The sequence below is a fragment of the Pelophylax lessonae genome, assembly GCF_965119305.1.
Source record: "Pelophylax lessonae genome assembly, chromosome: 10".
Taxonomy (NCBI): domain Eukaryota; kingdom Metazoa; phylum Chordata; class Amphibia; order Anura; family Ranidae; genus Pelophylax; species Pelophylax lessonae.
In genome coordinates this window covers 98,992,182-99,136,360 of record NC_138777.1, presented here as the reverse complement: position 1 = coordinate 99,136,360, position 144,179 = coordinate 98,992,182, and the positions used below count along the sequence as shown (strand labels likewise).

At 43.7% G+C, this 144,179-nt stretch overlaps 1 protein-coding gene across 5 annotated transcripts; it reads right to left on the bottom strand.

Annotated features, from left to right (window-relative positions):
* Positions 1-37,210: 37,210 nt before the first annotated feature.
* ZDHHC1 (zDHHC palmitoyltransferase 1) lies at positions 37,211-120,160 on the bottom strand. 5 transcript variants are annotated; one of them, XM_082270921.1, is made up of 13 exons: positions 119,906-120,160; positions 96,278-96,581; positions 86,807-87,210; positions 84,854-85,072; positions 81,174-81,349; positions 73,868-73,969; positions 71,957-72,081; positions 60,345-60,503; positions 58,498-58,613; positions 52,476-52,558; positions 48,588-48,678; positions 43,540-43,639; positions 37,211-37,766 (listed from the first exon to the last, which is right to left on the bottom strand). In XM_082270921.1, the coding sequence occupies exons 4-13, from the start codon at positions 85,070-85,072 to the stop codon at positions 37,273-37,275; spliced, it is 1,665 nt and encodes a 554-aa protein (XP_082127047.1). In that variant the 5' UTR covers positions 86,807-87,210; positions 96,278-96,581; positions 119,906-120,160; the 3' UTR covers positions 37,211-37,272. The 5 variants fall into 5 exon arrangements, with proteins under 5 accessions (XP_082127047.1, XP_082127046.1, XP_082127050.1 ...); XM_082270920.1 differs by having other exon boundaries at positions 96,283-96,581; XM_082270924.1 differs by having other exon boundaries at positions 43,540-43,636; positions 96,283-96,581.
* Positions 120,161-144,179: the final 24,019 nt, after the last annotated feature.

Here is a 144,179-nt window from a genome sequence, read left to right as displayed (position 1 = left end):
CCCATGGAACCTGGGGTATTGGTAGACTGCAGAGTAGACCAGATGGTTTTGTAGTGTCAATTTTGGACCTTGCACAGATGTCACATGAAGATACAAATTTTTGTACAGACGTCTTCATATCAGGCCACCAAAACTGCCTAGTAAGCAAATTAAGGGTTTTCGTCATACCCATATGTGCTGCCATGGGCACATCATGTGATAACTCCAAGATCTTGGTGCGCATAGTAGGGGGTATGTAAAGTTTGTTGTTGTAGTAGAGGAAGCCTTCTGCATCAGTACTTAGTTGTGGTGGAGGTGAATCCAATCCTATACTGTGCAAAATCTCTTCCTTCAGGGAACGAACAACCCCAATAATACGTTCATAGGGTATTATAGGAACAGAAGGGATTTCAGCGCAGTTATCTTCGGTTAATCGTGATAGCGCATCCGCTTTTTTATTTTTGTCTACAGGCGTGTAGGTCACTAAGAAGTTGAATCCTAGGAAGAATAATGACCATCGTACCTGCCGGTGGGAGAGAGTTTTGTTAGTGGAGGTATTGAAGGTTTTTATGATCTGTATATATGAGTATTGGTAACCAGGTACCCTCAAGTAGATGTCGCCAATTCTCCAGTGCCAGTTTTATGGCAAGCAACTCCTTTTCACCCACTGGGTAATTCACCTCTGGGCTGCTTAATGATTTTGAAAAGAAAGCAACTGGGTGGAGTGGTGAAGTATTTGTTGGTCGTTGGGAGAGAACTGCTCCTACTGCCATATTTGACGCATCTACCTCCAGAATATATTGGAGGGATGGGTCTGGATGGCGTAGTATGGGAGCAGAAGTAAAGCTTGATTTTAACAAGCAGAAAGCTCGATTTGCTTCTTCTGACCATTTGAATGGTTTCTTTATACTTGTCAGTTGTGTGAGAGGTCTCACAATGGCAGAAAAGTTCTTGATGAACTTCCTATAGAAGTTTGAAAATCCAAGGAATCGCTGTAATGCCTTACGAGTTGTTGGTATAGGCCAGTCCAGAATACAGGATATCTTGCTCATATCCATCTTAATTCCGGTTTTGGATATGATGTATCCTAGAAATAATATTTCTTCTTTATGAAATAGGCATTTTTTTAATTTCACGTATAGATTGTGTGCAAGTAATCTGGATAACACAAGTCTTACATGTTTTATATGTTCAGAGAGAGATCGAGAATAGATAAGTATATCGTCCAGATATACTACAATACAGACATCAAGTAAGTCTCTAAAGATGTCGTTTATGAACCTTTGGAAAGCTGCGGGAGCATTACACAACCCGAATGGCATCACAAGATATTCGAATAATCCGTATCTGGTTCTGAATGCTGTTTTCCACTCATCTCCGTCACGGATTCGGATTAGGTTGTATGCCCCTTTCAGGCCTAATTTAGAGAAGTAAGTAGCCCCACGCACTTGTTCAATGAGTTCAGGGATGAGCGGTAAAGGATAGCGATCCTTTATTGTAATCGTATTTAATTGCCTATAATCGATAATAGGCCTAAGACTTGAATCCTTATTGCGAACAAAGAAAAGTCCTGCAGCTGTGGAAGAAGTAGAGGGTCTGATGAAACCTTTTGTCAAATTCTCATCCAAGTATTCCTTGAGATGAGAAAGTTCATCCTGTGAAAGAGGATAAACATGACCGAAAGGCAATTTGCTGTTAGGGAGTAGATCGATAGTGCAATCATAATCCCTATGGGGAGGCAACACTTGAGCATTTTTTTCAAGGAATACTTCGGACAGGTCCTGATAGCATAGTGGTGCAATCTCATCTGACACCACAGACAGGATCTTCCCAAAAGATGGGAGGTTACACGTAATCTCGCAATAGTGAGAAGGGAAAGACAAAGTCCGTCTTTTCCAATCTATGATTGGTTGATGTGTGTGTAACCAGGGGAGTCCCAAAATAATAGAAAAATGGGGTGAAGATAGTATATCAAAAGTGGTGGTCTCCATATGAGACTCGTTAGTAGTGACAAGGAGTGCTTGTGTCTGGTTGGTGATTGGACCAGAAGATAGTGGAATACCGTTAATGAAACTAACAGAAACAGGTTTAGGTTTTGAAATAATAGGTATTTTATTTAAGGTAACAAAACATGTATCAATATAGTTTCCACAAGATCCGGTGTCGATCATAGCCTTGGTGGTAATCCTAGTCTGGTCCCACTGCAATGTCAAATGAACAAAAAGATAGGGGTTAGAAAAGGAAGTCGTTAATCCTCCTAGCAAGACATGTGAACACTCACCCTCTTTTTTGCGGACAAGGGGACAGACGCTTATCAAATGATCCGGGGATGCGCAGTACATGCAGAGGTTTCTGGATCTTCTTCTGGCTCGTTCAGTAGTTGATAAAGGTGGGCGTATGGTTCCTACCTCCATGGGAGTAGGGTCAACGGCCGAAATCCGAGAAGGACTAGACAATGGCATTCCCATTTTTTCAGCCCTTCTTTCACGCAGTCGTCTGTCGATGTTGATACTGAGTTGCATTAAGGCATCCAAGGTGCCAGGTAAATCCGCTCGGGCGAGCTCGTCTTTAACAGCTTCTGACAACCCGAGTCTGAATTGAGTTCGCAGAGATGTGTCATTCCACCCTGAATCAAGGGTCCATCTTTTGAACTCAGCTACAAAGTCTTCTACAGGTCTCCTTCCTTGTTTTAAAGCCCTCAATTAATATCAGCAGTACTCTGCCTGTTGGGGGTCATCATATAAACTAGCGAGTTCCGCTAGGAATAAAGAATAGGAGTTGAGAAGCTGATCATTTTTCTCAAAGAGAGAGTCTGCCCAGGCCCGTGGATCACCCGTTAAGTATGAGATAACGGTACAGACTTTAATTTGATCAGTAGGGTATGTACGAGGTTTTAACAAAAAAAGCAATTGACATGCGTTTTTGAATTCACGAAATTTTTTCCGATCACCTGTAAACACTAGAGGAGGGTTTATTTTAGGTTCAGGGGGTTGAGCAGCAGTGAGCCGTGAAAGACGGGTTACCTGCTGTATCAGAGTCTGATTTTCTTCTTTTACTTCAGTAAGAGCAAGCATTAATGCATTTACTTGTTGTGTTAATTGTGTCACTTGAGTGGGTAATTCTGCTGAATCCATTTTTTAGGTTCGTTCAATCTGTAACGCTCCTGCGTTTTTGTAGTAGGCTGGATTTGCAGCTGCAGAATCTCCACTCAGTAGTCATGTAGAGATGTGTTGAATAACCAGATCCAACTCTCCAGACTCATCACTGTGGGCCTGTCAGCTTCAGCATACAGATATACACACTCAATAAGATGTTCCTGGAGTGATAGGATGTATATGATAGTATGAAGATGATGTGCTGAAGGGACAGGTGTGAACAGTGACAGAGATGGTAAGCACTTGATAGAAATGTTCAGGAGAGTATTTAGATGGTATTAGGTAGAATGCAGATAGGTTAGTAATCGAGTATGGTAACAGGTGGTAAGGACAGCAGATGACAAATACAGGATAAACTAACCCAGTGCAAGGATAGATGGTAGTAGACTCAAGAGCTAGCAATCTATGTAACAGTCCTTATGTTGCAGAGGTAGATAGTGTAAGTAAGGTTATGGAGGATTCCCCTGTGGGGTACTTATCACTAGTAAGTTAGTAGTAGAAGGGTCCAGTAGTAAGGGAGTGATCCAGTAGCGAGATACAGGGATCGGTAGCGAGGTTCCGGTCTGTTCCAAGTAAAAGAAAGTAGTTGGAGGTTCCGGCAGCAAGACAAGCTTGTAAGCATGAGGACACACAGGCAGTTGAGAGTGAAAGCAGTAAGCCAAGAGTGATCCGGTAGCGAGATACGGGATCAGTAATGAAACTAGTTCAGGTAGCGAGATACAGGAGCGAGTGACATCAAGTATGGCTGATCTGCAGACGGCTTGAACGAACTAACCATGCGGTCAGAACGAACTAACCAGGCGGTTAGAACGAACAATGTGAGAGAGAACGCCGGCGGTTGAAATAGCCGCTCTGCGGCGCTCGGCGATGATGTCATCCGTCTTATAGGTGTATGCGTACCACCTAATTAGAAAGGTGGGACGCATATTTGAAAAGAAAATAGAAAATAAGGGTACCAGAGGTACCAGAATCTTACACTATGCCACTTTGAAAATCAGCAACTTTGAAAAGATGCCTGAATGCCTGAACTACTTTGATGCCATTTTGATCCAGAGAGTGTAAAGTTGGATTAAAGCTGCACTTAAATTCACACTCTAAATCACACAACTTAAGAGCCACACTAGTGGAACTAGGCTAGAGTGTGACTTAGAGTGCAGCTTTGATCCAACTTTACACTCTGTGGATCAAAATCACATCAAAAGTTGCATCAAAGTAGTGCAGGTACCTTTTTGAAATCAATGGGTCGTGATTTGTCACGTGACTTTATGTGTCCAAAGTCGCATGACAAGTTGTACTAGTGAAAACGGAGCTTTAGTCTACGTTTCCACTAGTGCGATTTAGAGTGCAACCTTGATCCAACTTTACACTCTCTGGATCAAAGTCACATCAAAAGTTGCATAAAAGTAGTGCAGTTACATTTTCAAGGTCATTGATTTTCAAAGGGGGAAAGGTGGGAATGGGTGCCATTGAAATCAACGAGCTGGGACTTGTCTTGTGACTTTGTGTGTCCAAAGTTGCATGAAAAGTCATACTAGTGGAAACAAAGCTTTAGTCTACGTTTCCACTATTGTGATTTAGAGTGCAACTTTCATGCAACTTTGATCTAACTTTACACTCTCTGGATCAAAGTCACATCAAAAGTTGCATCAAAGCAGTGCAGGTACCTTTTCAAAGTCCCTGATTTTCAAAGATGCACATATGGGAACGGGTGTCATTGATTAGTCGCACTAGTGGAAACGTAGACTAAAGCCCCGTACACACGTACCGAATGTCGGCCGAACGATTGGCCGTCTTTTGTCCGGTGCTGTCCTGTCGGCTGAAATGTGCTAAAGACTGCACACGAATTTTGTCGGCCAACAACAGCCGACTGCAGAAGTGATGTCATGTGATGGTTAACTTTCCGTGTGTTTTTTCTTCACTGAGCATGCCCAGTCTTGCTAATCTGCTGTTTGTCGGCCGAATTCTGTACTGACTGGCGAACAATCGGCCGTTCAGGTGACGGCCAACAAATATTTTAATGACTGCACGACAGATTCTGTTCGGCCGAAAATGCACTGTCGGCTGTCGGAAGCATCATACTAACAAGCCTACAATGGTCCGATCGGTCGGTGGCCGAATATTTACGACCGACAATCGGTACGTGTGTACGGGGCTTTAGTGTGGTTGCCTGTAATATGATCACTGTAGACTGTGAGCTGAGACCCCAGAGCACTTCCAGCTACACTGACAGTCGCCCCCCCATGCCCAGCTTCCTTATGGGAGTCTTAATTTAAAGCTCAGAACAGCTATACTGTATATGTGCACCCCTCCCCCCCCCCCCCATCCTTACTGATGAGAGAACACTGGGTGGGAACCTATGATCAGTTCCTCCCATTCTGTATACGCCCACTGGCTACACAGAAACAGTGATGTCACTAGCTTTCAGTAACCACACCCACTTGCTGCTCTTGGACTCAGCAGGAAGAGGGATTGAAGTCATGTGACAGCACTGAAAACTGCAAAATAATGGTAGAAAAACTGGGATTTTTTCCTTTTGACACTTAAGGCTGAACTCAGCTCACAGTAATGATTGCAGGGGAGAATTAAGGTATGTACTGTTGCTTTAAGAAGTCTAGTAAATCCTTATGAGGTTATGTAGAATTTCCTATAATGCAATGAGTGGACTATCTGACCTGTTTGCCCTAAGCATGTGAAGTTAACAGGCAGATAAACACCATCCTATGGCTCAATAAACTGAGATGAGGTGGAAAGTCTGCGTCCTTTTTATAAATACTTAATAAAACCCGATACTGTTCTAATCTTTTGGTCTTCTACACATCCTGCCTTTGTGCCAAAGTGAGTATACATTCGCTACTAAAAGAAAAGGTACAAGACACTACACAGGAAAATATAAAAATAGGTAATCCATTTATTATGGCAAATAATGCAGAGGAGGGTTAAGTAAGTAACAATAATACCACAAACAGCATATAAAAAAGACAAAGTTATCCAACAAGTGCTTAACACGGACCATTAACCTCTAACATTTAAAGATGGAAACATGGGAAGGTAAAAGGGGGGCAGTAGGATTTTCTTGGTACCGTCAACAGACATCAACCTGATTTTAAAATCACAAAATATTTATTGAAAATACAAAATATTTAAAAACAATCAAGAAGCTTGTAGTAATTACGTTATAGGTGCAACATAGTTCCAGATGATTTGTTCATGAAAAAGTTAAAGGATAGTCACTACCACAGCCAGGTATGGACAGCCAGGAGCCAAGCAAACGGCCAATAGGCTATCGTCATCGGGTGGGCATAAGAGCAGAAATATCCAAGACAAACAATTTTTGGATAGTACAATCTACATAAAGTATAATAAGGGTATGAAGATGTAATCTGATATACTGCTTTGGTATGTATGTTACACACTTATCCCGATCTGGTAAAAATCTGACCAAGAGTTTCCAGATTACATATCCATTCATAACATATTCCTCTAACATTTAAAGGTGTGGGCAATACAAGATTGATGATTGCAGTAGTCCTAGTTACATAGTTGGTGAGGTTGAATAAAGACTATAGTCCATCCAGTTCAACCTGCGTAGGTGTGTATGGCTGTAATAATTTCTCATACCCGTAAATGTTCTGATCCTTGAGATGTACGTCTAATAGTCTTTTGAAAGTAGCCATACTCTCCGCAGTAACTACTTTTTGTGGTGACAGAGCATTCCACGGTCTTGTAGCCCTAATGGTAAAGAACCCCCTGCGTTGCCTGAGGTTAAAACGCTTCTCCTCTAATCGCATTGTATGGCCTTGTGTCCTCATGCAATCCTCGCGACTGAATTGTTTTTTTTTTCTATGCTGAGATCACCGTTGAGGTATTTGTAAATTGCTATCATGTTCCCTCTCAGGCGTCTCTTCTCCAGGGAGAATAAATCAAGCGCTTGTAAACGCTCTTCATAATTAACTTCCTCCAATCCCCTAATTCGTTTAGTTGCCCTTCTCTGGACTCTCTCCAACTCCAACACATCCCTTCTGAGGACTGGCGACCAGAACTGGACAGCATACTCCAGATGTGGTCGGACTAGAGTTTTATAAAGTGGTAGGATTATAGTTTTATCTCTGGAATACATCCCCTTCCTTATGCATGCTAATATCCTGCCGGATTTGGAAGCTGCAGCTTGACATTGCATGCTATTGCTAAGTCTATCTTCTACTAAGACTCCCAGATCTTTCTCCATTTTTGATTCTCCCAAAGGTTCCCCCCCCAAAGTGTATTTTTTATTTTTTAATGTTTTCATTTCCCAAGTGCAAAACTTTATACTTCTCCACAATTAACCTCATTTGCCATGTCATTGCCCACTCTGTTATTTTGTTCAGGTCATTCTGTAAGATTTCTGCCTCATGATGTGAAGTTATTGCCCTGCCCAATTTTGTGTCATCTGCAAAAACTGAAATCGAGCTAGTGATCCCGTCCTCAATGCTGTTTATGAATAAATTGAACAAGGTTGGTCCCAGGACCGAGCCTTGAAGGACCCCACTTACCACCCCAGACCAGTCCGAGTATGCGTTATTTATTACCACCCATTGGACACACCCCTTTAACCAGTTCCATATCCAGGAGCGAACCTTGTGGTCGACGCCTGTAGACCTTATTTTTATAAATGAAGCACTTGTGGGGAACTATATTAAACGCTTTAGCAAAATCCAGGTACACCACATCTACTGGTCTCCCCCTATCTAGCTCACAGCTCACCTCCTCGTAGAATGTTAACAGATTGGTTTGACAAGAACGCCCTTTTGTAAACCCGTGTTGATTACTGCTGATGATGTTGTTGTCTTTAGCAAACTCTTGGATATAGTCCCTTATCTTCCCCTCCAGAAGTTTACATACTATCGATGTCAGACTGACAGGCCTATAATTTCCCGGGACATGCCTCTGCCCTTTTCTGAATATCAGTATCACGTTAGCTTTCCTCCAATCACCTGGTACAGTTCCTGTCATAATACTGTCAGCAAAGATCAGGAACAGTGGTCTAGATATAGTTTTACTAAGTTCTTTGAGTACTCTCGGATGTACGCCATCCAGGCCTGGTGATTTATTTGTGTTAATTTTATCCAGCCCTTACCTGATTTCAACCTCTGTTAGGGGTATACATACAGTATACCCTCTGCTAGGGGTATACATACAGTATGTATGTTGCAGAAAACATTAAAGAGGAAGTAAGCTCAAAGCCATCATTTGTACCTATAGGTAAGCCTATAATAAGGCTTACCTATAGGTACTGTAAATATCTCCTAAACGTGTACTGTTTAGGAGATATTTACATTCCATGCAGCCGATGATGTCATCATTGCATGCCCTCGACCACCCAAGCCATTCCTTCAGATACCTGTGCTGTCAATCAAAGACAGTGACGAGGGAGCGGGGGCAGGGAGTCAATGGACACAGCAGCAGGGCTCAGGAGCGAGAACTTAAAGGATTACATATGTTTTATGTGCCAATTCACAATTAACCTCTAGAATAGGGCTCATGTGATATGCTTGTCCACTGGTGTACAACACCATCTGGTGTATGATGTATATACAACAATTGAAAGCACCTAGGTAGGTGAACCAGGTTCTAATTACTATCAGCATGCCTGTTATACCTCACAAAATCCTACACTTGCACTTATACGCTAGTAGAATTTTATTAGCAAAAATATGAATGTAATCCACCCCCTAAAGAGCGGCTGGAAATTTTGTTCCTATTTCCAAATCCGGTACACAGCATTTCCAGCATTCTTCCACTGGCTCCAAAGAACAGTCAACGAGTTTCTTTTTGGGTTTTAATCAAGAATGATGAACTGGGATAGGAAGAGGGAGCATGGGATACCACAAAAACTGTAGAACCTGATATCTTCAGGACTCCTCAATTCTCTGCTGCACTTCACAGACTGCTGGCTGCACTTCACAAACTTCTGGCTGTACTGCACAACTCCTAAATGTCTCACAGGATCTCTATGCTGACAATGACCTGTGCTCCTTCCAGGATTTAAAAGCTACACACAGTCCTCCGCAATGGGGTTGCTTAGCCACAGTATCCCCTATTGCCTCCTGCCGATATCCACCAGGCTCTTCCCAGTGAGGGAGATAAAGACTTAGGCCCCTTTCACCGATCAGATCCGCCTGTCAGTTTTTTTGGCGGATCTGAACGGTCACCCCATGCATCTCTATGGGGCATCGGATGTCAGCAGAGACATGTCCACTGACATCTGATCCGATCCGTCAAATCTGGAAGGATAGAAACCCTATTTTCCATCCATCCGGGGGATCGGATGAGAACGAACCGACAGTCCGTTCCCATCCGATTCCCCGATAGAGATGCATGTAGACCTGACAGTTGTGTCTCCGCACACAGCGCGGTGACACAGCTGTCATCCTCCTGCTCAGCGGGGGATCGGCGGATCTATCCCCTGCTAAGAAAAACGGAGTCTGCCGACGGACTAGTGTGAAAGATCCCTTACACCACCAAAGGACAGATGGACTCTTTCTTATCAGCTTCCTCCTGGCTCTCTTTAGTGACATTCTCCAGACCCAACTTTCCAGGAAGCTGCCCCAAGGGCAGAAAACCTGCACAGGGGTCTCCTCCAGCTTCACTGGACCCAGGAAATCTGCTGCAATGTCACAGGCTCCAGTCTGTGTATGGGCTTTCCCACCTTCTTCTGGGCATACCTACCCAGAGATTGGCTGGAGACCCATAAGCATTCAGACTGCCTACTCTGTTCTTCCTCCCACTATAATTCTAGAGTCCTCTATAATACAGGGGGAAGTAATCAGAGTTGCAGCCTGTGAGCCACTGAGCAGACCTAAATAATCAACCCCTGCTCCACGGATTACAGAGAAGCTAAACTATATTTAACTAGCAGCCTGCTCTTCACTAGGAGGGTGTCACATACACATGCAATCAGCGCAACTGGAGTACACACTGAGAATCAATGGGGTAAACAATTATGAATAAAAAAAACTGTGTGTTCTTGCAACCACTCCTAAAGTCCAGCCAGCAAAGTAACAGGTATGCAACATATACTGTAAATACTATATGTCCACTTGAATATAGTTCATAGGAAGTTACTCCAAAGTGGGAGATCAGTGGCAAACAGCAAACTGCCGCATGTGGTCAATGCAAATAATATGCATAGACAGGATGATGCCTTGCAGTTGCCATTGGTAACCATTGACTCCATCATCTCTGAAACACTAAGCTACTCTACATAATTGAAAGTGACATCTGCCTTGTTGTTGCCAACAGTAACCACTGACTTCACTCATCTCTGAAACACTAAGCTACTGTACGTTACATGACTGAAAGTGACATCTGCCTTGCTGTTGCAAATGGTAACCACTGACCCTATTCATTTTTTAAACCCCAATCTACTGTGCATAACTATAAGTGACATATGCCATGTTAAAGCGGAATTCTCAAAAAGTGAAACTTCCGCTTATCTGTCTCCTCCCACATTTGGCACCTTTCAGGGGGGAGCGGGTACCTGTTTTTGACAGGTACCCTGTCCCCACTTCCATCAGACCTTGCTGCAGCAAGGTACGTCAGAGGTTTGGCCCCCTTATCCTCCCTCTGCTTCCAGGCCAATTACCGACCACAGCTTGCTTCGCCCATGCGCAGTAGGGACCACGGCTGGGTTCCCTTACTGGCAATGGTGGTGGCAGCACCCGACAGCCGATGGAAGCATCAGCTGCGGTGCCCACATCGCTGGATACAGTATGTGTACCTGCTGACTTTTAATTTTTGGAGGGGGGAGGGGTGAACTGCGTTTATGCTTTGTTGACCCTTAGGGGTCTATAATGGAGGTGAGCTTGCACTTCACCTGGTGAAAGGAGCATGAGTGAAAAATTGTCTTTACACTGTGGTGTCATCCCTATAAAGCACCTTATCAAATAGAGACTTTTTTGATTGCACAATCTATAAGAAGCTTTATTGTTTATTGCATTGGCCTTTTTTTGCATTATATGTTTGTTTATGGATTTCATTTGCACTTTATATATATATGAAACACTTACCTATTTAGTCATTTTTTTATCACTTTCTAGTTATTATTTTTACCTGGATTAAGAGGCAGCGCGATCACACATTTTAATAATAATTTATCGCGGATGTGGGAACACATTTGGTGATTGCAGCAGCTGCACCCTGTAATTTCCTAATTTCTACCAATAGGTGGCAGCGTGCTACTACCACATTTATACACTCGGCCCATGTGTATTGCTGTTTGTTCTACAGAAGCCGGTATGACAATTGTTGTCGAATGGGCATGCCGGAAAACCAGAATCCGACTAGGAGTCGATCAGTGTGGCTGCGAGTTCTGATCCGTGTGGTCTGGTGGGGAGGGGGGGGGATGGTTAATCCCCCTGTCAGAACACAAAGGCACAGCAGGGGAGATCGCCACACTAAAATTGCTTGTTTTAGTACGGTGATTTAGCTTTTTTTTTTTTTTATCATTTAGCCCACTGGGTTGAACAAAAGTTCTACCATGTACCCAGCTTAACTAACCAAAAAAAAAGAAAACAGCAAAATGTGTGACTTTCAGGAAAATCTTTCCATTAAATAGATAAAAGGGGCAGACTAAGCAAATTGCTAGGAAGCAGATTTTTAGATGTTTTCTAGTCTCTACTCTATATCTCTTTCTTGTGGTTTTTATGCTAATTCAAAGCAAACATTGTAATGAGTGCAATAACTATACAAGTTCACAAGCACTACCAGATGTTGAATGTTTCTAATTTCTCAAAACAGGACTGAGCAATTGTCTGTATCTGAAAGTGCATAAGCATAAAAAAAAACACACTATTTACTGTAAATCTGAATTCCAGGTAGCTACAGTACATTAAAAAATCATATACTTTTTCATTAAAATGAAAGGAAGTTTTTAATGCATTTTTAAAATATTAAATAAATATATGTAGTGCTACCCCTGAAGGAGCCGCTGTAGTTTAATGGGTTCTTTCCCAAAGCAGTGGAGAGGCAGCCAGACAAAGCAACAGTCCATACACTCCGGCTGAATAAACAGTCTAGGGCAGTGATGGAGAACCTTGGCACCCCAGTTGTTTTGGAACTACATTTCCCATGATTCTCAACTACACTGCATGAGCATCATGGGAAATGTAGTTCCAAAACATCTGGGTGCCAAGGTTCACCATCACTGATCTAGAGGATGTCTTTTTGTATTTATTGCTGAATAAACTTAGGGGGTGAAGGGTGGTATGGGATACCCTAGAAACACTACATAGGAACAGGAGGACACACTACACTCTGCTAAGCTTCTCTGAACAGTGTTTATGGCAGAAACAGAATAAGCCAGAACTGAGACCTTGCAAGGGTTATCTCAGCCAGAATCACCAATGGCACTCTCACCCAAAGGACACCAGCACTCAGTCATGAAGGCCTTGAGCTCAGGTCAGTACACACAATGTCACAGGATAGCTGAATGTCTCTCTTTCCAGTGTCCACTGGACACTCTATATTGAGGGAGAAGTTAATGCCCATAATGCCCCAGGACAGCTCTTTCCCCCCTCCCCGGGCACTCTTCAGTAAGTGCTCTAGACCAGATTCTTAGCTCCAAGAAGATTTAGAAATTGGTCCATCAGCTATCCCACAGCTAGGACCTTGATGAATGTTGGCTGGAATCAGCAGAACCACCGGTTGGGGGGTGGTTTTAGACACTGCTATTCTAAAGTTTGGACAATTTATATGTAACCACACCTCCCGATGTAGGATTGGCTGAACCACAATAAATATTTAGGCTGCTCATTTGACTTTCCAGCCCATTATGTTCTAGAAACATCTAGGATACAGGGGGCAACAATCAAACCTGCAGCCTGTGAAATATAGAACAGCCCAAAGCAAACAATAAGTCCTCCAAGGATTACAGAGGAGCCAAAAATAACTAAACTTGCCTAACATCCTAGCAACCTATATAGGAGTGTTACTACATATATATCATAACTTCAGCTTCCCATCAGCAGTCAGATGAAACAATAGAAGTCAATCAGATTCTGTGGTGGGATGAAGCAGTCCCCACCAGGAGAAAACAGTGATTATTAATAGCAGCTATAATAGCTGGTAGCAATAATCGCATGTAAAATCCAGCAGGCTGGTTACCCAGGTTGATTAATTAATCAACTTGGGTACAATCAGCCTACCCATACATGGTTAGAATCTCGGCCCGATTCTGCTGAACAGGCCAAGATTTGAACTGTCTATGGCCAGCTGTAGGTTGGCCATACATGATTTTTTTTTTTTTTACTCTTCAACCAGCAGGTTGAATGAAAAAAATTAACAGATTCCCCCATCCACACACTTGATATGGATGGAGCAATCACTCCCACTGAGATATTCTTCACTGATCATTCAGGAAAACCCCCACAGGCTGTCAATAGGTCAACTCTGTGTACAAACGGCTAGCCCATACATGGATTGAAATTCAGCTGATCCCTGCTGAACCCGCTAAATTTCAATTCATGTGTGGCCTGCCTTTAGTATGTCTTCTAATGCATGCTCAAAACAAATATTTTTAACTTTAAATAAATACATCAGGTACCTTTTTTTGTCCATGGACACATGTAGGGGGATTATAGAAAATTGATAAATTAGTTCAGCATAAAGTGTATTGATTCACCATAAACACACACAAAAATGTGTGCAAATTCATCATTTTGTATTATGAAACCTTTATTCCCTTGCAGTGATCCATTATCTTCTAGATAACTAAGGCTGGCCATACATTATACAATATTTCTTTAAATTTACCAAAAGCCATCAGTCAGGCCTAAACAACACTTTCAATTTGTATCCAATCAGGCCGGCCATTGCACTACATAGTTGAAGATAAATCTAAAGAAAATTGTACAGAAATTGTTCAAGAAAATTGTACATTTTTGGCCAGCTTAAATTCCAGTTTAGGTTGGGCTGAGACAGCTTAAATTTCCATCATTCTGTGCACAAGTGACAGAGTGAAAAACACTTCATTCCCACACCCATGCTAAGCAGCAGGAATGGAGGAATCTCTGTTGTATTCATTCTGTGGCTTGCGTGGATTTTGGTGCTGCCAAACAGTATCAGCATCTTCTACGTTGTAGCTAGAGTTGAGCAAACCCGAACTGTATAGTTCGGGTTCGTACCGAATTTTGGGGTGTTAGGGAATCGGACCAGAACCCGAACATTTTCAAAAACGTTCAGGTTCTGGTCCGTTGCTCTGCGATTTCTTCCCGCTTTCTGAAGGACTGCACAGTAGCCAATCAGCAAGCGTTTTACTTCTTGCCCTAAGAAGCCATCACAGCCATGCCTACTAATGGCATGGCTGTGATTGGCTGAGTGCAGCATGTGACCCAGCCTCTTTATAAGCTGGAGTCAAGTACTGACGCACGTCACTCTGCTGATTTGAGCTTAGGGAGAAAATGTTGGTGCCGCGATCAGGGACAGAATAGGGCACAAATCAGAAGAACCTGTGCTACTTTAATCCACAAGATACAGCAAATAGAGAGGGAGGGAGCTTCATCAATCCAACATTTCTGTACCCAGCCACTGCAAGGGAAATCTCTTTTTGTAATCCATCTGGTACTGAGGTGGTGCTCGGCGGCCATATTAGCCACTGCAGTGTACTGCACGTGTGCCAGCCAGCCAGGGACATCAGCCTAATCCTATTTTGTAGCTCAGTGAAGGAAAAAAAACTTTTTTTTCTGGCTGCTCAAGTCCCCCTATATTGCCTTTTGTATGTTTAAGGGGTGACATAGTCCATTTGTCTAGCCTGGGATCTGTGGTGCCACAGAGCACTTGTGTATACAATGCACTAAACCGTATATTCCATTTCAGCTATCAAATTGTGCATCAGTGTATTTTAGTTAAAAAAAAAAGGTGGTCATCCTGATCCACCAAGCCTATTTTACACCACCAAAATATATATTTGACATTTCTGCGGTGAAATAGAGAATCCGTGTAATTTTGGGGGGGAAAAACCATATTTCTTGTCCACAAAACAGTTCTGCATACACCGTCCAAGGACATATTTTATATTTCTGCAGGGAAATAGTGCTTCTTTGTTTTTTATAGAAAAAAAACTTTATCAGGGTCCACCAAACAGTCTGAAATACCCATTCCAACCACCTATTTTACATTGCTGCTGTGAAATACAGCATAAGTGTATGTTTTTTGACCAAAAAGTGGTAATCCTGATCCACAGAGCATCTTGAAATACACCGCTTAAATACCGATTTCACATTACAGCTGAGAAATATTGCATTATTCTTTTTTGTTGGAAAAAATAAATATTATTGCTTCACAAAGCAGTTTTACATACACGGTATAAATATCTAATTTAAATTTACAGCAGTAAAAAACTGCATTTTGGGGTTCTATTGAAAAATAAACGCAATAACTTTTGCGCAAACCAATCAAAATACGCTTATTGCGATTTTTTTTTTACCAAAAATATGTAGCAGAAAACAAATTGGCCTAAAATGTTAAAAAATTTTGATTTTTACATTTTTTTGGGGAATTTCATATAAAAAGAATTGTCGCTGTTCTTTTGTTTATAGCGCAAAAAATAAAAATTGCACAGGTGATCAAATACCACCAAAAAAAAGCTCTGTTTGTGGGAAAAAAAGGGCGTAAATTTTGTTTAGGTACAGCATCGCACGACCACGCAATTGTCCGTTAAAGTCACGCAGTGCCGAATCGCAAAATAGGCCCTGGTCTTTGAGCAGCCAAATCCTCCGGGGCTTAAGTGGTTAATGTACAGCAGTTAAAAACTGCATTTTGGGTTTTTATTGAAAAAAAATGTGTTTTAGGCCGAAAAAACAGTTGTGCATCCGGCGTAATAAATAATTTATTTCAATTTACAGCAGGGAAATACTAATTTTCTGTATTTTATTACAAAAATACTTGTTCTTTTTCCACAAACCACATTTCTGCATAGAAATTGAGAATCAGTGTATTTTGGGCACAGAAAACATTTTTCTGGGTCCACAGAGCATTTTTATGACACGGCCACTGCCATAGCGAACGTAATTGTCGACTACTGGCAGGTAAATTGACACCGGAGAGAGACCAATCTTTCAGCTTGGTGGGTGAACGCAAATAATGAGGAGAACATCAAATAAGGGATGTGGGCATGGTCGTGGTGGAGTTGGTGGGGCTCCTTTTGCTGGTAGAGGACGTGGCCGTTCAGCGCCAACTACAGCTCCAAGTCAAACACCTTCCTCTGGTGCGAGTAGGCGACAGAATCTGCAGCGTTATTTGATAGGCCCAAATGCCGCTCTACGGATGCTGAAGCCAGAACATGTACACGCGATAGTAGATTGGGTGGCTGACAGTGCCTCCAGTTCCTTTACAGTATCTAATACCCAGTCCTCCGCAGAAAGCTCAGAGTTGGCACCTGCAGCCCATGCCCATCAGTCTTCCACCTCACCCCCTTGCAAATCAGACAAGCAGTCAGAGCCCCAAATCATGCAGGAAAGTTTAATGCTTTTTGATGACTCTGTTGGCAGGGTTTCCCCGACCCATCCACCTAGCCCTGCTCCAGAAGAGGAAGACCTTGAATGCACTGATGCTCAACCACTTTTGTTGCAGGATGAGGACATGGGAATACCGCCACAAAACGTCTCTGATGATGACAAAACACAGGTGCCAACTGCTGTGGCTTTCTGCAATGTGCAGACCGACAAGGAGGGCAGGGGTCATGAATGGGTGGAAGATGATGTGGAGGATGATGAAGTCCTAGACCCAGACTGGACTGAAGGTCGTGCTAGTGAGGCGTGCAGTTATGAGGAAGAGGCGGTGGTTGCACAGAGGCAACAGCACAGCAAAAGAGGGAGCAGGGTGCAAAAGCGCAGCGGCCGTTCCAGAGACAGTACGCCTGCTACTGTCCACCGCACCCAGGCACCGAGCACACCAAGGCCTGCTCCAAGGAGTTCATTGGCGTGGCAGTTATTCACACAATATCCTGACGACAAGACATGAGTGGTTTGCATGTTTTGCCATCAGAGCCTGAAGCGAGGCATAAACGTTCTTAACCTGAGCACAATCTGCATGACCAGGCATCTACATGCAAAGCATGAACTGCAGGAACTCTCTCATGCTCCTCCTGCTCCCTCTTCTGCTGCTGCCCCAGCCTCTCCCTCCACCTCTGGCGTCACCGTGGCACCTGGCGACCAGCAAACAGAGGATGTTCCACCAACACCACCACATGCGACACCATCACCAAGCATCTCCACCATGTCACACGGCAGCATTCAGCTGTCAATCTCCCAAACATTGGAGAGAAGGAGGAAATACCCACCTACCCCCCCTCGAGCCCTGGCCCTAAATGCCAGCATTTCAAAATTACTGGCCTTTGAAATGCTGTCATTCCGTCTCGTGGAGATGGACTGTTTCAAACAGCTGATGGCGGTGGCTGTCCCCCAGTACGTTGTTCCCAGCCGCCACTACTTTTCCAGGCGAGCTGTCCCTTCCCTGCACAACCAAGTGGAGGATAAAATCAAGTGTGCGCTGCGCAACGCCTTCTGTGGCAAGGTCCACATAACCACAGATACATGCACCAGTAAGCACGGCCAGGGTCGCTATATCTCCCTAACTGCACACTGGGTAAATGTAGTGGCGGCTGGGCCTGAGGCGGATAGCGGTTTGGCGCATGTCCTTCCACCACCGAGGATTGCAGGGCATTATTCGTTGCCTCCTGTTGCTTCCTCCTCCTACTCTGCATCATCCTCCTCCTCCTACTCCTCTTCTACCACCCCCACATCCGGTCACCGAAAGAACCTCACCCCCAACTTCAGCACAGCCCAGGGTAAATGTCAGCAGGCGATTTTAAAACTCGTGTGTTTGGGTGACAAACCACACACCGCACAGGAGCTTTGGAGGGGCATAGAACAGAAGACTGAGGAGTGGTTGCTGCCGGTGAGCCTCAAGCCCGGCCTGGAGGTATGCGATAAGGGGCAAAATCTCGTTGCAGCTCTGGGACTAGCCGATTTGACGCACATCCCTTGCCTGGTGCATGTGCTGTATCTGGTGGTGCAGAAGTTTCTTAAAAACTACCCAGAGCTGCTGCTGAAAGTGCAGTCCGTATGTGCGCGCATTTGGCGTTCTCACCCTGCTGCTGCTCGCCTGTCTGCGCTGCAGCGTAACTTCGGCCTTCCTGCTCACCGCCTCATATGCGACATGCCCACCAAGTGGAACTCCACCTTACATATGCTGGAGAGACTGTGCGAGCAGCAGCGGGCGATAGTGGAGTTTCAGATCAGCACCACTTCACCACCAGTGACTGGGCCTGCATGCGACACCTGTGTACCTTGTTGCGGTCTTTGGAATATTCAACCAACATGGCCAGTGCTGATGACGCCGTTGTTAGCATGACAATACCGCTTCTATGTCTCCTTGAAAAAAATATTACGGCGATGATGGAAGAGGATGCGCCACAGAAGGAGGAGGAAGAGGGGCCATTTCACAGGGTTTCAGGCAGGTCATACAGAAGTGGCTCAGAGGGTGAGGTAGAGGAGGAGGAGGAGGAGGAGGAACCGGTTTCTGCGTAGGTGGCACCCTACGCAGCTCAGGGCCATCACTGGAGTGTGGCTGGGGGGATACGGAGGACACAGACGATACACCACCTACAGAGGACAGCTTATTGTTACCTCTGGGCAGCCTGGCACACATGAGCGACTACATGCTGCAGTGCCTGCGAAACGACAGCAGAGTTGCTCACATTTTAACTAGTGCTGACTACTGGGTTGCTACCCTGCTGGATCACCGGTACAAGGACGTGCCCACCTTAATTCCCACACTAGAGCGTGATAGGAAGATGCGCGACTACCAGCGCACGCTGGTAGATGCACTCCTGAGGGCATTCCCAACTGACACGGGGGGACAAGTGGAAGCACAAGGCGAAGGCAGAGGCGGAGGAGGAAGAGGTCGCCAACGCAGCTGTGTCACGGCCAGCTCCTCAGACAGCAGGGTTAGCATGGCCAAGATGTGGAAACGTTTTGTCAGCGCGCCACAACAAACTGCACCACCAGCTGATAGGGAATGTGTTAGCAGGAGGCAGCATTTCAACAACATGGTGGAACAGTACGTGTGCACACACCTCCACGTACTGACTGATGGTTCTGCCCCATTCAACTTCTGGGTCTCCAAATTGTCCACATGGCCAGAGCTTGCCCTTTATGCCTTTGAGGTACTGGCCTGCCCTGCGGCAAGTGTATTGTCTGAACGTGTATTTAGCACCGCAGGGGGCATCATTACAGACAAACGCAGCCGCCTGTCCACAGCCAACGTGGAAAAGCTCACGTTCATTAAAATGAACCAGGCATGGATCCCACAGGACTTGTCCGTACCTTGAGCAGAATAGACACTTATAACTGCCTCGCCCTTAACCATACATTCTTGTACTCCAGGGCACTTCTTTATTGAATCCTCTTTTTCCAATTGTACCATTATTTTGGGGGCAACTCCAAGTTGAATCAACCTCTCCTCTGTCTGGGTGTCAGGGGCCTAAAATTCAGTTAATCGCCTGCTGCTTCGGCGGGTAACATCAAGCCTGATTTTCTGCTATGGGACCTCTCTCCTCTGTCTGGGTGCCAAGGGCCTATATTGCAGTTAATCGCCTGCTGCTTCGGCGGGTAACATCAAGCCTGATTTTCTGCTATGCGACCTCTCTCCTCTGTCTGGGTGCCAAGGGCCTACATTGTAGCTAATTGCCTGCTGCTTTGGTGCGTGACATTAATCTCTTTTTGCTGTCAAATGACCTCTCCTCTGTCTGGATGTCAGGGGCCTAAAATTCAGTAAATCGCCTGCTGCTTTGGCGGGTGACATTAAGCCTGATTTTCTGCTATGGGACCTCTCTCCTCTGTCTGGCTGCTGGGGCCTAAATAACTGAAAGTGGCCTTTTTCATTGCTGGGTGACATGAAGCCTGATTTTCTGCTATGGGACCTCTCTCCTCTGTCTGGCTGCTGGGGCCTAAATAACTGAAAGTGGCCTTTTCCATTGCTGGGTGACATGAAGCCTGATTTTCTGCTATGGGACCTCTCTCCTCTGTCTGAATGCCAAGGGCCTACATTTCAGCTAATCCCCTGTTGCTTTGGTGCGTGACATTAACCTCTTTTTGCGGTCAAATTACCTCTCCTCTGTCTGGGTGCCAAGGGCCTACATTGCAGCTAATCCCCTGCTGCTTTGGTGCGTGACATTAACCTCTTTTTGCCGTCAAATGACCTCTCCTCTGTCTGAGTGTCAGGGGCCTAAAATTCAGTTAATCGCATGCTGCTTTGGTGCATGACATTAACCTCTTTTTGCTGTCAAATGACCTCTCCTCTGTCTGGGTGCCAAGGGCCTACATTGCAGCTAATCGCCTGCTGCTTTAGTGCGTGACATTAATCTCTTTTTGCCGTCAAATGACCTCTCCTCTGTCTGGGTGTCAGGGCCTAAAATTCAGTTAATCGCCTGCTGCTTTGGTGCGTAAAACATTAACCTCTTTTTGCTGTCAAATGACCTCTCCTCTGTCTGGGTGTCAGGGGCCTAAAATTCAGTTAATCGCCTGCTGCTTTGGCGGGTGACATCAAGCCTGATTTTCTGCTATGGGACCTCTCTCCTCTGTCTGGCTGCTGGGGCCTAAATAACTGAAAGTGGCCTTTTCCATTGCTGGGTGACATGAAGCCTGATTTTCTGCTATGGGACCTCTCTCCTGTATCTGGGTGTCAGGGGCCTACATAAATGATAATGGCCTGTTCCATTGCAGGTTGACCTGAGGCCTGTGTTGTTGTTACGGGACCGCTCTCCTCTTTGCGGGTGACATGGTCCTGAATTAGTGAATGAGGCCTGTGGCACTACTGGCTGAAATCAATACTGTTTTGGCATGATTGTAACTCTCCTCTTTGTGGGTGCCATGGGTCTGCATCTGTGAATGAGGCCTGTGGCATTGCTGGGTTAAATCAATACTGTCTTGGCGTGATTTTAACTCTCCTCTTTATGGGTTCAGCGGGCCTGAATGTTTGAAGGAGGCCTGTGGCCCTGCAGGCAGACATGAGTCCTTCTTGGCTGTGATGTGAACTTCAACTCCCATGTATGGTGGCCATGGCCCTGAGTCTGTGAATGAGGCCTGTGGCAATGCAGGCAGACATAAATCCTTTTCGGCTGTGATGAGAACTTCAACTACCATCGCATTCCCACCTGACGCCACCCCAACCTCCTATTCCACCTCCTCCTCCAAGTTGCCAATTAATATTGGTTAATTTTTATGTATTTTATTTTATTTTAAGTCATTTCCCTATCCACATTTGTTTGGAGAGAATCTACCTACATTTTGATATCTTTTGCAGCCCTCTAGCCCTTTCCAGGGCTATTTTACAGCCTTTTTAGTGCCCAAAAGTTCGGGTCCCCATTGACTTCAATTGGGTTCGGGGTTAAGTTCGGGTTGAGTTGGGATCCGAACCCGAACATTTTCATGAAGTTCGGCCGAACTTCTCGAACCCGAACATCCAGATGCCTGCTCAACTCTTGTTGCAGCCACTGTTCGTCCGATAATCTCCCATCCAGCTTAGTCAATTTTTAAATTAGGAGGTACTTGCAGGGCAACCCATTGCTCCAATCTCAGCAGATTCATTAGGAATGCTGAAATTGACCCATTTATTGGGGTTTTAATTCTACTGAAATCATTTAAGTGAACCATGTTGTTTCATGAAATATTTTGTACCTACCTGCTTACCTTTTTTCAGCATACGATTTCTCCTGGTCTTCGTGAACATCTAGTGTGGTTATCATTTGTCACGCAGTGCCACCCTGTGGACATTCCACCATTTTAGTAGGATAACACAAAGTGAGATGACAGTGTGAGATTTCCTCTTATTGTAGTTACACTGGGAAAATAATTAAATATGGTTTTATTGCCATGGAGCTAGAGCATTTATTATGGATTTTGGAGGAATATTTTAACATGCATTTACTGTAGTATTAATGATTACTGGGCTCTGTCGTCCTCATCCACCAACTTTTTTTTTTTAACACAATGATAAAAAGAGAAGTAGCCATGTGCTTTAACTTTAAGACGGATTCAGCACACAGTGAAACACATCTGTATTTTGTAAATCAAACTTAATTCATGTTGATTTACAGATAATGATGACCTACAGTGTCTCACAAAAGCAAATACACCCCTCACAATTTTGTAAAGATTTTATTATATCTTTTCATGTGACAACACTAAAGAAATGACACTTTGCTACAATGTAAAGTAGTTAGTGTACAGCTTGTATAACAGTGTATATTTGCTGTCCCCTCAAACTAACTCAACACACAGTCATTAATGTTTAAACTGCTGGCAACAAAAGTGAGCACACCCCTGAGTGAAAATTTCCAAATTGGGCCCAATTAGCCATCTTCCCTCCCCTTTGGTGTTATGTGACTTGTTAGTGCTACAAGGTTCCAGGTGTGAATGGGGGAGAAAGTGTGTTAAATTTGGTGTTGTCGCTCTCACTTTCTCATACTGGTCACTGAAAGTTCAACATGGCACCTCATGGCAAAGAACTCTCTGAGGATCTGAAAAAAAGAATTGTTGCTCTACATAAAGATGGCCTAGGCCAGTGTTTCTAAACTCCAGTCCTCAGGGCACACTAACAGCCCAGATTTTAAGTATTACCTTGGGGAGATGCAGACTAGAATACTGCAATCACTGAGCAGCAAATGGTATCACCTGTGATGTATTTCAGTTTTCTTGCAAACCTGGCCTATTAGTGTGTCCTGAGGACTGGAGTTGAGAAACACTGGCCTAGGCTATAAGAAGATTGCCAAGACCCTGAAACTGAGCTGCAGCATGACCATACAGCTGTTTAACAGGACAGGTTCCATGCAGAACAGGCCTCAAAATAGACATAGGAGTGCTGCCAGCATTGCTGCAGAGGTTGAAGGGGCGAAGGGTCAGCCTGTCAGTGCTCAGACCATACGCCACACACTGCATCAAATTGGTCTGCACGGCTGTCGTCCCAGAAGGAATCCTCTTCTAAAGATGATGCACAAGACAGCCCGCAAACAGTTTGATGAAGACCTGTCCTGTGGTCTGATGAGACCAAGATATACTTATTTGATTCAGATAGTGTCAAGCATGTGTGGCAGGAACCAGAGGAGTACAAAGACAAGAGTGTCTTGCCTACAGTCAAGCATGGTGGTGGGAGTGTCATGGTCTGGGGCTGCATGAGTGCTGCCTGCACTGGGAAGCTACAGTTCATTGAGGGAAACCATGAATGCCAACATGTACTGTGACATACTGAAGCAGTCTCCCTTCAGAGACTGGGCCACAGGGCAGTATTCCAACATGATAAGGACCCCAAACACACCTCCAAGATGACCACTGCCTTGAGGGTAAAGGTGATGGGCTGGCAAAGCAGGTCTCCAGACCTAAACCCTATTGAGCATCTGTGGGGCATCCTCAAACGGAAGGTGGAGGAGCGCAAGGTCTCTAACATCCGCCAGCTCTGTGATGTCGTCATGGGGTAGTGGAAGAGGAATCCAGTGACAAACAGTGAAGCTCTGGTGAACTCCATGCCCCAGAGGGTTAAGACAGTGCTGGAAAATAATGGTGGCCACACAAAATATTGACACCTTGGGCCCAATTTGGACATTTTCACTTAGGGGTGTACACACTTTTGTTGCCAGCAGTTTAGACATTAATGGCTGTGTGGTAAGTTATTTTGAGGGGGACAGCAAATTTACACTGCTATGCAAGCTGCACGTCACTACTTTACATTGTAGCAAAGTGTCATTTCTTCAGTGTTGTCACATGGAAAGATATAATAAAATATTTACAAAAACGAGAGGGGTGTGCTCACTTTTGTGAGATACTGTATGTATGTATTGGTATGAGTTAGAGTGAATGGTGGTTTGAGCATACAGAAGGCAGGTTCAGACACATTCTGTTAGCCAGTATAATCACTATCCCAAAGTACCTTATAATAGATTTCTGTACTACTACTCTGGGATTTACACAAAAATCTGCAAATTTAGCAAAAAAACAGTGAACAAAAGCATTAATTGCAATGCGAATAACAATAGTCTTATAAACTAGTCTAGAGTGCACTCTAGGAGAATAGCTAGGATATGGTGCAATGTCCTCTAGGAGGCACCTCTTAGCGTAAGCAATAGGTGAAGGTCTCTGTGTAGCAGCTGTAAAGGAACAAGTTTTACTCCCAACTCTTCAGCCACCTAGTATTGAGCCACAGCTGTACTGTTGGTGCACATGATATTGCAGTTATCAGGTCACACAGCTATTAGCCCACTCTATGCTCTGCACCCAGGTGACTCTGGCTGTCAGCACTCCAAATGCAGCTCAGGCTGTCAACATGCAACAGTGATGGTGCACACTGGACAGCCATGTGCACTCTCCAATCTCCCTCACGACAAGAGGAAGCTGTGCCCTATACAGCCTGAGAAAGTGTAGCTCTTACCCCTCCTCCTAGCAACCTTCCCCCATGAAATGCAGCTTAAAAGCTTGGGTCTCTCTCCTCTGGACTACAGTTCCCACAGTCCTGGCTTAGTTTATTGAACGCTTTCTACTCAGCAGCTCCCTCCTCTTGCTCATACAACTGTTAACCAGTTCAGCACCACAAGGCAGCATGTACAGAGAGCAGGTGCAGTCAGTGTTTCTCTAACTTTCCATTCTTAGCCAACCACCTGCCTACACAGAGAATGCATTAACCACTTAAGCCCCGGAGGATTTGGCTGCTTAAAGACCAGGGGTTTTTTTTTTGTGATTTTTTACTGCGTGACTTTAACGGACAATTGCGCGGTCGTGCGACGCTGTACCTAAACGAATTTGATGTCCTTTTTTTCCCACAAACAGAGCTTTCTTTTGGTGGTATTTGATCACCTGTGCGATTTTTACTTTTTGCACTATAAACAAAAAAAGAGCTTAAATTTTGCAAAAATAACAATATTTTTCACATTTTTTTATATGAAATTCCCCCCCCAAAAAAATGTAAAAATCAAAATTTTTTAACATTTTTGGCCAATTTGTTTTTCTGCTACCTATGTTTGGTAAAAAAAAAAAAAGCGTATTTTGATTGGTTTGCGCAAAAGTTATTGCGTTTACTAACTAAGGGAAAGATTTCTGTCATTTTTGGTGTTTTTTTTTTAACGCGTAATGGCGGCGATCTGCGATTTTTTTTGCGGTACTGCGACATTGCGGCGGACAGATCGGACCCTTGACTGACATTTTTGACACTTTTGGGGTTACCAGTGACATTACTTCAGTAATCAGTGCTATACATATGCACTGTTACTGCAAAATGACACTGGCAGGGAAGGGGTTAACTTTATTGGGGAGGGAGGGGTTAAGTGTGTCCCTAGGGGCGTGCTTTCTACTGTGATTGGCTGTGGCTACTAGTGTAGGAACAGTGATCAACGGTCCTACATAGTAGAACCGTCTGAACACTGTTTCTACACAGGGGAGAATGACAGGCGGCTTGTTTACATCAGCCGCCTGACTTTCTCCCTCTGTACCGACGATCGGCGAGTGACTTGTGGACATCGGGTCCGCCGGTCACACGCACTAACTTCCCTGTGAACGAGCCGCGGCGGGCGCGCGCCCACCCGCTATTGGCTCACAAGGAAGTGACAGGCAAGTGACGTACCGATACGTCACTCTGCCTGGCCAGGGCTGACCGCCGCAGTATATAGTCGTGCGACGGTCGGCAACCGGTTAAGGTAAAAACATTTTAACATTGAAACCACTTTAAGACTAAGTTCACACTTTCTAAAAATGCTAATGCCAACAGTAATGCATCCCAACGCGCCCTAAGCATTAAATTGTGTTGTGGACGCGTTTAATGTATGTTTAGGGCACATTATAAAAACACACTCCAGATGCCCTCTAAGTGATTTTTCCACCTCACTGATATTTGATTAAAGCTTGTCAAACACACTGTAAACGCAGTCTTAACACTGCAGGACGGATACCAGGAAATTGTGAAGGGGTTTTCTATACAATTACCTGGAGGTGTTGCCTCCACTAGAACATAGGGAAAGCTCTTTAATTTTTGCAAGGCAAGTACATTATTAATATTTTGGTAGATAGGCAAGCTGTAGTTTATAAGAGCCTTATGGCTCAATCACACTATTGCAGTGGGGTAACCACATCACAAAGAACCCACCTTAGGTAGGGAGAGCAGAGGCCTGAACGCCACCTTATCATGACCTTTCAGGTGGGGGGTGGCACCAGTTAAAAATGTATTTGACACCCTGGTAAAAAGCTTTTGCCAGACCTGTCCCTTGATGGTACTTGAAATGACCTGCCAAAAAGCACCCTATGACATACTGTCTGAGATTAAACATACACGCCTTACACCAGGCGAAAAAGGTTTTTCATGTACAGTCAGTGATACATCTTTCTTAGGTTAACTTTCTATCATTTAGGAGGGTAGGCATGTCAGAGCCAAAAGCACCTCTGTCTGTCAGCACTTACGCTTCCACAGCCATGCTGTCAAAGCCAGCAACCAAAATGCAGGATGGAATATCAGACCCTAAATTTAGCTAGTCTGCAAGAGTCCAAGGCCCATCCGCCAGGGGACCTACAGTGTCTGCACAAAATATTATTTTTGACCAAGCAGATGCTATAAGAATTACTGGAATGCCCTCTACCTTTATCCTGAACAACAGATGAGGAAGAAGGTGGGAGGGAAAGCATAGATCAGGGAAAACTGATGCCAAGGAGTCACTAGTAGAGATGGCCTTGCGGTTCGCCCAGCTGAACATGCGAACATATGGCGATATTCACGACTGCCATATTCTTTTACATTGTGAAGAACTTTGAACCATGACACATCCATCAGGTGGTACAGGACAGCCAATTGAGACATTTCAGCACATGGACATACCCCCTACCTTATTAATAGACCTGATCTGGCTGCCATTTTACATTCTGTCTTTTGTCAGTGTAGGGAGAGGTTGCTGTGTGGAGCAGGGACAAACTGTTAGTGACACAAATCGCTAGCTAATAGGTCCACAAAAGTTCTTTCAAGGACTGGTATAGGTGTACTATTCTTTGGTGTGTAGCATATAGGGGTGTAATACACTTATAATATACTTTCTAATATAGAAAGCATATTATAGTGGATTTGTATTGTGCAGCATTGTGACTGGGGAGCGGTTCTGCATTGATACTACAACTACAAAGAGTGACAAACGCAATTAGAAAAAAAGTACTTTATTTTATAATAATATATATATATATATATATATGTATTATAATATACCAGTGTGATATACCAGTGGCCCCCCAAAATGACAGATTGAAGTGGGGTGTTATATAACAATATACTTTCATAATAGTGTATTTGGGTACTGCAGAAATTGTGCCTCTTTCAGAGTGTTGCCAACCGCCCGTAGATTTATGGACAGCCCATAAAAACAGGGCACTTTTCTCCTGCCCGTAAATGCCCGTAGCAGGAGAAAAGTGCCAGTTCCGGAGATCCCCGAGGTGAGCCGAGTTCTCTTCTCTCGCAGAGATGCAGACTGCTCGCACTGCCACTGAGTGTGTCAGACCGCCAGGCGCCGGCTAGGGACAGTGTGGAGTGGACTGTGGAGTGGAGTCTGATGAACTGTGCCTGTGGAGTACTAGAAGATGCAGCTGGAGTCTGGACGGATGGTGGAGTGGACAGAGCAGCAGACTGTGACAGCAGAGGCAGCCGCCCGCAGAGCAGACAGAAGAGAAGAGGACTGGTGAGTGGGGCTCCGAGCCTCCGACACTCAGCTAGCAGAGCAGACTGGAGTAGTAGAGAGGTGAGTCAGGGGGCAGAGGACATCAGTGTCCTGCTCCTGTGCCCCCTTCACCTCTCCACAGGCAGTGTCACAGCTTCCCTCTGCAGTAATGTCACTGATATAGCTATGGAGAGGTGAAAGGGACTTAGGAGGAGGACACTGATGTGGAGAGCTAATATGAAGGGGGACAGAGGAAGAAACTACTGTGAGGGGGTGAGGAGGGCACTTCCATGTCCAGTTGTCCATGCAGGCTCTGACCATCTCCTGTATTATGTCCGCAGTCTCTGACCACCTCCTGTTCCATGTCCGCAGTCTCTGACCACCTCCTGTTCCATGTCCGCAGTCTCTGACCAGCTCCTGTACCATGTCCGCAGTCTCTCACCACCTCCTGTACCATGTCCGCAGTCTCTCGCCACCTCCTGTACCATGTCCGCAGTCTCTGACCACCTCCTGTTCCATGTCCGCAGTCTTTGACCGCCTCCTGTTCAATGTCCGCAGTCTCTAACCATCTCTTTTCTTTTATCATGTCTGCAGTCTCTGCAGGGGAGTCTGGAGAGGAGTCAAGAGTGAGAGAGCGTCGCCGGGATGGGGGTCACGGGAGAAGTTAGATGTGTGGGGCCCCTGCCAGCGGAGTGGAGACCAGAGCAGTCTGACTGAGCCCTGCACAGTGCACCTGAGGGTAGGTCAGTGACAGCGCCGCCAGACCAGTCTGATGGGGGGGTCACTGATGTAAGGGGGGAGAGAATACAATAATGTAAGTGGGCACTGACTTTTGTTTAACTTAAACACATTGCTAATAGCACTATCTACATGTTTATAGTTTAATTATTAATATTTGCACGGTTTAGCACTGAAAACGGCTATTTTATGTACATTTTTGCAGTGCCAGTAAAGAATTGGTGCCGTCCGTAAATTTTGGCGTTCTGCCAGTAAATTTCACTCCGGGGGGTTGGCAACACTGCTCTTTCACTGTGTTCCCTCTGCTACACACAGTGACAAAAGTTATTGGAAATTTTTTTTTATAACTGGTGTGATAGACCAGTGGCCCCCCAAAACGACTGATTGAAGCGGGGTGTTATATACCTTCTTCCACATATACTGCGCTTCTCTAGAGACTTTTGTCAAAGGGTAATTTAAAAAATGACAGGCAAAGGAAGAGGCAGGCCCTTCCGCAGGGGTGGTAGGGGTAGGGCAGGAGCACCAGGCCGGAGCCAAAGTGGGAAGTTGCAGAAGGTGCGTTTGATTACATCAAAGGACGCACCAGACTTGGTTGAGTGGCTCACTCAGCCTTCCTCTTCTGCACCCTCCTCATCCTCTCTATCTGCACCCTCTTCACTCTCTGCTGTGTGCACCCCCAGATACACCACCACCACCATATACCCTCCGCTTGAGTCACTGGAATTATTTTCCGATCCATCACAACACATTTCTGATGCGCAGCCATTCTTGGCATCGGATCAGGAAGAGGAGGTAGCAACAGCCGCCACTCAGCAGTCTGACGACAGTACCCAGATCAGCTCAAGGAGGTTGGTTTCATCTGTTGCTGCCTACCCTGAGTTCTCTAATGTTAGTGGTGGGGAAGGTGACGTAGATGATGACGTGTCTATGGATGTCATGTGGGTGCCCACAAGAGAGGAAGAGGAGGAGAGTTCAGAGGCAGAGATGGACCAGCAGATAGTGAGGAGAAGCAGGCTGAACTTACATTGCACAGGAGGGACAAACCAGACTGCTAATGTATCAGGAGCGAGCCATCAACCATGTACGGTTACATCTGGCGCTCCCAGGACGCTGGCACATGGCTCCGCAGTGTGGGCTTTTTTTAACTTGTCCGCTGCTGACAATAGTGTTGCCATCTACAGCCTTTGCAGTCAATGCATAAGTCACAGTAAGCTCAACACTCCCCTAGGAACGATCGCCTTAAGAAGGCACCTGGACTCCCATCACCGAGCCCAATGGGAGCAACGTCATCAGAACCCACAAAGCCACACTCCAGGCTCTCACCGTCCAGCCTCTTCTCCTCACAATTGTCCTCCACTTCACCTTCCATCATGCCGTCCTCACATTTTTCTGGAAAAAGGCAGGCTTCCCTGGCCCAAATGTTCGATCGTAAAAAAATGATGACGCCGGATAACCCTCTTGCCCAACGGTTGACCTCTGCCTTGTCGGAACTGATAGCCCGCCAACTAATGCCATATAAACTGGTGCACTTGGAGGCCTTTCGAAAATTTGTGGCCATTGGAACACCACAATGGAAGGTCCCAGGTAGGAAATATTTCTCGCAGAAGGGCATCCCAGAGCTATATGGCCATGTTCAGTGGCAAGTGAATGTATCTTTTGCACAGTGTCGGTGCCAAGATACATCTGACCACAGACACATGGTCTAGAAAACACGGGCAGGGAAGGTATACAACTTTTACTGCCCACTGGTTGAACCTTCTGACGGCCGTCAAGCATGTAACCCATGGCACCAGTGTAGATTTGGTTTTACCGCCATGGATTGCATCCTCCTCCTACTCCATCCTCCCTCTCCTCCTGGGCTGCCTCCTCCTTTTCCGCTGCTGTCTCTTCCGCTGCGCCGCCCAAGATCCCCAGAACCTATTCGACATGCCAGGTGAGACGTTGCCATGCTGTGCTGCGTCTGTTGTGCCTGGAAGCCAAGAGCCACACTGGTCCTGCACTCCTTTCAGCTTTGCGTTCACAGGCAGATCAGTGGCTAACACCTCTTAATTTGACAGTTGGTAAAGTGGTGTGTGATGATAACGGTGCCAATCTGCTGAGCGCGCTGAAACAGGGCAAAATTACACACAAGCCATGCATGGCACACGTCCTGAACTTGGTCGTGCAGCGATTCGTTGTCAAATACCCTGGGGTCCAGGACGTCTTGCGGCAGGCCAGGAAAATATCGGGCCATTTCAGAAGATCTTACACAGCCTTGGCTCGCCTTGCTGACATTCTGCGGCGACACAACCTGCCCATCAGACGTCTTATTTGTGACTGCCCGACGCAATGGAACTCAATCTTGTATATGCTTGATAGGCTGCTCCAGCAGAAACGTGCAGTTAACGACTACCTGTATGAACTCTGCGGCAGGACAGGTTCTGGGGAGCTTGCTTTTTTTTTCACCACGCCAGTGGCTGCTCATGCATGATGCATGCAGACTTCTGCGGCCATTTAATGAGATCACCAAACTGGTCAGTCGCAGCCAAGGTGCCATCAGTGACATCGTACCTTACGTCTTCTTTTTGCAGCATGCATTGCGTTGTGTCATTGATCGAGCCGTCGAGGAGCAGGAGCAGGAAGATGAGGAAGTCGCAATGCTGGATGAATTCCCAGTGGGGGGCTACTCCATCTGAGACAAGTCAACAACAGGAGTCTGAAGAGGAGTAAGAGGAGGATGGTGCCGGGGCGGATGAGGAGGAGCAAGAAGAGCATGCTTTAAACCTTTCTGGGATCTCTGGTGTTGTCCGTGGATGGAGGGAGGAGAACGAGGACAACATTATACTGGATGATGAGCAGGAGCCAGGCCACTACACCACTTCCAGTTTAGTGCAAATGGGGGCCTTTATGCTCCAGTGTTTTAAGAGGGACCCCTGTATAAAAAGGGCAAGGACCAGTACTGGGTGACAACGTACGTATACCGCGGTACAAACAAAAAATGGCGGAAATGTTACCACCATCACAGAGGGCTGTCAAAATGCAGCACTTCCATGCCTTGCTTCGAGAAATGCTGCATTCTACTTTTGCGTGCGCTGGCAGAGGAATTTCCACTCACAGAGAAACAGTTGCGGGTATCAATCCAACAGCGCCTGCAAGAAGAGGGCTGTTTGAAGATGTGTTGGTCACTTCTGATACGAGATCATTCTTTCAGCCGACCCATTGACAGCTGTCCTCCGGATCCAGCATCATGGAACGCCTAGACCGACAGGTGTCCAACTACATCGGGTTAACGGCCGATATGGAAGCTCTGAGAAGTGATGAACCCCTGGACTACTGGGTGGGCAGGCTTCACCTCTGGCCAGAGCTTGCACAATTTGCAATGGAACTGTTGGCTTGCCCCTCCTCCAGTGTCCTGTCCGAAAGGACATTCAGCGCAGCAGGGGGGATAGTGACCGATAAGCGCACTCACCTAGCTCACGACAGTGTTAACTACCTCACATTTCTAAAAATGAATGAGGCATGGATCTCGGAGGAATTCAACACATGTGACCAGTAGACCAGGTTTGATTCAAATTCCTCATTACAGACCACAAAATATCCGCCACCACTCACAACAATTCATGGTCCCTGTCTTAGGTAAATACAGCGGCAACAAAGGCCTTTTATGTCCGTTGAGTGCCTAATTTTTGGGGCCTGTAATGGCCGACACTTATTTATCCTGTGAATGCCTAATGTACCTCCAGCCACAGAATACAAAGTTCTTTGCTGTCAGGTGAACGCCTGTGGACTAATTACTGGGACCTGTAATGGCCGACACTTACTTCTGTATCCTGTGAATGCCTAATGTACCTCCAGCCACAGAATAGAAAGTTCTTTGCTGTCAGGTGAACGCCTGTGGGCTAATTTTTTGGGGCCTGTAATGGCCGACACTTACTTCTGCATCCTGTGAATGCCTAATGTGCCTCCAGCCACAGAATACAAAGTTCTTTGCTGTTGGCCAATTTTTGGGGCCTGTACTTACTTCTTTATCATAAAAAAAGAATGCTTGTCGATGGCAGATTCGCTTAATACTTCTGGTATGTCAGTGTCCATGTTGTGAGACTATGTGTGCACAGCTAGTAAGTATTTTGTGGCTGCAAATATGACCTGGAGGTTTTTCATGTTCGCCTGCCATTAAAATGAATGGGACCCTTTTCGTTCGTGAACCGTCCCAGATGTTTGTCCATCACTAGTGCCTCTACCACAAATGCCTGAGAATCCCTGGTTCGACACACAAACCTGTCCAGTTTGTTGTTGAACCTGGGTGCAAATAGATGCACATCTGGTTCCCTAAACCCCCCGAGAACAAACAAATTATAAAACGTTTTATAACTGGTACCATCACCACTTGCAGTAGCAAATCTTGTAATGCCCCGAAGAGACCATGCAGGCGCTCTAGGGATAAACACAGGTTGGAAGGAAAAAAACCTCTCTGGTGGATAAGAAATTGGATCTTGTAGCCAGACCGAATCAAGTCATGGACCCACCTGTCTTGAATCAGGGAGGTCCACTGGTCCAGAAAGAAGCAAAGACATCTCCCCACTCCAGATACGGGTGAGGGCACCCCTTCAGGCAGAAGAGGGTTTGTCTGCAGGTCTGGAAGTACGAACAAATTTGGATCTTTTCTCTTGAGACCCCGAGGTATGAAAAAACTGCCTATGAGCTGAGAAAAAAGGACCACATCTGCAACTAGACCCTTTGCCCCTGGAAGCCTGTGGGAGGAGAGTACTCTTCCCTCCTGTGATTCCCTTCATGATTTCATCCAGGGAAGACCCAAACTGGAGATCCCCCACAAAGGGGAGATCCGCCAAGGCCTTTTTGGAAGTTTGTTCCGCAGACCAGCGTTTCAGGCATATCATGCGCCGAAGGACCACTGCTGTCACAGATACCCTAGAAACTAAGGGAGCCGCATCCACAGAGGAGTCACAGAGAAACTGCAGCCCCTGGACCAACTGGTCCGCCAGCTCCGCAAAGACATGGGGAAGCTGTTCCACCTCCAGGTCCTGGCGCAAAAGCTTAGCCCACACCGTCAAGGTCTGGGACACCAAGGCAATGGTGAACACTGGCCTAAGAACCGAACCGGCCATAGTAAACATTTGCCGGTCCAAGGTCTCCGCCTTCCTATCTAAAGGGTCCTTAAAAGCCGGAGTCTCCTCCATGAGAATCAGAGTGGATTTGTTTAATCAGGAAACCGGAGAGTCCACCACAGATGGGACCGTCCTCTTTTTTAACAGGGACTCTTCAAATTGGTACTTCCTAGCGAAACACTTAGGAACCACCACATTGCGTTTAGGGCAACTCCACTGATTTGCGTCAATTTTGTCAAAATAAGCTGGAAAAGGTAAAACCTTTGCCGCTTTAGAGGATTTGCGGGTACCAAAAGGTGCCTGGTGCCCCTGATGCAGCCGCAGCTGCATCCTCCATTTTTAAAGTTTTTTGGCACTGATAAATCAGTGCATCCACCGGCGCTTTTTCATGCACGGCTGTAGTGGAAGAGGAGTCATCCTCACTATCAGAGAACTCAGGGTGCTTGGAAGCAGACCCGGAAGGGTGACTCACGTCCGTGGCGGCCAGATCAGACTCAGACTCTGTGGAGACAGAGGAGGCAGGTGAAGGCGGTGGATGCTTTTTGCTGGTTCTCTTATGCAGGGCCATATCAACCTTAGACACTAAGGACTCTAGAGCCGCCGCCATTGCACACAGGGTGGACTGGGACCCAGAAGGGCCCGTTGCCTATGAGATTGGATCAGGGGGTGAAATTTGCTCCAGGGACTCCATGTTAGTCAGAGAACCAGAGGGCAAAATTAGTAAAAAAAAAAAAAAAAAAAAAAACACACTGCTAAGTGACCCCCGCCGCGCTAGCGGCACTACAAGTCCCAGCACAGCTGAATCGCTGCTATAGCAGAGAGGAATATCCCCACAATCACTCACCACCCCAGTCATGCGGCGATCAGAAAGGAAGAGGAAGTCCAGGAGTCAGTCACTAGAGGTTCATCGCCACAGTCATCTAAATGGGTCCGCCTGAAAATCAGACAGACGGACCCAATCAGTCCGCTAGTGTGAAAGGGGCCTTATGAAATCAGCAAATGTAAAACTATCTTTATCTTCAAGCCTTCAGTGTTCTACTATGTTATGCTGTTCTGTTAAGTCATAGTAGTAGGGGACTTGCTACAAAGTTACAATGTTGCAATGTTACAATGTTGCAATCTTCCTCCCTGGGGAAGAGGAGACTGAGTAAAGGATGTCTATGAAAACGCCCATTAAGGCGGGCGAAATGCGTCAACGCACTTCCTGTTGACGGCATACCACACAGTGTCACTTCCTCCATCTCGTGGAACGCAAGCCGGATAGCGATCGCGGAAGTGGACGCATGCTACATCTCAGGTGGTTCTTATAACGCCGTCTATCCTATTTATGCTTGTGAGTAGTTTTTTACTTGTTATTACATTTAATAAAAGTTGCTGCGGGCTTCACTATGTTTGGCTCCTTCCCTTCCTTTTGAATATATAATCAAGGGGGACCATTAGTAAAGGTTGGAGGCTCGTCTGGTGACATACAGATCCATCCATCCACAGGGCTGTGTTGGAGAGTCCATGGTTGTTAAGGCTTGATTACCTATAACATCTGGTGAGTGGATCCCCAAAAGGGGCCATTTGGAGCACTTTTTACCACAGTGTGGAGCACCTTAAGCACCTTTTGTCCAGCACTGCATTTGAATGCACTAATGGACTTATAATTTTGGACTGCACTTTACTTTGCACTGAATCACTTTAACACTTAGCATTCTGTTTATTGCACTTTATATTGTGATACATATTAATTTTTATGGTCATATTTTAGCATGAAGCATTTTGCACTTTACATTGTGATATATATTAATTTTTATTGTCATATTTATCATCAAGTGCACTTTATATTGATCACTATTTGAGGACTACATTTAATTATTTATTACTTTCCTGGTAGTGCTGTCATAATATTTTCATCTCATCTTGGTTTTTTACCTAAGTGGGCAGCAGCTTCAGGTAGCACTTTTCTATATAATATAATTTTAGCGCGGGTTTTAAGTTCACGTTTTAAACCTAAATGTAAAACTATCTTTATCTTCAAGCCTTCAGTGTTCTACTATGTTATGCTGTTCTGTTAAGTCATAGTAGTAGGGGACTTGCTACAAAGTTACAATGTTGCAATCTTCCTCCCTGGGGAAGAGGAGACTGAGTAAAGGCTTCCTTCTGCCTTCAACAGACACGTAACTTAATCTCAGTTAAAGCAAAGCCAACTGACAGGGGTTCAAGGACCGCTTTAAAAAGATAAATGGTGGAGCATTTTTGAAAAATTATACTGTTGCTGTATTTTTGCAGTAAAGTCCAATTTAAAAAGTTAACAACTACTTAATCTCATCCCATGTTAAAGTAATGACAAAATACTAGGATGATATATTTATTTATAAGCCGATTCCATTTAAAATGTGTATTGGCATTCTATCTTTCCATCAGTTTCTCCTGCCTGTTTCAGAGGGTGTCCTTTCCCAGGCTCTGCCCCCCCATTATTTATGAGATTGTGAGAAGATATCACATACTTGGCCTACATTGGAAGTTTTTTTCTACAACTATAACTGGTAACCCTATCCACCTTACCTTAGCCAATTGTTTACTTTTCACTCCTATCCCAGAGATTTCTATCCCTCATATGAGACTTATCCACACCATTTGCATTTCTATACACTGGCTTATAGCTAGTCATTGGAAATCTTCCTCAGTTCCCATTACATATTTGAAAGTGAAAGTATACTTAATTTGTCATTTGGAAATAATACACTCTATACAATTCTGTCTTTTTAGAACACTAAATGGGATCCCTGGTTTGAATATTATAATGGCCTTCTTCAACTTACTGAACATTAGATAGTCCCACATTAAAGTGGTAGTTAAGCCTACCTTGGTTACTTTTACCTACAGGTAAGCCTAAAAAAAGGCTTACCAGTAGGTACAGTAAATATTTCCCGTTTAGCAGGCATTTACTATAGTAGCAGCCGGTGACACTGTCCATTGAGAGAGCTGTGCCGCAGCCGTGCCTCCTGTGCATATGCGCGTAAGTGACGTCATCGGGTTCGGGCCAGTCAGACTGCCGAAGCCCACAAATCCAGAAGGAAAACTGGGTTAAGATAGAAGCCATGTCAGCAGTAACAGCGAGCTGCTGGAGGGCTTCCTTTCAAGGTAAGTCTTTCATAATGAATTAGTATGCAATGCATACTAGCACATCATGTTATTATTTTGCAGGGGACATTTAAAAAAAATAATTTTTTGGCGGTTTACTAATGCTAAAACTGCTCTTAATTGATCAGTCATTCACTCTTCACTCTATCAATGGCTCTTTATATGGATATTTGCATTCTTTATTCAAGTCATAGCATTGCTTTGCCTTCTATGTTAAGGTTTTATGAACCCTTTTATTATTCCCCTATTATTTGTATCTAAATGTATCTTTAGAAATACCCTTTTTGGTATATTTGTACAAAATATGCTGTTTTTTTTATACCACCAATTTTCATTTAATAAAAAAAAAAAAAAAAAAAGTGGTAAATTGTTTAATAAATTACAACTACTAAAGATACAATATCAAAAAGAATTTATTAAGAATAAATGAGTAAAAATCTTCATATAAAAGAAGATTAAACTACCGGTTAGTATTGATGGAGGGTGAAACTTCAGCATTAGAGATGGAAAGAACCTGCTCTCCTCCTTTTCCCTTTGCCACCCACATCTTATTGTACTGTGTACAGTGAGTGTCCTGTGCTTTGGGTTCAACCATGCTTCTAGTGGATAAAAGTTCTCCGCTGCTCTCACTGACAAAAACAGTGGGAACCTTTGGAAGAAGCTCAAACTTCTGTGCAGTCACAGGCCAGTTCTGCCTCAGTCCATGCTCACATTCGTTTGTTAAGTCTCTGGGACTCCTTGGGGTAAGAAAGAGGTTTTCAGTCATGGAGGAGCTGCCAAGATGAGTTTGGGCAACAGGAATTTCCTCCATCGACTCAGCAGAGTCAGAATGGTATTCTGCAGGAGGTCCTGCTGCTTGAATCGGATGGATGGGCGCCAAGACTGGCAAAGATCGTGCTGGGAAATTTGGGGAATTACTGGCCAAGCTTGGAGGTGCTGGTGAGACTGGAAGTTCTGAAAAAAAAAAAAATAATAATAATTTATGTTTATGGTTAAAACAGATTACACAACTGCATTAAAAAGTAGCAATATATTAACACTATGGTTATCTGTACATCAAAGGCCAAACCCTCCTCTGTTAGGCACTCTTGATCAGTATGTTGCATATGAAAACAAAATTTTCTAATTTATAGGGGAAAATGAAAGCAACTTCTCACTGGCTTTAGTAGAAAACACCATTAAGGGGCTCATTTATACCAGAGAGCGAATATCACTACAGATACATAACTTTAATTTCGTACTCCTGCTTTAGAGTCCCAAAGCCAGAGGAGTGCAAAGTATCACATTTGTAAAACCTATTGGTGTCCTTTATAAACGTGCAGTGCTTTAATTCTTTTTTAAAAGCAGCAGTATGGTTGTGGTGCAGTCATACCATTGCTGTATAAATGAGCCCCTAATTTATCTTGAAAATTATCAGGCCAACAATTTCTCTCTGCTTTGTAGCCGTCAGTACAATTAACCACTTTACCTCTGCTCACAGTAATATTACTGCGGCAGAGTGGCTCGTTATCGTCTGACGACGTAATACTACGTCGTCAGACACTCCCCCTTCTGGGCGGCGCTTGCGCGCCGCCGGAGGCTCGCTCCCGCTGTTTTCATTCACAGCGGGAGTCGGGCCAGGGGAGGAGCAGCGGCGATCGCCGCTGCTCTTACCCGATCGTCGGGGATCGAGTCTGGAGATCCGCCCGCTGTGTGTAAACACAGCGGGCGGATCTCCATAGTGACAGGGAGTGACAGATCGGACTGTTCAGCATAGCTGGACATCCGATCTGTCCATGACTCACTCAGTCACCTCCCCCCCTACACGTCAGTAAGCACCAGGCATACATTAACCCCTCCCTCTCCAATAAAATTAACCCCTTCACTGCCAGTGTCATTTTTACAGTAACAGTGCATATATATAGCACTGATTACTGCAGTAATGTCACTGGTACCCCCAAAAGTGTCAAAAATGTCAGTCAAGGGTCCGATCTGTCCGCCGCAATGTCGCAGTCCCGCAAAAAAAAAATCGCAGATCGCCGCCATTACGCGTTAAAAAAAAAACACCAAAAATGACAGAAATCTTTCCCTTTGTTAGTAAACGCAATAACTTTTGCGCAAACCAATCAAAATACGCTTATTGCGATTTTTTTTTACCAAACATAGGTAGCAGAAAACAAATTGGCCAAAAATTTTTAAAAAAATTGGTTTTTACATCTTTTTTGGGGGGAATTTCATATAAAAAAATGTTAAAAATATTGTTATTTTTTCAAAATAAACGCTCTTTTTTTGTTTATAGCGCAAAAAGTAAAAAATTGCACAGGTGATCAAATACCACCAAAAGAAAGCTCTGTTTATGGGAAAAAAAGGACGTACATTTCGTTTGGGTACGGCGTCGCACGACCGCGCAATTGTCAGTTGAAGTCGCACAGCGCCGAATCTCAAAAAGTGGCCTGGACGGAAGACAGCAAAATCCTCCGGTGGTAAAGTGGTTAAAAAGGTAATATTCAATCAAATCCTTTAAGGGGGAGCGGTGTGTGAGACCAAGCCATTCTGCTGAACCGGCCGAGATTCAAACCGTGTATGGGCAGGATGAATGTACTAAGTTGATCAACTCGGGTACAACCAGTCTGCCAGATTTACTTATGTTTATCGCTAGTGGCCGCTATAGCTGCTAGCTATAATCACTGTCTTCAACCCGTGGTTGCAGGAAAGAAATTTGCACCATATATGGCCTGCCTAAGTCTACAAGCGCTTGCTACGGGGGCAGACACAGAAGAGGAGGAACCAAAAGCCCAGGGGACCCTAGAAGAGAAGGTTTTAGCCCGCTCTGTGCAATACACTGCACAGAGCGGGTGAGTATAACATGTTTTTTTATTTTAACCCCTTCATGACAGAGGGTAAAAAAAATCCTAACACCGAAACACAGTTTTGCAACGTTGATATGGGTTAGTAGAACTGTACATATTATCACACCTGCTTCCAAGTGGCTTATACATTGAGGTTAATTTACTAAAACTGGAGAGTGCAAAATCTGGTGCAGCTGTGCATGGTAGCCAATTAGTTTCTAATTTCAGCTTGTCCAATTAAGCTTAGACAAAAAGCTGATTGGTTTCTATGCAGAGCTGACCCAGATTTTGAACTCTTCAGTTTTAGTAAATCAACCTTTTTTTTTTTTCCAGGACAAATTGGACTTTAATTTGGCGGTAAATAGAAATGGATATCTCCTGATTTTTTTTATGCATCGGGAAAACTGGCCTAAACAACTAGTAAAAATGAAAAAAAACATTTTTTTTTTTAAATTTAGCTGTGGATTTGTTGCTATTACCATAACCTACTGCCAAAAAACTATGCAAAATAAATTCTCCTGCTCCTGATGATCGCAGCAATACCACCTGTGTATAATCTTTGTTGTTTGAACCCATAGTACGGCCCAGAAACAATGGCGCACATTTTTTATTCTTTTTTTACATTACCTAAAACACACTGACACTTTGACTAATTTTTTTTTATCCTACCTAAAATACCCTGAGCCTTACCTAGATCCAACCCTGATATATCTATTTTATTATTTATTTATTTTTTACACACTTTTTGTTCGTTTACATTTTCCTCCTCTGGCAGGGAGAAAAAGATACAAAGTATCTTTCGCTCCATTTAGTGGAGAAGAAAAAAACATGGGGGCAGGCTGCACAGTGACTGATCACTGTGATAGCCAATCAAAGGCTATCACAGCGATCAGGTATTTGGGAACTGGGCCTCCGATGTCCCGATCGTTCGTACAAGACCCAGAGCTCTCAGTGAGAGGTTGGTCTCTGTGATAGGAGCGCTTTCCCAGCACAAACAGATGTACGCATATTTGCAGACTCATGGAAGACGACCCCCTTTAGTAGGGCCGCATATATGCATATAGGCAGTGGCAAGGGGGTAATAAAAAAATTAAACAAAAATGACCTTTAATAATGCTTCAATAGGAGAAATCTTAGCGTTATACACCTGAGAAATCTTAGCATCATACACAATGTGTGCAGCAAGCCTTTATCATGCATATAACATGTTCAAATGACCTAAATTAAATCTCTGGTTAGGCTATGGACCTCCAGATATTTATTAATTCCTAATAAGCAGTATCTGAACTTTAAACAAGCCCTCACTGACTTCTTTAACTTATGGCACTGTAAGGCAATTCAACCTCCAAGTACGCAGTCATTCAAGTCCTCAGACTCTGCTCTCTTAGGCTGACTTAGCAAGAGAAGGCTTCTAAACTCTAATCTACAGTGGGTACGGAAAGTATTCAGACCCCCTTAAATTTTTCACTCTTTGTTATATTGCAGCCATTTGCTAAAATAATTTAAGTTCATTTTTCTTCCTCATGAATGTACACATAGCACCCCATACTGACAGAAAAACACAGAATTGTTGACATTGTTGCAGATTTATTAAAAAAGAAAAAAAGAAGCCCCCTTTTGATCTAATACAGCCAGGAGTATTTTTGGGAAAGATGCAACAAGTCTTTCACACCTGGATTTGGGGATCCTCTGCCATTCCTCCTTGCAGATCCTCTCCAGTTCTGTCAGGTTGGATGGTAAATGTTGGTGGACAGCCATTTTTAGGTCTCTCCAGAGATGCTCAATTGGGTTTAAGTCAGGGCTCTGGCTGGGCCATTCAAGAACAGTCACGGAGTTGTTGTGAAGCCACTCCTTCGTTATTTTAGCTGTGTGCTTAGGGTCATTGTCTTGTTGGAAGGTAAACCTTCGGCCCAGTCTGAGGTCCAGAGCACTCTGGAGAAGGTTTTTGTCCAGGATATCCCTGTACTTGGCCGCATTCATCTTTCCCTCGATTGCAACCAGTCGTCCTGTCCTTGCAGCTGAAAAACACCCCCACAGCATGATGCTGCCACCACCATGCTTCACTGTTGGGACTGTATTGGACAGGTGATGAGCAGTGCCTGGTTTTCTCCACACATACCGCTTAGAATTAAGGCCAAAAAGTTCTATTTTGGTCTCATCAGACCAGAGAATCTTATTTCTCACCATCTTGGAGTCCTTCAGGTGTTTTTTAGCAAACTCCATGCAGGCTTTCATGTGTCTTACACTGAGGAGAGGCTTCCGTCGGGCCACTCTGCCATAAAGCTCCGACTGGTGGAGGGCTGCAGTGATGGTTGACTTTCTACAACTTTCTCCCATCTCCTGACTGCATCTCTGGAGCTCAGCCACAGTGATCTTTGGGTTCTTCTTTACCTCTCTCACCAAGGCTCTTCTCCCCCCGATAGCTCAGTTTGGCCGGACGGCCAGCTCTAGGAAGGGTTCTGGTCGTCCCAAACGTCTTCCATTTGAGGATTATGGAGGCCACTGTGCTCTTAGGAACCTTAAGTGCAGCAGAAATCTTTTTGTAACCTTGGCCAGATCTGTGCCTTTCCACAATTCTGTCTCTGAGCTCTTCAGGCAGTTCCTTTGACCTCATGATTCTCATTTGCTCTGACATGCATTGTGATCTGGAAGGTCTTATGCCCTGTACACACGTGCAGATTATCTGCAGACTTTTGTCTGCAGACTTACCTTTTCTATGTAGTGCGAGGGCCTGCCGGATTGCATACAAATTGAAAGTGTTTAGGTTTGACCTCATATTATATGGTTTTGGTAAGTCTGCAGACAAAAGTCTGCAGATAATCTGCACGTGTGTACGGGGCATTATATAGACAGGTGTGTGGCTTTCCTAATCAAGTCCAATCAGTATAATCAAACACATCTGGACTCAAATGAAGGTGTAGAACCATCTCAAGGATGATCATAAGAAATGGAAAGCACCTGAGTTAAATATATGAGTGTCACAGCAAAGGGTCTGAATACTTAGGACCATGTGATATTTCAGTTTTTCTTTTTTAATAAATCTGCAACAATGTCAACAATTCTGTGTTTTTCTGTCAGTATGGGGTGCTATGTGTACATTCATGAGGAAGAAGAATGAACTTAAATGATTTTAGCAAATGGCTGCAATATAACAAAGAGTGAAAAATTTAAGGGGGTCTGAATACTTTCCGTACCCACTGTATATACAGAATAGGTGCTCTGGGAAGGGTAGAGTAGAGAACTGAACTGCTAAGAGAATGGCTTCTGTTCTGCTGTGAAATTTGAGGATGAATTGCAACTGGATCAATAAAGTTCTCATTCTTCAAGCAGAACTATAGTCATTAGAGTAAACCATTGCTGGTAAGTAGGCTTTTACTGCAGAAGAGGCTTGCCATAAAAGCTCCTCCTCTGCCTGCCAGCAATTTTTCTTCTCAACATGCACTAAGCAGTGCATGCACAGCTCAGGGTACACTTTTAGCATGCCTTAATGCAGGGATAAATAACTCCCATGTGCATACAGCACATGGGAGTTATCGGCCAATCAAGATCGTCGAAAACACTGAACAGCGAGGGAGGCAAGTTTGATCGAATTTAGTTTGGCTTTAAGAACTGACACAGAGGCTCTGCAGAGAAGCCATGTACAAAACAACCGCAAGGGACATAATCTAAAAAGGAAAATACCTTCAAGCAATCTTCTGTCTATATACTCAACAGCAATCTACTAGCCACACTGTGCCTCAAAATAGCAAGATAGATTTGTGTGCCTTGGCTACATAGCAATCAATGTAATTTCCTATTTTATAGTAAAACATCAGCTCAAGTTTGGATCCAATTAGCTATAATGGCAACACATTCGTTGTATAAGATAAATTAGGCCCTTAACCGCTTATCTGCCATACCATTCTCCTCATGAATAGGAAGGCTAAGCCCATCATGACCAGCAGGTTTGTTTGCATCTTCTGGTGAGATTTTGTTGCTTTTCTTCTTTTTCTTCTTCTTCTTCTAAACGAAATAAAAAAGCAATTACTCATCATCCAATAACAGGTAACAAATGGCCTTTACTCCTGAGAGCTACTTTAAATTCCCTGCATTCCTCTCTTCTCTGTCATATCAAAAGATGATGCAGGACCAGGGCTGCGGCACCTGAGCAGCAAGGCATTGCTTGATTTGTTGGGTAGGGGAGAATGTGAATTGAGGACAACCCTGAATAACCGGTATGAGGGAAAAAATGGGGGCGTCCGTGGAGTGAGGTTCCTCTTTGCTATTAACCACTTCTGGACTGAAAGGTTTTACTCCCCTAATGACCAGGCCATTTTTTGGGATTCGGCACTGCGTTAATTTAACAAACAATTGCGCGGTCGTGCAGGGCTGTACCCAAATAAAATTGATGTTCTTTTTTTTTTCTTTTGGTGGTATTTATTCACCTGTGCGATTTTTATTTTTTGCACTGTAAACAAAAAAAAGAGCAACAATTCTGAAAAAAAAAAAACAATTTTTCACATTCTGCTATATAACATTCCCAATTTAAAAAAAATGTAAAAATCTAATTTTTTCATCATTTTAGGCCAATTTGTGTTCTGCTACATATTTTTGGTAAAAAAAAAAAATCAATATTTTTATTGGTTTGTGCAAAAGTTATCGCGTCTACAAAATAGGGAAAAGATTGATGTAATTTTTATTTATTTATTTTTTACTAGGAAGGGTGGCGATCCGCTATTTTTAGCAGGACTGCGACATTGCGGCGGACAGATCGGACTCCTAACTGACATTTTTGACACTTTTGAAGGGACCAGTGACATTACTACAGTAATGAGTGCTAAAAATATGCACTGTTACTGTAATAATGACACTGGGAAGGGGTTAACCCAGGGGTAATCAAAGGGTTAAGTGTGAGCCTTGAGGAGCGTTTTCTAACTGTATGGGAGAGGGACTTGTGGAATCAACACATAGACCTGTGATCCTAAAAAGGAGGATCACAGGCGCTCTGCATTCATTCCAAAGAGAACAATGGTCTGCTGTGTTTACAACAGCTGACTGTCACTCTCTCTCTTCACGGGGAGCGATCGCGGGTGCCCAGCGGAAATCGCAGCTGCCGGCCCTGTGGAACGGCTTCCTCGCTGCCTAATGGGGGTCGGTTTGCGCAGCCGAGCTAGTCTGCCGCAGTATATCTGTGGCAGGCAGTCGGCAAGTGGTTAAACAAGAGAGATCCCCACAATGAAGCACACTAAACAATGAAAAAAAAAAAAAACAACTCCAATAAACAAATAGGCAAGGGAAACCAAAAGGGGAGACTTAAGGTGTTGCTATAACTATTTCAAAATCTTGTTAAAGCGGATTTCTGGCCACGGGGGTGAAATTTAGCTAAAAATACCCCCGGGACAGTCAGGGCTAGTACATTCCACAATGGATAGCCTCTGTACTGTCTCGGGTCGTACTTACCTTTTAGAAGAAATACTTACCTTGAAAATTTCTTCTCCAGCGCTGCCATCTCGGATGTGGGCAGCTGAAGCCAGCGCGTCCTCTTCCGTGTCCTCTTCTCCCAGAATGCGCCTGCACCGGCCCCGCTCGTCACTTCCGGTGCGGGTGCGTCATTCTTCCACAGCTTCTGGGCATGCCCAGAAGCTGTTTAGCAGGGAATGAGGCGCCATGGAAGTGATGAGTGGGACCGGCGCAGGCGCATTGATTCCTGGGAGCGATGACGTTCAGCTCCCAGGAATCAATGCAAAGAGGAAGTGAAGGAGTGGGCCGTGGCCGCAGAGGGAGGAAGTGGAAGAAAGGTGAGTATATTTTTCTGCAATAACAAGGTAAGTAAACAAAAAAAAAATCGTAACTATCCATTTCTTTTTCAGGTGACCAAGAGCAAGCGGATGGCCCAAAATCGATTATGTCGATTTTGTGGCCGGAACTCCGCTTTAACTCACAGTCAACCAATAATTATTCAATAGAAAAAAAAAACACTTATTTATATATACACAGTAAAACCTTGGTTTGAGAGTAACTCGGTTTGAGAGCGCTTTGCAAGACAAGCAAATTTTGAAAAAAAATTTGACTTGATATTCAACCGATGTATTGATATACAAGTAGCGTCATGTCACAACTGAGTATAAAAGAGAAGAGAAGCGCCTCTAAGTTTAGCAATATGGTTATATTTAGTGAAGGTACAATATTTAGCAACTCACATGGTTGATGATTAAATCTGTCCACATAAACCATCGTCCTCATTCCTTCCATGCTGCGCTCCACGAGTGCTTCAAGCCTCACTTTCAGATCGCTTTACTGCAGTACCCAGTCACGATTACAGACTGACGGCGGTGAGAGCCTGCGGTGCAGAGGATGGTCTATGTGGACAGCTTTACCCCGGATGCCTGCATTCTTAGATGTGCCTGTTTTATTCATCAACCATGTGAGGTCCTAAATGTTGAACCTTCATTAAATGTAACCAAATTGCTACACTTAGAGGCGCCTCTCTTCTCTTTTATACTCTGTAGCTCCTGCTGGATTTTGCTTCTAATTCCTTTGTGGAGGCTGTATTTTGTGAATGGACATTTTATGGTTACACAACCAATCATATTGCTATAATCTTTTTATATGGACTATAAACTGAAAGGCTTATGAATAAATGATTATGGAAGGAATCATCTGAGTTTCCAATATTTCTTATGGGGAAATTCGCTTTGATATAAGAGTGCTTTGGATTACAAGCAAGTTTCCAGAACAAATTCTGCTCACAATCCAAGGTTTCACTATATATATTATATATATATATAAATAAACGACATAAGATAAATAAAAGTGAGTTAGGAAGCTACTTTGAATAGATATAGTGACCTAAAGTTGGCAATACACTTCTTTTTTGTTTAGCCACCAGACTGAATTAAAAAAATAAATAACAGATTCCTCCATGCACACAAATGAGGTGGATGGAGGAATAATATACATGCTCCTGGGATACTGTATTCTGGCAGCGCCACCCACAGCTATCAGAATTCACTGATCTCTGGCTTCAGCCCATTGGCTGATGGAGAAAAAATTTCCAGCATGTGCATTCAAAAGTCAATCAAAAGGATCAATTTCTGTTGAGCGGGGAAAGCCCGCCTGTTGAACCAGTCAAATTTTGATCAGTGTATGGCCAGCTAAAGTCTCTCCCTTTGTTTTCTTTTGGCAATTTCCTCTTTAATAAGCCATAAATAATAAATGAACACGACAGTCTTCAAAGACAATTATCTCTTATAAGAGGACGGGAGCTTCTTGACTACAGCAAGGAAATTGCTCCTTATGGATCTCTTTCTTAGTTTCCCCCATTATGCACAGAGCCTGGGTGTGAATTAGTCTGGCTAATGGAGTTTGTTTTTTTGACAAATGGAAGAAGTCTTACAATGCTCTCTCTTGTCATTTGATATTTGAATCAATAAGTTAATATGATGATTCTACACAAACAGAAGTCATACCGTGAACTGACAATAGTTACTATAGGAAAGTTACTATAAATAGCAAGCTTATAGACACATGATTTATGCGTATGTATAAATATTTTAGTAGTACTGTAGTGATGCATCTAGGAGATTTATCGGCCCTTACTCTTCACCTGCAGTGCATAGAATTTAGATGGTCCTAAACTACGGTATCTCTGCAATTTTTACAAGGTCATTTTTTCTCTTTAAGCCCCCATTCACATTGACAGCGGCTTTGAAATCGTTCAACTTCATCTGAAATTGCACGATTTCAAAGCTGCATCTCAGTTTCATGCACAGATGTCTATTTAAGTCGCACCCAAAATCGTCAAAAGTAGTTAATGTACTAATTTTTCACCGCAAATTTGGCATCGCACAGATTTGAACAGTGCCTATGCTGGCAATGGGATACGACTGTCAAATCGCATGACATGTTGCTCTAACCCTACTAAATGTTACACATTAAAAATCAGATCTCCTACCTAAATAGACACTACATGATGACTTCTGCTTTTATTAGTCATCAAGACTCTTATATCTCTTCTCTAATTTACATTCAGTTTTGATGGCTAAGCCCAACCATCACCCATCTGTAAAAATGAGAGTGCCCTTAATTATCAGGTATTTAAGTTGGCCACTAGAATGACAATTAGTGTTAAGCTTTGACATCAGATAAGTCAAGCACCAGTAACAACACTAAATGAAACCAGAGAAAAGCGCAGAATACATTTTACTGGGTTAATACATTTGACCACAAACGTCTTTTAGTGTCTGCTCATAGATAGGATGTCAAAAGACAATCCTGCTGCTAGTGACAAGTTTTCAGCAACATAATTGCCAGCAAGCCACTTACCTTGTCGTATATAGTTAAGTACTTGCAACACAGTTTACTATGTTCCAGTTTTGAATGAACACTGTCAGTGATAGGTATGGATCACTGACTCTCCAATCAGAAAAGGGAGAGAGGAAGATGGAAGGAGGGAACCCAGCGGAGCTGCGGGGTACCAGGGAGGGAGCCAAGAGAGCCGGAAAGAGCTCAGGGGGGCTGGGGACAGCACGAGAGGGGGGTTCACTAGAAAGAAGCTAAATAGGAGGAGAGGCGGGGGCAGATGCAAAAAAAAAAAAAGGAACCCATCTCTCGATTTTCCTGTTGCACCTGCTGAATGCCCGCTTTTCCTCCTCTCCCTCCTGCAGGCATTCCTCTCCCTCCTGCAGGAGGGGGGAAAATGGAGAGATCAATTCCTCTATATGAAGCTGCCCCTGCCGCTCCTCCTATCCTGGTATATGGGGGGGGGGGGATGGGGCGCACAGGCTTCATGCAGCAAGGGGCTGGGCCGCAATATGCGACCCCTGTAGGTATGCCTCTACACAAGAAATAAGTCCTAATATGTCTACATATACATACATCTAACACGGTATCCTTTATCCATCATACCTGTTGAAGGATAAATCAGGAATAATGTCTGAGACCTAATTGACATGCAATTAATTATTACCTTCTTTGGCTTCTGCTGTAAAGCTGGTGATAGCTTATGGTCTGAGTCGGGGTTGCCATCTGCAATATCAGCATTTAAGGACATCGGTGAGCTAGAAAATAAAAGTTTCACAAAACTGTAACGTTGCTGTTTAAATGTTGTCGAGCTATCCAATACCTGACTTTATGCAGAAGGGACTCAGAAAACATATTAGCATTGCTTATATTATTCTATACACATTCAGAAAGACGATAATAGAAAAAAAAGAAGAAGATCTGTGTGGTAAGCCTTCATATGCTGATCTGTGTGGTAAGCCTTCATATGCTTTCTAGCCTCCTTTCTCTACTGGAAAGGTCACTGATCATCATTGCCACTCACAATATAAAAAAAAAAAAAATATATGATGACAACCATGAAGGCAACAGGCATGCTGTTCTACAAGGCAGCTAAACAGAACATGCGTGATGAAAAGTGCAGCATGCTTCAGTTTTACAACAAGAATAAACAGAGAAGGACTGAAAAAAAAAATGCTAATATTCAAGTATAAAAGTAGAATCATGCATAGCAGTACATTTTTTTCCCCAATTATAGGAAAAAAACATTAAATAAAAAAATGACCAGAAAAGAATGTAGAAGGACACTTATGTGGACATGCAATAAATATACAGTATCTCACAAAAGTGAGTACACCCCTCACGTTTTTGTAAATATTTTATTATATCTTTTCATTTGACAACACTGAAGAAATAACACTTTGCTACAATGTAAAGTAGTGAGTGTACAGCTTGTATAACAGTGTAAATTTGCTGTCCCCTCAAAATAACTCAACACACAGCCAATAATGTCTAAACTGCTGGCAACAAACGTGAGTACACAACCCTAAGTGAAAATGTCTAAATTGAGCCCAAAGTGTCAATATTTTGTGAGGCCAACATTTTTTCCAGCACTGCCTTAACCCTCTTGGGCATGGAGTTCACCAGATCGTCACAGGTTGCCACTGGCGTCTTCTTGCACTCCTCCATTACGACATCATGGAGCTGATGGATGTTAGAGACCTTGCGCTCCTCCAACTTCCATTTGAGGATGTCCCACAGATGCTCAATAGGGTTTAGGTCTGGAGACATGGTTGGCCAGTCCATCACTTTTACCCTCAGCTTCTTCAGCAAGGCAGTGGTCGTCTTGGAGGTGTGTTTGGGGTCATGATGTTGGAATAATGCCCTGCAGCCCAGTCTCCGAAGGGAGGGGGATCATGCTCTGCTTCAGTAGGTCACAGTATATGTTGGCATTCATGGTTCCCTCAATGAACTGTAGCTCCCATGTGCCAACAGCACTCATGCAGCCCCAGACCATGACACTCCCACCACCACGCTTGACTGTAGGCAAGACAAACTTGTCTTCGTACTTCGTAGTTTATCTTGATCTCTTCAGACCACAGGATATGGTTCCAGTAATCCATGTCCTTAGTCTGGTTGTCTTCAGCAAACTGTTTGCGGGCTTACTTGTGCATCATCTTTAGAAGAGGCTTCCTTCTGGGATGACAGCCATGCAGACCAATTTGATGCAGCGTGCGGCGTATGGTCTGAGCACTGACAGGCTGACCCCCCACCCCTTCAAGCTCTGCAGCAATGCTTGCAGCACTCTTTTTTCATCATTATAAAACTGCTGTTAATACTGCGAACAATTATCCCTTGATTAACTCCTTGATTTGTGATTATTACTATTATATCATTGATTATGCTTTATATGCACCGATATGTGAGAACCTTGTGTGAAAATGCTCCCCCATTTAGCACACCCGGCATGGTAAGCCCCTGTATGGGTTAATCCCATCAGGGGCGGACTTGACACACAGATTGCAATTGACATCCGCAATCCCGGCTTCATCCGAAGCATAGATCGGGTGTCCCTTCAGTGTCGGCGGCCAAAACTGCCATCACACTGGTGTAACCTGGATGTGCACGCACCCAGCGGGCGCAGGTGCACCAGGAACATACACCAGCTGTGAACGATCAGTACTGAGACCTGCAGCGCTTACGGCGCATGCGCGACTCAGTTAAAAAGGCCGGGGAATCGCAGTCTCACTCACTCCCACTTAAGACAGGGAGCAGAGAGGACGGACAGCAGCGATACCTGGAAGATAACAAAAGTAAGTTAACCCCTTTCATGTACCATTCTAAGCGGAAAGCATCCCCAAACACCATGTATTGACCCTATGTCTCCTCATAAAGGGCAAATCACGCCAGAAGCAGATAAAGGGAACTCCAGTCCAGAATCATTGGATCCCACATGTACCCAAGAAAAAGGTAACCTGCTAGAAAGACAATACATATGGGGCAACAAACATGCATTCAACCATTTACTGACCCTCGTTTTTTCAATTCACAAAGCGACACCGCTTTGTGGCTAAATTATTAAGTACTGTCACACACAGGGTTCCCTGCTGGCACACTTTCCAACAACCCAAGAGGACATAACTATCCCTCAAATGATGAGTGGATCAAAGGGTACTATTTGACCCATATAGCCACCTTTTGGAAGCAAATACACCTACCTTCCTTCAAACCAAATGTAAGTGCAACCGAACACTCACTCTGAATATTGCCACTATACAATATATTGAATTCACGCTTACAACCTATATCTTTCAGGGCGCAGCATAGGTTCTTGATGTTCTAAAAGGGAGCTACCCCATCACACATGGATTAAAACAAAGCTATGTATGTATATCTTTGAATTTATGTACCACATTGAATAAAATCAGGTGGTATGAATATATGTATTAGTAACAATACACCTGTATCTAATATTGCAGAACTGGTGACCAACACCCTTGAGAAAGGCTCTATAGGAGCCGAAACGCATTGGGAACACAGGAGACCCTCTCTGATCAGAAATCCCAAGCATACTGCATGGAATGACAGAGAGACACATCCTTTAAGTCACCGTAATCACATGTCACTACTTTCTACCTACTTCACCTCTTCACTTGGGTCTATAACCCTACAAAAAAATATGTACTTTTCTTGTACATTGTTTTACCATTAAAATCTACTACCTATTTTTACTTCAAATATCTGTTTTAAGGCAGATAATAATATTCAAAGTCCCAATCCCCTTTGGCCTGAGGTACCGACACTTACATACAATTTACCCAGGGACTACGGCAAACCCCCATTATAGATAGGATAATAGAGATCAAACCTTTTACGTATGCTTGCAGCACTCATACACCTATTTCCCAAAGGCAACCTCTGGATATGACACTGAGCATGTGCACTCAACTTCTTTGGTCAAGCATGGCGAGGCCTGTTCTGAGTGGAACCTGTCCTGTTAAACCGCTGTATGATCTTGGCCACTATGCTGCAGCTCAGTTTCAGGGTCTTGGCAATAGTCTTATAGCCTAGGCCATCTTTATGTAGAGCAACAATTCTTTTTTTCAGATCCTCAGAGAGTTCTTTGCCATGAGGTGCCATGTTGAACTTCCAGTGACCAGTATGAGGGAGTGAGAGCGATAACATCAAATGTAAACACACCTGCTCCCCATTCACACCCGAGACCTTGTAACACTAACGAGTCACAACATCGGGGAGGGAAAATAGCTAATTGGGCCCAATTTGTACATTTTCACTTAGGGGTTGTACTCACTTTTATTGCCAGCGGTTTAGACATTAATGGCTGTGTGTTGAGCTATTTTGAGGGGACAGCAAATTTACGCTGTTATACAAGCTGTACACTCACTACTTTACAAAGTAGCAAAGTGTCATTTCTTCAGTGTTATCACATGAAAAGATATAATAATATATTTATAAAAATTTGATAAGTGTACTAACTTTTGGAAGACACTGTATATATACACACACTTTTTAAAAAAATATATAAATTACATGTAGTGTTTTGATTTTCACTCACTCAGTGTTCAGTGATCCCGATGAAGGACCCTCAATCAGTACATCAGGATTTGTATATATAAGGCTTCCCCCATAACTCTCCTCCTGAAGAACAAAGCAAAATGTGAACTAAGAGAACCATTATACCCCTACAAGTAATATTAGGTTATTAGTTAAAAATGGGATGTCTGCAGGTCAAGAGCATTAGATCTGCCTTTGTGCATTTAAAGTGGATCTTGCCCTAAAATGCAAGGTTTGGTACCCACATAAAAGATCCCAGGAACACAGGGTATCCCAAATATTGCAATAACATATTCCTACACTTTGCTGGAACATCTTTTTTGGAACATATTTTTAAGAGATCCGGGATCCTTAACATTCCAAGCATCTCACTCAGTGGATTTGGATGTCACCCTTGTACAGGTGCTGAGGACAGAAATCTAAGGTAAGCATATTTATTTTCGTACATCACGGGACACAAAGGTATAAATCATAACATATGGGTTACACTGGCAACCAATCAGAAAGGATGTCCCCCTATATAACCTCTCCTACACAGGAAGTACCTATGTTTTTTTTCACCAGTGTCTAAAGGTGATGGTCACGGTGGAGAGTCTCTCCACATTTTCTTCAAAAGAAGAAAGAAGATTATGCTATATACCCCCAATCAAAGATCACTGAATATAAGGGGATAGCTATCAGATCCATCCAAAAAAGTCAGTGGACTAAAAATATGGTACCTGAGCCTCTGGAAGCAGATACAAGATTTTGGCTGTAATGTTGTCCTTTTTAGGCAGTGGACCCTGGGATCCGGACCCTTGGTAATACCAAACCCCAAAGTCGCTCAATGCAGGGTGCTCTACAGGTCCAAGGCTTTGGCCCCTCTAAAACAAGGGGACCCAGCCCTTAAAAGGTCACCAAGACAAAGCTCACCGTGATGGGTGAAGATTGGATTCCCGTATCAAACAGAATCCTGTGGCAGGACTGGTAAGTCCAATTTAAAATATTTAAACATACAGCCAATGTAAATTTTTTATGCACTGTTCCCTTTAAAAGATAACAGAGACCGAGTGCCATTTGAGTATCCACATGAGACTATGGATGTTAAGCTATGCAAAATACATCTTGTTAAAAGCTCTAGCCTTTCCTAAGGGACTAAATGTGCCAATTGTATTATTTGTGATTATATGAGCTTATGCAGTTGTGGGATTGATGCAAAGTTTGTTTATATATTATTTCTTTGCTCATTGTTTGACACACTGTTTTTACCCTGGGCTGATCACCTGAAAGGTATCAGCTGTGACCAACAAGATTAAGCCTAAGCTGCTCTCACCCCATGTTGCTGTTTTTGCCTTGGCACATAAGCGCCTGTGTGTTCGTCTCCTCCCTGGACAGCGCGTTTGTGGCGAAGGCCCATTCGCGCATGAATCGTCACATTTTAAAACAGGTGTATGCCACATGGAGGGCATGTTTGAACGCAATTGGCGGGCATGTGGACACCATGTAGCACGCCATGCGTGCGCAATACAGCATAAAAGGGCACAATGTATAAGGAACTGTTTCCAACACTCTAGCCTCTGTCAGAGGCTGAAGGGGACACAGAGCAGCAGCAGCAGCTGGGTTGCGTGAGTAACTGTGGGTGTATGGTTACTGGCACAAACAGGTTTTGTATATCTTTGGGATAGTAAGTGCTGTGTGTGATAAGCTGTGTAAGCTTGGCACAAGCCTTGAGTACACTGAAGTTAGTACCTCATGTTTGTCTTGCCATAATGCAATGTCTGCCCGAAAAAGGCCTGGGGTGAGGCACAGTTGGAAGGGGCGCTGCCATGTAAAAAGTGGCTGGCTGGCTTCCCTTTTCAGGGAGAATGCCTTTTTGGTGACGATCTGAATAAGTAGATCCAAAAGATCTTGGGGGGGAAAGAGTACATTGTTACCTGTAAAAAGGAATAGCAAACATCATTCTTTTAAGATCTCCATCACTCATACTACCGGTGCTTCTAATTCCAGACAATGGCGACGGCCTCAGCCATCTGGGTCCAGGACCAAGCCTTCAGGGCAGGGTCAGAAAAAGCCCTGGGCCCAGAGATCAGCCAAGCCTTCCTCTAAGCCTACTCTGTGAAGGAGTGCCCCCACTCCTTTGGGGGGGGGGGGGGGGCTGCTTCGGTTCTCGAAGGTTTGGGTGGAAATGGACGATCCAAGATACCTGGGTTATCTGGTGTTCCCGAATCCTTGGTTTGTAAAGTCAAGTATACCAACAGATCCCCTAAAAAGAAGATCTCTTTCTGGCAATGGACCAGCTGAGTGCCCAAAGAGTGATAATGGAGGTCCCGGAAACGTAAGGTTGAGAGGTTTTTACATAAACCTGTTCATAATCCCCAAACCAAAAGAGGATGCGAGACCTATTCTGGATCTCAAAGCTCTAAATCAGTTTCTGAATGTTCGGTACTTTCCGTATGGAGTCAATTTGTTCAGTTATAGCCTCCCTGCAGGGAGAGGAATTTCCAGCCTCCATAGACATCAAGGATGCATATCTTCACACATGGCTGTATTCCAGGCTCATCAAAGGTTTCTATGCTTTGCAATAGAAAACTGTCCTTTTCAGTTTGTGGCCCTGCCCTTTGGGTTAGCCATGGCTCCAAGAGATCTTAGCTCAAGTATTGGCTGTTCTAAGGTCCCGAGGGATATCTGTAATAAGATATCTGGATGATCTATTACTTATAGATCGATCAGCTTTGGCTCTAAGCCGAAATGTCCTCCAGACAGTACAGTTACTAAAATGCCTGGGTTGGATACTGAACTTGGAAAAGTTAGCATTACAGCCGGCCCAGCGTCTGGAATATTAGGGTTTTCTTGTGGACACAGTACAGGCAAAGATATTCTTGCCAACAAGAAAGGTCATTTGAGGCAATTCCCGATGCTCAAATTCCATGCCAGACCCTTGCAGAACAACATTCCGTCTACATGGATCGGAAGGGTTCAGTCTCTGGACTGGTCCATGTCTCTGGTACCAGGAGTATGTCAGAGTCTGAATTGGTGGTTGGTGACCAGAAATCTGGAGAAGGGGAAATCCTTTCTTCCAGTAACCTGGAAGGTGGTGACTCCAGATGCCAGTCTCTCCGGCTGGGGAGCGGTTTTGGAGAAAGCCAGTGTCCAGGGGAAATTGACTTGGGTAGAGAGAGATCTCCCCATCAACATTCTAGAAATCCAAGCAGTCAGTCGGGCTTTAAAATACTGGATGCCCAGACTTTGGGGTCACTCTGTCAGGGTGCAATCCGACAATGCCACGGCTTTGGCTTATATCAACCATCAAGGAGGCACACAGAGTCAGTTAGCCCAGAAAGAGGTGGATATCATCCTGTCTTGGGCAGAGAAGTTTGTGCCATGCCTGACAGCAGTTTTTATTCCAGGAATAGAACTGGCAGGCGGATTTTCTGAGCCGTCAACAGATGTTTTTACGGGGGAATGGTCCTTACATCCCGAGATTTTTCAATCAATCTGCCTACGCTGGGGGGTCCCAAATATAGATCTTTTGGCATCCAGATTCAACAACAAGTTGAAGAGATTTGTGTCCAGGACCAGAGATCCACTTGCAGTCAGAGTGGATGCTTTAGTGAGTCCTTGGAAGGAGTATTCCCTGATTTTTGCCTTTCCTCCGATGCAGCGGATATACTGCGTCTGTTGTGCAGGATCCAGCTAGAGGTGAAACCCGTAATCCTGATAGCTCCGGCATTTCCGAGGAGGGCTTGGTATGCACAAATCCAAAGGCTGGCAGTGACAAAGCCTTGGGCCCTTCCACTGCCACTGGGCCTACTCTCTCAAGGTCCGATATTCCACCCTGCTGTACAGTATCTAATTTTGACAGCTTGGCTATTGAAGCCCTAATCTTGAAAGAGCGGGGTGTATCTGGCCTTGCAATTTATACCCTGATAAATGCTAGGGATCCCGTCTCTAGAAAAATGTATTACAGGATCTGGAAATCCTACATTACCCGGTGTTTAGCCAGGAAATGGCATCCCCACAAAAATATAATCAGGAGAATTCTAGCTTTCCTTCAAGCAGGGGTAGAGATGAAATTAGCCTCGAGCGCTATTAAAGGGCAAATTTCAGCCTTATCGGTTTTCTTCCAAGAACCGATTGCTTCCCATTCATTGGTTCAGACCTTCATCCGGCGAATGTTACGTTTGCTTCCACCTGTAAAGCCACCATTATGATCTTGGGATTTAAATTTGGTGCTTGCAGTTTTAGAAAAACAGCCTTTTGAGCCCAGGAGGCAGGTTCCCCTGGTTCTTCTGACCAGGAATTTGATCTTTTTGACTGCAATAACTTTATCTAGAAGGGTATCAGAACAAGCAGCTCTTTCTTGTAAAGAGCAATTCTTGATTTTTCATAGGGTGATCCTACATCCACAGGTTTTTTTGCCTAAGGTGGTGTTCACCTTTCATTTGAATCAGGACATTATACTACCTTCCTTTCTTCCAGATCCTTACTCAGAGGAGGAAAAGTTATTGCATTCTCTTGATGTAATGCGTGCACTTAAATTTTACTTGGAAAGATCAGCTCAGATTCCTAAGACCAAGATCTTGTTTGTGCTGCCAGAAGGGCCCAGGAAAGGGTTTGCAGCATCTAAGTCTACGATTTCTCATTTAATATTTACCAGGTTATTACCCAGGCATATGATTTAGAAGGGAAGGTTCCACCTTTTCCTGTAAAGGCACATTCTACCAGAGTATGTGCCTCTTGGGTACTTTGTCATCAAGCCTCTATGGCTCAGATTTGGATGTTGGGACCCAGGAGGAATCTGCTTTTGGCTGCAGTGCTCTGAAGGCAGCGGTGTAATCCTTTTTTGTGGGCCGATGGCGGTATTTTTTGGTGTCCCTCTCCCCTCAGATGCATTTCTTTGGGACATCCCATATGTTACGATTTATGGCTCTTTGTCCCGTGATGTACAAAAATAAAAATTGTTTTTTTGATACATACTTACCTGTAAAATCCATTTCTTGAAGTACATCACGGGACACAAAGGTCCCTCCCCTCTTCTTTGGGGCCTTTGCTTGCTACAAAACTGAGGTACTTTCTGTGTGGGAGGGGTTATATAGAGGGGCATCCTTTGATTGGTTGTCAGTGTCCTTCACCTGTAGGTGGCTATATAACCCAAATGTTATGATTTCCCATGACCCGTGATGTACTTCAAGAAATGGATTATACAGGTAACTATGTATTAAAAAAGCATTTTTTTAAAGTTTTTAAACAAGAGGGTATGGACCTATGTGTAACGCACTAAACTTGTATTATAGTGTAAAGTCTACTTTAAGACTATGAAAGATGATCTCAGGGAGTGTGTCCTGATATCTTGCCCTTCTGAAGACTGAGAGTTCAGGTTACTTTAGTTATTTAGCAGAGTCTGATGAAATAGGAACCACTGCTACCCTTTAGCCACAGCAGCTAACTTTTTTTTTTTTAAACTGAAATTTTTTCTCTCACTATGCACTTGTAGTTGAAACAGGCAAGAAATTTGTTACCTGGATGAACAACAAATTAATACAAAATAAACAAAAAAAATAGATGCCCCCTGTGATTCCTGGGACGATGCAAAGATGCCAGCACAAGCTCATAATTTTAATGGTGAGTATTCTCTCTCATACCTTTACTTAATGTAAGTACGCAAAACAGCCTACTGTTCATTCGTAGGCATCATAGTTCACTGGCCAATTCAGATTTTCCTTAGATTTGATTTGCTAGAACTGCAAAATAAACCAACAACCATTTAGAACAAACCTAAATGAAAGATGTAACATATTGTCCACTCAGGCTGGACTTACACTGCAGAGATACTGGTCACATTAGCTGGTCCAACAGATCAAATCTTGCTTGTGAGGGTACGATATGTATTATGTAGGTTCCTGTATATACTAGTAGACATCTTTAGTGCCTGCTATAAGTTTTCTCATAAACTTCATAATGTACCGGCAGCACCTTGTTCCGGCTTTGGAGATTGCACACAAGAGCCTAAAAATCTAGCAGGCTCAGTCGCTGTCCAGACTTACTTGTGCACGGCCTGTGGGTGGCGTCTTCCCCTCGTCTAGACACTTGCTATTAGATTTCATTTCCTGCTTCTGCCGCTGGTGCATTATATATTCATAAGTGCTAAGCTTATTCCACACTACAAATGAAGGGGTGAAGAAGTCATTTTTAACATGAAAAATCTAACAAAAAATGATACTGTTTAGTTTGTCAAAATAATAACATAGTTGAAACATTATTTTCATAACTTTTAAACAGTCCCACGTACTCCGATATGATGGAAACATCTGCTAATTAGATCCATATTTCAAGGAGCCCACTTGAGGGTAATCTCTGTATATCAAGGAAAATAGTCTGGTGCGCTAAATGTGAAGTGTTATAAACAGAATAAGTGATGTGCAAACACAATTATTAAATCCTGTAATAAATATAACATGTACTCCTTAAACAAATATTTACACCACAGTGAAAATAAAAAACCATGTGCTCCATGGGTGTGGTAATAATGAAACAAAGCCCCAAATTAGGGGTAAGTGAATAGTCCCAAAAATAATCAATTCAAAGTCCAGTTTTTTTGGGTCACAATTGATGTGAAAAACGGTAAAAAAAAACCTGGTGCTAGAAAAACAAACGGTGCTCCAACGTGGATGTGACAGTTTTCCCACGGATCTCCGTGGAAGCCCTTGTCGGAAGGAAACGCGTCAGTTAGGAGGAGCCGCGCTGTCACACACATCTGAATTTCTAACAGGCAGTTTGTTTCATCTGAAAATGTAAGTGCTATACTTGTTTTCAATAAATATCATCTTGGGGATAATGCACTATTGGCCTCCCTCTGTTTTTGCTCCAAGTATATGAATATTTGGACATTGAACTGAGTGTGAGACCATAGGGGACTTCCATCTTATCCAACCTAAAGGGGATCAGGAGAGACAGGAGAAGTGCCCTCTAACGCTCAAGATTTCTTGTCATCTGGTAAGAAGCCCATTTGCCTATTGTAAGGTGTGGGAAGTGATCACTTTACTGTCCTGTCACAAGAGGTCCTTTCCCTAAAGATGGCTGCACCGTTTTTCTAGCACCAGTTTTTTTACAGTTTTTCACGTCAATTGTGACCCAAGAAATCTGGACTTTGAATTGATTATATTTGGGACTATTCACTTACCCCTAACTTGGGGCTTTGTTTCATTATTACCACACCCATGGAGCACATGTTTTTTATTTTCACTGTGGTGTAAATATTTGTTTAAGGAGCACATGTTATATTCATTACAGGATTTAATAATTGTGTTTGCACATCCCTTCTGTTTAAAACACTTCACATTTAGCGCACCAGACTATTTTCATTTATCTTTATTCCAACATTATTGGATCTTTGGTTGCAGCTTATCCACTCATATCAGCGCAATTTTTTCACATTTTTCAATCTCTGTATATCGGCTGTATAGTATGCACTATAAGAAGCACAACTATACCTGCAACATTTCAGTAGACTGATGCTAGAGTCCTGGAGAAGTCTTGTGCAATTGTTGACTTTCAGAAACTCTGTATTTGCATAGGTTTTTTTTTTTTTTTTTTCTCATCCCATACACTGGGGTGCTCCAGCAGAACTAAGAATGTATATATAGAAACACTGCAGGTAGGAGTGTAGCCTTTCTTTTACTTTACAGCACTTTACTGAAATGCAGGATTGCTTTAAGAATAAAGGTAAACAACATTCATAAAGAATTCCTAGTTAAATAGAGAATCCACTAAGTACTATTTTATCTACTATTGCCATAGAATATAATTTATACTGAAGATTGAGAAAAAAGTAAAAAAAATATATATATATACATTTTCCCTATATACATTTGTATACATAAATGTCACCTACAGAGGTAGATGTGAAAGCACAGCAGTTGTCCTATCAGGAAAATGGTAATGAGCCCCAATACTGAAACAAGAGCGGCCAGGCCCAAAATAACAGATGCCTGGGTCTCCACTGGGCTAACTGGAAGGAACACAAACCATACATTTGACAGGTTCTTCACACCTAGAAAACATACATATACATAAATACCACAAAATAACTACACAATTTAGATGCATCACTGTTAAACATTACAGAAAATGTAGAAAGAACTACTAATTTCCTTTACAGTCTTTTAACAGTGTAAATAATTAAACACTGTCCTAATACAAATAAATATACATACACGTGTATATACTAATGGATGTGGTAAGAAATAGTAAAAAAAAATAAAAAATCTGAGTGAAATAGTGAATATTATACGTGAGGTTGCTGCTCCTTTAAAAAAGGTATAGTGCCATATATATATATATATATATATATATATATATATATATATATATATATATATATATATATAATATATATATATACACACATACACACACATATATACACATATATACATATATATACACACACACATATATATATATATATATATACACACACACACACAGTGCCTTGCGAAAGTATTCACCCCCCCCCCCTTAAACTTTGCGACCTTTTGCCACATTTCAGGCTTCAAACATAGAGATATAAAACTGTAACTTTTTTGTGAAGAATCAACAACAAGTGGGACACAATCATGAAGTGGAACTAAATTTATTGGATATTTCAAACTTTGTTAACAAATAAAAAACTGAAAAATTGGGCGTGCAAAATTATTCAGCCCCTTTACTTTCAGTGCAGCAAACTCTCTCCAGAAGTTCAGTGAGGATCTCTGAATGATCCAATGTTGACCTAAATGGCTAATGATGATAAATAGAATCCACCTGTGTGTAATCAAGTCTCCATATAAATGCACCTGCACTGTGATAGTCTCAGAGGTCCGTTAAATGCGCAGAGAGCATCATGAAGAACAAGGAACACACACCAGGCAGGTCCGAAATACTGTTGTGGAGAAGTTTAAAGCTGGATTTGGATACAAAAATATTTCCCAAGCTTTAAACATCCCAAGGAGCACCGTGCAAGCGATAATATCGAAATGGAAGGAGTATCAGACCACTGCAAATCTACGAAGACCTGGCCGTACCTCTAAACTTTCAGCTCACACAAGGAGAAGACTGATCAGAGATGCAGCCAAGAGGCCCATGATCACTCTGGATGAACTGCAGAGATCTACAGCTGAGGTGGGAGACTCTGTCCATAGGACAACATTCAGTCGTATACTGCACAAATCTGGCCTTTATGGAAGAGTGGCAAGAAGAAAACCATTTCTTAAAGATATCCATAAAAAGAGTCGTTTAAAGTTTTCCACAAGCAACCTAGGAGACACACCAAACATGTGGAAGAAGGTGCTCTGGTCAGATGAAACCAAAATCGAACTTTTTGGCAACAATGCAAAATGTTATGTTTGGCGTAAAAGAAACACAGCTCATCACCCTGAACACACCATCCCCACTGTCAAACATGGTGGTGGCAGCATCATGGTTTGGGCCTGCTTTTATTCAGCAGGGACAGGGAAGATGGTTAAAATTGATGGGAAGATGGATGGAGCCAAATACAGGACCATTCTGGAAGAAAACCTGATGGAGTCTGCAAAGACCTGAGACTAGGATGGAGATTTGTCTTCCAACAAGACAATGATCCAAAACATAAAGCAAAATCTACAATGGAGTGGTTCACAAATAAACATATCCAGGTGTTAGAATGGCCAAGTCAAAGTCCAGACCTGAATCCAATCGAGAATCTGTGGAAAGAACTGAAAACTGCTGTTCACAAATGCTCTCCATCCAACCTCAGTGAGCTTGAGCTGTTTTGCAAAGAGGAATGGGCAAAAATTTCAGTCTCTCGATGTGCAAAACTGATAGAGACATACCCCAAGCGACTTACAGCTTTAAATAGCAGCAAAAGGTGGCGCTACAAAGTATTAAATTAAGGGGGCTGAATCATTTTGTACGCCCAATTTTTCAGTTTTTTATTTGTTAAAAAAGTTTGAAATATCCAATAAATTTCGTTCCACTTCACGATTGTGTCCCACTTGTTGTTGATTCTTCACAAAAAATTACAGTTTTATATCTTTGTGTTTGAAGACTGAAATGTGGCAAAAGGTCCCAAAGTTCAAGGGGGGCGAATACTTTCGCAAGGCACTGTACACACACACACACATATATATATATATACACACACACACACACACACACACACACACACACACACACATACATACATACAGTATCTCACAAACGTGAGTACACCCCTCACATTTTTGTAAATATTTTATTATATCTTTTCATGTGACAACACTGAAGAAATTACACTTTGCTACAATGTAAAGTAGTGAGTGTACAGCTTGTATACCAGTGTACATTTGCTGTCCCCTCAAAATAACTCGACACACAGCCATTAACCACGTGCCGACCGCCTACAGTATATTTACTGCAGCAGTCAGCCCCTCACAGGCAAAGCGACGTAGTACTACGTCGCTTGCCTGTGAGGCTCTAGGGGGCGAGCACGCGACGCCGGAGGCACGCTCCCACCTCCGCTCGTTCACGTACCCCCGCGCGCGTGTGATCGGCGGACCCGATGTCCGCCAGCCACTCGCGATCGTCTGCTGCAGCGGGAGAAAGGCAGGCGGCTGATGTAAACAAAGCCACCTGTCATTCTCCCTGTGTAAGAACAGAGATCATACGGTCCTACTATGCAGGATCATATATCTCTGTTGTTACAGAACAAGCCACATCCCTTCACAGTTAGAAGCATGCACCTAGGGACACACTTAACCCTCCTTCTCCAATAAAGTTAACCCCTTCCCTGCCAGTGTCATTTTTACAGTAACAGTGCATATGTATAGCACTGATTACTGTAGTAATGTCACTGGTAACCCCAAAAGTGTCAAAAATGTCAGTCAAGGGTCCGATCTGTCCGCCGCAATGTCACAGTCCCGGGAAAAAAAAAAAAAAAAAATCGCAGATCGCCGCCATTACTCGTTAAAAAAAAAATGACAAAAATCGTTCTCTTAGTAAGTAAAACGCAATAACTTTTGCGCAAACCAATCAACATAAGCTTTTTGCGATTTTTTTTACCAAACATATGTAGCAGAAAAAAAATTGGCCTATAATGTTAAAAAATTTAGATTTTCACATTTTTTGGGGGGAATTTCATATAAAAAACATCGCACAGGTGATCAAATACCACCAAAAGAAAGCTCTGTTTGTGGTAAAAAAAGGACGTCAATTTAATTTGGGTACCGCGCAATTGTCCATTAAAGTAATGCAGTGCCGAATCGCAAAATAGGCCCTGATCAGGAGGGGGGGTAAGATCGTCCGGGGCTTAAGTGGTTAATGTCTAAACCGCAACAAAAGTGAGTACACCTCTAAGTAAAAATGTCCAAATTGGGCCCAGTTAGCCATTTTCCCTCCCTGGCGTCATGTGACTCGTTAGTGTTACAAGGTCTTAGGTGTGAATGGGGAGCAGGTGTGTTTAAATTTGGTGTTATCGCTCTCACTCTTTCATACTAGTCATTGGAAGTTCAACATGGCACCTCATGGCAAAGAACTCTCTGAGGATCTGAAAAAAAAAAATTGTTGCTCTACATAAAAAGAGACACACACACACACACACACACACACACACACACACACAATATCAAAGTTAAAAAATAAATAGAAGTCAAAATCAGAATCAATAAAAGTCCATCATATTGGTGAAAATTCTTGCAGTTCCATCATAATTACAATGCTGAAGTTCCAAGTGCTGTAAACAAAATTGGCGCAGTCCGTGCTCCCCTCCTGTGTGCCCACCGACTCACCAGCTGCCATAGACTCCCATAACAGAAGTCATGTGCGCTTTGCAAAACATCTCAGATGCTGGGTCTAGTAGTCCTCCAACAGAGCTCCTTCTTTGTGGATGCAGGTTTCCTTCATGTACAGTGGGTACGGAAAGTATTCAGACCCCCTTAAATTTTTCACTCTTTGTTATATTGCAGCCATTTGCTAAAATCATTTAAGTTCATTCTTCTTCCTCATGAATGTACACATAGCACCCCATACTGACAGAAAAACACAGAATTGTTGACATTGTTGCAGATTTATTAAAAAAGAAAAACTGAAATATCACATGGTCCTAAGTATTCAGACCCTTTGCTGTGACACTCATATATTTAACTCAGGTGCTTTCCATTTCTTCTGATCATCCTTGAGATGGTTCTACACCTTCATTTGAGTCCAGCTGTGTTTGATTATACTGATTGGACTTTATTAGGAAAGCCACACACCTGTCTATATAAGACCTTCCAGATCACAATGCATGTCAGAGCAAATGAGAATCATGAGGTCAAAGGAACTGCGTGAAGAGCTCAGAGACAGAATTGTGGCAAGGCACAGATCTGGCCAAGGTTACAAAAAGATTTCTGCTGCACTTAAGGTTCCTAAGAGCACAGTGGCCTCCATAATCCTCAAATGGAAGACGTTTGGGACGACCAGAACCCTTCCTAGAGCTGGCCTTCCGGCCAAACTGAGCTATCGGGGGAGAAGAGCCTTGGTGAGAGAGGTAAAGAAGAACCCAAAGATCACTGTGGCTGAGCTCCAGAGATGCAGTCAGGAGATGGGAGAAAGTTGTAGAAAGTCAACCATCACTGCAGCCCTCCACCAGTCGGGGCTTTATGGCAGAGTGGCCCGACGGAAGCCTCTCCTCAGTGTAAGACACATGAAAGCCCGCATGGAGTTTGCTAAAAAAAAAAACACCTGAAGGACTCCAAGATGGTGAGAAATAAGATTCTCTGGTCTGATGAGACCAAAATAGAACTTTTTGGCCTTAATTCTAAGCGGTATGTGTGGAGAAAACCAGGCACTGCTCATCACCTGTCCAATACAGTCCCAACAGTGAAGCATGGTGGTGGCAGCATCATGCTGTGGGGGTGTTTTTCAGCTGCAGGGACAGGACGACTGGTTGCAATCGAGGGAAAGATGAATGCGGCCAAGTACAGGGATATTCTGGACAAAAACCTTCTCCAGAGTGCTCTGGACCTCAGACTGGGCCAAAGGTTTACCTTCCAACAAGACAATGACCCTAAGCACACAGCTAAAATAACGAAGGAGTGGCTTCACAACAACTCCGTGACTGTTCTTGAATGGCCCAGCCAGAGCCCTGACTTAAACCCAATTGAGCATCTCTGGAGAGACCTAAAAATGGCTGTCCACCAACGTTTACCATCCAACCTGACAGAACTGGAGAGGATCTGCAAGGAGAAATGGCAGAGGATCCCCAAATCCAGGTGTGAAAGACTTGTTGCATCTTTCCCAAAAAGACTCCTGGCTGTATTAGATCAAAAGGGGGCTTCTACTAAATACTGAGCAAAGGGTCTGAATACTTAGGACCATGTGATATTTCAGTTTTTCTTTTTTAATAAATCTGCAACAATGTCAACAATTCTGTGTTTTTCTGTCAGTATGGGGTGCTATGTGTACATTCATGAGGAAGAAGAATGAACTTAAATGATTTTAGCAAATGGCTGCAATATAACAAAGAGTGAAAAATTTAAGGGGGTCTGAATACTTTCCGTACCCACTGTATAGTATATAGTATAATGCCAGAAAAGAGGAGGCATATGTAACGTAATTCTGTTTATAAAAATACACCGTATCGCACTCACTTTTGTACAAGGTAAAACAAGCATAAAAACCGGAAGTACGTCTCGACTTGCGTGTCACCGGCTGGTTCACCACCCATGACTTCGTCCCTCCTACAGGATGTTATCAAAGGTTATCTAAGGATAGCCTTTGATAACGTCTTGTGGGAGGGAAGAAATGTGTCAGTAGACCGCGGGTGCGGACGTCAAATTCGGCCGGTGACACGCAAGTGGCGGCGTACTTCCAGTTTTTATGCTTGTTTTACCTTGTACAAAAGTGCGTCCAATACTGTGTTTTTTAGTATCATTTTAATAAACGGAATTACGCTAAATACTCCTCCTCTTTTTTGGCATTATACTATACATGAAAGGAATCCACATCAACAAAGAAGGAGCTCTGTTGGAGGACTACTAGACCCAGCATCTGAGATGTTTTGCAAAGCGCACATGACTTCTGTTATAGGAGTCTATGGCAGCTGCCGAGTGAGTGGGCACACAGGAGGGGAGCATGGACTGCACCAATTTTGTTTACAGTATTTGGCACTTCAGCACTTTAATTATGATGGAACTACAATACTTTTCACCAATATGATGGGACTGGTATAGATTTTGACATCTATTAATTTCTGAACTTTGACATTGTGTGTGTGTGCGCGAGCGTGTGTTATATATTATACATTAGGTTTTCATAGTGGGAGCGCCCTTTTTACCATACACACACACTCTGTCCTGCTACAGTACATTATACACAAGGGGTAAGTGCAGTAACACCAGTACATACATCTGTCCTCATGGGACTATGGGGTATTGTACAATGACCATTATAAGTGCTTTGTTTATTATTTTGCTAAATAAAAGCAGCTTGGGTTGATAATGCTATCTGACTTCACCATCCTGCATGCACTGCAAATGCTGGACTTGGAAGTTTTGTGGATATTGCACTACAGATGATGGTTAGGGGTGATGCAGAAAAAACCTGACACTTTGCCTTGAATGGACAAGTGACACAATATCATATATACAGTATCTCACAATGTAAAGTAGTGAGTGTACAGCTTGTATAAAAGTGTAAATTTGCTGTCCCCTCAAAATAAATCAACACACAGCCATTAAAGTCTAAACTGCTGGCAACAAAAGTGAGTACACCCCTAGAGTAAAAATGTTCAAGTTGGTCCCAAAGTGTCCATATTTTGGGGCCACCATTATTTTCCAGCACTGCCTTAACCCTTTCGGCATGGAGTTCACCAGAGCTTCACAGGTTGGCACTTGAGTCCTCTTCCACTCCTTCATTACAACATCACGGAGCTGGTGTATATTAAGAGACCTTGCGCTCCTCCACCTTCCGTTTGAAGATGCCCCACAGATGCTCAATAGGGTTTAGGTCTGGAGACATGCTTGGCCAGTCCATCACCTTTACCTTCAGCTTCTTTAGCAAGGCAGTGGTCATCTTGGAGGTGTGTTTGGGGTCGTTATGTTGGAATACTGCCCTGCGGCCCAGTCCCTGAAGGAAGGGGATCATGCACTGCTTCAGTATGTCACAGTACACATTGGCATTCATGGTTCCCTCAATGAACTGTAGCTTCCCAGTGGCAGCAGCACTCATGCCGCTCCAGACCATGACACTCCCCCCACCATGCTTGACTGTAGGCAAGACACACTTGTCTTTGTATTCCTCACCTGGTTGCCACCACACACGCTTGACACCATCTGAACCAAATAAGTTTATATCTTGGTCTCATCAGACCACAAGACATGGTTCCAGTAATCCATGTCCTTATAGTCTACTTCTCTTCAGCAAACTGTTTGCGGGCTTTCTTGTGCATCATCTTTAGAAGAGGTTCCCTTCTGGGACGACAGCCATGCAGACCAATTTGATGCATCGTGAGGCGTATGGTCCGAGCACTGACAGACTGACCCCCTACCCCTTCAACCTTTGCAGCAATGCTGGCAGCACTCATACGTCTATTTCCCAAAGACAACCTCTGGATAGGTCACTGAGCATGTGCACTCAACTTCTTTGGTCGACCATGGCGAGGCCTGTTCGGAGCAGAACCTCCCCTGTTAAACCGCTGTATGGTCTTGGCCACCGTGCTGCAGCTCAGCTTCAGGGTCTTGGCAATCTTCTTATAGAATAAGCCATCTTTATGTGGAGTAACAATTCTTTTTTTCAGATCCTCAGAGAGTTCTTTGCCATGAGATGCCATGTTGAACTTCCAGTGACCAGTATGAGAGAGTGAGAGTGATAACCCCAAATTTAACACACCTGCTCCCCATTCACACCTGAGACCTTGTAACACTAATGAGTCACATGACGCCAGGGAGGGAAAATGGCTAAATGGGCCCAATTTGGACATTTTCACTTAGGGGTGTACTCACTTTTTTGCCAGCAGTTTAGGCATTAACTGCTTGCCAACCGCCGCAAGTAGATTTACTGCGGCGGTCAGCCCCTGCCAGGCAGAGTGATGTTAATTAACGTCACTAGCCTGGAAAGGTCTGGGGAGCGAGCGCGCGCCCGCGGAGGCGCGCTCCCGCTCCCGCGCGGTCACGGACCCCCCCGCGCGTGTGACCAGCGGACCCGATGTCCGCCGGTCACTCGGCGATCGTCGGGGGAGAGGGAGAATGTCAGGCAGCTTGTGTAAACAAGCCACCTGTCATTCTCCTCGCTGTAAAGACACTGATCGCACGGATCTACTATGTAGATCCGTTGATCAGTGTCCTTACAGCTCAAGCCACAGCCAATCACAGTAGAAAGCACGCCCCTAGGGACACACACAGCCCCTCCCTCCCAAATAAAGTTAACCCCTTCACTACCAGTGTATTTTTACAGTAACAGTGCATATGTATAGCACTGATTACTGTAGAAATGTCACTGGTAACCCCAAAAGTGTCAAAAATGTCAGTCAAGGGTCCGATCTGTCCGCCGCAATGTCGCAGTACCGCAAAAAAAAAAAAAAAAAAAATCGCAGATCGCCGCCATTACGCATTAAAAAAAAAAAACAACAAAAATGACAAAAATCTTTCCCTTTGTTAGTAAACACGATAACTTTTGCGCAAACCAATAAAAATACGCTTTTTGCAATTTTTTTTACCAAACATAGGTAGGATAAAACAAATTGGCCGAAAATGTTAAAAAATTTTGATTTTTACATTTTTTTTGGGGAATTTCATATAAAAAAAATGTGAAAAATATTGCTATTTTTGCAAAATTGTCGCTCTTTTTTTGTTTATAGCGCGTGATCAAAAAATCGCACAGGTGATCAAATACCACCAAAAGAAAGCTCTGTTTGTGGGAAAAAAAGGACGTCAAATTCGTTTAGGTACAGCGTCGCACGACAGCGCAATTGTCCGTTAAAATCACGCAGTGCCGAATCGCAAAATACCCCCTGGTCTTTTAGCAGGAAAATCCTCCGGGGCTTAAGTGGTTAATGGCTGTGTGTTGAGTTATTTTCAGGGGACAGCAAATGTACACTGTTATACAAGCTGTACACTCACTACTTTACATCGTAGCAAAGTGTAATTTCTTCAGTGTTGTCACATGGAAAAGATATAATAAAATATTTACAAAAATGTGAGGGGTGTACTCACTTTTGTGAGACAGTGTGTGTGTGTGTGTGTATATATATATATATATATATATATATATATATATATATATATATATATATACATACACACACTGTACACTACTCCTACTGCTTAATCAAAATTGCATTCATTAGTAAATATGTGCATAACATCATGTACATCACATTTTTAAAGTACTGCATTAATGAATCAATAAAAAGTGACGTGTTGCATCCAAACAATAAAAGTGTCCAATGCTTCAAATACTATTCTTTAAAGAGTCCAGTGCATTAAAATTATTTTAAAGTGTCCCTGTAATCTTTGTATGTGACCAATATATTTAGTCAATATTGCACTGCTTTACCAAGAAATTCACACACTACTTTGTGTTTCACACCACTTGTGTGCCAACACCTCCACCTTTAAAAACTCACCAGATAATATTGACATCTTTTTTTTTTTTATATATACAAAAAGTAGTTCTAACAGCGTTTTTCCCCTCGGGGTAGCTTTGCCCCCACTCCACCAGCTCACTTCACAGGTCTCATCCCAAATAAGCCTCATGCCAGACAGGTATTACCATAGAAGAAAGGAAAGGCCTTCTCTGCTGCCAGTTCTTGCAAGGTCTCCTCTCTACTTCCCTCCAACTCCTATGTCACTTTATTGATTTTCTTAATGCAATATGACACTTTTGATGTATTACCATTATTTATTGATGCATTGAATTTTATCTAAGTAGGAGGTAGTGTACAGAGCTGTATATATAGTAACTGACTGGAACACCCAGAGGTGTTTGCTATAGCTGCTGAAATAGTAAATTTGACATCCAGCGCAGGTTAGGCAAGATTGATTAATCGCTTTTATTTATCTTGAGATGTTGAACATATTCTATAAAAATAGAAAATCAAATCTGCACACTATTCATACTATTAAATTCCCTCTACTTAAAGAAGAACTGCGGCATCCCATTTAAAAAACATGTGCTTCTGCACTTACTTAAAAAGTGCGTATGTATTGTACTCACAGTCTTTTTTTAGTTCCCCATAAAGTTCCACTAATACCTGCAGAGCCTGCCGAGGAACTCTACATAATGCAGCTTCCTATATAAGTTGCCACTCATTTAAACTGTTCCTGTATGCACTACAGAGGGATAAAAAAAAAAAAAAAAACACTGCAGGGGTCGTGGTTATTAGCAATGTTGCTGCTGATTCTAAATGATAAGCCTGTAGCTTATCATTTAGCACCTGGGCACACCTAGTCCTTCCCACTGCTTTCTGGATTGACAGCATGGTCTTTGTTGCTGAAGACCTTATACTGTGAGCTGCAGCGTCTGGGAGGGGAAGTGTGTGAGACACAAATGAAGGAGGTTTTTGGCTCAGTCAGTGAAAGCAAAGGACGCTTTTTGTTTGCAGCAATGGGAGGCCATCTGGCAGCTGGGAAACAAAGTGTGGGAGAACACACAGACTTGAGCAACCATCGGTGCTGTGTTTACAACTTTTCTCAATCACTTGCCATGTGAATGAGGAGGCTGCCATGGTGACTGACACTGAGTGGAGGGAGTGCACTCCTCAGTGCATACATTGGATCATGTGGCCCCGTCAGAGAATTAGGGGCACAGTCTGCTGGAAGCTGCTAACCTCATGGACAGGAAGGCAGCATCCAGCAAAATTTCTAGGCACATATTGAAGGAATGGCCAGTTGGGCAACTGAAATCTAATATACTGTACCAAGACAATATGCAAGGGAAAAACAATAGCAATGTTGAAAATGGAACAAACAAAAAGGGGACAGGGTCTCCTAAATGGACTGTGTGTGCATTCTCTGCTAGTTGCAGTGCCCAAACATTAGTGTCATGTACACTTGAAATAATTTTCAGGTTCTCGGGGGAACCCCTGCTAAAAAAAGATTAATGCCTACAGCTCATGATAAATAAGCACGATTTATACATCAAAGAAGGTTTTAAATATAAGAATACATAAGGTGGAGTACTTAGCGTCTACTCTAAAATTAGTGGTCAGTTTAAAAGTAGTGGAAAATTACCCCCTTGTATTGGTGATTAGTGAAGGTTGGAGATAAATCCACCATTGCCCAAAGCTCAGGGAACCCCTAACAACCTCAGGATAAACCCTAGGGTTCCAAGTAACCCTTGGTTGAGAAATGCTGCACTAAGTAATGAAGCCAGAATCAGGACAACGGGCCATGGGGACTGAAGCTTTAAAAATAAATCAGCCACAGCAGCTCCCCTAATTTCTATTCTTACAGATTTACCCAAAAGTTTCTTTAGTTCCCTTGCCACAAATATAGAATGAATAAAGACATTACATAAAAATTAAAATTGTACCTTCAAAACTTTGGTCACTCCTCAACACGGACGGATCGACAAAGTATTCAAGAAACACAAAGGATGAAATGGAACTCAGCAACACGGTGCCAAGAAATGCAGATACAAGACAGTTAAAAAACAGCCTAAAAAAGAAATAAAATACATCTTCAATAAATACATTGTATTGAAACTAATGAGAACATTACATTACAGAGACACCCTATAATAAAGTACAAAATTCCAAGCAGCTGTAGTGGGGTCCATTCTTTAAAATATTGTTCTGCATTTTAGTGCTTGGTTGTAGTCCCCATATAAAGCCACACATCCTCCTCTCCAAATAGTTCGTTTTCTACCAATTACAAACCAATTAGTTATTTTCTACCAATAAATGCCTGAAATCTGCCTGAACTCTTCTTCCTTAAACCCCAAAGCATGAAACTTGCTGGAGAAAGCACGGAAACAGTTGATGTTAATTTGTTTTACTTCATATCATCGGTCATTCATTCTAGCAATAGCATATTCCCTGTATTTAGTTATCTACCCCATTCACAATGTCAGCTGGTGTGCAAGAAATTGTGTATATTAAATATATTGGAAGATTATAGGTACTTACAGCACTATTTGAAATAAATATGACTTAGAAAAAAATAGTTTTACTACTAATTTTATACAATGCTTTTATTAAATGTTATATAAAAAAAAAAAAATAAGAGTTTAATTTTTTTAATTGAGTTTGTTTTATGTAATACAACCTATTATTCCTAATATTAGTGGCTTCATCTGTCACAGACACTTGTCAAGAGTGATAACATTGCTCTTTTCGCTTCCTTACAAGAAGCTGTACTATCAGTTCCCACAACGAAAAGCGCCCTATGAATGGAGAAGGTTGAACTTTCGTTCGTCCATCTGTCCTTCATTCATAGAGTGCTTTTCATTGTACAACCTAGTAGTATAGCTTCAATGAATGGAGCAGAAAGGGCGGGCATCGTTGGCACTTTTGACGAGTACCTCTGACAAAAAAAAAAAAACTAAAAACGTCAGATTTCTGTTAACGTTTATTCAGAGATTATAAAAGTAGACTAAGGGCCCTTTCACACGGGCACTCCGTATGTCCGCAAATCATCCTATTTTTTTGCGGATGATTTACGGACATAATGTATGTCAATGGTATTGCGGATGTCAGCGGATGACCATCCGCTGACATCCGATTTTCTTCCTTTCAGTTCTGTTCCATTTTTTGGAACGGAACAGAACCCTAATTTTCCTCCGTTAAAAAAAACGGAAAAGAAGCAAAATCGGATGTCAGCGGTGTCATCTGCTGACATCCGCAATGCCCATAGACTAACATTATGTCCATATATCATCCGCAAACGGATGAGATGATATGCGGACATACGGAGCAAGTGTATCCGCTCCGTGAAAAAAAAAAAAGGACCGGAGCGGAGCCGAAAAACTGAACGGCCGTGTGAAAGAGGCCAAAGATTACAAGTGCCATTACACATAGCATCACACACCATTTCCTTTTCATAACAAAATAAAAGGTTACATTTATAAGGATAATACCATTCCCAGTATACAAAATGAGAAACAAGAGAAATATGCTAACTAAAAATACTGGTCAAAGATTTTTTTCCCACCTGGTCAACCTCAGCATATTAAGTAAAAGCTTGTTACCCATCTACATCAAACAGGCTTATCGCTATGGTAGGGTTAGAAGATGTAAGGCGTAGGGCAGCCATGTGCAAACCCCGGGTAGCTCAGCCACTCCGGGTAGCTCATCGATCTATAAATGTCAGATTTAATAAAAATCTACAGTCAAACAGGACTATACATACATGCAAGCCGAGGGCTGTGTGAATTTAAATAGTTCACTAAGCATGTATAAAAAATATAAAATGTATGCATGCGTATATGTATTGGGGCACTTACCAGTAATTTTTGCCGCCCACACAGTTATTCAGCCATTTGCAGTGATGGTCAAAATTACTGACACACTTATTGCATAAACTGCAGTGTTTGGATTTGGCACCCCTGTGAAGATAAAATAGGTGTTAATGTTTGCATAGTACAGGTAGCAGTGCAATGGCAGTAAGAATGGGACTACACTAATAATGCATGGACATAAAAATGAAGCAGCACTGGAAAACAAAACAAAACATCCCTCTACATCTACACAGTCACACAGAGAACAATGCTTATCATATACACTAACAAAAATTTGAGAAGAACAATCCTGTTACTCATGCTGATCTCAACACTAACCTAACCTAAAATAATTTTGAGCGAACATTTTTAGATCTTCAACTAATTATCTTCTTACTTAGCTGTCACACACTTTGACCATGCACAAGATATTTTTAGAAAGACTTGACAAAGATTTGCAGTTTTAAAAAAAAAAAAATTAAAAAGATAAAGAGTTTTATTTTATGCTACTTATAAAATGTATGGTTTAGATTGATATTGCCCTGCAATCTCAAAGCTACCTACACTGGAGAACAAATGCTTTTATTAACAACAATTGGAAGAATATTTCCACCAGTATCTGAATTTAGTCAATAATTGTAAATAATAAATTAAATAATAAGATGTCATTCAGATTTGCCAAAAAGCGATCAGCTACGATATGTTACCATTTTATAACTGAACAAACGTGGTAGATTTTAGTAAAGCAGGCCATACACGATGCAAATTTAGTCCGAAAATCGAAATTGCCAGTGAATTCCAACGATTTTCGTATCGTTAGTGTGGTATGTGCAACATGCGATTTTCGTACGACAGCAAAAATTCACATATGCAACATGTTGGCTTTTTCAGAGAAAATTGTCCAAATTTCGTATCATTAGTGGCTGAGTCGTGCGATTCCACAGAACAACACACAACCGCGCATGATTCAGAAAAGATCGACCCAGAAGGAAAATAAAAAGAACAACAACAAGAACAAGTGTTCATCAGAAAAAACATAATACATCAAATATTATAGGTTACAGCAAACTCTGCTGAGAGGCTGTGATGAATGATTGTTCTGTTCGCAGATGCCGCGACCCGATTTTTAACTGTAGGGGGAGTGCCCAGTGGAGGTGTGCTTAAAGCAGAGTTCCGGGCACAAAATCAATCTTTTTTTTTGTGCCGTCCGCTTGTTCTTCACCTGAAACAGAATTGGATAGTTAGGTTTTTTTTTTTTTGTACTCACCTTGTAATTGTAGATCGAATATACTCACCTATTCTTCACTTCCTCCCTCTGCGCCGCGGCTCCGCCGTCACTTCCTGGCTTGCAATGATTCCTGGGAGCTGAATGTCATCGCTCCCAGGAATCAATGCAATGGCACCGGCCCCGATCGTCACTTCCGGGGCGACGCCCAGAAGCTGTGGAGGAATGCGGCGCCGCAACGGAAGTGACGAGAGGGGCCGGTGCAGGAGCATTCTGGGAGAAGAGGACGCGGAAGAAGACGCGGAAGAGGATCACGCCGGCTTCAGCTGCCCACAAGAGAGATGGCAACGCTGTGGAAGAAATTTTATAAGTGAGTATTTCTTCTTGCAGGTAAGTGCGAACCGGGACAGATCAGAGGCTAGCCATTGTGGAATGTACTAGCCCTGGCTGTCCCGGGGGTATGTTCACTGAAAAAATGTTTCTGTGCCCGGAACTCCGCTTTAAAAGGTCAAGACAACAGTGCATCACTTCCTATACTGGCAGAAGAAATTAGTGTTTGGTCGTACGATTTTCGGATCACATTGATGGTACACTCGCATGATGTACACAAGTGCCGCTTGCGTTTATCGCACGATAAATTGTTCAGAATTTGCATCGTGTATGGCCTGCTTTAGGCCCCTTTCACAAATGCGGACTGTTCATTTCATCAGTTGAGTCACGTCAAAATGGATGAAGTATTCATCCATTTTTCATCATTGATCATCAGTTTTTCATCCATTTTTCATCAGTGATCATCAGTTTTTCATCCATTTTTATCCGTTTTTTTATCAATGATCATCAGTTTTCATCCGTTTTCATCAGGGATCATCAGTTTTTTTTTTTTACATCCACTACCAATGCAAGAACGGATGAAAAACTGACTATTCATCAGTTTACATCCATTTTTCATCCGATCCATTTTTTTTTAAACGAAAGAAAAATAGAGCTTTGATCAGTTTCAAAAAACGGATGCAGATGTGAAGTGATGTAAATGGATGACCATCCATTTACATCCATTTTTCCATAGAGATGCATTGATGTCCATTTTTCATCCGTCAGCGGATGGATGAAAAACAGACAAACGGACAGCATGTGTAAAAGGGGCCTAAAAATAGGGCTTTTATCCGTTCAAAAAAAACAGATGTTGACGGATGCGGATGAAAACAAATGTAAATGAATGAAAGGGGCCTAAGGCAGCGTTCTAGGGTTTTTAACAGTTTCCGGCTGACTTCAGCTATTAAAAGTAAACGTATTTCATTGTTGTTTCTATATCCAAACGGTTAAAGATGATCAAACAGATGATTAAATGGAATCTTTCTCTACAGACGTCAATCTCTAAATTGTCCCTGGGACATCTCTGCTCTTCAATATTCTTAATTACTCCTGTATATAAAACACAGGTTCAAAACAAATCCTCAAAGAGCAGAGGAGAGATAAGCCATTCTCCCTGCTGACTGTTATAGAAATTGCCCTGCAAGCATTGTGCACCTGCACCCCATTCTAATTCACAAGCCTCACGAGTCCTTCAGAACTTCCCTGCAGGGTGTATCTCTGTTGGGTAAATTTCAGCAATCAGCATGTGCATCTGTGCAGAAAGCATAGTGATTACATAACTGCACTGTAAGCAGGATAATGCAATGTAAACAAATACATCACCGCTTACGGCAGGGACAATTGGCATGCCAGTGAACAATAGCACACCATAGTCATAAAGGGGGTTATTAACTAAACTGGAGAGTGTTAAATCTGGTGCAGCTCTGCATAGAAATCAATAGGCTTTCTTGTTTTCTTGACAAAGCTTACCTGAACAAGCTGAAGTTAGAATACGATTGGTTACTATGCACAGCTGCATCAGATTCTGAGTGCTCCAGTTGTAGTAAATCATCCTCACCGTTTGTTTTTAATCTTTGCACTCATAGTTGTACTGTTAAAGGAGAAGTATAGACGAAGCTTGTTTGGCTGTACTTCTCCTGTGGATCACAGGAGTGCAGTTCATTCTGCACTCATGTAACCCGTTTTCAGCAGACAGCGGGCTTACGTCTGCTGACGTCACAGAGTCGGTTCAGGCTCGGGAAAGATTTCCACCATATGGTCGGGATCCGCCCACATGCCTAGACCAGCAAACTGGCTTGGCAAGCTGCTGAGAGCCTACACCGGCAGGTCCTGCCCCCCTCCACAGCACAGCACTCCAGTGAGCATGGGGGGCAAGAAGCTGTGAGAACCGAATGATCAGCACTGTTTGATCGCTCAGTTGTCAGTGTTCGAACCAGCGGGGGACAGATGCAGCATCAGGCCAATGCCGCATAAAGCTAGGTTGGTATGAATAGGAAAAAAAAAAACGATTTCCATACTTATACGGTAGACTTATTATTTTTATATTACCTGATGCACATACAAAACATGTTTATATTTTGACCTCAGATCAGCCCTAGTGCATGTCTCTTCAGATTTCAGATCAGCCCTAATTTATGCACCTTCTGACCTCTTATCAGCCCCAATGGGTACGCCTTTAGCTCTCAAATCAGCTCTAAATCATTTAGCTTCAGACTGATCTAAAGTCTCAATGCATGAGCCTCAGACCTTTCCTAACTCATACACATTTATCAATATTCATGTGCCTTCATTCCTCAGATTAGTCCCAATGCATGCACCTTCAGATCTCAGACAAGCCTATGTAAATATTCAAGTTTAGGCTAAATACATTTAGGAAACCACAAACAACTGTCTCCCCTCTATCATCACTGGGCTCCCCTTGCACTGATAATTCTCCCCTCACTTCCATTCTTTAGCTTTCACACTTTCACAGCCATCCAGCTGCTCCCTGGTTGCCATCGTGATGCCCATTAACATGCTTGGGTGATCTCCAGGAGGTTCAGTGCCATTAGCGGATTCTGCTTTGTCACCTGACAGGAGGAAGCTCCCAAAGTGAAGCAGCTAATGGCAGTAAGTGCCGCTTAAAAAGCACTGCAAGCCACCAGGGAATGCATGCCAGGGTTTGCTCAGAGAAAGGCCTCATGCACTAGACTAATTTTACAGCTGCTGTTTTTGGCTTCTGGCATTTTTTTTTCTACAGACAGTAAACTCCCCAGCATGTTATCCTATGTGTCAATGCACACGTAAGCTGTTATCAGTGTTTTTTGGCTGGGGCTTTTTCTGGCTGAAAAAAATCCCCAGAACTAGTGGGTTTGAAGATGAGTTTTTGAGCTGTAAAAATGCTCTAATGCCGATAAACACGGTAAAATGCAGATAACAAGCGTTTTTAAACCTATGGCTTGTGTCTTCTTGCTAAAAACGCTAACGCTAAAAGCTGCAGAAAAACACGGCAAAGCACTAATGCAAAAAAGCGAAAAAAAAACCACGTTTTTAACACGGCAACGCTACTGGCATTTTTCTATCTTTCAGTGTGCATGAGGCTGAAAGCTTTATAACAGTGATCTTTAGCCACTCATTCTATTATACCTGCCAGACTGGAGACTTATTATTGCTGGTCCATGATCACCCAGCTGGGCAAACTTCCAGATTTAAAAATGAAATGTATTATTAAGTGTATTTCACCATTTTACTAAAAGTAGTTCTAAAGTTAAAAAGTTTTACCCAAATGCATTCCCTGCATTAGAGTAAAAAAATTATTACATCTTGTCATGTTCCCCTACCTCCCTAAATACTAACCTGAGTCTTCAACTGATCCAGCGGTTTGCAAGGCTGCCCCCTCTTCTCTCGCCTCTCCCTCTACTCACAGGGGCTGAGTAATTTAAATGCTGTGAGGAGGGAACGGGAGGCAGCCGAGCTGTACGGTAATGTAGTTAATAAATGAAATGTTCCACTTCTACTAAGCCATGCCAAGCAACAAATAAGCCACTAATGTTATCCAGTAAACATATGGCGCTTTTCCACTGCATGGAACCGAACGGTTCGGCTCGCTTTTGTGCTTTTCCACTGCTGGTACCGCATGGTACGGTGTAGGAACGGTTCGGTACAGTACGGTACGGCAGCGCTTTTCCACTGCATGGAACCCAACGGTACGGCACTCTAAAACAGTACCACCTCGATTGTGGTTCCAAGAGGTACCATACCGGTACCATATCCCACAATCCTTTGCATGCAGTCACTACTAGCGACTGATTGGTCAGAGAATCGTTGTTATCCCACCCACTTAACTTTAGTACTACTTTAGTGGAAAAGCAAACCATACCAAACCGTACCGAACCGTTCCAACACCGTACCATGCGGTACCAGCAGGGGAAAAGCAAACCGGGCCAAGCAGGGCCGCGTACAGCCGAGCCGGTACTTGCAGTGGAAAAGTGCCAATAGCAACTGGTATATTTTCACCAAGCTCCTGCTGTGCAACTTCATTTTTTACCGGCTTCCTGTATCACCATCGCTTGTATGAAATAGGAGGTGGTCTAGGTATAGAAGTGATTTGGATTTCTTACAAGAAAGTTTTGGTTCTGGAGTAAGTGGAGCATGCTACGACAGAGGGATCTACTGTGGCTGCTCTTAGGAGAAACTGTCACAAGAACAGATCCTTCACAAGGTCATTATAGTTGATGGTAGGTGAGCAGTGCAGCAAAAAGTTGTAACTAGTTAAAAGTTTTTAGTTTTTTGGGGCACTCCTCTTATCAATTAAACTCCAACTTTCAGAGCAGGTTTGAATCGGATTGGTGGAAGAAGAAGAAACTAAGGCCAGCCATACATGGGTCAAATTCCATAATACTTTTCTTAACTAACTTTACTAAGAATTTTCATTTGGATTTTACACCATTAGTTTGCCGCAGTAACAGCCGATTTGTGGCCATTGAATTTGAAATCTTTTAAAAAATTAACGATTTTCTAATCAATGATGGGAGAATTGTGCGAGAAATATAATCGAAAAAGAAATGAGCATGAACGCAAAATAGGAAATTTCCTGGAATAAAAAGAAGATTCCAGGCCATGCCATTTTTTTTCTGGAGCCACATGAGGTGAAATTGTTGGCTTGGTTGGTCAAATGTTGAAATCAATGGTGGCACCATCAGATCACAAAACACAAAAAATTTCTAGTTTTCTAAAGAAAATGAGTTCGGAATTTGACCAATGTATGGCCTGCATAAGAAACTTCTTATTGCTGGCATATTTTCTAATTTCAGTTGGAAGCCACTGAAAACTTCTGCTGCAAATTTACAAAACCTGGGGATGTAAACGGATTTGTCATGTATTGCTTCTCTTTGCAAGGATCCCGAAGTAAGCCTCCATTCACACCTGAGCGTATTGTTTTCAGGCGTTTTTTGCAGGTGTTTGGAGGCAGGCATTGACATCTAACAAAAACGCTTGTAATCTGCCAAAAAGGAGGCTCATGTACTTTTTTGAGCTTCAGGCGACAAAACGCTCAGATGTGAACAGGGGCCATTGAAATGAATAGGATTGGGCGTGTTGGGCATTTTGAGACTTTAGAGAGGAGCAATTTACCAGCTGAAAAACGCTCAGGTGTGAACAGGACCTAAATGGAAGTTGGCAGTGTGGTATTGTAGTGTACATTCTACTGGAAATACTCATGACACATTTAGCACTGAAGGTAATGCCTGTGGTCACCCAAAGATCCTAAACCTACACCCTAACAAAACATAAGGTTATCCAGTTTTCCAATTGGCAAGGCTTACATAGAATACAGTTTACAAATGGAAAAGCCTTTGTTCATAAACATGGTCTCTTTCAATAATGAAGTTAATTTTGGTTGCTCATTAGGACACAATTTGACTTTAAAAGATTCTTCTTATGTTGAAAAAAGAAAAACTTGGTATGGTGACTGGTTGCTCTAGTAACACAGGCAAGGTTTTCAGATGCTGTGGTAAATCAGTTTAGTTGTTTTCTGAGATTATCCACTGTGAGCTTCTATATCCATTTATCAAGAACCACTGATAAAATCGTTAGACATATAAACAAAATCTATGAGTTCATTTATTACCATATTTATTATTTCAATATGTTCTTATTGTCTCATCATCAGATTTCCCAGAACTAAGTTTGCTCCATATAACAGACAATGAAACAGACACAGAAATCTCTACTTACACATCCACCTCACAGATGTAACAATGCATGTTTTCAATGACATGAGCATGTTTGGTCCTATCGAACACAGGCAGTGGGCCAGGAGAGTTCTTGGCGCGTACATTCTCATCTGCTGGATCAACCGTTACCGCCAAAAAATGGACGACGAGGTGTAATGCAAACAGCACACCTATACACTGCATAAGGGGGTTAAGAAACAATAACAGAAAATACAGAAGAAATGGTGTTTTCATAATTTTGCCAACAGAGAAAAAGGTGCAGATGATGGCACCAAAAACGCACGTGGTTTTAACCACGATTTTGCAAAAATTCTACCGTGATTTTACTGTGCTTATGGTGTGTTTTTCATAGGTCATGTGACTCAAAAACCACATTAAAAATGTAACGTTCTTGCTGCGTTTTCAATGCTTTTCAATGGGGTATTTTTTTTTTTTTTTTTAACGGACCAAAAATGCAGCAAGCAGGATTTTTAACACCACAACGGAAGCAGTACAGACCAGTGTGTGAAGACATACATAGAACTTAAAGGGATGCATTTGTCTTGAGCTTTTGTTGCGCTAAAAAGGTACTGATAATGACCGGAAAAATATCATGTTTTATAAATGAATATGAATTTAATTAAAAAGTCGGATATAATAACATTTTATATGAATATATATATATATATATATATATATATATATATATATATATATATATATATATATATATATATTTTTTTTTTTTTTTTTTAACTGTCATTTTTGATTTCTTCTAAGGGCATGTTAAATTTTCGGTTCCAAAATGTCCATTCAGTGCACCTCTATCCACTGGCCATTCTTGCCATTGGAATAACTGAACACTCAAGTGCTAACTGCCCTTGCTTTTAGGTGTATTCAGTATTTTTCTGTCCAAAAGTTCCTCTCCTGAATGTCCAAGTAATGTTTTTTTTTTTTTTTTTTCAGCCTCCAAACACTCCTTTTCTAATACTCCTGTAAATGCCTATATGTGCATGGCCACACAGGCTAATATACAGATGCATAAATGCCGTAAAAGCAGCATTTTTAGGCTCAGTGAGTATAAAGCCTTAAATGTAAAGTTGGCCAAACACGCATTACTTTTTCTGTGGGTAGCCCTCTCAGGCAACACCCATCACCCATCTTTTGTTGCTGGGTGATAAATTGTTGGCCAAATTGCAACTGCATCCATTCAGATGCAGGCATTGTTCAGTTATTCAGAATACAATGGTCCTCAGCTGGATATTTATTCATCCTTGCTGTCAGTGTGGATGAAGGAACCTGTTAGACTTCAGCCTGCAGGCTGAATGAAATAAATCTACAAGTGTATGCCCAGCTTCAGAGGTATCAGAATGCTTGTGGTTCTGGTCAGATAACGTGCACAGGATATCCATAATCTTGTTTTTTCGCCTGATATGTTTCGGCGACCAAAATTTTGGTGCTTCTCTACCAATGGAATCAGTTAATGACCAAACATTTAGCGTGCATGAAGCTCTAAGAGTACACCATTGCAGAGGTGTAACTAGAACCTTCAGGGCCCCGGTGCAAGAAACCATGAAGGGCCCCCCCGGACCCCTGGCCGGGGCCCTTCCCTTCAAGCCTGGGGGGAGCACAGTGGGGGGGGGGGACCAGGGGAGCACACAGGGGCCCAGAGACAGCAGAACACAAGTGAACTGGATAGGAGGAGTGGCAGGGGCAGCATACAGAGGAACCAATCTCCTCCATTTTCTCCTGCAGCTACAGGAGAAAAAAGGAGGACAGTGATTACTCTACATGCTGCCCCCGCCGCCCCTCCTATCCAGGTGTGCAGGGGAGCCACACAGGCCCCCTTGACCATGGGGCCCGGTAGCAATCGCAACCCCTGCAACCCCTGTAGTTACGCCCCTGCACCATTGATCCTTTGTATGGCCACATCTTGTTATCAGCATGAACGTTATTGCAGATAACAACTTTAGTCTTCTATGGGTTTTGTGAAGTGCAGTATCCCCAGGATTCTTTAGGGCAGGCCATACATTATGCAATATTCTTTTCTTCAACCATGGGTTAAAGGGAAAAAAAATGCCCAATTGACTGTATTGATGGTGATATCCCTCCCACTGCACCATTATATTCTGACAGCAGGAGATTTCCCAGTTGTCATTATACAATGGTCATTGCCTGCAGCCATAGCTTGAACAAAAAAAAAAACCCCAACAGGCTGGTTGTACAGAAGTCGGTCGAAAGACCCCATACATGGATCTAAATTCATCCAGTTCCTGCTGACCTGGGTACATTTTGATCTGCCTATGGCTGGCTTTAGATATTAAGGCATATTTTTCAAGCAGCCTATGCCTTTAGAAATAATCTCTTTTGTGTCTAATGTTAAGTGCATGAATACTAAGCTATGTGTAAATACTGTATAACATGTACAGGCATTTATAACCTTTCACAGAGGCAGTGAAAGTCTACTGAAGGTGAACATTGTTATCACTACAATAAATTATGCCCATCTCTCCCTACCATTTTGTAATCTCGATACTTCATACTTTGGAGCCAAAATCAATAAAGACCTCAAGAGAATCTAATAATGCAGCCTACAGCAGGCTCGTAGCCTTGAACATTCCTTTAAAAGCAGAAGGGTATCATGAGCAACACTATCATTGTCTTTTGTAGTTGGCCAGTACTAATGGTCACTGTTTATCCAGGGTACCAAAATACATAAAATCATACCATAGTTTTTAGCTTCACTGCAGGGGGCTCAGATAGGCTGGGGCCTACAATGTCAGAATCAGAAGCAACCGTGCTTTACAATTCAGATGTAAAAGTGCACCATAAAGACCTACCTGTCAATATCTCATTCATTTTTATGATGGATTTGTAGGGATGGGGCCTTGGATCCCAGACAAAACAATTTATCAGTAATGAAATTTATCATTTGGTTTGTTACAAGCTATTTCTTATACACTATATTTAAAAAATAGAAACTGAGTTTTCCAACCAGACTAAAAAGCTAATTAATGACACCCCTCACAAATTTCTGCTCTGTATTAGGCCATTTGTATCTATAGAGAAATGTCGCTTCTAAAATCATACTTTTGGTAATTAATAAAAATATTTTATACCCTACATCAATTTAGCGGATAAAAATACATTCTCTTTATTAAAGTGAACCTGTAGCCAGGTGAAGGAGAGCTTGGAGTTAAAGTTTGTAACTACTACTAATGTCTACAGCATAAACTGAAAAACAAACTCAAACTTTCAAATCTCCAGGTTTGTGATTAGGCATGAAGAAGAAACTTAGAGTGATTTAAGTTTTACATTTCAATCTACTGAGTAAAGGTGGCCATAGATGGATTGAAATTCAGCCTGTTCAGCAGGGACTAGTCGAATTTTGATCCATGTATGGCCACTGCAGTTGAACAGAAGTCAATGCCCTATCAGATAAAAGCCTTTCGATCAGCAGCTGCAGCCAGTGGCTGCAGTGCTGATCTGTGTATTCCGACAGACAGAGGGGAAGTCTCCCCCCTGTCAAAATACAATAGCGCAGCAAGACGATTCCCCCATCCACCTCAATTGTGTGGTCCTGCACTGAACCATGTATGGTCAGCTTTAGCCACTAAATGGTATCACTTTATATCCAAACTTTCTGCTTTACTGCAGGTATGGCGACAATAGTTTTGCTTCACATCTCCAATTAAAGGATACCACATAACCAGCAGCCACCCAGTGCCGGGGCAACAGGGGAACAAGGACCCCCAATCCAATGACTGTAAACAGAAGGTATGTGATCCAGGCCACAAATTGTAAAGGGTGCGGAGGCCAACTCCAGCCATTACTTCGGAAATGTTGAAGAGGCTCGACTGTGGTATCCTCACCCGCCTTTCCAGGCACTGTCTTTCCAGATGGCTTCCTGCAGATGGTCATCTATAAAAAGAAAGAAATATTGTTATGCTTTATATAGATAGGCATATATTTATACCTGGTCAGCTGCCAATTCCAAGTGATTTTTACTGCATATAAATTGTTGCAAACAAAGAGGTATTTTAGCAAAAATGAAACCGTGAAGAGGCTTTTGGTCCCTGCCCTCTGGTAGCCCTCTTATAAATCATAGACTAATCATTGTCATAGATGCATACTCCATCCATAGAGAGATCAGGCATGCATAGTGCCATTAAATCTGATAGGCCATGATCACCTTCAGATGGAGCGATAGTTAAGCACAAAAGTATGACTCTCACGCTCATGAAAATCCTCTCAATGCAGGAAATAGGGAAGGTTGAAAAGGAAAGTACCTTTTTTGAACATAATTCCCTTTCAGGTACATAGAGGTAAATCTAAAGAACACATAGCAGCAGGGGAGGGCTGGCAGCCTTAGGCCTAGGGGGCAAGTCCAGTCAAGTGGCCCATTGAACCATCGAATCAGCTCACCATTCATGCCCACCTGGTTTTATAATGGATATTGATGTTATGAATCAAGACAAACATGATGCAATGTGGCAACATAATTAAATGTTAATAGCAACAAAGGAGGTTTACCAAAAAATATATGACATTATGCCAGGGCCTAGGAAGCTCCTGTCAGGCAGAGACCACTATGCCTGACAGGGAAGTGACTGTGTTAGTATTGTGCCGACTGGGTGCAGTAGCGTACTCTACACACTCATACTGCTCCGCTGCAGCTCTGCAAACATAACATTGTGTAGTGGCGACCAGCAGTTGTACTCAGTGTCTGGCAAGGGGAGAGAGAGACCCAAAGCGCCGATCTAAGTGTAGCAGTTTAAAACCTTTAATGTAGGATAAACGCAATATAACCCACAAGAGTGAAGTGGTAACAGGCATCAAGTTATATGTGGAGGTCCTGGGCATTTCACATCCAGGGGGTCCCTTGGAGTCCTTAGCGGAGCTGGTTCTGGTGCAGGGGAGCGGCGGTCTCCTGTGGGGGACAGGAGACAGTCCTGGTCCGTAGCTGCAGTGGGTTGCTGTTCCACGTGTGGAGGGGCCTGAAAAAGGAGCGCATGCTCCACAATGCGTCGCCGATTTTCCTAGGCTTTGCACACCAGGAAGTGACATCACGGCCCCTCCACACGCGGAACAGCAACCTACTGCAGCTACGGACCAGGACTGTCTCCTGTGCCCCACAGGAGACCGCTGCACCCCTGCACCATGACCAGCTCCGCTAAGGACTCCAAGGGACCCCCTGGATGTGAAATGCCCAGGACCTCCGCATATAACTTGATGCCTGTTACCACTTCACTCTTGTGAGTTATATTGCTTTTATCCTACATTAAAGGTTTTAAACTGCTACACTTAGATTGGCGCTTTGGGTCTCTCTCTCCCCTTGTATTTCATACAGAGTTGCTTCTCTCTTCAACCGCCAGCAGCCATCCAAGTGGACCAGAACTTTTTGGACTCTCACTGGAACTATAAAAACCCCCCTTCCACTCCTCCGCCCAGCATAGACTGCCCTAGGATCCCTGGCATTCTGCTTGCGCCAAATATCCCCCTTTCTTGCTATTTCTTACTCAGTGTCTGGCCCCTACATTAATCCAGCCTTTAGTGTGGCCTTTTTACCCAGAATCAGAGCGGCCCGGGGGGGCAATTGCCACCCTGCCCCCCTTCCCAGTCCTCCCCTGCATAGCAGATAGTAAAAAAACTCACCAGAACATCATTGGCCAATCAGGCCAGCTGCTGGAAGCATTGGATCTGGAGAATGGTTATTGATACTTTTTTTCCAAAACTGGCTGTTTCTGCTCATTCAAGGATCCTTGGGAGTGTAAACATACACAAGGAATGAAGCAGATAATAAAAGGTTGTGGTATGTCCAACACTGAATGTGAAGAGGTTAGTAATCCACATGACAAAGCGTGGTTGCGGTCTTCACAGTCAAGTGACTGCAAATGAGAAGAGTCCAGTAAGAAAACACATCCATACAGTAGAAGTCAGATTCTCCGGAGTTACTCCAGTTCTGCCTGGTGCGGCCTGTGTACAAGGACTGAGATTTTCCAAAGTCTTACATCAGGTTGCAGCTGCTGAAATGTGATTCTCATGAACTCTGACGAAAACTACAGAAATGAAAAATACAGCAATCAGTGTGGAATTTTGCAGAGTGACACAGCTGACTGGCTAATTATTAAGCAGTATGTCACCATATTTAAATAAATACTAACACCATTCCAAACCATTTGCATAAACTTTATATCAACTTGTCTGAACTGGACGAAGCATGTCCATAAGTAAACATCTATTTTATTAGCTATTTTGCTATGAAAACATTTAAATAACTAAAGGAAGAGGACATAAAAAACAAAAAAAAAAAATCACAAGTACATTTACTAGATCGCTAATTATGAACATTCTGCAGAGGAACACATGAGGCACACTATCTACCAAAGCGAACCTTTAGTTTGCCTTTTGGGCACAGTAACAAGTTCACTGTAAAACACGCATGGAAAGGAGCCTACATACCTCCCAACTTCCACAGGTGAGAGGGGACACCTTCTAGCACAAAGTATATGAGCAAGGGACTTACTCCTGTCAAGGTTTAACCCCTTCCCAACACCTCCCGGCAGCCCTTTACGTGTATCCTAATGATGACAGGCTGAGGAGGAGTTCCTGATCATGTGACCACCTTGACTGTAACAGTGGTCACATGATCAGCAGCCTGTTCCACCGACTTCCAATCCTAAACGGAGACCAGGAGCTGTCAGTGACAGCTCAGTAAGTAAGGCCTACCTTCCACACTGCAGCAAATATGAGTTGTGCTGGCACAAAGGGATTTCTGCAAATCAGGATTAGCTACACCCACTAGTGCTTTATTTTAACTTTATACTGGCTTTTCAAGATAACAAATTTAATAATTTAGAAGCTGAAAGATTTAGAGAAGTAAACAATTTTTGGCAGTTAAAACATTTTTCATAGAATTTTTAAATTAAAATAATAAACATGTTATAGTCACCTACTCCGTGCAATGGTACTGCACAGAGCAACCCTGAACCTCCTCTTCTGGGGTCCCCTACCAGCAATCAGGGCTCCTCTTCTGCCTGTCCCCATAGCAAGCGCTTGCTATGGTGGCAGACAGGTGGGCTTGATCCTGAGCTGGGCTGTGTCTCCCCACAAACACACGCAGCCTGGCTTGGCCCAACTCTCTCATCTTGGGATTTGACTGACAGCGACATTAGCCAATGGTTTCCACTGCTTTCAGCAATGCTGAAGAGAGGAGAGAAGACCAATACATGGGCACATCGCTGGATCGAAACAGGATTTAGGTAGGTATTTGAGGGGGGGAGAAGGGCACAGCAAGTGCCAAAATGTTTTTTACCTTAATGTGGGGAATTCACCTTTTAATGAACCTTTATAACTACTTTAAACAGTGGATTTTTTTTAAAGGTTTGTACAGTAGGTCAAAAAGAGAAGCAAAGAGAAAAGAGGACAGGGATTTTGGTTTGAAATGAGGAACAGTCCCTCCAAATGAGGGACAGTTGGGAGCTATGGAGTCTGCATGTCATTTTCAAGAGCTCCCATGCCACCCTGTTCACTTGTAGGCATCCTAAAGTCAAGAAAACAAAAGGCACTTTTTTTTTGGTCACTGATTCTAGCAATAAAGTATGTAATAAAAATGGAAAGGTTTTTTTTTTTTAAAAAAAAGTTAATTAGCAATGTTGATAAGGGAGTAGGAGGAACCAGGGACTGCGGATCAAAAATTTTTAGAAGTCTTTTGGGAGTCTACACCCTTCTTCTTGGTCCAAACAGTACAAACACACAAACGTTTAGCAACATTTTCCTAAGCCTCTGTGTATCAGTGCTGCATAGACTGAGAAGAAGGGTGTAGACTATCCTGACATTTTAGGCCTCATGTACACTGCTACTTGTAAACGGCCGTTTTGAGCAGTTGGGCGTTTTTTTTCAGAAGCCCCTGAACCCACCTCTATGTTATCTTATCTAGCCATGTACACTGGGTCATTTACAGTCATTTACAGGCAGTTGAGTTCAGTGTCGTTTTTTTGGAAAGCAATTATTTGCATTCAGGACGTTCAGAACGTGTTTACTGGCGTTTTAAACGCAAAACGCGACCGAACGCGATGACTCGCATTCAGCGCTTGCGTTTTTCCATTTAAAAGGGGAATGATTTTTTGACCTCTGGAAACGGTTCTAAACGCAAACGCCCGCTAAACGCGGGTGCAAACGCGACACAACGGACGTTTTAAACGTCCTTTAAATTCCAGCATTCAAGGGACTTTTTAAAACGTCCCGTGTACATGTAGCCTACATGTTAGTGCAAATATTATCATGCACAGTACTGAACCGTGACGTTTAAATAAACTCAATCACTAAAACTAATTTTAGTTTTACCTTGTTAGGCCCGGTTTCCACTGCTGCGGCTACAGAGTCGTGCTACTTCTAGCGCAACTCTGTAGTGTTACTTGTTTGCGGCTTTCAGTGAGACTTGTCCCTCATTATAGAAGGAAGTTGCACTGAAGTCGGCCCAAAAGTAGTGCACAAACTACTTTTCAAGTCGCCTCAATTCAAGTCGCGGCAGTGAGAATGGGCCAAATAGAAATTAATGACTTTTGACTTGCTGTGCGACTTGACATGTGTCAAGTTGTACAGCAAGTCGCAACAGTGGAAACGTAGCCTAACTGTCATTTCAAAAGGCATTTTCAATATTTTTAAATCTGAAACTTTTTGAAAATAATAACTGGTGATCCTTTTATGACAATCACTATGCAGGCATTTTCTGTGATTGGGTGACAAGTTTTTATCCTTATTTTGCTCATGGTGCTTCTGCATTGTCACCCTGTCACATGGGCCTACAATGGGGACTGCAAAAGGCCATTTAAACACGTACGCCGATCCGCCATAACATTATGAAGACTGACAGGTAAAGTGAATAACATTGATTATCTCATTAACATGGCATCTGAAAGTTCCTGGGATAAATTAGGCACCAAGTGGATATGTTGTCCCTGAAAATGATGCATTGAAAGCAGAAAAAACGGGCAAGCGTAAGTATTTGAGTGACCTTGATAGGGGCCAAATTGTAATGGCTATATAACTGGATCAGAGCAACTCCAAAGCTGCAGTTCTTGCCGGATGTTCCCAGTCTGCAGTAGCCATGATCTACCAAAAATAGTCCAAGGAAAGAAAACCAGCAACAGGGTCATGGGCGGCCATTGATGCATGTAAGGTGCAAAGCCTGGCCCCTGTAGTCCCATCTAATAGAAGAGCCGCTGTAGTTCAAATTGCTGAAAAGTTAATGATGGTTCTGCTACATAGGTGTCAGAACACACAGTGCATTTAAGTTTGTTGTGTATGTCCCCAGTCCAGTCAGGGTGCCATGCTGACCCATGTCCACAGCCAAAAACACATAAAATGGGCATGTGGGCAGTGGTGTATTATGGTTTTGTGCTTCCCCAGGCAATAATATGCCCCCCCATCTAAATTTGCCCCACCCCAGCGGCTTTAAAATTGCGCATCCCTGTGTAACGGCAACAAGCAACGTACATATTACTATCCATAGGTGATGCTTTAAAAGCCTTTACAGGTTACCAAAAGATGTGCAAAAAGTGATAAAAATCAGCACAACTGATATAAATGAATTAAATGAAAGTCAGCAGCTATACCAAAACTTTCTCACTTGAAAAGTAATAAAATGTATATAATGCAGGGGTACAGCGCTAAAGTGAATATGTGCAAATAAGGTTCCTAGAATAATCAAAAAGTGACAATGTCCTTCTTACAATATCCATAGTAAAGAATATTGCCAAAAACTCCAATAATAAACAATAAAATGATCAAAAATATATATATCACAATATTATTGGTGCATAGGTAGCAAAAGGTGCAATAAATAACGTGCATAAAACGGCCTCAAAAAAGTCTATAAGTGTTCACTTCTTCAAATTCAGCATATAAAGTGCTTGATAGATGTCTCCATCCACTAAGTGCTTCGTGACACCACCACCAATAGCCACAAGATGGCCTCTCACCTTATGTATGAATAAAGAAAGCAATGTTTCCTTAGTAGACTCTGGGGCCTCTGGGGCTTTACATATCTGCAGATTTTATGTATTTAAGTGGATGTACACTCCTCTATAATGCTTTTAACTATAGGTAAGCCTATAATAAGGCTTACCTATAGGTACTGTAAATATCTCCTAAACATGTACCGTTTAGGAGAGAATTACTGTATTCTGCGCCAATGACGTCATCGCGCATGCATTCTCAGAAGGAACAGCTGCCCGTGCCATTTCTTCAGAGCCCTGTGCCATGACTGGCATGCGCGGGAGTGACATCACGTGGCTCTGTCCAGTAGCACAACCAGAGTCCGCGGACCCAGAAGGAAGACAGATGAAGATGGATGCGGCCTCCAGCGGGGACGAGAGCTTCGTTTGTAGGTAAGTGTCACATAATGTGCTAGTATGCAATGCATACAAGCACATTATGCCTTTCCTTTGCAGGTAAGAAAATAGAAAAAGCTGACTTTACTTCCTCTATAATGGGTATAAACAACTGTAAACGCATATATGCATACTCACTTAAAGTCATTACAGTGATTGTACACATGAAAACGCTGTATGTATCCTAATGCAAGAACTTTAGACATGTATTTTGTGCAAGATCTTCTGCTAGCTCTGCCAGCATGAATCTGCAATACGTGCAGAAAATACACATGCTTGTGTAAACAAAGCCTAAACCTAAAGAAATAAAATGCCACAAACCTGCATTTAGGCTGCATTCACACTTGAGCGTAGCGTTTTACCGCGTTTTTTGCCGTGATTGTACCGCGATTTTCAGGCGTTTTTGGAGGCAGGCATTGACATCTATCAAAAACGCTGGTAATCAGCCCAAAAAGAAGCTCATGTACTTTTTTCAGGTATAGGCGTTTTGCAAAAAGCTCAGAAGAGAACAGGGGCCATTTAAATGAATGGGGTTTTACTTGTTGGGTGTTTTGGAATGGTTTTTTTTTAGCGTTTTTGGAGCTGAAAAACACTCAAAAACGCCCAGGTGTGAATGGAGCCTTAGAGAGGAGCTTTCTAGCTTAAAAAACAAAACAAAAACAAAAAAACGTAAAACGCATTAACATTCGCATGCGCATGCCCATATGTGTGTACATTCATTCTAGAAGAAGTTAATACTCTAGCCAAAAGAATGAGTTTATATGCATAGGCTTTGAAGCGCCATGCGCCTGTAAATGCATGTAATAAGGTGCTAAAAATTTGCATTTTCTTTTATATTTTTCTGTTAGCCATGGCAGAATGGTCTAGTGTAGAAAGGAGGATTTAAATAATGCACCTTTGCGTTTCCCCGCATCCAATTCGCATTTCAGGAGATTGTGACTGGCTCTCTATGGAGCTGGTTCACATACCTCCGTAGCGAGTGCGGTGTGAATTGCACAAGAGTCCTGTGCGTCTTCTGGTCCCTTTTCAGTTCCAAATTCAGCCAAAAATTTGGACTGAAATGGGACCTGAAACGGTGAACAGGGACGCACTGGACCCAGGTGTGAGCCGCAGCGAGCAGCAGTGTGAACCCAGCCTTATACTAAATAAAATGCAGACCATTTTCATCACGTTGGAGTGTGATTTATAGTCATGGCCAACATTCCTAAAAATTTTGTAAAGTGCAAGTTCTCCAGAATGTATTATTTACACCAAAAGAATAGCATGTACAATGACTGCATTTTTTGTTTAAATTCTGTACAAAAACCTACAAAAAGCCTAAAATACACAAAGTTCTACATAACTTTCTATGAATTTCCCTGAATATGGTCACTTCAAAAAAGCTGATTATTTTACCTTATAATCCGGAAAGCCGAGACATTCTGCAGAAGGAACACCAAACTGTAGGAGGAACAAGATCCTCCCTTCTAGGTATTTACCATCTTCACTCGCACAACTAGTTAGTTTGCAGTTTCTATGTACAATCTCTAAGTTACCTGGCAGAAAGTAGCTGACACCTGAAAACCTGCATTGTACACAATGGTTGTCCCAGGAGACTATCATGACACATAGCCTCAAACTGTCCCTCCTATGGAGCCAAATCCTTTTTTCCTCTTTCTCCTCAAATGTCCATCTTATAGCTTTTCTGCACTGATCTGTATAAATAAATGTACTACTTATGGCGCCCATTCATGGATGGAAATTTGGCTAGTTCAGCAAGGACTGGCTGAATTTCTATTTATGTACGGGCAGGCTGATTGTACACAAGTGATTGTACAAAAGTTGATCTACGGATTGACTTCTGTACAACCAGCCTGTTGGGTTTTTTCCATTCAGTATATTCTGATGGCGGGGAACACCCCCTGCTGTCAGAAAACAATTACCTAGTGGGAGTGATTTCCTCATTCACAATGAGTGTATGGATGGAGAATGAGGTCTTTTTTTTTCTTTTTTGTTTAAACAAAAAAAATACAAAAAGAATTATCATATGGCTTGCCTTAACCAGTTTACGACCGCCCGCCGCAGATGTACTGCGACAGGCAGGCAGCCGCTCCCAGGCAAATCGCCGTACATGTACGGCGCTCGCTCTCGGGAGGCTAGGGGGCGAGTGCGCGCCGCCGGCAGCGCGCTCCCGCCCCCGCTCGTCAGCAGGGAAGCCGATGCCGCAGGCAGGCGGCTCCGATTGCCGCCTGACACCCACAATCGTTCCCAGCTGAGAAAGAACAGTCAGCTGTTGTAAACACAGTTCACCGTTCTTCTCCCTGAAATGATCATAGAGCCCATGTGATCCTTCTATATAGGAACACATGTCTCTATGGTAATTTCAGAAGCCACGCAACCCCCCCCCCCCCCCCACAGTTAGGATCACTCCCCTAGGCTCACATTTAACCCCTTGATCACCCATAATGTTAACCCCTTCCCTGCCAATGTCATTATTACAGTAACAGTGCATATTTTTAGCACTGATTACTGTAGTAATGTCACTGGTACCCCCAAAAGTGTCAAAAATGTCAGTCAGGGGTCCGATCTGTCCACCGCAATGTCGCAGTCCCGCAAAAAAAAAAAATTTGCAGATTGCCGCCATTACTAATAAAATAAATAAATAAAAATGACATAAATCTTTCCCGTAGTTAGTAGCTGAGATAACTTTTGCGCACTCCAATCAAAATACGCTTATTGCGTTTTTTTTAACCAAAAATATGTAGCAGAAAACAAATTGGCCTAAAATGTTAAAATAATTTTGATTTTTAAATTTTTTTTTTTTTTTTTGAGAATGTCATAAAGCAGAATGTGAAAAATGTTTTTTATTTCAAAATTGTCGCTTTTTTTTGTTTATAGCGCAAAAAAAAAAAAAAAAAAAAAAAAAATTGCACAGGTGATCAAATACCACCAAAAGAAAGCTCTATTTGTGGGGGGGAAAAAAAGGACATAAATTTTATTTGAGTACAGCGTCGCACAATCGCGCAATTCATTAAAGTAACGCAGTGCCGAATCGCAAAATAGGGCCTGGTCAGGAAGGGGGCAAATCCTTCCAGGCTTAAAGTGGTTAAAGCAGAACTTCACCCTAAGGCTCGGTTCACATCCATGCAGTTTGCGATTGGTGCTTTCTACAGTGCATTTTGTTTATGCAATTTTACCATGATTTGCATTTTTTATGCTTTTTTTTTTTCTTTTAGCTCATTTGTTATTGGGCAGATTAAAAAAATGCAAATTGCGGTAAAATCGCACTACATGCTTTTCTGCAGCTTCCCCATTGAAATCTATGGACCCAAAAAAAGCCCGTCCCGTTTTGCGTTTAAAAAAGTTCCTAAACCTTTCCAAAAACGCAGTGGCTAAAAAAAAAAAAGGAGTATAGATGTGAGCGTGACATGAAACCATGTAAAGCAGTGGTCCTTAACCCTGGTCCTCAGGGACCACTAACAGGCCAGGTTTGCAAGATAACTGAAATACATCCCAGGTGATATAATTTGCTGCTCAGTGATTGCAGTACTCTAGTCTGCAACTTGCCAAGGTAATACTTAAAATCTGGCCTGTTAGTGGGCCCTGAGGACTGGAGTTGAGAACCACTGATGTAAAGGACTGTAGTGAGTTTCTGCAAAAAGCACCAAAAAAAACACATAGGTGTGAACCAGGCCTAAAGAGGGAGTTCTGCTTTGTGCCCCCTCCTTTTCTTGTTTCTGAACTTTTTTATTGTGGGGGGGGGGGGAGTGGGAAAATACCACCAAAAGAAAGCTCAGTTTGTGGGGAAAAAAGAACATTCATTTTATTTTGGTACAGTGTCGCATGACCGTGCAATTTTCTGTTAAAGTAACGCAATGCAGAATCGCAAAAAATAACTTGGTCATTAAGGGGGCAAATCCTTCCGGTCCAGAACTGGTTAATCTGTAGTTTTACAGTACTTGACTGACATAGGTGACATAAGTAGTTCCAGGAATCTAATAGAGTATAGAATCTGAACTTTGCATAGGAATGAATGGAGGTTGCAGCACCCATATGCAAGCCCAACAAAGAAGATTGTTATTGGAGACTGCAGTGCTTCGGAAGCTGCAAACTCTAGATCTCGGCTCCTAAAATCACATGCGATGTCTGTGCAGTGCAAATTCAGCCATACAGTTTGTATGGCTGAATTCGCACCGCAATCGCACTGAAACACGCACAGGACCCTTTTTTTGGTCTGCAGCAGAATCGGATTGCATGGTGGTTCACACTAGTGCGATCCGATTCTGTGCGAACTTTCAGATCGCACTGCGATATGCGATCTGATCTGAGGGTGTCGTTAACTTTGTATTGACACCCCCAGCGTATTGTATATGGCAGTGTGAACTGCCTGTTGTGCGGATGCGATGCGGGAACACGCTGTATATTCGCAGCATTCCCGCATCGCATAAATGTGAACCGGCACTCACACTTCATTATTTCTAAAGTATATTTCCATGTTTGCAGCCAAATTAGGATAACATCGCCTTTATATTTGTTACAGGTTACCATTCCGCACAATTACAAAAATATAAATATTTCTGTGTGTTACTCGTTGTGATCTGTGAATGCCTGTTGTATCTGTAATGATTGAACTGTGAAATAAAGATTGTAAAAAACATAAAAAAAAAAATATTGCTGCTTACCTTTGTACTTGCTCTGAAAACTTGAAAACAAAAAGACAACAACAAACAGCGCAGAATAGTAGAATTTATACCATACCATTCGTCTTCCTCTGCTCACGGCTCATAAATCCATTTCTTTTCAGAGCTCCTCGTAGTATAAAACACAGTACAGTCCATCCACCTCAAGATACCTTCTCTATAAATGTCCTTATTATTCCTGAGCTCCTCTGTGTTCATCACATCCTCACACTTCCTAGTTGTGATGCTTCTGGTCATGTGTCCATGCTTTTTCCAATCAGGATGCTTACACTGTGCCTCTGCTTGTCCAGTCTCTTCCAAGCTTGTCTTCTCCCATGCCTCCGTAGAAATGTTCAGCTGGGTGTGATAGAAGTGTGACTGGGTGGTCTACAAAAAAAAAAAAGGCATTTGTAAAATTATTGAGAAATAGAAACCTTGTGCAAATGCATATAAAAATAATTTTTATTGGCAAAAAATACACTTTTTCTACTGCACTCAAAACATAATATCTCACATTTTCTACAAAATGAAAAAAAAAGACAAGACTATCATATTTATAATATTAAAATGTATCCAGCCACCAAATTGCATGCGCTTGTAAAATGGTAAAATACTACTAAATGTTGTAAGCAGTTAAATCTTAAATATTGTCTCAAACTTTATTCTTCCACTCTGGTGCTCCAGAAGTTACTCAATATATGTCCTGCAATTTGTTTTGTGTGTATGTTTATTTTGATTTACATTTCCTATATATTGTTATATATAATACATGTATTCTAAGTAATTATATGTACATATTTCAAATATGTAATACAACAAAAGGAAGTGACAGGTTCCCTTTATGAGGACATTAGATGGTCTATTAGACCCCTGATGTCTCCTCTTCCCCCAGTCCATAAGGATCAGGGACACAGATTCCACATAATATCTTAACCACTTAACCCCGGAAGATTTTACCCCCTTCCTGACCAGGGCCTATTTTGCGATTCGGCACTGCGTGATTTTAACGGACAATTGCGCGGTCGTGCGACGCTGTACCCAAATGAAATTGACGTCCTTTTTTTCCCACAAACAGAGCTTTCTTTTGGTGGTATTTGATCACCTGTGCGATTTTTTGATCATGCGCTATAAACAAAAAAAGAGCGACAATTTTGCAAAAATAACAATATTTTTCACATTTTTTTTATATTAAATTCCCCCCAAAAAAAAAGTAAAAAAATCCAAATTTTAGGCCAATTTGTTTTCTGCTACATATGTTTGGTAAAAAAAAAAAAATCGCAAAAAGCGTATTTTGATTGGTTTGCGCAAAAGTTATTGTGTTTACTAACTAAGAGAAAGATTTTTGTCATTTTTATTGTTTTTTTTTTTTTTTAATGAGTAATGGCGGCGATCTGCGATTTTTTTTGCGGTACTGCAACATTGCGGCGGACAGATCGGACCCTTGACTGACATTTTTGACACTTTTGGGGGTACCAGTGACATTACTACAGTAATCAGTGCTATACATATGCACTGTTACTGTAAAAATGACACTGGGATGGAAGAGGTTAATTTTATTGGAGAGGGAGGGGTTAAGTGTGTCCCTAGGGGCGTGTTTCTTACTGTGATTTTAATGTGGCTTTGTGAAAGCACAGATCAACGGTCCTACATAGCAGGACAGAGTGATCAGTGCTTTTACACAGGGGAGAATGACAGGAGGCTTTGTTTACATTAGCCGCCTGCCTTTCTCCCTCTCTACCCGACGATTGCGAGTGACCGGCGGACACCGGGTCCGCCGGTCACACGCGCCGGCTTCTTCGGGTACAAGCGGGGGCGGGAGCGTGCCTCCCGCGGTGCGCGCTCGCCCCTTATTCACTCCCAGGCTAGTGACGTACCGGTACGTCACTTTGCCTGGGAGGGGCTGACCGCCGCCGTATATAGTCGGGCGGCGGTCGGCAAGTGGTTAAACCAGCATCTTCTTAAAGTGGTTGTAAATGCTGAAGGTTTTTTTTTTAACCTTCACACATTCTATGCATGAAGGTAAAAAAACCTTCAGTATGTAGCAGCCCCCCCCCCAGCCCCCTCGAATACTTACCCGAGTCCCCTCTCAATCCAGTGATGACCATGAGAGCCTTGCCTTTCCGGGGACTCGTACTACTGATTGGGTAATGGCCAATGGCTCCTGCTGCTGTCGATCACAGCCAGTGAGCCAATCAGGAGACAGACAATTTTGGCCCAAACCACGGCTCCATGCGTGAAGTCTGATCTCCATCCAGCGATGTGCACGAGAGCCGAGGCTCTCCCGGGTCTCTCGCTTCTCAGTGGCTGAGATGCAGCAAACAGGAGCCATTGACTCCTGCTGCTGTCCATCAAAGTCAGTGAGTCAATGAGGAGAGAGGGGGGTGTGGCGACGCCACGGCTCTGTGTCTGAATGAACACACAGAGCAGCGGCCCAGCTCAGGTGCCCCCACAGCAAGCTGCTTGCTCTGGGGGCACTTGGAAGGAGGGAGGGGCCAGAAGTGCCGGCGAGGGACCCAAGAAGAGGAGGATGTGGCCTGCTCTGTGCAAAACCACTACACAGAGCAGGCAAGCTGCCGTTTGGCCCACCCCCTCTCTCTCCTGATTGGCTAACTAACTTTGATTGTCGGACATGTCACCGCTGACATCCGCTGCTCCCTAGGGCTGAATGGGGCATCCGATCAGATCCGCCTAAAAAACTGACAGGCGGATCTGATCGGAACGCCCGTGTGAAAGAGCCCTTAGGCTCGGTTCACACTATGTCGCTCCGACTACGTCGCTCCGACTCCGGTGGCGACCTGTGAAGTCGCGTGCAGCGTGACTTCGGCACGACTTGCACGGACTTTATAAAATGAATGACTATGCAAGTCGCTCCAGGTCGCCCGGAAGTAGTACAGGACCCTTTTTCTAAGTCGGAGCGACTTGCTTCGCTCCTATTAGAACGGCTCCTGTAGCAGTCAATGGACCGCGACGGTGCACAACTTGTCAGGCTGACCGAGTCGCCTGACAAGTCGTGCTAGTGTGAATGGAGACTTAAATGTTATATAGCAGAATGTGAGAAATATTTTTTTTTTTTCTTTCAAAATTGTCGCTTTTTTTTGTTTAAAGCGCAAAAAAAAAAAAAAAAAAAAAAAAAAAAAAAAAAAAAAAAAAAAAAAAAAAAAAAAAAAAAATCGCACAGGTCATCAAATACCACCAAAAGAAAGCTCAATCAATTTTATTTGGGTACAGCTTCGCACGACCGCGCAATTTTCCGTTAAAGTAACGCAGTGCCAAATCGCAAAATAGGGCCTGGTCATTAAGGGAGCAAATCCTTCTGGTCTTAAAGTGGTTAAAGCACAGCATCATGGACACAGCATGTGTACATGTGGTAGCAGCTGTATGTTTAGAATTCAGGCAGTTGGTGTGGGGAGAAAAACCATGACTCATCCACCCGATTTTACTGCTCCCCCCAGTCCCATGTGTGAATGGGCCTTAATAATACTTTCACATGGAACGGAGCCCACTTTAATCAGCAGGGAAATGCATGAGCACAGCTCTTATTGAATCAAAGCTAAACAGGGCGGATGCCAGTTTTTTTACGTGTGACGTTCGGTTTGTGCAGCAGACACAGGTGGACCCATGAGAGCTCTAGGAGCAGCCGAATATAAACAGACTCCAGTGTCAGTTTACATCACGCTACCTCCGATGGGTCACGTTTAGATCCAGAAATGTGAAAGAGGATGCAGTCTTTTTTCCATTTTTTTTCCCAACCTGGATGGATTCAGAGATACAGTAGGCAGGTGTGAACATCAGAGCTCAATGATGAAGGGGGAACACCCCGAAACGCGTAAGCGTTTTTTTGGAGGTCTACATCCTTCCACAGCCTGCGGCAGCTGAGAATGCCCAGTGGAGACCCCTGGTGGTCCCTCATTGCCCGTGTTTCATAATCATTTTGGGAGTATAATGTGTATACATGTCTATTACAATAAATTGTTTTAAAGATAATGCGCTAGGCTGGTGCGCCCTCTGTCCATTTCTCTTTTCCAAGACCTTATTGGAATGCCTATCTCAAAGGAAACTTGAACTGGCCATAGAAGAATGTTTTTTTGTTTTTTTTAAACCAGTGGTGGGTTGAACACAAAAAACAACCCAATTAACTCAAACATTTGATGTGGATAGGGAAATCCTCCTGTTGTGTCCTTATATTCTGACAATTAAGCCCTGTACACACGCACCGATTGTTGGCCGACCGATCGGCCGACTTTTGTCCAGTGTTGTTGTGTTGGTTGAAATGTGCTCTAGACTGCACACAAATTTTTTCGGCCAACAACAACCAACTTCAGAAGTGATGTCATGTGATGGTTCACTTTCCGTGTGTTTTTTCTTCTCTGAGCATGCCCAGTCTTGCTCATCTGATTTTTGTCTGCCGAAATCTGTACTGACTGACGAACAATCGGCCGTTCTGTTGACGGCCAACAAAAATTGTATTGCATGCAAACCAGATTTTGTTCGGCCGAAAAGTCGCAGTCGGTTGTCGGAAGCATCATACTAACAAGCCAACAGTTGGCCGAAAATTTACGGCCAACAATCGGTGCGTGTGTACGGGGCTTAACTCCCATATTTGTGCATCAATGATAAAAAAAGTGTGGCATAGCCCACGCTACCTTATAGGTAATGATATATGGCTTGTCTTGTGATGGGTGGTTGTGTTCCCACAATGTGAATGAAATAATGAGAGTGTATGTTGTTGAGCCTACTGCCCTTAGTAGTGTCAGTAAGACCCCGTTCACACTGGGGCGATCCGACTTGCCGGGGCGACCTCACAGGTCGCGGCGCGCAGCTCGCACCGCAACCTCGGAGCGGCCGGCACGGACTTCATAACATTGAAGTCAATGCAGGTCGCCCCAAAGAAGCTCCGGACCCTTTTTCTAAGTCGGAGCGACTTGTGTCGCTCCTATTAGAACGGGTCCTGTGCTAATCTATGGCAGGCGACCTACAGCGACCAGGTCGCCCCAGTGTGAACAGGGTGTCAAAGAATTGTGTTTAATTATAAAGTCCAAACAAAGTCTAAAACCTTCCCTAGTGTCCTTGGTAAATAGTATTGGTGGATTCACAAATATATGTAGATCACATATAAATATCAATATCATAAAATCAAACACTGGTTCCTAGATAGACTCTAATACAGGGATTAGAAATGTGAAAACACAACATGTACTGTGAAAGAAAATGAGCAACTGAATAGCGTAATTGCAAAAAATCACAATATCACAATATAAATCATATAAACTGAAAAAGTCCTTCAAAGTGCAACACATATATGCAATTCATAAGTCCATAATATTACCAAGCGCAAACAAAGTCTAAAACCTTCCTCATTGGTGTCCTTTATAAATAGTATTGGTGGATTTACAATTATATGTGGATTATATAGCGATATCATTAAATCAAACCCTGGTTCCTAGATATACTCCAATACAGTGATTACACATTGTGTTTCATATTTATCTGCACTGTTAATGTGAAAAAAAAAAAATCACAATTTCATCGCATAAACTGAAAAAGTCCTTACAAGTGCAACATGTACAGTATCTCACAAAAGTGAGTACACCCCTTACATTTTTGTAAATATTTTATTATATCTTTTCATGTGACAACACTGAAGAAATGACTTTGCTACAATGTAAAGTAGTGAGTGTACATCTTGTATAACAGTGTAAATGTACTGTCCCCTCAAAATAACTCTCAACACAAAGCCATTAATGTCTAAACCATTGGAAACAAGTGAGTACACCCCTAGGTAAAAATGTCCAAATTGGGCCCAAAGTGTCAATATTTTGTGTGGCCATCATTATTTTCCAGCACTGCCTTAAACCCTCCTCTTGGGCATGGAGTTCACCAGAGCTTCACAGGTTGCCACTGGAGTCCTCTTCCATTCCTCCATGATGACATCATGGAGCTGGTGGATGTTAGAGACCTTGCGTTCCTCCACCTTCTGTTTGAGGATGCCCCACAGATGTTTAATAGAGTTTAGGTCTGGAGACATGCTTGGCCAGTCCATCACCTTTACCCTCATCTTCTTTAGCAAGGTACTGATCATCTAGGGGTCGTTATCATGTTGAAATACTGTCCTGCAGCCCAGTCTCCAAAGGAGGGGTTCATGCTCTTCTTCAGTATGTCACATGTTGGCATTCATGGTTCCCTCAATAAACTGTAGTTTCCCAGTGCTGGCAGCACTCATGCAGCCCCAGACCATGACACTCCCACCACCATGCTTGACTGTAGGCAAGACACACTTGTCTTTGTACTCCTCACCTGAATGCTGCCACACACGCTTGACACCATCTGAACGAAATAAGTTTATCTTGGCCCCATCAGACCACAGGACATGGTTCCAGTAAACCATGTCCTTAGTCTGCTTGTCTTCAGCAAACTGTTTTTGGGCTTTCTTGTGCATCATCTTTACAAGAGGCTTCCTTCTGGGGCGACAGCCATGCAGACCAAGTTGAAGCAGTGTGCAGTGTATAATCTGAGCACTGACAGTCTGACCCCCCACCCCTTCAAACTCTGCAGCAACGCTGGCAGCACTCATACGTCTATTTCCCAAAGACAGCCTCTGGATGTGACGCTGAAAACGCGCACTCAACTTCTTTGGTTGACCATGGCGAGGCCTGTTCTGAGTGGAACCTGTCCTGTTAAACCACCGTATGGTCTTGGCTGCAGCCCGGTTTTAGGGTCTTGGCAATCTTCTTATAGCCTAGGCCATCTTTATGTAGAGCAACAATTCTTTTTCCTCAGAGAGTTCTTTGCCATGAGGTGCTATGTTAAACTTCCAGTAACCAGTATGAGAGAGTGAGAGCGATAACACCAAATTTAACACACCTGCTTCCCATTCACACCTGAGGCCTTGAAACACCGAGTCACATGACACCGGGGAGGGAAAATGGCTAACTGGGCCCAATTTGTTCATTTTCACTTAGGGGTGTACTCACTTTTGTTGCCATTGGTTTAGACATTAATGGCTGTGTGTTGAGTTATTTTTATGGGACAGCAAATTTACACTGTTATACAATCTGTACACTCACTACTCTACATTGTAGCATTTCTTCAGTGTTGTCACGTGAAATGATATAATAAAAAAATTACAAAAATGTGAGGGATGTACTCACTTTTGTGAGATACTGTGTGTGTGTATATATATTGTGAGGGATTAGCTCGGTAGCAGGTGTGGATAACCCCTTTGGGGGGGTTCGTCACACAGGGAGATAGCCGAGGAGTGGTTTAAAACAACAGTTTATGGTTTATTCTTCCAATTTCTTCAAACAAGTGCATGCAGCAAAAACATCAAAATAAAATAAAACACAAAATAAATCCTGGCCGCTGTGGGCGTCTACCTTCTCACACAACGGAACCTACCTAAGGAGTCTTCCCAACCTACTGTTGGGCAGACACTGCTGATCCTACAGCAAACACTCAAATGTCCATTTGTGTTTTCTTTACACAGAAAAAGTTCAACACCTCACCTTTAGAAGTCTCTCATCTGACTGCTCTCCCCAGCTTACACAGCCTCAGGAGACAGCAATCAATAGACTCCCTTTGGACAAATTATAGAGGTCTTAATTGCCTCATTCTGAACAGCTGAAAGTTTTCTCAACTTCCGTACACCTTCCTGCCTACCTCTGCAGCCGACACCTGATAGCAATTGGTGAATTGTCTAAACCAAGCAGAAATATATCTCCCGTCGGTGACAACACCCATAGATTTACCTGACTTCCTGTCACATACCCCCCCTCTTGTTTCAACCCTAGGGTTGGGACACAGGTTGCCAGGCACGCATGTGCTTGGGACAAACCATCTGCATTCCCCATTTGAACACCGGGGCGATGCGTTACCACAAAACTAAATTCCTGAAGGGCCAGGAACCACCTATTTATTCTCCTATTGGTCTCCTTGTTCTGTGCCATCCACTTCAATGGGGCGTGATCCGTCACCAGTTCAAACTGTCTACCCAGGAGGTAGTACCGGATAGAATCCAAGGCCCATTTCACGGCCAAACACTCTTTCTCAATGGTGGCATAATTCTCCTCATGGGCCTTCAACTTTCGGCTGAGGTACATAACAGGGTGTTCTTCCCCATTGATAATCTGGGACAGTACAGCTCCTAAACCCACATTTGATGCATCTGTCTAGACCAAAAAGTCTTGTGAAAAGTCAGGCGACTTTAAAACTGGCTGGCTACATAAGGCCTGTTTTAAAGCCTGAAAAGCTGTTTCTGCCTCGGGAGTCCATTTGATCATGACAGACTCCTTCCCTTTGGTCAAATTGGTCAGGGAAGCAGCCTGTGAGGCAAAATGGGGAATAAAACGGCGATAATAACCAGCAATCCCCAAAAATGCACGAACCTGTTTCTTGCTGGTGGGACGTGGCCAATCCTTAATAGCTTCAACTTTGTTTATTTGGGGCTTGATTAGACCTCTACCAATGGTATACCCCAGATACTTCGCCTCTTCTAGCCCAATGGTACATTTTTTTGGATTGGCTGTAAACCCAGCTTTCCAGATGGAATCCAACACAGCCTGAACTTTTGGTAAGTGTGAGTCCCAATCCTCACTGTGAATGACCACGTCATCGAGGTATGCAGCAGCATAGGCTTGATGAGGCCGAAGGGTCTTATCCATGGTGCGTTGGAATGTGGCAGGATAATTCTGTAACCCAAAAGGCATCCTCCGATATTGGAAAGATCCGTCTGGAGTTACAAATGCTGTTTTTTCCCTGGCCGACCCCGAGAGAGGAATTTGCCAATAACCCTTGGTAATGTCTAACGTGGTCATGTACCGGGCAGTGCCTAGGCGATCAATTAGTTCATCTATGCGGGGCATAGGATAGGTGTCAAACTTAGTGATTTTATTCAGGCGGCGAAAATCATTACAAAACCGCCAACTTCCATCTGGTTTGGGCACTAAGACAATGAGACTGGACCAATCACTATTTGACTCTTCTATGACCCCCAACTCAAGCATTTTTTTTACTTCCTGGCGATTGGCCTCTCGCCAGGCTTCTGGAATTCTATAAGGCTTTAACTTGACCTTATCCCCTGGTGTGGTGATAATGTCCTGTTTAACTCCCGAGACCCAACCTGGCAGGTCTGAAAACTTCTCCCTATTACGGAGCACAAATTCTTTAACCTCTTGTTTCTGAATTTTGGACAGAGTCTCTGCTATCCCAACTTCAGGGACAGCCAGATTAACTGGAGCAGAAACTCGGGTAGTCTCAGCGACCAAGGACTCTCTATCCTTCCATGGTTTTAACAAGTTCACGTGATAGAGCTGCTCAGGTTTTCGTCTTCCCGGTTGGCTAATTTTATAATTCACCATCCCTATTTTCTCCAACACTTCATAGGGCCCCTGCCATTTGGCTAGGAATTTACTTTCGACCATGGGGACCAACACCAACACCCTATCACCAGGTGCAAAAGAACGGACCTGGGCCCCACGATTGTAAATCCTTTGTTGAGCCAACTGGGCTTGGGCTAAATGTGCCTTCACAATCGGCATCACTTGGGCAATTCTATCTTGCATTTGTGCCACATGCTCAATCACACTTCGATGAGGGGAACTCTCACTCTCCCATGTTTCCCTGTTTCCAGTAGGCCCCGGGGGTGCCTCCCATACAGCAACTCAAACGGAGAGAACCCTGTGGATGATTGGGGAACCTCTCTTATGGCAAACATCAGATAAGGGAGCAGATAATCCCAATTCTTTCCGTCTTTATCCACCACCTTCCTCAACATTTGTTTTAACGTTTTATTAAACCTCTCCACTAACCCATCTGTTTGAGGGTGATATACTGAGGTACGTAACTGGGTCACTTTCAGGAGTTTACAAAGTTCTCTTGTCACCCTAGACATAAACGGGGTGCCCTGGTCAGTTAGGATATCCTTAGGCAGACCCACCCGGGTGACAACTTGAAATAACTCCTTGGCTATGGTTTTAGCAGAGGTATTTCGGAGAGGAATCGCTTCTGGGTAACGGGTGGCATAATCCATTATTACCAAGATGTGCTGGTGCCCTCTAGTGGACTTCAGTAAGAGCCCAACCAAATCCATGGCGATCCTCTCAAAAGGAACCTCCATAATGGGCAGGGGTACCAACGGACTGCGGAAATGGGGCATGGGTGCATTAATCTGACACACTGGACAGGAAGAGCAATACAATTCCACTTCCTTAGTGATCCCAGGCCAATAAAACCTCTGGGTGATTCTCTCCCGGGTTTTTTCTGCTCCCAAATGTCCCCCAAGAATGTGCCCATGGGCCAGTTCCAAAACCATCTTGCGGTATGGTTTAGGCACTACCAGTTGCTCAACGGTGTCCTTTATCCTCTGTGACACTCGATATAAGAGGTCCCTTTCAATAATGAAGTAAGGGAGGGCAATCCTCTCGTCAGGGTTAACTAGCTCCCCATCTATCTTCACTACATTCTCCCGGGCTCTTAGCAATGTGGGGTCCCTCAATTGCTCAGTGATAAAATTTTCTCGGTGCACCTTAAGGTCATCCAACCCTAACGGCCGCTGTTCCTCTTCTGAGGTAGCAGGCTCCTCCCTAGGGACTGGTGTTTCCGCGGCTAAGACTGAGCAGGGAAACTCAGGATAATCCTCACAGTTAGAGGATTCTGGAGTAGATGGTTCAGGCTCAGAAGAACCACCTACTGGGGAATCTGGGCAATCCCAGAGTTCCCAGAACTTTGGGAAATCCCTTCCCACAATGGCGTCATGTGGCAGTTTGGGAACTAAACCCACTTAGTGACACAGGATACCGAGGGATGTTTCAAAAGTAACTGTAGTCACCGGATATTCTCGAGTGTCCCCAAGTACACAAACTACAGCCATTTTCCTAGGATGTAAGTTTTTTTTCACCACTAGATCACTTCTCACTAAGGTGACCAGGCTACCTGAATCCAACAATAACACCACATCTTTACCATCTAAACACATTCTATACAAAGGTTTCTCATTCCCCTTTACTGCAGTGTATGTGGTTGCAAAAAAGGACTGTCGTCTCTCTGTCAGAAAGTCACAATGCATGGGTTCATCATCCGCTGGGCAAACCGCTGCTACATGTCCCTCTTCCCGGCAACGGTGACAAATCAACCTTCCGGTCCTCTCCTGTGGGATGGGTCTTAGAGGCCGCTCTCGCCAAACATTAGTAGTAGTCCTGCTAATACCTCTAGTTGCTCTTTGGATCCTCTCTCCACCCCCATCCCCTGACGCAGTCTTACTTATAGGTGGGGAGGGTCTGGTCTTGGGGTGAAAAGTCTGTGCATCTCTGGAAAAAGAGGTCAAATTCTCTGTTAGGTACATTTTGACCAGGTCTACTAATTTGTCTGCGGTTTCCGGACCACCATGGCTTACCCATTTCTGCAGGGTGTTAGGAAGAGACCTAAGAAATTTGTCCATGACTACTCGCTCCAAAATTTTTGGTCCGGACAGAATTTCTGGCTGCAGCCATTTCTTAGCCAAATGGATGAGGTCATACATCTGCGACCGGGGTGGTTTCTTCAGTTGTTAACTCCAATTGTGGACCCGCTGAGCACGGACATCCAAGGTTACCCCAAAACGTGCCAATATTTCCACTTTTAATCGATCATAGTTTTTTGCATCTGCAAGTTCCAAGTCAAAATATGCCTTTTGGGCTTCTCCAGCTAATAGGGGGGCCACTAGTCCAGCCCACTGTTCTTTAGGCCAACTCTCTTTCTCCGCTGTTCTTTCAAACGTGGTCAGAAACATCTCAGGGTCCTCATCTGTAGTCATCTTTGGCAATAAGTGGTTTACCCGAAAAGTCGGTATGTTACTTGCCTGACTCCCAGCCTCGGTCTGCTGTCTCTGAAGCTGTTTCACAATGGCCTCCATTTGCTGCTGGTATCTCTGTTCCAAGCCTTCAATGGCCTCTCGGTGAGCTTGTTGTTGAGCTGCAAAGCTCCGCTGAAAATCCGCATTTGCCTGCTGTTGAGCTGCATTTGCCTGCTGTTGGGCTGCATTCGATATAATCAGTTGTTTCAGTATCTCCTCCATTTTGGGTTTACTTTAACTGCCCGCATCCTCCCCCATATGTGAGGGATTAGCTCGGTAGCAGGTGTGGATAACCCCTTTGGGGGGGTTCGTCACACAGGGAGATAGCCGAGGAGTGGTTTAAAACAACAGTTTATGGTTTATTCTTCCAATTTCTTCAAACAAGTGCATGCAGCAAAAACATCAAAATAAAATAAAACACAAAATAAATCCTGGCCGCTGTGGGTGTCTACCTTCTCACACAACGGAACCTACCTAAGGAGTCTTCCCAACCTACTGTTGGGCAGACACTGCTGATCCTACAGCAAACACTCAAATGTCCATTTGTGTTTTCTTTACACAGAAAAAGTTCAACACCTCACCTTTAGAAGTCTCTCATCTGACTGCTCTCCCCAGCTTACACAGCCTCAGGAGACAGCAATCAATAGACTCCCTTTGGACAAATTATAGAGGTCTTAATTGCCTCATTCTGAACAGCTGAAAGTTTTCTCAACTTCCGTACACCTTCCTGCCTACCTCTGCAGCCGACACTTGATAGTAATTGGTGAATTGTCTAAACCAAGCAGAAATATATCTCCCGTCGGTGACAACAACCATAGATTTACCTGACTTCCTGTCACAATATATATATATATATATATATATATATATATATATATATATATATATATATATATATATATATATACATATACATACATATACATACACACACATATACATACACACACACACACACACACACAGTGCCTAGCGAAAGTATTCGACCCCCTTGAACTTTGCGACCTTTTGCCACATTTCAGGCTTCAAACATAAAGATATAAAACTGTAATTTTTTGTGAAGAATCAACAACAAGTGTGACACAATCATGAAGTGGAATGAAATTTCTTGGATATTTCAAACTTTTTTAACAAATAAAAAACTGAAAAACTGAGTGGGCAAATGCTCACATTTGATGGCATTTGGCACTTTGGAGAGGTGTTCTCTTCACAGATGAACCCTGGTTTTCACTGTACAGGGCAGATGGCAGACAGCATGTATGGTGTCGTGTGGGTGAGCGATTTGCTGATGTCAACGTTGTGGATCGAGTGGCCCATGGTGGCAGTCGTATGGTCGTATGGCAGGTGTATGTTATGGACAACGAACACAGGTGCATTTTATTGATGGCATTTTGAATGCACAGAGATACTGTGACGAGATCCTGAGGTCCATTGTTGTGCTATTTATCCACGATCATCACCTCATGTGGCAGCATGATACTGCATGGTCCCATGTTGCAAGGATCTGTACACAATTCCTGGAAGCTGAAAACATCCCAGTTCTTGCATGGCCAGCATACTCACCGGACATGTCACCCACCGAGCATGTTTGCGATGCACTGGATGGGCGTATATGACAGAATGCTCCAGGTCCTGCCAATATCCACAAACTTCGCACAGCCATTGAAGAGGAGTGGACCAACATTCTACAGGCCACAATAAACAACCTGATCAACTCTAAGCGAAGGAGATGTGTTGCACAGCGTGAGGCAAATGGCGGTCTCACCAGATACTGACTGATTTTTGGACCCCCCCAATGCAGTAAAACTGCACATTTTACAGTGCCTTTTATTGTAACCAGCTTAAAGCACACCTGTGCAATAATCATACTGTCTAATCAGCATCTTGATATGCCATGCCTGTGAGGTGGATGGATTATCTTGGCAAAGGAGAAGTGCTCACTAACACAGATTTAGCCAGATGTGTTAACAATATTTGAGAGAAATAGGCCTTTTTGTATACATAGAAAAAGTCTTAGATCATACACTGATGAAAATTTGGCAAGTAAAGACATGAATGAGTCAGGTTTGGGGTGGAGGTACTTGACTGGCCTGCAGAGTCCTGACCTCAACCCAATACACCTTTGGGATTAATTAGAACTCAGAATGTGAGCCAGGCCTTCTCGTTCAACATCAGTGCCTGACCTTGCAAATGCGCTTCTGGAAGAATGGTCAAACATTCCCATAGATACACTCCAAAACCTTGTGGAGAGACTTCCCAGAAGAGTTTAAGCTGTTATAGCTGCAAAGATTGGGCCAACTCAATACTGAACCCTACGAACTAAGACTGGGATGCCAATAAAGTTAATGCACGTGTAAAGGCAAGTGTCCCAATACTTTTGACAATATAGTGTAGCTGAAGCAACATGCAATTCATACTGTGTTTAGAGACACTGTAGCACTTAGTGAAGGATATACAGTGCTCAAAAAATGTAAAGGAACACTTTGAAAACACATCAGATCTCAATTGGGAAAAAAATCATGGTGGATATCTATACCTGTACTGATATGGACTAGGACTAGGTAATATGTTCCGAACAAAAGGATGCCACATCATTTGATGGAAATGAAAATGATCAACCTACAGAGGGCTGAATTCAAAGACTGCCCCAAAATCGAAAGTGAAAAAATGATGCAGCAGGCTAGTCTATTTTGCTGAAATTTCATTGCAGCAACTCAAAATGGTACTCAGTAGTTTGTTTGGCCCCCACGTGCATGTATGCATGCCTGACAAAGTCGGGGCATGCTCTTAATCAGACGACGGATGGTGTCCTGGGGTATTTCCTCCCAGATCTGGACCAAGGGCATCACTGAGCTCCTAAACAGACTGAGGTGCAACCTGGCGGTGTCAGATGGACCAAAACATAATGTCCCAGAGGTGTTTGTTCTATTGGATTTAGGTCAGGCGAGCATGGGGGGCCATTTAATGGTATCAGGTCCTTCATTCTCCAGTAATTGGCTGCATACTCTCGCCACATAAGGCTGGGCATTGTCATGCACCAGGAGGAACCCAGTATCCACTGCACCAGCATAGGGTTTGACAACGGGTCCAAGGATGTAATCCGGATTCCTAATGGCAGTCAGGGTGCCATTGTCTAGCCTATAGAGGTCTGTGCGTCCCTCCATGGATTTGTCTCCCCAGACCATCACTGACCCAAAATCAAACTGGTCATGCTGAATCATGTTACAGGCAGCATAACGTTCTCCATGACTTCACCAGACCCTTTCACTTCTGTCACATGTGCTCAGGGTGAACCTGCTCTCATCTGTGAAAACAACAGGGCGCCAGTGGCAGACCTGCCAATTCTGGTGTTCAATGGCAAATGCCAATCAAGCTCCACAGTGCTGGGCAGTGAGCACAGGGCTCACTAGAGGACATCAGGCCCCCAGGCCACCCTCATGAAGTCTGTTTCTTATTGTTTCATCAGAGACATTGACACCAGTGGCCTGCTGGAGGTCATTTTGTAGGGCTCTCGCAGTGCTCATCCTGTTCCTCCTTGCACAAAGGAGCAGATACTGGTCCTTGCTGATAGGTTAAGGATCTTCTACGGCCCTGTCCATTTCTCCTAGAATAACTGCATGTCTCCTGGAATCTCCTCCATGCTCTTGAAACTGGAGACACAGCAAACCTTCTGGCAATGGCACGCAATGATGTATCATCCTGAAAGAGTTGGACTGCTTGTGCAACCATAGGGTCCAGGTATCGCCTCATGCTATCAGTACCCATGACCCTAGTCAAATGCAAAACTAGTGAAAAACTGTCAGAAAAATTGAGCAGGGAAAAAAAAAAGTTCAGTGGCCTCCACCTGTAAAACCATTCCTGTTTTGGGGGTTGTCTCGCTGTTGCCCATCTAGTGCACCTGTTAATTTCATTAACACCAAAGCAGCTGAAACTGCATATTAATGCTAAAGAAAAGGCCTTCAAAAAATACAAGGCTGAGGGGTCATTGGCAGCATTCAAGCATTACAAAGAGTGTAATAAGAAATGTAAAGATGAAATCAAGGTGGCTAAAATAGAACACGAGAGACATATAGCGGAAGAGAGTAAAAAGAACCCCAAGAAATTCTTTAAGTATATAAACAGTAAGAAAGCGATGCCAGAACACATTGGCCCCATAAAAGACGACAAAGGAGATTTGGCCACAGAGGACAGGGAAAAGGCGGTAGTGTTAAATAATTTCTTCTCTTCAGCCTTCACAAAAGAATTGGGGGCTACCCTAACCCAGCTTGTAAGGCCAAACTAAACAACACACCTCAGGAAGTACCGCCATGGCTAACAGAAGATAGACTTATGCCCCATACACACGTGCAGATTATCTGCAGACTTTTGTCTGCAGACTTACCAAAACCATATAATATGAGGTCAAACCTAAACACTTTCAATTTGTATGCAATCCGGCAGGCCCTTGCACTACATAGAAAAGGTAAGTCTGCAGACAAAAGTCTTCAGATAATCTGCACGTGTGTATGGGGCATCAGAACTGAACTAGAGAAACTTAACATAAATAGTGTATGATAGTTTACAGACGGGTATGGTGCCAGCTGATTGGAAAAAAGCCAACGTGGTACCAATATTTAAAAAAGGACAGAGATATATCCCGGGTAACTATAGGCCGGTCAGCCTAACATCAGTAGTCTGCAAGATTTTGGAGGGGATGTTAAGGGACCACATACAAGACTTTAGTAATGAAAATGGTATTATTAGTAGTAATCAGCATGGATTCATGAAAAATCGTTCTTGCCAAACCAATCTATTAACCTTCTATGATGAAGTGAGCTGCCACCTAGATAAAGGAAAACCTGTGGATGTGGTGTATCTGGACTTTGCAAAGGCCTTTGACACCGTTCCCCACAAACGCTTACTGTTCAAACTAAGGAAGGTAGGTATGGACCATAGGGTGAGTACCTGGATAGAGAACTGGTTCCAGGGGAGAGTGCAAAGGGTGGTGATTAATGGGGAATACTCGGATTGGGCGGGTATGGAAAGTGGGGTCCCCCAGGGTTCTGTCCTGGGGCCAATCCTGTTTAATTTATTCATAAATGATCTAGAGGAGGGGATAGTATGTACAATCTCAATATTTGCGGATGATACTAAACTAAGCATGCCAATATCTTCTATGCAGGATGTGGAAACCTTACAAGCGGACCTGAACAAAATAATGGGGTGGGCAACTACATGGCAGATGAGGTTTAATGTTGAAAAATGTAAGGTAATGCACTTGGGTGCCAGAAACCAGAAAGCAAGCTACTCACTAGGAGGGGGGGGGGACCTCTGGTGAGTCTAGGATGGAAAAGGACATGGGGGTACTGGTAGACAACAGGCTTGGCAGTGGCATGCCAAGCCGCTGCAAGCAAAGCCAACAGAATACTGGGATGCATAAAAAAGGGGATTCACTCCAGAAATAAAGAGATTATTCTCCCACTCTACAAGACTCTGGTCCGGCCACATCTGGAGCATGCAGTCCAGTTCTGGGCACCGGTCCTCAGGAAGGATGTGCTGGAATTGGAAAGAGTCCAGAGAAGGGCAACAAAAATAATTAGGGGAATGGAGGACATCAGCTATGAGGAAAGACTACAAGCACTGAACTTATTCTCTCTGGAGAAGAGACGATTGAGGGGGGATATGTTATCAATGTACAAATACTGTACTGGCGACCCTAGCATAAGGAACAAACTATTCAGAGAAAGGGAATACAATAAGACACGTGGCCACTCACTAAAAACTAGAGGAAAGGTGTATTAACCTTAAAATACATAGGGGGTTCTTCACTGTAAGAGCAGTAAGGATGTGGAATTCTCTTCCGCAAACAGTCGTATCAGCAGGGAGCATCGATAGTTTCAAAAAACTATTAGATGGGCACCTTAAAGACCACAACATACAGGGGTATACAATGTTACAGCAAACACACACACACATCATAGGTAGAACTGGATGGACTGATGTCTTTTTTCAACCTCACTAACTATGCAACTATGAAACTGATTGACAACCCCGTCTGCTACTTAACGGACCAGATCAATATCCCAGGAGTTAATTGACTTGATGCTATACTCTGATTAAAAAGTGTAAGAGCTGCATGATTAATCGTTAAAAAAAAAATTGCGATCTCGGTTCACTCCCCTTGAGGACTCGTAATGAGATAGATGGAGTAGAAGAGGAGATTTGAGTGGATGCCCCACCCCCGGACCTCTAAAAATGCATGATGGCAAGGTATGTCTTTCCCTCCCTAGACAGCATGACTGCTAGCCTGAAACCCTGAGCTGTTCAAGTTTCTGAAAGGTCTCTGACTGTCTCCTGTGCTGACTGTGTCCCCCATCTCTGACTGTGTCCCCCATCTCTGACCGTGTCCCCCATCTCTGACCGTGTCCCCCATCTCTGACCGTGTCCCCCATCTCTGACCGTGTCCTGTGCTGTGTCCCCCATCTCTGACTGTCTCCTGTGCTGTGTCCCCCATCTCTGACCGTGTCCCCCATCTCTGACCGTGTCCCCCATCTCTGACCGTGTCCCCCATCTCTGACCGTGTCCTGTGCTGTGTACCCCATCTCTGACTGTCTCCTGTGCTGTGTCCCCCATCTCTGACTGTCTCCTGTGCTGTGTCCCCCATCTCTGACTGTCTCCTGTGCTGTGTCCCCCATCTCTGACTGTCTCCTGTGCTGTGTCCCCCATCTCTAACTGTCTCCTGTGCTGTGTCCCCCATCTCTGACAGTGTCCTGTACTGTGTCCCCCATCTCTGGCTGTCTCCTGTGCTGTGTCCTCCATCTCTGACTGTCCCCTGTACTGTGTCCCCCATCTCTGACAGTGTCCTGTACTGTGTCCTCCATCTCTGACTGTCCCCTGTACTGTGTCCCCCATCTCTGACTGTGTCCTGTACTGTGTCCCCCATCTCTGACTGTCTCCTGTACTGTGTCCTCCATCTCTGACTGTCCCCTGTACTGTGTCCCCCATCTCTGACTGTCTCCTGTGCTGTGTCCCCCATCTCTGACAGTGTCCTGTACTGTGTCCCCCATCTCTGACCGTGTCCTGTGCTGTGTCCCCCATCTCTGACCATGTCCTGTGCTGTGTCCCCCATCTCTGACCGTGTCCTGTGCTGTGTCCCCCATCTCTGACAGTGTCCTGTACTGTATCCCCCATCTCTGACTGTCTCCTGTGCTGTGTCCCCCATCTCTGACAGTGTCCTGTACTGTGTCCCCCATCTCTGGCTGTCTCCTGTGCTGTGTCCTCCATCTCTGAGTGTCCCCTGTACTGTGTCCCCCATCTCTGACTGTCTCCTGTGCTGTGTCCCCCATCTCTGACAGTGTCCTGTGCTGTGTCCCCCATCTCTGACCGTGTCCTGTGCTGTGTCCCCCATCTCTGAACGTGTCCTGTGCTGTGTCCCCCATCTCTGACTGTCTCCTGTGCTGTGTCCCCCATCTCTGACTGTCTCCTGTGCTGTCCCCCCCATCTCTTACCGTGTCCTCTACTGTGTCCCCCATCTCTGAACGTGTCCTGTGCTGTGTCCCCCATCTCTGACTGTCTCCTGTGCTGTGTCCCCCATCTCTGACTGTCTCCTGTGCTGTGTCCCCCATCTCTTACCGTGTCCTCTACTGTGTATTCCATCTCTGACCGTCTCCTGTACCGTGTCTGCAGTCTCTGACCGTCTCCTGTACCGTGTCCGCCATCTCTGATCATCTCCTGTACCGTGTCCGCCATCTCTGACAGTCTCCTGTAGGGTGTCCGCAGCCGCTGACTATTACTGTACTATGTCTGCAGTCTCTGACCGTCTCCTGTACTATGTCTGCAGTCTCTGATCATCTCCTGTAGTATGTATATTAATGTGCCGCTTTACTTGATCAATTATTTGGGATTGCTCCATTGCTCATTGAGCGGTAATGATGTGCTGTAACCTCTAGCAACCAATCAGCAAGCACTTATGATGTGCTGTAACCTCTAGCAACCAATCAGCATGCAGATATTAGGTGTTGTAACCTCTAGCAACCAGTGAGTGAGCGGTAATGGCAGACTGTGACCTTTGACAACCAATTGCAATCGCTGTGTGATCTGCTGCAGTAAACTCATTTTAAATCTACCTTGTTTTTATTTTGTATGCCTCAAAATAGGGGGGGGCCCTAAAAAATGTTTGCCCAGGGTCCAATCACTATTATGGATGGACCTGCCTCCCCCACCTCACCTTGGCAAAACCAATGAAGGAAGGCTGTAGGGGCATGAGTCCTGGATGGAGAGGTGTGCTGCAGCCGTTGTACAGCAACACAGTTCTACATTCAGTTCTGTAAGCAAAACTTTATTTTCTAGCAGTGCCCCTCCCGAGACTAGACTCTGGATGCGCCCCTGTACAGAGCTGTTCTCCGCTCACTCACAGCTGTCAAAAAAAAAAAAAAAAAAAGAGCCTCCAGCAAATGTTTATTCACCTTGTTAAGGCTGCTAGATAACTATAAACACAATGTTTTACAATGTATCATTTTCTTCTTTTAGATCAAAGGAAAGAACTTCTGTCTGTAAGTGAGGGCAGTTTAACCTCTTAAAAAAGGTTGTAAACCAGAAAAAATGTTTTTTTTTTCTTTTTGCAACCTGAAAGAGAAAACACATAATGCGCTAGTATGCACCGCATACTAGCTCATTATGAAATACTTAGCTTAGAACGAGCCCCCGCCGTGCCGCCCGCTTAGGGTCCATTCACACTAGCACGACTTGTCAGGCGACCAAGTCACCTGACAAGTCGCGGTCGGTCACTCGCCATTGATTAGCACAGGACCCGTTCTAATAGGAGCGACACAAGTCGCTCCAACTTAGAAAAAGGGTCCTGTACTACTTTGGGGCGACCTGGTGGCGACTTGCATTGACTTCAATTATATGCAAGTCGCCTCCGCTATGCACCGCGACTTCACAGGTCGCCCCTGGAAGTCGGATCGCGCCAGTCTGAATGGGCTCTTACCTGTATGACGGCGACATGTCCAGTTGTCCGTCTTCCGGGATCCGGCCATCTGAGATATTTACAGTACCTATAGGTAAGCCTTATCATAGGCTTACCTATAGGTAAAAGTTGCAGAGGAGGGTTTACTTTCTCTTTAAAGACTAAACCTTTTTTGACACTTGCTGCTTACAAGTTAAAATCAGTATTTTTTGCTAAAAATGACTTAGAATCCCCAAACATTATAAATATATTTTTTAGCAGAGGTCCTACAGGATAAATTGGCGACCATTGCAATATTTTATGTCACACCGTAATTGCGCAGCGGTCTTTTAAACACAATTTTCTTGGAAAAAATACACTTTACTGTTTAGTTTTTTTTTTTTTGTAATTCATTAAAGTTAGCCCAATTTTTTTGTATAATGTGAAAGACGATGTTACGTCAAGAATCGTGAGGGATTCGTGATCTTTATTCTATGCAAAGAAATTGTGATTCTCATTTTATCCAAAATTGTGCAGCTCTAAAAAAGTGTTCCTTTCATTTTTTTTTAACAGTGTAGTTAGTTTGTATCAGCTTGGTCCAAAAAAAAAAAACGATATAAAGGACAGGAAACCTAGAGATGAACTATAAAGACTGGGGCACAGGCAGGTTTTGTGAAAGTGTCTTGAGTATACGTTTTGTAGCTCAGCATGTGCCAAATTCACGTACTTGTCTAGAACTTGTACTGGAATTTGGTGCCTACTGCGTCACTTTTAGAACGCATGTGAGACACTTTCGCAAAATCTGTATTCGAACTGTTGGTATTTTATTTTGAATTTGGTGCATGTTTTGCGCCACAATGTGGAGCAAATTAAGCCCCCGTTCACATCAATGTGATTTGACATGTCAAATCACAGCTTACTGCCAGCAAAGGGAGAGTCCCTGCACTACTTTTGGTGACTTTGGGGGTGACTTCAATAGACATTTGTGCATGAAGCTGTATAGATGTCTTTGAAGTCGCCCCTGAAGTCGGACTGAAATGCCGCTTTGAAACCATGCAAGTTCAGATGAATGACTTCAAAGCCGCGTTCAGTGTGAATGAGGGCTAAAACTACCAGACAAGAGTAATTACCACAAACAGCCCTACTGATTTGATTCCCCCCAATGTCCCTACATTGGTGACTCTTCCATCCATCTCTGGCTGAACGGAAAAAAAAACAAAAAAATACATATAATCAGATGTTTTTCGTGCAGCCAGCCTGTTCAAATCAGTGACTGCACAGCTTCACCAATCTGTGCGAATCTTCAAGCGCATCCCGGATTGTACATTCATGTGGGTCTGATGCAGTTCTGTGTTCTGATCTGTGCATCGGGCCCGTATGGATGTACACTCCGGCACACAGTTGCAGTGTGTCCCCATTCACCTTTCTCCAGCCCGGACAATGTGATGGGGCTGTCTAGCGGCCATTGCACGGTTTTGTGAAGGTAACCACTTGCCAACTGCTTGCCGCATATATACTGCGACATGTTAGCTCGGTTGCGCGAATCGACGTATGGGTACGTCGGTTTGCAGGAGCAGTGCTGGTGGCAGTGGGAATGCCGATCCACGGGGGCCGGCGGCTGCGATTCCCGCCGGGCATCCGCGATCGCTCCCCGCTGAGAGAGAACACTGGTCAGCTGTTGTAAACACAGCAGACTGTTGTTCTCTCTGAAATGATCACAGAGCGCCTGTGTTCCTCCTATCACAGGTCACAATCAAGATCACAGGTCTCTGTGGTCATTTCACAAATCACTTCCCCCACAGTTAGAAAACACTCTCCTAGGCTCACACTTAATACTTTGAGCACCCTTGGTGTTAACCCCTTTCCTACCAGTGTCATTATTACAGTAACTGCATATTTTAGCACTGATTACTGTAGTAATGTCACTGGTCCCCTCAAAAGTGTCAAAAATGTCAGTTAGGTTCCGATCTGTTCGCTACAATGTCACAGTCCCGCTAAAAATCGCACATCGCCGCCATTACTAGTAAAAAAAAAAATAATAATGACAAATCTTTCCCCTAGTTTGTACATGCAATAACTTTTGGGCAAACCAATCAAAACACGCTTAATGCGATTTTTACTGAAAATATGTAGCAGAATACAAATTTTTTTGACAGGTACCCTACCCCACTTCCGGGATACGGGTCCACAGCGTCGTCCCTCGGAAGTTTGGCCTCCTCCTCCCTCCGCCAAGCCAATAGGAATGCGCAGCGTGCTTCGCGCATGCGCAGTAGGGACCCGTCCCTGAAGCCGCAAGGCACCCGACATCGCTGGACTCCAGGACAGGTAAGTATCCTAATATTAAAAGTCAGCAGCTACAGTATGTGTAGCTGCTGACTTTTCATTTTTGGAGGGGGTGGAGGGAGAGACTGAACTCCGCTTTAAGGGGGTAAAACCCTCCGGTCCAGAAGTGGTTAAAAAAAGTGCCACAGGTGCCTGGTTTTCCTGACTGATAGTGCCCAGGTGAAAGGGCCTAATGATACCCATACACTGTACGAAAAAATTGTTCAAACTCATTTTCGAATAAGGAACAATCAGCCGTGAGAGCAAACGATTTAGCCATTATGTAAATTTGATTAATAAATCGTTTAAAGGACATAAATGGATCTGATTTTTGTTTGGTCGCATTTGCCTAGTGCAAACAGTTCGGACGGGCTACACATTATCCTTTCAATTGATCGTTCGTTCGACAGAAAATGTTCAAACTTTTTTGGGGCTCAGAAACGTCACAAGTCACAACTGATTGCAGATTTGTGCCCATTTACTGACCGAAAAACGAACAAACTGTCCAAATGACAGATTTTCAAACGATTTTTCTTCTAGTTTATGGGCACCATTAGTGCTCTGCCCACAAGCCCCTCCAGGCACCGATCATCGCCTGTGTCTACCGAGGAGCAGGATTTTATAGCTCACCTGTATTCCTGGATGGGAGTTATGCCTGCACCTTGTCAGTCCTGTTCTCCTCCTACATCACTAGATAGAAGGGCTGCTATGGTGACCGGTCTAACTCATCCCAGTCAGTCTTCCTCCCCTTATGTCTCAGCTGGCAGGATAACACACAGCACAGTCCATCCACTACAAAGTGTATAGTCCCTTCAGAAGGACCACCGTCCTTATTATCTATCCCACAGCTCCCAACTCACCCTCTCCTTTGTGTTTACCCTTCTCCTCCACTTCCTGGTTGTGATGCTGCCAGTCAGGTGACTCCACAGCTTCCAATCAGGACCCTCCCTCTGTGTCTCCTCTTGCCTTTTTCCCAGGCTTCCTCTGGTGGGAGCTTATTATGTTTGTATATATCCTCCTCCTGTAAAAAAAACAAAACCTTCCTCCACCCGTGCAGCAAATTTTATAAAGTAATTGTGAAAAAACAAAGGTGGCCTGCTTCTATTTTGCAGTGTGTACAATGCATGTCACATGTTAGGTCAGAGCTTGGGGAAAGCTGTGGATGGAGGCTGATAATAATCACACAGCCAGATGGTGAAGCTGCTTTTCCTCAGAGGAGCTCTGCAATAATCAGCAGCAGACTGATGTGTTTCACGGTGTAATTACCATGTAAACATGCTGGGCCCATGTAATGTGTGAAATTTGGGACATTCCCCCATTAAATTGGAGCAGCGAGAGGCTGAGAATATGAAAGCAGAATGTAAGAGAAAGTCATTAACCTCCTCAGCTTTCACAGCGGTTTAACTTCACCCCCCAGAAGGTTTTACCCCCTTAATGACCAGGCCATTTTTTGTGATACGGCACTGCGTTGCTTTAACTGACAATTGTGAGGTCGTGCGACGCTGTACCCAAATAAAAGGATTCATAGAGCTTTCATTTGGTGGTATTTGATCACCTCTGTGTGTTTTTTTTTTTTGGCGCTATAAACAAAAAAAGAACCACAATTTTGAAAAAAAAACAATATTTTTTACATTTTGCTTTAACCACTTCTGGACCGAAAGATTTTCCCCCTAATGGGCAGGCCATTTTTTTGCGATTCGGCATTGCGTTACTTTAACCACTGGCTCGGCTGCGCGAAATGACGTAGGGGTACGTTGGTTACACGGCTAGTGCTGGGGAGCAAGCACACTCCGCCGGTGGCGTGCCCCCACCCCCGCCAGGCAGTGGGGATGCTGATCCACGGGACCGGACGCCGCCATTGCCCCCGGGCACCCACGTTCGCTTCCGCTGAGAGAGAAGGACGCGCCCCAGCACCAGTCGCATGACCGAAGTACCCCCTACGTCAGGAGTCTTCAAACTATGGCCCTCCAGTTGTTCAGGAACTACAATTCCCATCATGCCTAGTCATGTCTGTGAATGTCAGAGTATTACAATGCCTCATGGGACATGGGACAGCTGGAGGGTCGTAGTTTGAGGATCCCTGCCCTACGTCATTTCGCGCAGCCGAGCCAGCGGTTGGCAAGTGGTTAAAGTAACGCAGGCCAAATCGCAAAAAAATGGCCTGGTCATTAAGGGGGGAAATATTTTGGTCCAGAAGTGGTTAAAGCAGAATGTAAAAAATATTGTTTTTTTGTTTTGTTTTTTCAAAATTGTGGTTCTTTTTTTGACAACAGCAGACTGTTGTTCTCTCTGAAATGATCACAGAGGGCCTGTGATTCTCCTATATAGGATCACAGGTCTCTATGATCATTTCACAAGCCCACCCCCCATGCAGTAAGAAAACACCCCCCTAGGCTCACAATTAACCCTTTGATCACCCCTAGGTAAACCCCTTCCCAGCCAGTGTCATTATTACAGTAACAGTGCATATTTTTAGCACTGATTACTGTAGAAATGTCACTGGTCCCCCCAAAAGGATGAAAAATTTAGATTTTTACATTTTTTTGGGGAATGTTATATAGCAGAATGTAAAAAATATATATATTTTTTTTTTTCAGAATTGTCGCTCTTTTTTTGTTTATAGCACAAAAAATAAACTTGCACAGGTGATCAAATACCACCAAAAGAAAGCTCTATTTGTGGGGGAAAAAAAGGACATCAATTTTATTTGGGTACAGTGTTGCATGACCACGCAATTTTCCTGTTAAAGTAACGCAGTGCCGAATCGCAAAAAATGGCCTGGTCATTAAGGGGGCAAATCCCTCCAGTCAAGGACTGGTTAACGGACAATTGTGCAGTTGTGCAACACTATATCCAAATAAAATTGATGTCCTTTTTTTCCCACAAAATAGAGCTTTCTTTTGGTGGTATTTGAACACCTCTGCGTTTTTATTTTTTGAGCTATAAACAAAATAATAAGAAAAGCGACAATTCTTAAAAAAAAAGAAAACAATATTTTTCACTTTCTGCTATGTCACGTGGTCCTCTGTTGCTGCATTTTACACAATTTTTTACGCAGGAATGCTGAGAACTATCTAATGCAGCAACTGGATACTGACCCTGCTATGCCAGGGCCAAGTGGAGAGGCACAACCCCGTGAACAAGTGGAGTCCATAACCTCAATGGAAGTCGGACGTTCAGGATTGGCATCACAAAGAGCCCGTGAGATCCGACAGCAATATCTCGATTATTTTGTGGGGAGAGGAGCTGTTTCGTGGCAGGAATTACTGCCAGACACTAGATAATAATTTTGAGAGATCTGCCAGACACAAGATAATTGTGAGAGATCTACTAATATTTGTGAAATAAAACAAAATTGCAATGATTATGTATTGTGTATTCTAATAATTTGGGCACATATCAAAAACAACATTTTTTGGGTTCATCATGTGTTATATATGTGTGACTTTAGAAGGGTTAATACATTCATCAGTGTGTTTATCTACTGTTGTCTCTCCCCAGCTGTTCCAATGCGATTATGGCCATGTGTTTTTTTTTTTTTTTTACCAGTGGTGTAAATACAAGGGCCTTCTGCACCCCTTTTAATTTCTACAAACCCTCTCACATTGAGAAGTAGGTTACACCCAAGGTTCATCCAATGTCACCTTACATTGGTGGTCATTGGCCAGAAGGTGCCAATACTATATATTTATTCTAATAAATTAGTGTATTAACAACTTACCTCCACCTGTTATGTTGTGTTCATTTATGACATCCTTCTCACTGCCCACCAATGTAAGGAGATGTCAGTGTTAAGTGAAACTTGCTCAGTGTTGAGATCGAAGTGTTATATATAGGTAATGTAAAGTGAAATAGACAAACGAACCAGCAATACACTATATATTACACTGATCTCCCTACACTGATTGCTACTGCCCATCTCAATGCCATATAGAATCCTAGGAGTGCTAGTACTTTGAGTGCCGGGTCACACTTGTGTGATGCGGGAAGGCTGTGAATTTGCAGTCAGTTCCCGCATGGCAAACGCACATCTGGCAGTTCACACTGCCATATGCGATACGCAGGGAGTGTCAAAGAAATGTTAACGACACCCCCAGTTTGATCGCATATTGCAGTGCGATCTGACAGTTTGCACAGGATGTGATCGCACAAGTGCAAACCACTGTGCGATCCGATCCTGATGCTGCTGAAAAAAGGGTCATGTGCGACTTTTGTGCGGGTGCAGTGCGAATTTAGCCATACAAAGTGTATGGCTGAATTCGCACTGCACATCTGATCGCATGTAATGAAGGAGCAGTGCGCTCCGATATTACATACGATCGCCGCACACGCTATAGTGTGAACCGGCACTAAATAGAACCTGTATTTTTGTAGACTGATTGCCACTCAGTTCACAGATATCATTGTGCATTCAGTGTACTAGTGAATATCACTTGTTAGATGTCCACTGGTCCTGAAGGCACAAACATTTTGTCCGGCTGATAATTATACACACAATCAAAACTGCTTTAATTAACATGCAAATATTTGAATAGGACAGCCATCATACATTTTGTGCTACTTTACCCAGCTTTAGTCAAAGAAAGAATCAAACACACATTGTTGAATGTAAATTTTTTTTATTAAAACACATTCACAGGGTTAGGGTTAGGGTGTTGTAAAGTGCTTCATATGCATAGGAGCCCTGTCTAAAACTGTAACAAACTTGGGTACACCTTTTTACAGATGACGATGCATGTTTTGGCCAAAAAATAGGCCATAAAATTTAAAACGAACATCGGGAAAAACAAAAACATCCCAATAAAAACCAATAAAATATCTTAAAAAATAACCTTAAAATTTGGCTAGCATGTCAACAAAGTCACGCATTTTTTTTGTAAGGCTGTTGCAGCCTCCTTCATTTTCTCAAGCTCAGAGCAGCATTGTAGAACCTCAACTGTCATCCTGGCTATAGTGTAACTAGGAATAACATGACCTGTTAATAAAAAAATCATATATTAAGTACATGCCAAGCAACTAGATGAGGTCATAATATCTAAACATTTGGGGTCAAGTTCATCTTAAACTAATGAAGAGTTAATACCTACCCTGCTCTTCGGATCTTTTGCCCTAGGCTCTTCTTCTTCCTCCTGTCCTCCTCCGATGCTGTCCCAGATGATTATGCCGGTCTCCGGTCTCTGCAGCTTAATATATATCCATTAGGGGCGTGACCGCCCGATGACGTCATAGAGAGGTCACGCCCCTAATGGATATATATTAAGCTGCAGAGACCGGAGACCAGCATAATCATCGGGGACAGCATCGGAGGAGGACAGGAGGAAGAAGAAGAGCCTAGGGCAAAAGAGCAGACAACAGTAGAGCAGAAGATTGGACAGCAGAAGAGCGGAGAGGAGAAGATCCGAAGAGCAGAGTGGAGAAGACCGGATGAAGATTTTTAAAAAAAATTCACATACACTTCCTTTTATGGGGTGAATGGGTAGGGGTACTATGTACCCCATACCCATTCACATAGGGAGGAGGGTCCGGGATCTGGGGGGCACCCCTTGTTAAAGGGGGCTTCCAGATTCCTATGAGCCCCCTGCCCGCAGACCCCCAAAACCACCGGCCAGGGTTGTGGGGATGAGGCCCTTGTCCTCATCAACATGGGGGCAAGGTGCTTTGGGGTGGGGGGTGCAGAGCCCCCCTTGCCCCAAAGCACCAACACCCCCCATGTTGAGGGCATGTGGCCTGGTGTGGTCCAGGGGGGGTGGGGCTGCTCGCTCGTCCCCTCCCCTTTCCTGGCCTGCCAGGCTGCATGCTTGGATAAGGGTCTGGTATGGATTTTGGGGGGGACCCCACACAGTTTTTTTGGTGTGGGGCTACCCTCAAATTCCATACCAGACACAAAGGGCCTGCTTTGGAACCTAGGAGGGACACCCATGCCGGTTTTTCCCATTTTGGCGTGGAGTTCCCCCTCAAGATTCTCACAGTGCAAGTGGCCCCGCAAGTCGGATCATCCTGATCCGACATGCAGTGCGACTTCCATTCAAATCAATAGGCTCCCATAGGGAACAATTGATTTGGAATGGAGGCTGAAAAAAACGCTGCTAAAAGCAACGTGGCAAAACGTGCAATAACGCAAATGGAAAAAACTACTGAAAGCGCGTTTTTACAGCTGCTTTTTCCGGCTTCAGAACTAGCTTTGACGCACGTTTTTTCTAATGCCCCATGTGCATGGGGCCTAAAAACCTGCAAACGTTGAAACCATATGTTTGGTCAAAAATGTAAATCAGGTGCGCCAATAAATTAAATCATGTGTCAAATATATAATCATATAGTGACAAATCTACACAAATAGAGAAAACTTTAGAAGATTTGACACTATATGATTATATAATTGACACATAATTTATAAGTTTAGTGCACCTGATTCACATTATTTAACAAACAGGTATTTCCTTTGAAGTATTACATCAAATACACCAAACTAGAAATACACTTGAAAACACATTAAATAAATACTTACTTGGGCACAAAACTGGCTCCCCAACACTTGTTTCCTGATCAGGATCATTTGCAGAAGAGCTTTCAAGTCTGGTCGGAATGCTGGCATGATATTTTGCACCCAAAATTTCTACATCAGAACCAGCTGGAGGTGACACATCCCATACATCAAATGAGGGAACCTCTGCAATGTACATTTTTTATGAAATACAACAATATAAGGTTAAACAATCATCGCAAATACACATATTTTTATTATCCCACTACAAAAAAATCTGGGCCTACCAACCTTGCTGTTGCTGTGGTGGCTGCACACTTGTTGGCTCCACCATGCTGCACTCTGGACTACTGTCTTGATCTACATAATAATAAAAATGTGGCATGTAATACAATTCACAGGAGGTAAATTTGATAGGACATGGTGCACTGCTTGACAGCTATTTTCTTATAAAATATTCAGACATGTACATGGTTATCTCCTAAGAAGTTGGGACATTAATGTTTGACTCAGCATAGGAAACAATTACCTTTTTGGGAATGTGTGACAGCATCTGGGCCCATGTCCTCTGCTTCTTCATCCAATGTGGATGGAGCTGACACAGTCGCTGCACCTCTCCTCCTCTTTTCCAATTTATTTTGTTTTAATTTTCGTTTTTGCCCTATTTAAAGGTTACAAAAAGAATATGGAAATAATATGATTTTTTGGATAGAAAATTTGTTGCAATAAAGAAAATTCTTTGCAATCAAATGCATACATAGTTTACTGTGGATTCCTGTATTTTAATGTAATATACAAATAAATCATCAATAGATCGATCAAATCAAGACTGACCAATAAATTAAATAATTGGAAAGTTATCATATACATTATAATCTCTACATTTAAATACAACATACACCAAATCGACCCAAAACATATTGCTTGATCAAATAAATAAACTTACCTTTTTTAAGAATATGATGTATGTGACCAAGCTGTTCTTGCTCCCGATGCTTCAAATCAGACCATCTTTTTCGGATTTGGTCTTTTGATCGCTCAACACCATACTTTTTATTTAAACATGCTACCACCTTGTCCAGAATCCGGTCTTTTCTTGAGTTGGGCCTTTCATAGTTATCCAACTTGCCATCATAGTCATGTTTCTCAAGTATGCCAACCATCTCCACCATTTCACCCTTGCTCATAGGTGTTGCTTTAGTTTTTTTTGTGCCCCAACCACTTCGGACTTCACTTGTGGAACTCTGAGATTCTGCCATCTTCGCTATGAATCTTCCGCCGACTCAGGTGTGTGTGTATCGCATGCAGCCTAATATTCGGCACGTACGCGCCCCTGCGTCAGCACACCACTGGAGGCAGAATTGACGCATGCGCTGTCTTTAAAGGACGCCAGATCTTTCGGTCGACGATTCGCTATCGGACAAATTGTTTGGAGGAGCGTGATCGATCGACGAACCACGATTCTTCACCACAAACAAAGGTACGACTTTTCATTCAATAGCGGGTGTTTTTGGCCCTATGCAGCTGATATTGGGAATATCTATTATGTGACAAAATACATGCTCTTTTACTATGTTTTGTGTTGTGTTGTGTCTTAGAGGCATATACTGTACGTCATCATGGTGGATAAATTCACCACGCCCGAATCTTTGCAAGTTTTCATTGATGAGTACAGGAAACTGCCCTGTCTGTGGCAAGTAAAAACAAGAGAGTATTCAAATAGACAACTAAAACAAGATGCCTATTTGAAATTAGTTGAGATGTACAAAACAGTGAATCCAAAGGCTGACATCAACTACGTGAAACAAAAATAAGCAGCATACGCACTGCTTATAAAAGGGAGCTCAATAAAATGAAAACTACTGAGAGGTCTGGAGCTGCTGCTGCGGAGGAGGTCTATGTACCCCGTCTATGGTACTTCGAGAGCCTGCGGTTGCTGACGGAACAGGAGGAATCAAGGCCATCCCTCTCAACGCTCCCTTCCACTTCAGCAGAGGCCTCATGTGATGCCAGCCATGAGGAAGATATCCTGGAGCCCAATTTGACACAGGTATGGCATTTCACAATATATTGTCTGCAATAAACATAATGATGGAACCAAATAATTCACAAGACAATAATTGACCCTTTCTGTAAAGTCTGCTATTTGGTTAAAAAAATACCACTAACATGACTTTTTATATACACAATAACATTCTAATAAATTGTTCTTTTCATCAACAGGAAAGTGTCACTGAGAAGGAGGCAGGTGTCAGCCAGGAGGCTGTGGAGCCATCTGGATCCGCCCAACCTCTGGCAAAACGGCGCCAGAAGGTCAAAAATGTTGACCAAATAACCACCGAGTTCCTCAGCCAGGCCTCCATAGCCCTGAAGAGGAAGCCGGACGAGCAAGAATCCTTTGGCCATCTAACGGCTAATAAGCTACGAAAATTAACAGTTCCGCAGCGCCAAAGGGCTGAGATCCTCATTATGCAGGTTCTGCATAGAGCAGAATTGGAGCAACTAGAGGAGCACACCCACATCTCCAATTCCCACCCATCCACTCCACCTCCACCACAGCAACCCCAGCCACCACCTCCACCACAACAACAACTGCCACATGGCAGTCAGTGGCAATATGGCCCTCATGATCCCAACATCCCCTCATGACACCATGATTATCGTTATACCCCATTATAATTGCCCCTAATTTTGACCCTCTTAATTGTGTTACCCCTTTTTTTTTTATTTATAATTTATATGAGGCGGAAATGTCCTTTTTTATTTTTATAGTTTAAATACGGAGAGTATTTTTATATTTATGTTGGATTTTCTTATTTTCAAAAATAAATATGATGATAAAAAAACTACTTGCCTATCTTTATTTTTTAAAATGTAGAATATTGGGAGTAAACAGCAATATATGTTTTATACATTAATTCCAAAATGAATAAAGGGACACATCAATAGTTAGATCTTTGCAGTCAAAATACAAAGAGAATGGTGAAGAGTTTAAAGGGGAGTTCCACCCTGGCAATACTTTTTTTTAATAAAAATACCCCCGGGACAGTCAGGGCTAGTACATTCCACAATGGCTAGCCTCTTATCTGTCCCGGGTTGCACTTACCTTTTAGGACAAATACTTACCTTGAAAAAGTATTGTCCAGCGCTGCCATCTCAGGTGTGGGCAGCTTGAAGCCAGCGCGATCCTCTTCTGCGTCCTCTTACGTCTTCTTCGGTCCCACGATGCACTGCACCGGCTCCGCCGTCACTTTCGGTGCACGCGCGTCATCCCTCCACAGCTTCTGGGCATGCCAATGATTCCTGGGAGCGATGACGTTCAGCTCCCAGGAATCATTGCAAAGCCAGGAAGTGACGACGGGCCATGGCCGCCGAGGGGAGGAAGTAAGGTAAGTATATTTTCTTCTATACGAGGTAAGTAAAAAAAAAAAAACATTTGATTATCCATTTGTTTTTCAGGTGACCCGGAGCGAGAAGATGGAGGTAAGTATAAATTTAGGGTGGAACTCCACTTTAAAATATTTACTTTTAAAAATTGCTGCACTATATAGAATAGCCAAATCATTATCATCATCATAACAGAACACATGCCTTTTTAATTGTAAAGTATAGAATTATGAGCAGCATCTTCCTTCTTCTCACATGTACCAAGATGAGCATGTGCTCCGCATTTCATATATTTTTTGGACTGCCGCGAGACGAAAGTTCTTTCTTGATAAAATGGCTAGTTTTTTTGAGAATATTCTGCTGGGTCGTTATTTGGCTCCGATCATGCGTGTTCAGATTAGTCGATTTTTGTCTGCCGAAATCTGTACTGACTGACGGAGAATCGGCCGTTGTGTTGATGGCCTACAAAAATTTTATAGCATGCACACCAGATTTTGTTCGGCCGAAAAGTCGCAGTCGGTTGTCGGAAGCATCATACTAACAAGCTGACAATCGGCCGATCGGACGTTGGCCGAAAATTCACGGCCAACAATCGTTGCGTGTGTACGAGGCATTAATCTATAGTTCTGATTAAAAATAGAAAAAAAACGGACAAAATGACGTATGTGTTGAATGAATGCCTTTTTTATTTTTAAACTTTACTACAAAAAATCAAACACATGCAATAAAATGTAAGAAATGTTTGCATATGAATGTCAAAAAAAGTTTTAAAGCCTAAACCTGGGACTACTATGACTTTAAAGTGCAACTTCACCCAAAAGGGGAAGTTCTGCTTGCCTGCTTCCTACCCACATCTTCTCAGTTTTGGCACTGTTTTCTTTTTCTTGACAGATTTTGACAGGTATGCGCTCCCACTTCCGGTTGGATCGCTGCAAGCGGACGGTCACTCTCCTTCCCCTGCAGCCTTCTGGAACATATCACAGGTCCAGAAACCTGCAGGACCATTCAGCAGCAAACCAGCTGTAAAGCAAAGAACAGTCACAGTTGGCTTCCCAAAGTAAACGCGGCTGAAGGGCCAGCTCAGGTGAGGACAGCACTGGATTCTTGGACAGGCAAGTGTCCTATTAACTTTTTTTTTTATAAGTGTAGCACCCTCCTAGATAGGTGCTAGGCAGGTGAAATATAGTTTGCTCTGTCAACTTATCAGGGGAGCCTGATTATTCGTTATGCCTGTTGCATGTGTCCATGTGTAATTCATCTGGTCTGAGGGAGTGTCCCCACTGTGTCCAATAGGGAAGCATGTTGGACAGTGGAGGAAACCCAACCAGTGACACACAGGCTTTTGTAGCTGTCCCAGTGGGTTGGCACAAACAGTGGTGCATCCTGGGATAGGCTATAAAAGCCAAGGGCACATGTGGCAGGGGGTCTTTGGGCGGGAAGCCAAGTCCCAGAAGGAGGGTGTGGCTGTCTCTCCTACTGTAGTGAACTGTAAAAAGGTGGTCACAGGCAGCCGGCCTGGTGATCCTGAAGGTGTTGCTGAACCCAGAGATCCAGTGGATGCTGACAAGTGGAGTTTGGAGGCAACGGTGACTCTGGAAAAACAGGGAGTACAGAGGAACTTGCCCGGGGGTCTGCCAGGAAGGGGACCACTCCAGAAGCTAGGGTCAGTGGACGGGTGTTAGCACACAGGCATTGAGAGAAAAAGGAATAGAATGAAGAGAATATTTACACAGGAACATTTAAAGTACCTTCAATTAGTGGCAAAGTGAAGCAGAGGCCTTGCTGCATTCTACAGTAAGTTGTCGCTCTAATAGTTGGAGTATCCCACTCATCCCTTCTCCTATCAAAGATCTCAATAAAACCACAAAAACCAACATCCCCTGGATTGATTATTGACTGATTATTATCTGCTGTCCGTTGCTAAGGGTAACCCAGAAGAATCCAGAAAGTGTAATTCTCAGCAATCCTCTAGGGGGCAGTGCTACATAAAAACCGCTTTAAATAGTTTGTTTCTACCAAACTGGCCCAAATGAACTATTAACCACTTAAGCCCCGGAAGATTTTTCCCCCTTCCTGACCAGGGCCTATTTTGCGATTCGGCACTGCGTGACTTTAACGGACAATTGCGCGGTCGTGCGACGCTGTACCTAAACGAATTTGGCGTCCTTTTTTCCCCACAAACAGAGCTTTCTTTTGGTGGTATTTGATCACCTGTGCGATTTTTTGATCATGCGCTATAAACAAAAAAAGAGCGTCAATTTTACAAAAATAACAATATTTTTCAAATTTTTTTATATGAAATTCCCCCAAAAAAATGTAAAAATCAAAATTTTTTAACATTTTAGGTCAATTTTTTTTTACCATATGTTTGGTAAAAAAATCGCAAAAAGCGTATTTTGATTGGTTTGCGCAAAAGTTATTGCGTTTACTAACAAAGGCAAAGATTTTTGTCATTTTTGTTGTTTTTTTTTTTAACGCGTAATGGCGGCGATCTGCAATTTTTTTTTTTTGTGGGACTGCGACATTGGGGCGGACAGATCGGACCCTTGACTGCCATTTTTGACACTTTTGGGGTTACCAGTGACATTACTACAGTAATCAGTGCTATACATATGCACTGTTACTGTAAAAATTACACTGGCAGTGAAGGAGTTAACTGTATTGGAGAGGGAGGGGTTAAGTGTGTCCTAGGGGCGTGTTTCTAACTGTGATTGGCTGTGGCTTGCTGTGTAGGAACAGTGATCAACGGTCCTACATAGTAGAACCGTTTGATCACCATTCTTACACAGGGAGAACTGACAGGCGGCTTTGTTTACACTAGCCGCCTGCCTTTCTTCCGCTGTCACGGACGATCGCGAGTTCCCGGCGGACATTGGGTCCGCCGGGCACACGCACGGGGGGGTCCGTGACCGAGCGAGAGCGGGAGCGCGCATCCGGCGGCTCTGCCTGTGAGGGGCTGACTGCCAACGTAAGTAGTCGTGCGGCAGTCCGGCAAGTGGTTAAAGTCATAGTGTTCCTAGAGTTAGGCTTTTAAAAAAGGGTTAGTCCATTCAAAAGTGATACTCTAGTTAAAGGCAAAACTTGGTGGAGTGATTCAGCCCTTGGTTTCTTACACGCCTTAATTACTGGAAAACAAATACTCTCTGCCGTAATTTTTCTGAAAATTTTGGCCGGGAATTAGTCCATTGGTATAGTACTATTCCCGATTACTATTCGTACTATACCAAGGGGTTCCCTTTCTCTTTTATCTCTGAGGAACTAAGAAGGGATGACATTGGAGGAACCCCTGGATATTATCTTTGTCCCTCGGAATCTATCATAAAGCAGGTTGTATGAGAGGTGCGACACCTAGTGGGCAAACTGGTGAATGCAACCGAAATTCTTTTTACCTGTTTTTTTCACTTGTCTATTCACTCATATTTTTATTTTGGGTTGATTCCCTAGTGGAATTTGTGGTTACTTTTTACCAAGAAGAGCTCTATCTCATTCATTGATTTGTAAATAATTCACTATTATTATCACTGGTGCAACCACACTGTAAATCATTTATTTTTCCTTTGAAATAAAATTCACTGTTCATTTATTTACCTTTCTTCATTGATTTATTTGCACTAGCACTTTTCACCTCATTATTGCACATTATTTTTGGGGTCATAAAATTGGTTACCTCACTGACCACCAATCACTAGTGCACTTTATATTTATATATTTTTTACGATATAAAATATAATCGTACCACCATCTATTTATTTATTTATTTATTTATACACTCTGCACTTTATCTCTTGTAAGGTAGCGCCATTTCAACCTTTTGCACTTATCTCAGAGGGCTTTCTGTCTCTTATCACCCTAGATTTTTTCTTAATGCTCAGTTTTTGATAAATGGCTGCATACATAGGTGATGGGTTGTGCCTCTTAGGCCCTCTCTGCTGCTTTATGTAAATAGTTTTCTAAGAATGTTGGAAGTGGATTATGTATTTATTGTATATATTCTGCACATGGATGTGTATTCCTTTGTTTTCGGTTGGAATATTGTACTATAGTTCTGTTTTTTTACATAGTTACATAGTTACATAGTTAGTGAGGTTGAAAAAAGACATCAGTCCATCCAGTTCAACCTATGATGTGTGTGTGTGTTTGCTTTTAACCGTACATCGTATACCCCTGTATGTTGTGGTCTCTAAGGTGCCCATCTACTAGTTTTTTGAAACTATCAATGCTCCCTGCTGATACGACTGCTTGTGGAAGAGAAATCCACATCCTTACCGCTCTTACAGTGAAGAACCCCTTACGCACTTTAAGGTTAAACAGCCTTTCCTCTAGTTTTAGTGAGTGGCCAAGTGTCTTATTGTATCTCCTTTCTCTGAATAGTTTGTTCCTTATGTTTTTTACTTTTGTATAAAATTTGTTGCTTGATTCTTTTCAATAAAAGATCAATAGTGCCCCATCATTGGTGTCAGTGGGAGGAATAGTGCCCCATCATTGGTGTCAGTGGGAGGAATAGTGCCCAAACATTGGTGTCAGTGGGAGGAATAGTGCCCCATCATTGGTGTCAGTGGGAGGAATATAGTGTCCCATCATTGGTGTCAGTGGGAGGAATATTGTCCCATCATTGGTATCAGTGGGAGGAATAGTGCCCCATCATTGGTGTCAGTGGGAGGAATAGTGCCCAAACATTGGTGTCAGTGGGAGGAATAGTGCCCCATCATTGGTGTTAGTGGGAGGAATATAGTGTCCCATCATTGGTGTCAGTGGGAGGAATAGTGTCCCATCATTGGTGTCAGTGGGAGGAATATAGTGTCCCATCATTGGTGTCAGTGGGAGGAATAGTGTCCCATCATTGGTGTCAGTGGGAGGAATAGTGCCCCATCATTGGTGTCAGTGGGAGGAATAGTGCCCAAACATTGGTGTCAGTGGGAGGAATAGTGCCCCATCATTGGTGTTAGTGGGAGGAATATAGTGTCCCATCATTGGTGTCAGTGGGAGGAATAGTGTCCCATCATTGGTGTCAGTGGGAGGAATATAGTGTCCCATCATTGGTGTCAGTGGGAGGAATAGTGCCCCATCATTGGTATCAGTGGGAGGAATAGTGCCCCATCATTGGTGGCAGTGGGAGGAATATTGTCAGGAAAGAGCTCACCTGCTGGTGGCACTGTAGCTCCTAGATCCATAGGCTGCAGTTCCAGTGTCCACCAGCGGGTGTCTCTTAGTAGTCAGAAGCTAACATCTCATGCAATCAGTCATCACCTGATGCTGGTTGCAGGAAGTATATTTAAACCCTGTGTATGTTTCTCTTCACTGCCTTGGTATTTTCTCCATGTGCTCCTGACCTGCATTCCTGTGTCCCTGCATCCTGATCCTGGACTCTGATCCTCATCCTGACCCTGCAGCCTGATTCCTTCCTTCCTGCTTGCTTACCCCGTCTCTTGTAACCCTTTCTCTGTTCTGTCTTGTTCCCAGCTCCCTCTGCTTGATCTCCCGTGTATGACCCGGCTCTGTTACAATTACTATTCATTTATCCTGTTTTTGTATATATTTGGTTTGAGCAGTTGTTTGCTGTGTGTCATTATTGTTTGGTGATCTGGTTGGATTTACACAGTTGTAGTTTTCTGGAGGTGCGTTTACATTTGTGTTATTCACTTATTTTTAAATAAATTATATTCTTTACACCTTAATTATGCCTAATATTCTCTGTGTCAGTCCACACATTTCTGGTCACACCTGTTGCTGACAAATATAGTGCCCCATAATTGGTGTCAGTGGCAGGAAAAGTGCCCCATCATTGGTGTCAGTGGGAGGAATAGTGCCCCATCATTGGTGTCAGTGGGAGGAATATAGTGTCCCATCATTGGTGTCAGTGGGAGGAATAGTGCCCCATCATTGGTATCAGTGGGAGGAATAGTGCCCCATCATTGGTGTCAGTGGGAGGAATATAGTGTCCCATCATTGGTGTCAGTGGGAGGAATAGTGCCCCATCATTGGTATCAGTGGAAGGAATAGTGTCCCATCATTGGTGTCAGTGGGAGGAATAGTGCCCCATCATTGGTATCAGTGGGAGGAATAGTGCCCCATCATTGGTGGCAGTGGGAGGAATATTGTCAGGAAAGAGCTCACCTGCTGGTGGCACTGTAGCTCCTAGATCCATAGGCTGCAGTTCCAGTGTCCACCAGCGGGTGTCTCTCAGTAGTCAGAAGCTAACATCTCATGCAATCAGTCATCACCTGATGCTGGTTGCAGGAAGTATATTTAAACCCTGTGTATGTTTCTCTTCACTGCCTTGGTATTTTCTCCATGTGCTCCTGACCTGCATTCCTGTGTCCCTGCATCCTGATCCTGGACTCTGATCCTCATCCTGACCCTGCAGTCTGATTCCTTCCTTCCTGCTTGCTTACCCCGTCTCTTGTAACCCTCTCTCTGTTCTGTCTTGTTCCCAGCTCCCTCTGCTTGATCTCCCGTGTATGACCCGGCTCTGTTACAATTACTATTCATTTATCCTGTTTTTGTATATATTTGGTTTGAGCAGTTGTTTGCTGTGTGTCATTATTGTTTGGTGATCTGGTTGGATTTACACAGTTGTAGTTTTCTGGAGTTGCGTTTACATTTGTGTTATTCACTTATTTTTAAATAAATTATATTCTTTACACCTTAATTATGCCTAATATTCTCTGTGTCAGTCCACACATTTCTGGTCACACCTGTTGCTGACAAATATAGTGCCCCATAATTGCTGTCAGTGGCAGGAAAAGTGCCCCATCATTGGTGTCAGTGGGAGGAATAGTGCCCCATCATTGGTGTCAGAGGGAGGAATAGTGCTCCATCATTGGTGTCAGTGGGAGGAAAAGTGCCCCATTATCGGTGTCAGTGGGAGGAATAGTGCTCCATCATTGGTGTCAGTAGGAGGAATAGTGCCCCATCATTGGTGTCAGTGGGAGGAATAGTGCCCCATAATTGGTGTCAGTGGGAGGAATAAAGTGCCCCATTATTGGTATCAGCGGGAGAAATAGTGCCCCATCATTGGTGTCAGTGGGAGGAATAGTGTCCCATCATTGGTGTCAGTGGGAGGAATAGTGCCCCATCACCGGTGTCAGTGGGAGGAATAGTGCCCCATCATTGGTGTCAGTGGGAGGAATAGTGGAACGGGAGATTGGCATCATGGGTGTGCAGCCGACAAATCTGTAGCAACTGTGTGATGTTATCATGTCACTATGGACCAAAATCTCTGAGGAATGTTTGCAACACCTTGTTGAATCTATGTGTACCACCCTCCTAGATAGGTGCTAGGTAGGGAGTGTATTTGCTCGGCCTGCTTATCATGGAAATGGCAGGTAAAACCTAGTTGCTCTTCTGCTTATCAGGGAGCAGGATTTCTAGTCAGGCATTTTGCATGTGGCCAGGGTGTGATTCATCTGGGCTGAGGGAGTGTCCCCACTGTATCCAAAAGGGAGGCCTGTTGGACAGTGGAGGACACGCGGCCAGTGACACATAGGCTTTTGTGCCTGTCCCAGTAGGTCGGCACAGACAGTGGTGCATCCTGGGATAGGCTATAAAAGCCAAGGGCACATGTGGCAGGGTGTCTTTGGGTGGAAAGCCAAGTCCCAGAAGAAGGGTACTGCTGTTTCTCCTTCTGCAGTTGTGAAAGGTGGTCACAGGCAGTCGGCCTGGTGAACCTGAAGGTGTTTTCTCTGAAATACTGCCTGTACCTCGAGCCACACAGGAGAGGCAGAAGGAGCTTAGGGAACTTAACAAGTGGCTGAGGAATTGGTGTAGGAAGGAGGGGTTTGGGTTCCTGGAGAACTGGGCTGACTTCTCAGTCGGCTACCGTCTCTTTAGTAAGGATGGGCTGCACCTTAATGGGGACGGTACAGCTCTTTTGGGGAGAAAGATGGCCACCAAGTTGGAGGGGCTTTTAAACTAGGAGACGGGGGGAGGGCACAGAGGTAGAGTCAGTTAGGAGGGAGCAAAGGACTGAAGGCAGTTGTAGGGTCAGCAGCGACAGTAGGTCCACAACGTCAATTGGTAGGTCTGTGCAGGAGAACCTCAGACCAAACAGGAATAAACATAACCAATCACGTTTAACTTCCGTAAAACTAAGAGGGGTATATGCTAATGCCAGGAGCCTAGCTAATAAAATGGATGAGTTGGAAATGTTAGTACATGAGGAGGACATAGACCTTGTGGGAATAATGGAGACTTGGTTCGACCCCTCACATGACTGGCTGGCAAATATCCAAGGGTATTCGGTGTACCGGAAGGACAGGGTAGAAAAAAGAGGGGGAGGGGTATGTCTCTAAGAACAATGTAAGGGTGATAGAGAGGAGTGACATTACGGAAGGGATGAGTATGGAGTTAGAATCCGTGTGGGTAGAATTCCTTAGGGAGGGAGAAAAGGGAAAAGTAATTGTGGGGGTTTGCTATAGGCCACCTAAACAAGGGGAGGAGGTAGAGCTGGAATTTTTAGCACTTTTGGGTAAAGTGGCAAAGCTAGGATCAGTCATCATATTGGGGGACTTCAATTATCCCGACATTGACTGGGGAGAGGGGATTACACACTCACATAAGGCCCGTCTATTCACGGAAACCTTACAGGATAATTACATGTCACAGCTGGTGGATTCTCCTACTAGAGAAAACGCAATCCTGGATCTATTGATCACTAATGACCCAGACCTAATCTCGGAGGTAGGAGTCCAGGACAACCTGGGCTCTAGCGATCACAGGATGATCACATTTAGTGTAAATAACAATAGAACAAGGCAAGTGGGGAACATAAGAACCCTTAACTTCAGAAGGGCAGACTTTCCAAAATTGTACTCATTGATGGAAACGGTAAACTGGGACCGAACCCTAGGATCCCTGACCACAGAGGAAAAATGGGAATGCTTTAGGAATATATTAAGCAAAGGCATCTTGCAGTGCATTCCTATGGGAAATAAATTTAGAAGAGACAAGGCCAAACCTTGCTGGCTAAACCGTAGCGTTAAAAATCTTATTAGGGGAAAAAAATTGGCCTTCAGGAAATATAAATCTGAAGGCACAGTATTGGCTTTCGACCAATACAAGGAGGCAAATAAGAAGTGTAAACACGAAATCAAGATGGCTAAAATAGACTTTGAGAGACAAATAGCGGAGGATAGTAAAAAAAAAACAAAGAAATTCTTTAAGTATATCAACAGCAAAAAACTAGGGCAGAGCATATTGCTCACATAATTAGCGATGATGGGGGGATGGTTACAGAGGACACTGAAAAAACAACTGTGCTGAATGCTTTTTTCTCGTCAGTATTTACACAGGAAACGGAGGGGTACACTGACCATGACTGTTTGGTTAGTAGTAATACACAGGACTTGCCACTATGGCTAACAGAGGGTGAAAACAGGGAAAGGCTGGATAAACTTAACACAAACAAATCACCAGGCCCGGATGGCGTACATCCGAGAGTACTCAAGGAACTCAGTAAGGTTATATCCAGACCACTGTTCCTGATCTTTGCGGACAGTATTAGGACAGGAGATGTACCAGGAGATTGGAGGAAAGCTAATGTGATTCCGATATTCAAAAAAGGGTAAGAGGCATGTCGCGGGAAATTATAGGCCTGTCAGTTTGACATCGATAGTATGTAAACTTCTGGAGGGGATGATAAGGGACTATATCGTAGAGTTTGCTAAAGACAACAGCATCATCAGTAATAACCAGCACGGGTTTACAAATGGGCGTTCTTGTCAAACCAATCTATTAGCATTCTACGAGGAGGTGAGCTGTGAGCTAGATAGGGGCAGACCAGTGGATGTGGTGTACCTAGATTTCGCTAAGGCGTTTGATGCAGTTCCCCATAAGCGCTTAATTTATAAAATAAGGTCTGCAGGTATCGACAGCAGGGTTTTCTTTTGGATACGGAACTGGCTAAAAGGGCGTGTCCAAAGGGGGGTAATAAACAGCGCATACTCAGACTGGTCCGAGGTAGTAAGCGGGGTCCCCCAAGGCTCAGTCCTGGGACCAACCTTGTTAAATTTATTCATAAACAGCATTGAGGTTGGGGTCAGTAGTTCAATAGCAGTTTTTGCAGATGACACAAAATTGGGCAGGGCAATAACTGCACAGCATGAAGCAGATATCCTACAGGATGACCTGGACAAAATAACGGAGTGGGCAACGACTTGGCAAATGAGGTTTAACGTAGAGAAGTGTAAGGTTTTGCACTTGGGGACTAGAAACATAAAAGCACAATACACGTTAGGAGGGGAACCCTTGGGGGAATCAAAAATGGAGAAGGATCTGGGAGTCTTGGTTGATGATAGACTAGGCAACAGCATGCAATCTCAAGCGGCAGCTGCCAAAGCTAGCAGAATATTAGCATGCATAAAGAAAGGGATGTATTCCAGAGATAAGACTATAATCCTTCCACTTTATAAAACTCTGGTCCGACCGCATCTGGAGTATTCTGTCCAGTTCTGGTCTCCAGTCCTCAGAAGGGATGTGTTGGAGCTGGAGAAAGTCCAGAGAAGGGTAACTAAACTAATTAAGGGATTGGAGGACCTTGATTATGAAGAGCGTCTGCAATCGATTGATTTATTCTCTCTGGAGAAGAGACGCCTGAGGGGGGACATGATAGCAATTTTTAAATATCTCAATGGGGATCTCAGCTTAGAAAAAAAGCTGTTCAGTCGAAGGGATTGCATGAGGACTCGGGGGCATACAATGCGATTAGAGGAGAAGCGTTTTAACCTCAGGCAACATGGGGGGTTCTTTACTGTTAGGGCTACAAGATTGTGGAATTCTCTACCACAAAAGGGGTGGTTTCTGCGGGTAGTATGGTGGCTTTCAAAAGACTATTGGACGTGCATCTCAAGGATCAGAACATTCAGGGGTATGTGAGATGATTACAGCCACACACACCTACACAGGATGAACTGGATGGACTGTTGTCTTTATTCAACCTCACCTACTATGTAACTATGTAACTATGTGTTGCTGAATGCAGAGGTCCAATGGATGCTGACAAATGGAGTTTGGAGGTAACGGTGACTCTGGAAAAACAGTGTCCGTGAGTACAGAGGAACTTGCCCAGGGGTCTGCCAGGAAGAGGACCACTCCAGAAGCTAGGGTCAGCGGACGAATGTCAGCACATCGGTATTGAGAGAAAAAAATTAGCTTTTGCTAAAGGAATGGACTTTTTCGGCACAGTAATTGACACTCATGTCGTAAAAACAAATTATTTATTGAAAATTGATTAAAAAGGTTTGGAGATATATATATAACAAAAAAAGAAAAAGGAAAATATAAAAGGTATAATTGCAATCAATTAAAAACAAATCATAACATCACAATCATGAAATGTGGATAACCCTCAATCACCACTGCAATTTGTAAATCTCATGAAAACCTGATATTTGAATACAGGTAATACTGTGTGCAGGTATGTATCCGGTGATGAGGGAGCCACTGTGGAATTGATTTCCTCTACATGTTTCGCGTTTGATGTAACGCTTCTTCAGGAGGATATAGTAAATTAAAGTAAATTGTAGGATCAATATATGGTGTATGGATATAAATGACGACAGGTCCCAATGCAGACCCAGATTTAAACAGTTTATATTGCAGTGCTGAATGAATGAACCCCCAGAGCTGTCCAGCCTGGAGTGTTATTGCTTGCCAGTCCTTGAAATGCAGGACAATTATTTTTAAATAATCAGTGGTTGTATAAGTTTTTTTCTGGGTATGTCTCTTCACTCCGAAGAGGTGTATACGGCCAGTGGCGGCTGGTGAAGTTTTAAGATGGGGGGGCGCAAGACCCCGCCCTTCCACTTTGACCCCTCCCATTTCTAAGAAGCCCCACCCCTTATAGACTCCACCCATTTTGTCCCCTGTATTTTGCTTGCGTGAACCAATTCTCCCAATATATCACATATTAAGGGGTCCATCAGTGCTAGTATATCCCATAATAGGGAACAGGAGCCCTATTATGTAATATACTGTGAGAGACATCCTATTATGGGATACATGGACTGAGAGTGGCACAAACCCCACAGTACAAACCCCTCAAGCACAAACAACTCAAGCACAAACCCCACAGTACAGGCCCTCTAGCATAAACCCCACAGTACAGGCCCTCTAGCATAAACCCCACAGTACAGGCCCTCTAGCATAAACCCCACAGTACATGCCCTCTAGCACAAACCCCACAGTACAGGCCCTCTAGCACAAACCCCACAGTACAGGCCCTCTAGCACAAACCCCACAGTAAAGGCCCTCTAGCACAAACCCCACAGTACAGGCCCTCTAGCACAAACCCCACAGTACAGGCCCTCTAGCACCAACCCCACAGTACAGGCTCTCTAGCATAAACCCCACAGTACAGGCCCCTAGCACAAACCTCACAGTACATGCCCCCTTCAATATAGTGACCAGTATAAATGCCCCCTTTCAATGTAGTGACCAGCATACATGTCCCCAATGCAGTGACCAGTATACATGTCCCCAATGCAGAGCTATGCGTGCGTGCCTCCAGTGACCACCAGTATACATGTACCCCAATGCAGAGCTATGCGTGCGTGCCTCCAGTGACCACCAGTATACATGTACCCCAATGCAGAGCTATGCGTGCGTGCCTCCAGTGACCACCAGTATACATGTCCCCCAATGCAGAGCTATGCGTGCGTGCGTGCCTCCAGTGACCACCAGTATACATGTACCCCAATGCAGAGCTATGCGTGCGTGCCTCCAGTGACCACCAGTATACATGTACCCCAATGCAGAGCTATGCGTGCGTGCGTGCGTGCGTGCCTCCAGTGACCACCAGTATACATGTACTCCAATGCAGAGCAATGCGTGCGTGCCTCCAGTGACCACCAGTATACATGTACCCCAATGCAGAGCTATGCGTGCGTGCGTGCCTCCAGTGACCACCAGTATACATGTACCCCAATGCAGAGCTATGCGTGCGTGCCTCCAGTGACCACCAGTATACATGTACCCCAATGCAGAGCTATGCGTGCGTGCCTCCAGTGACCACCAGTATACATGTACCCCAATGCAGAGCTATGCGTGCGTGCCTCCAGTGACCGCCAGTAATGTACCCCAATGCAGAGCTATGCGTGCGTGCCTCCAGTGACCACCAGTAATGTACCCCAATGCAGAGCTATGCGTGCGTGCCTCCAGTGACCACCAGTAATGTACCCCAATGCAGAGCTATGCGTGCGTGCCTCCAGTGACCACCAGTAATGTACCCCAATGCAGAGCTATGCGTGCGTACCTCCAGTGACCACCAGTAATGTACCCCAATGCAGAGCTATGCGTGCGTGCGTGCCTCCAGTGACCACCAGTAATGTACCCCAATGCAGAGCTATGCGTGCGTGCCTCCAGTGACCACCAGTAATGTACCCCAATGCAGAGCTATGCGTACGTGCGTGCCTCCAATGACCACCAGTAATGTACCCCAATGCAGAGCTATGCGTGCGTGCCTCCAGTGACCACCAGTAATGTACCCCAATGCAGAGCTATGCGTGTGTGCGTGCCTCCAGTGACCACCAGTAATGTACCCCAATGCAGAGCTATGCGTGCGTGCCTCCAGTGACCACCAGTAATGTACCCCAATGCAGAGCTATGCGTGCGTGCCTCCAGTGACCACCAGTAATGTACCCCAATGCAGAGCTATGCATGCGTGCGTGCCTCCAGTGACCACCAGTAATGTACCCCAATGCAGAGCTATGCGTGCGTGCCTCCAGTGACCACCAGTAATGTACCCCAATGCAGAGCTATGCGTGCATGCCTCCAGTGACCACCAGTATACATGTACCCCAATGCAGAGCTATGCGTGCGTGCGTGCCTCCAGTGACCACCAGTATACATGTACCCCAATGCAGAGCTATGCGTGCGTGCCTCCAGTGACCACCAGTGTACATGTACCCCAATGCAGAGCTATGCGTGCGTGCCTCCAGTGACCACCAGTAATGTACTCCAATGCAGAGCTATGCGTGCGTGCCTCCAGTGACCACCAGTAATGTACCCCAGTGCAGAGCTATGCGTGCGTGCGTGCCTCCAGTGACCACCAGTAATGTACCCCAATGCAGAGCTATGCGTGCTTGCCTCCAGTGACCACCAGTAATGTACCCCAATGCAGAGCTATGCGTGCGTGCCTCCAGTGACCACCAGTAATGTACCCCAATGCAGAGCTATGCGTGCGTGCCTCCAGTGACCACCAGTAATGTACCCCAATGCAGAGCTATGCGTGCGTGCCCGACTGAGAGTGCACTTACCTGTGAGTCACGGCGGCTTCTCCCTCTCCTCTTCTTCGTTCGGCAGCGGGAAGGTGAGCGGCTCTTCTCCCTCTTGGCCTCTTCTGCGGCGGGTGACCGGCGCCGGCTTCTTCTCAGGACTGGGCTCCTCTTCGGCGGCGGGAAGCTGACCGGGCGGTGACGGTGAGTGACTGATGCACGCACCGGCACCAACCCCAACGAGGTCAGCATGGATGTCCTTAATCATGATTGGTCCAGGCTGGACCAATCATGATCCAAGATATCACAAAAGGGGGGTGGTGTAGCGCCGTGCTCTGCGCTACAGTTACGCCCCAGAAGGCTGCCATTTGGCGCCTCTGCGGGTGGAAAACCCCACCCCCCCATAGGCACCAATGGAGCGGGCTCCAAAAGGGGGGTGGGTGTAGCGCAGTGCTCTGCGCTACAGTTACGCCCCAGAAGGCCACCTCTCGGCGCCTCTGCGGGTGGAAAACCCCACCCCCCATAGGCACCAATGAGGCGGGCGCCCCTTGTTGGCTGAGAGCGCACCTGTGGCACCACTGCAAAACGTTATAGGAGCTGAATGGTATCCCATGGAGCAAAGGGCGAGCTGTATCTCTGCTGTCAGCCCTGCTGTCCCTGTCAGTCAGGGATACAGCTCGCCCTATGCTCCATGGCATACCATTCAGCTCCTATAACATTTTGCAGGGTTATCCACATTTCATGATTGTGATGTTATGATTTGTTTTTAATTGATTGCAATTATACCTTTGTATATTTTCCTTTTTCCTTTTTCCTTTTTCTTTTT

What these genes read in the sequence shown, in the direction of transcription:
- ZDHHC1 (XM_082270921.1), bottom strand. Translation starts at nt 85,072, where the DNA reads ATGACCATCTGCAGGAAGCCATCTGGAAAGACAGTGCCTGGAAAGGCG. An exon ending in GGGTGGCTGCTGGTTATGTG is followed by an intron (nt 81,350 to 84,853) that starts GTATCCTTTAAT and finishes CCCCTTATGCAG; the next exon opens with TGTATAGGTGTGCTGTTTGC. An exon ending in TACATCTGTGAGGTGGATGT is followed by an intron (nt 73,970 to 81,173) that starts GTAAGTAGAGAT and finishes TTATCTTCACAG; the next exon opens with GGGTGCCAAATCCAAACACT.